This window comes from Hyaena hyaena, unplaced genomic scaffold (genome assembly GCF_003009895.1).
Source record: "Hyaena hyaena isolate Hyena2069 unplaced genomic scaffold, ASM300989v1 scaffold_306, whole genome shotgun sequence".
In the NCBI taxonomy this organism is placed as follows: Eukaryota; Metazoa; Chordata; class Mammalia; order Carnivora; family Hyaenidae; genus Hyaena; species Hyaena hyaena.
Window position 1 is genome coordinate 274007 of NW_024080935.1, and position 123095 is coordinate 397101.

General features: G+C 47.6%; 1 protein-coding gene across 2 annotated transcripts; it reads right to left on the minus strand.

Annotated features, from left to right (window-relative positions):
* Positions 1 to 3657: 3657 nt before the first annotated feature.
* Positions 3658 to 101535, minus strand: XPO6 (exportin 6). Of its 2 annotated transcripts, none has more exons than XM_039247873.1 (24): positions 100965 to 101535; positions 74097 to 74187; positions 70092 to 70204; positions 69068 to 69265; positions 64090 to 64249; positions 62118 to 62195; positions 52554 to 53007; positions 49120 to 49246; positions 44634 to 44743; positions 35592 to 35700; positions 33748 to 33837; positions 32494 to 32563; positions 26040 to 26199; positions 23036 to 23128; positions 20316 to 20460; positions 18146 to 18292; positions 17066 to 17255; positions 12598 to 12753; positions 11426 to 11540; positions 11065 to 11236; positions 9370 to 9531; positions 7087 to 7185; positions 6752 to 6982; positions 3658 to 4379 (listed from the first exon to the last, which is right to left on the minus strand). In XM_039247873.1, the coding sequence occupies exons 1-24, from the start codon at positions 100965 to 100967 to the stop codon at positions 4278 to 4280; spliced, it is 3375 nt and encodes a 1124-aa protein (XP_039103804.1). In that variant the 5' UTR covers positions 100968 to 101535; the 3' UTR covers positions 3658 to 4277. The 2 variants fall into 2 exon arrangements, with proteins under 2 accessions (XP_039103804.1, XP_039103803.1); XM_039247872.1 differs by having other exon boundaries at positions 33748 to 33840; positions 100965 to 101534.
* Positions 101536 to 123095: the final 21560 nt, after the last annotated feature.

Here is a 123095-nt window from a genome sequence, read left to right on the forward strand (position 1 = left end):
GAGCGAGCGAGCATGAGAGGGGCAAGGGCAGAGAGAGGGAGACACAGAATCCAAAGCAGGCTCCAGGCTCCGAGCTGTCAGCACAGAGCCCGATGCGGGGCTCAAACTCGTGAACCGTGAGATCATGACCTGACCTTAAGTTGGACGCTCACCCGACTGAGCCACCCAGGCGCCCCTAGAACTAAGCTTATTTTTAAAAAGAAAATATACCTGTTACCCAAATGCTCACCTATGGCTGCCCTGTTTTATTTAAATAAATTTTCAACCACACCCCCACCTCACCCCAGGGAGGGACCCAACCTGGCCTCCACAAGAGCGTCCGGTGGCCTTCAGAGTCATGGGGCTCAGAGCCAGCTTCTGGCCCGCCCCGCACAAGGTCCTCGGCCCAACCTGGGAAGCCGCACGCCCTGTGCTATCGACCACGGCACCCCACCAACCCCAAGTCTGGAGCCAATTAATTAACATGGAATTTTAAAGATGTTTCCAGTGATGCAAGCCGGGAAGAGCAGAAAAGTGAGTCCTTGAACGAGAGCAATCCTTCATTGAAGAGCTTGTTCACTCGAGTGCTTTTCCCTGAGGAGCCCTGAAAGGCGAGGCCGGGCGTGCAGAGCAGGCACTAAGGACCTGGCTTCACGGTGTTAAAAATTAGTGAGAAGACACCTCCGTATGCCTCCAGGCCTCCTCCTGGGAGGAGAAACCCATCTGGATGAATCTGGAAAATCCCTGCACACTCGACATTTGGGGGCACCTGCTGTGGGCTGAACCCCTCACCAGGTGCTGCGGAAACAGACCGCGCATCCCCTGCCTTCGTTTTGGTGGGGACACCGCGGGGGCTGTGGGGCAGTGAGGAATGGCCCTCGCCATCAGGACAGGTTCGGGGGAGCTTCTGAGGCGGTGGCGGCCCTCTGTCTTGGCTGATAGGCCAGGCCCCGCAGAGCCAGGTGCTTCCTCTTCCAGGAGTAGGGAGACCAGAGGCCCCGGGTTAGCTCCAGCCTCACCCCTTCCTCACCCACCTGCCTGGCGGTGAGCTCGTCCACACCCTGCAGGAAGTGGCTCAGTGGCGGCCGCCCTCGGTGACGCCCTCCGATCCTCGGCCCTCCGTCCGTCCGTGCGTCCGTCCGTGCGTTTCCTGGCCTCCCACCCCCATCACCGCGCTCAGTATGCCACTCTGCTACAACCTGTCTGTCTGTCTCCCTCCCCGCGGGTCTGTGAACTCCTTGCAGGCACAGGCTGCCTCATTAGGCTCCAAGTCCTTCACCTGCACCCCAGCACCCAGTGTAGACAGGTATTCGGGGAAATGACGTTTGTGAAATCCACTGCCGTCAATCAGGACTCCTGTCAGGGCCCGGGAGTCACCGGAGCCGTCGGCACCCTCCCTCCCCCTGGTCCCAGCCACCCTGCAGCGAGCGATGCCCCTCTGGGATCGCGGCGGCACTCAGGAGTGGGCAGGAGGCCTGCTTAGGCCCCACCGCTAAGTAACCCCCGGATCCACAAAACCGGGGGCTGCTGTGGTCAAATGATCTCAACGGAGGCTGAAGTCAGTAACGTAGGTTTCTGCCGAAGAGAAATCAGGCCCAGCAAAATCCATCCCAGGCCGAGAACATTTGTGCCGCCAGCTTCGCGTGCGGGAACAGAACCTATGGAAACCGTCAGACAAGCTCCGAAATTTCCGTGCAAGGCTGTCCACGGCGGCATCACGGAATAAGGAACACCGTCCACGAAGCGTGTCCGTGGAATGCCGTCTGCCATTAAAAATCTTGTTTTACTAGAATAATAACACGTGGACACGATCACAACATGTCAAGTGAGTAAGAGACACTGCATTGCAACACGAGCTCACTTGGATGAAATCAAAAACAAAAGCAAAAACTTGCAGGCTTGTACATATTTGGGAAAGAATATTCACCAAAATATTAACAGTGTTTTTCCCTGATTAGATGCCTTTGTTTAGTCTTCTACATTTTTCACTATGATATTTTACTCTGGAGGAAAAAAAAAGCTGTTGAAAACAAAGTCGACCCTCCATTGTGTGAGGCCAATGGCAGGCCACTAGTGGAAGTCGGGAAGAAAAGTGTTGCTCATCAGAACAAAGGCCCCGTCCCAAAACCAGCGGCTGTGCCCCGGGCGGAGGTCGCTGACGCCCACGCTCCGGTGGAAACCTCTGCCCTGGTCAGTCCCCAGCCACGGCAACCTGAAGGCTCCCTGCTGCCCACCTCTGTCCTTTCGCCATCCCCTCCCTCAGAACACAGCCGGTCTCTGGGCTTGTCAAGGGCCTGAGAACGTGCCCAATTCCAGCCACACTTCTAAAGCCCTGCTCTTGTACTAGGCCCTCTGCAGGGGGGCGGGGGCCGGCTGCAGACAACAGGGATCAGATGCAAGTCAGAGGAGGGCGAGGGGAGCAGACGCTTTCTGCGGGTCACCCAGATTCTGCTTGCACACCTCCAAGGATGGGGAGCTCACTACAATGCACACAGCTGGGGGCGTGTCCAGCAGAATTGGAACAAAAAGCCCCCATCTGGGCCTACCTTGCTCCCCTCAGCCTTTCCTCTACCACCCCAAATCGTGCGAGTCCGGTCCGAGGGTGTAGCTCTCAGGCGGCGGCAGACCCCATCCCTTCACCCCTTCCGTCTGCAAGGCATTCACAAAGCCCATTCATGGGCTTAGGCACAGACTCCCCTCGGGCTTCCCTCCCAGGCAGGTGAGCTGGTATTTATAGCCCCAGAATAACTGGATGCTAATTCCTTTCTGCAAAAGAGCGACTGGGGTTTCAATTTCCTCCTCTCCGAACCCTGAAGTGGGGCAAGCTGCAGCCGGGAGGCTGTGACTGACACAGAGCACGGGGCCGCATCACACGCGCGCACCGCCCAGGTGCCCGGGCCCCTCACCCCTGCTAGTGGTTCTTGCCTCAGAAGTAGAAGCCCTTCCTCCCCAGTCCCCCCAACAAGCCGGGGGCCACCCTCACTCTGGGTGGGCAAGTCGCCTCCTGCTGGGGGTGGGATATTCCGTCAGAATCTAGCCGAGGCCGGGGACACCTGGCTGCCTCCGTCAGCGGAGCCTGTGACTCTTCGTCTGGAGGTTGTGGGTTCGAGCCCCATGCTGGGCGTAGAGATTACTTAAAAATAAAGTCTTTAAAAAAAAAAAGTAGCCTCGTCCTGTCAGTCTGCTAACCGTGACCCTCAAGGCAGGAGGAGCTGCTGACGCGCTCTCCCAGGAGCTTCGGGACAAGCACCATTTCCACACGAACATGTGGACGGGGCCCAGCTCTCAGACACACCAGCAACCCTGAGTGCCAGCCTGCTACAGCCTCCCTCCCCTCCCCTGCAATCACCCCTTCCCAGATAAGCCGCAATGGAGACCCCACCGCTCCTGCCGAGCTCAGGAGAGACTTTGGGCCACCGAGGGGTGAGCCGGGTCTCTAGGAAGGACCCATTCTCGAGGAGGAGTGGGGGCCCGCGCCTGAGGGGCAGGGGTGGCAGGCTCCACGTGGACCCCCTCCAGAGAACCGGGGACCCCGCGACCCCCCTGCACTTCACAGAGCGGCGGCCCTCCTCCACTGTGGCCCTCCCCCTCCGCAGGTCCCTCACCACCCTGCCCCACCTGCCCCACCGCTTGCTGGCCCGGGGAGGCCCCGAGGGGAAAGACGTGCCCTGAACAGCATTTATATAACAACAACATAAGCATTTTATTTCTCATTAAGCTTCTTAAGTTTCCTTAATATCACAATGGAATGATGAGAAAACGAGAACAAAAACCCCCGAGTCTGCAAATCTCTGACGAAACGCAGAGACTTCAAGGCAATTGGCGGGGAGGGCGGGAGAGGCTCGACAGAAGTGCGCACACAGTCCCGCGTCGGTCGCGTCGGGCCTCATCGCCGCCTCCGGGCCGGGTGGGGGCGGAATGCTGAGACGGCGGCTCGGTCACCAGCGGTCCCTGGCTCTCCTGCCTCACAGCGGTGTCCACAGGAGGTGCCGGACAGCCTGCAGGAACCCCTGGAGCCTCCGGTGGGGGGGGGGGGGGGGGGGGGGAAGGGGGGCCCAGGCGCACGGGCTTCCGCCTGCCCCTGACATCCGGGGCGCTGCAGTGAGCGCTACGGGGCACCCCGAAGCTGGGGCGGCCGGGTGGGTTAGGGTGGGCGGTGGGGGGCGTGGGTCAGGCGGCCGGTGGGGTGCAGGGAATCCGAGGAGCGGCGAGGCCCGCGAGGGGACGCCTGTGGCGGAGGGCGGAGGCGGTGTGGGCGCGGCGGCAGCAGGTCTGTCCTTGGCGGCAGGCAGCCGCACCTAAAGCTTCACAGTGCCGGGCGGCAGGCTGTCGTTGCACAGTCTGTAGTAGCGCAGGTCGTTGACCAGCCTGTGCACATTCTGGGTGAACGAGGGCAGGTCCTGGAAGGCAGGGGCACAGCTGCAGCCCAGCCCCACCCTCCCCCACCAGGTCACTCCCGCCACCCCCCCCCCAGCTACTTCCATCCCAGGTGGGCCTTACAGGCCTGCAAACTTGAGCCTGCGACTCCTCCTGGCACTGGGTGGCAGCAGAAGCGCTGAGGGGGCACCAGCGCAGGAGTGAACGGCCCCCCCTACCCCTGGCACTCACCCCATGCAGGCCTGCACCTCAGCTCAGGGACCGAGTGGCTTGAACTGCACCCGAGCCTGCGACGCCAGGTACACTCACACCACCACCGTCAGGGTGAAGAAAGGGAAGCGCACAGATCAGGAAACTTGCCCCAGGTCACCCAGCAAGAAGGGAAGGGGGTCCGGACTGGACTCGCTCGTGTGCACCGGTACGCCTGCCTACGCGTGCATGTCCTTCATCCTGGCCAAGCCACGTCCAGAGCCCACCGCAGCCTGGACACCAGGCGGGCCCAACCCATCAGCAGGGATGCACCAACAGCACCCCCAGGCTGCAGACCCGCATGGAGATGGCCCCTGGCCAGGGGGACCCCAGCCCCCTACCGGAAGCCACAAGACCACTCGAGGTCTGCCTCCTCATCTTTAGACTGAGCTGCAGGTCCAGATGTGGAGTGGCACCAGGGGTGCCTGCCACAGGGCAGGCATGGCACTGCCTTCTCAGAGTCCAGGGGCCAGGCGGGTTCCAGAAACCGCTGAAGCCGCCTCCAGCTGCCCGCGCCCACCCCGCTAACCTCCTGTCCTCTTCAGCCTCTGCTCAAAGCCCGTCTCTTCTTAGAAGGGCCCCGCTGCTTAGGCCAGCAGCCCTGCCCATTGCTGTCGAGGTGCCTGCGGCTCACCCTGTGTGCAGGCCGTGCACACCAGCCCCCGAGACCGCCCGGCCGAGGGATCCTGTTCCCCGGCTCTAGCATTCCTGAGTTCTGAACTGCCGACTCATGGCTGACCTTGCCGAGCCTCAGCCCCCGCTCATCTGTGAAATGGGATTAACACCAGGACCTGCACTTGGGAAGGTTGCTGGAAGGCTCACGCGAGCCCAGTGTCATCCACAGAGAGCGCTGGGCCTGTCTTCCCGGGGCGGGGGGGGGGGGGGGGTTCTCTGGAGGCAGGGATGGGCTGAGCCCCAACAACCCCTTCAGGGCCCAAGAGGCAGCTGACTTCAGGCTGAGTGAAGGGATGAAGAAGGCACCTATTACTCATCCTCCAAAAAACAAACCAAAGAGTTTCTCTTAGATCGGTGGCTCCGACATGCCAAATTCACATTTCCTGGGGGGGGGGACACAAGCATAGGTCCCTGCGTGTTGAATAAGTACCCCAGGTGCACTGATGTGTAACTAGACGAGGGCGCCCAGTCTCAATCAGGAAGGTGGCTGATGATGACATCACTAGAAACTGACAGTAACACATTAGGATTTGGTCTCCAGGAAAAGGAAGGAAAAACACCTAAGTGGCTGAAGTGAACTTCAAGAAGGTTAGGAGGAAACCAGAGCTCCCAGAGAGAGAAAGATTCCAAGACGCAGCAAACCAGGCAGAGTCTAGAAAGCACTACCCTGACACATCACAGCCAAGACCAGCCTGCGGTGAGCGTAGTCTGCTCCAGCAAGAGCGCTGCGTAAATCCGAGCGCTAAAGGGGAACCGTGGGCGGGCTGCGCCGGGGCGGGAGGCGAGGCGGGGACACCACGAGGACGTGGGGGGAAGATGTCATTTTGCCACTTCGGGCAGTGAAGAATGAAAAGGACTCATCACTCGGGAAGAGTTCCAGGAAAGCCTATCTGAGGCAAGCACAGAAACCTAGCGGCTGGAAGGGGAAGCAGGGCAGGTGAGTGCCCGGGAAGGAAGCCTGGGGATGGGAGAGGCTGGGCGCCGTGGGACGCGGACACACCGACAACGCTGGCTCCGTGTGCACCCACAGCCGCCAAAGGGAACACAGAGCACCCCCACCTTCCCCGAGCAGGCAGCAAGGGGGACAAGGGGGGTCCTGCAGGGGCTCCTCCCAGTCCCCAGCAGCAGGGCAGCCCACCCAGAACTGGGGGGCCCATCTCTAACTCTGGGGACTCCGAGACTCCTGAGCAGTCCCGTCTGCAAGGTCACAAGCCGGGAGCCAACAGCATCCGGATCCCGGGGGCAGAAGCACACAGCAGCTGAGGTGGCCGGACGGGCTGTCGGGGCTGGGGGCCCGGGGCTGACGCGAAGATCACGCGCCGGGGGAGGCACGCGCCCCTGCGTCCAGCCGCCGCAGCCAGTCATTCAGGGGCCACCGGCGGGCACAGACCACTGCCCCTTCCCCCCGGGCAGGCACCGAGCGTGAGAGCCCTTGCCTGCCCTCCCTGCAGCCTGGCCTCCCTCTCCTCACCCGATCCATCTTGAAATTCCGCCCCAGCACATTTTTCTGGTTGGCATCCACGCCATCACAGCTGGTCAGAAACTCTGGGAGGAAGGCCGCAAAGAAGCCGTCAAAGTCCACGGAGGCCATGTTGTAAATGGCGATGCCGATCTCCTCCTGCAGGAGGTCGTGGGACTTGTGCACCAGGACCTGCAGCAGCACGTTCACGAACTGAAACAGCATGGCGGTCCGGAAGATCTTCTGCAGACACAGAGGCCGGGGTGAGCGGCCCTGAGCAGGCTGGGACTCCGCCCGCCCCCTTCACCCGTTCTGCTCCAGGACCCTTTCTGAGAGGGGGCACCGACCTTGTGGTACAGCTTCTGCTTGGTGTTGAGAGTCTCCAAGTAGAAGAGATTTTGTTTAAACAGGTGGATATCAGGCTGCAGAAAGGACTGTCCAAAAGCCTAGAAATAAGACCATGATGTTACAAGCACCATTTAAACCACCTCAGACCAGGCTCCAAGGGCCCATGTCCTGCACTCCACAGGCGGTTCTTCATGCCCCCGGCGGGGCGAGGGTATCCACTGCCTTGACCTTCTGCTCACATCCTGGAATGTTCCTTTGCAGTCTTAGTTGTTTTTTTTTTAATGTTTATTTTTGGGAAAGAGAAAAAGAGAAAGACAGAATGCGAATGGGGGAGGGGCAGAGAGAGACAGAGACAAAGAACCCAATCCAGGCTTTGAGACCTGATGCGGGGCTCGAACTCACCATGACCTGAGCCAAAGTCGGTTGCTTAACTGACTGAGCCACCCAGGGGCCCCTAGTCTTAGCTCTTAAGTCCTCCCCACTGGGCCTCACTTCACATCTTGGTTTCACCTTGGCCTTTTGGAATAAACCTCCAGCTCCCTTCACGGATTCTGCCTTTGAAGCGAGAAGCTGCCCACCCTCTCCTCGGCATCCCAGCTCTTTTATAAACCACAAGCCCCAGGAGGCTCCTTCAGCAGCTGCCTCTGCCTTGGGGTGAGGCAACAGCAAAGTTTTAACCACCACCAAAAGAACCCCAAACGGATGACATACAAGCCCCCAGCCCCTAACGGGCTGCTGACCACTCTGTCATTCTGTCCCCAGGCCCCTGAGCTATGAGAAGGCGAGTCCTATAATGCCTGCTGCAGCAGGGAGAGCTCCAGGAGGCTCAATGTTTTATTTTTTTAGGTTGGGTTTATTGAAGTGTGTGACACACACAGGGTCATCTAACCACCAGGACAATCGAAACACACATTTCCATCTCCCCCCACACCCCAAAAGTGCCCCCGGTGTCTCCATCAGTAGTCAGCCTTCTCCCCTGGCCCTGGGCAACCCCTGCTCATCCTTGGTCCCTCCAGTTTTGCCTTTTCCAGAATGTCGTATGATGTACAGGAACCACAAGGCGTGCAGCCTTCAGGGTCTAGCTTCTCACCAAACACGACTTGACCTATGTTGGTCTCAGTGAAATGTGTTCCTTCTTACTGTCAGGTAGCAGCCCATTATGTGCATGTGCCTCAGTTTACCCACTCGCCAGATGATGGATACCTGGATTGTCTCCAGACTTGGGCAATTATGAGAAAAGCCGCTGTAACACCTGTGGACGTGTGGCATGAATAGGCTTTCATTTACCTTAAGTAAAATGTTTAGACGAGGGTTGTTGGTCAGGTAGTGACTATATATAAATGTTCAACTTTCTAAGAAACTGCTAGACTGTGAAGCTGTCTTCCAAAGTGGCTTTTACCAGTCCTGAGTAGGGGGCCAGGCATTGATCTGCCCAAGAAGGCTTAAAGGCAAGGTCGAAGAGGGGGACAGGAAGGGAGCAAACACTCGACTATTCCGCACCCAAGGCCCGGGTGGAGACAGAGCAGCAGCGGGAGGCCAGGCATAGGACTCGTGCTCATCCAGGCCCTACACACGGGGAAGCGCGTGCGCACTCCAACTGGGGGCGGAGGGGGGAAGGGGAGAACCCCTCTGCCCATGCTGGGAACTGAGCCCTGCATTGAAACAAATAAAAGGAGAACCCCCTACTTCAACCTGGGCTTAGAATACAAAGTTCTACAGTAAAGAGCAGAACGAGGATGGTGCCAGAAAGCAGCCCCTGGGCAGCCCGGCCACCCCAGTTTCCCCCATGGGGTGCGGTCTGCCCGAGACAGCCTGCTCACAGGGCATGGCCCCACCGGTCCAGTATGGTACGGGCCAGAATGAGCTTTTAAAAATGCAGATCATGGGGTCCCTTCCCAAGGGGGAGTCTACCCCCGAGACTGCACTCAGCTTCCAGTTAAGGGGGCCTCAAGGGCTGTGCTGCAGGCAGGAAGTCCCCTCGCCCCTGGAAAACACAAGGGCCAGCTGCTGGGCACCTGCTAACATATCTGACCTCACAACAAACCCATAAAACAGACAGCATGCTCCCCACTTACAGATGGAAAGGCTGAGGCTCCAGGGAGTTAATTAACTTCCTAGGTACTAAAAGGTAGCACCAAACCCCCACCAAGACGGTGTGCCTTCCCCATGAGTCAGGGAAGCAAACCGAGGGCCGGGCAGCCAGTGGAGCCGGCGGGGCCCAGGACGAGGCCTGTCCAACCCGGAGCCACACAGCAGCCTCATCGGCTCTTCCCGCGCGATACCTGCATGATGGCACTGAACTGCGGCTCGTTCTCCATCTGCTCCTCGGCGATGCCCCTCTGCACACTGGCCAGGACAGTGGACTTGAAGAAGTACCTCCAGTTGTGATGGAGCGTCCGGAAGAGGAGCTCAAACAGCTCAGCCTTCACATCTGGGGAGGGGCGCTGCGGAGACACACAGACCCTCAAATCTTCCCTCCCTGCGGCTCAGGGCGGCCACTCACAGCCTCAGCTCCGAGCAGCGGGGAGGCCCAGGCGATGCCTGGTAACGGCAAGCAGAGTGTCAGTGTCCCCCCACCCTGCTGTCCGGTCGAGTCCCCCTCGGGCCAGCAGTTCAAACCAGGTGCACTTCCGCAGAGACACGATGCCCGGGTCAGTGCCGGGTGCCCTTGGGCCGAGGGAAACGCTCAGCCCTCTAAGCCAGGGGGGAAAAGGCTGCCAAATGGCAGAGCAATGAGGCACATGGGTTTCCTGTTGAGAAAGCAGCCGACCTGCTTTGGCACATCTTCCTGGATGTGCTGTTCCTTCTGCCAGGATACAAACCGCCATCCTGCTAACCTGCTGACCTCATGCAAGACAAGTGAAAAGCTTTAAAAGCAGTTCTGCCGTCTATGGAAAAAGACCTAAAGAGCACCTAGAAGGCACAGAGAGCAGCGTCAGGGGGCCCTGGGGAGGCGACACGCAGGGCTGAGGGCTCTCTGGGCCCATGTCCTTGGCCACAGGCAGCAGGGATCTGGGAGGAGGGGAGGCTCAGCAGTATTTTCTAACTGAACCAAACATCTCCAAGTCACTGGAGGGCCTGCCAGGTCACAGTATTCCAGATGTCTCTGTAGAATTCCAATCTGTAAGCCCCAGAAATATTTAATTCAGCCTTGATTAAAATTAAATTGGGACCAGGGGGCATGAGCTCCCGTGGCAGGACTGCTTACAGGACCCAAGTGTGTTTCACAACGCAAAGCAATGGCCTTATTTAAGCCTTCGTTGGGGCACTGAGAAAGGTTAGCTCTTATTTAACTGTCACATAAAACTTAGTTAAATTCACATGTGTCCTGGATCTTGTCATGCCGAACGTCAGCTTTCTAAGCATGTAGAGCATTCCTTTAACAAAAAAACCTTTGCGTGGTTCCAAGGACTGGCCTCGGGGCCTCAAATTGGTGCACAGGCTCACTAGGAAAGTGCGTCTGTTACGGGGTTTGCCGGAGAAAACCACACACTCACCTTAAGTTATAAGCTGTTTGCCACGGGGGACTGACCTCACTCACCAACCGGCCTCACAATTCACCTGCTGTGCTTTCGCCAGACTAATCTAAGTTAACTCAACCAATATAAAAAGACCAGACCAAGCTAAAGGCATTCTTGCCTGGGAAAAATTATTTTGCAAGAAAAACTAACAAATTAGCTTTAAAATGCAATGCATTTTCTGGGGCGCCGGGGTGGCTCAGTTGGTTAAGCATCCAACTTTGGCTCAGGTCATAATCTCCCGGTTTGTGAGTTTGAGCCCCGCATTGCTCAGAGCCTGGAACCTGCTTCAGATTCTGTGTCTCCCTCTCTCTCTGCCCCTCTCCCGCTCATACTCTGTCTCTCGCAAAAATAAACAAACATTAAAAAAAAAAAAAAAAAGAAACAAAACCAATGCATTTTCCTCACTCCTCAGCTGCAGGGTGAGGCCGCACAGGGGAGTACCCTGGCCCCTCGTACCTCGGCAATGATGGGGTACACCTGCTCCATGCACAGGGAGATGATGCTGGGAAGGAAGGGCTTGAACACCTGGCCCGGCTCCTGGACCACCACCTGCAGGATCTTGAGGAACTTCTCCACCACTCGGCAGCCCGTGCTGCCTTCGTGCAGGACACTCTCGGCCAGCTGCTCTCTGCACACAAGGGGAAGCACGCGGTAGCCAAGGACATATTCTCGGGGCGGGGGGTGCATGAAAACCGGGGCTTGCGGCAAGGGAAGAGAAAGGAGCAGGAAGTCCAAGGTTTTGTATCTGCCCCTCCCCCCCACCACGTTCCCTGTCCCCCAGGAGTCTGGACGCCATGGACTGCAGGTGTGCAGTTACCTGGTAAACATATTGAGGAAAGTCTGGATGACCTGCTCCGTGAAAGGCACACCCATCTGTACTCTAAGGCCTCGGAACAGAGTGAGGAAGAAGCTCAGCATCTCATCAGTCACATCTAAGCAGAGGCACAAAGCAAACAGTCAGAGACCGCACACACAAGGGGAGGCGGGAGCCCCGGGCCTGGCGGACGGCTTCCCGCGATCTGCGCTACACTCTCCCAAAGGTTTCCTGCCAGAAGACAGCTCCCCAGCGCCATCAGGGCCACTGACACAACGCGGGAGATGACCAAGGACCTGCCGGGAAACCGGCTCTGGCGTCATGACCTCTGGCTGACGACGACGGCTTGTTAGAGGAAGCAAGGGTGGCCTCGAAGCCTCCCTAGCCACCTGGCACCCGGCGACACTGAGTGTTCACTGCAGATGGACCATTTTGTGCTCATGCTGACGGAGCGATTCAACTGGGTCAACATCTGAGTGCTTCTGCCATTTCTCTCTCTGATCACTAATCCCTGCACTTGGGTCAGGGGTTAAGTGGCTGAAAGTGGATAATGACGATGGATTCAGGCTGCGTGGCCCTTTATTACGAATGATCCATTATCATTAATGGACCATTAATGGGATTAATTGCCGAAAATATTGGTTATGTTTACTCTGGTTCCACTTGCAGATCTAAACAGTCATCTCGTACAGTGTGTTTTGGCTCTAACCTCGCACACTCTGCTTACAAGAGGCACTCAGTGAAACGTTTGCTGACTTACAAGCTCTGATATTTCTCTTGTAAGACTGACAGACCAGTGTTAAATGCTCTCAGGAGAGCCAGAAAGAGCCTCTACCAGGCGAGGGAGGGACCGACGTCAGCAAAACCCATGCTGCCGTCTCAAGAAATAAGCAGCACTCGTGGGGCCAAGTTCTTCCCCACTGGATAATGCCCCCAGCACCTCCTCCGCTCCTGACCCAGGCTGAGAGAAAGCAAACACTTAGATGTGAATGCCAGCCAGAGGCCCCAAGTGACTCCAGGCCACACAGCACAGGTGCAAGTCCCAGGTGAGGGCGCCACAGGGTGTCCATCCCTGCCCTCTGCCTTGGGGTCCTGGCCCGCACTGCCCACTCCGTGTGCTCCACAGGGCCAAGTAGTCACTGTGGGCCCCACAGGCGCCTGCCAGCGGCTCCTACCTGACTGGTGGATAAAAGCTGGAAAGAGGGCCAGGGAAACTTGCACGGATTCCTGCAGCGACTGGTAGCAGATCTGCCGGGACTTGGTGGACTCGCCAGAGATACTATCCACAATGTCTTCTAAGACACTAAGCGTCTGGTGGATAATCACTTTGGCTGCAAATGGAGTTTCAGTGCATGTTAGAACTTGCTGGGGGATACAGCAGGGGGGCGGGGAACACCCGGGAGGGGGGCCATTTGCTCAGGTATTCAGACGACAATTATAGAAACCTTGCTAAAAGAACACAGTCCCTCTGACGGAGTTCTCCATGTCTCCCATCTCTCTCTCTCCCTACACCCTTTCCTCTCTTCTTTGTTCCGCCAGGACTCTGGCTGCCCACTTGCTCTGATTTTTGCCTCTCTTCTGCTTCTGTCCACCAGAAAGAAGGTCATACAGAGGAGAAGATAAAATGTGGCCCCCAGTTTAGTGTCTAGACTCTAAGATGGTGAACAGATGGGTGAAAAAATGGGTGTCATGAGGTAATCACCCCAGGCAAGAACGGACACATGCAGATCAGACACCCCTTCTACCTGACACGTACCGCCTGCCGGCGATCTGCACCAGCACCACTGGCACGCCTGCACCAGCACCCACTGAGCGCTGCTGTGTTCACGCATAAATGGCCTGTTCAACCCTTATCCTACTGGGCCTGGGCCTGACAATATACATAATTATTACAGTATTATACGATGTTAGCAACCATATTTACTTCTAATGAGACCCTGATGTAAACGCAATGCCTTCAGAGAACCCACAAAGAAAGCAGAGGCGGTGGCCAGCAAACAGGCAGGAGCGCAGGGGACACAAAAAGGGCCCAGATCAGAGGTGCTGGGTCGGAACCACAGATGGGCGCCAGATGGCCCCACACCCAGGCCGGCTCCTCGTCAGGGCACTGGGAACAGCCAGCAGCTCCGCCTTCACGTGGCTGCTGCAAGGAGGAGAGACAAGGCTAAGAGCACGGCTGGCGGAGCGCCCGGCCCATGAGAAGGCCCAGCACGGGGAAGCGCTCATCGCCCCCAGCCCTGGTGGGGTGGGTTCCTCCCCTCGGGCCCAGAGCTTAAGAAGTCCCCCCCAGGGCTCAGCCTGAGCTCAGCAGACTCCACACTGGCAGAGCTCCAGAGGCGGAACCAGAGCTGGGCTGAGAGCTGGCCTTCCCCTGGCAGGGCTCCCTGGGTTGCCGGGGCCCCCAACTCACCGGCCTCTGTGGGCTGAAGCAGCCCAGAGAAGGGTACAGCAGGAAGAATCGAGGTTCTAGAGGAGCAGGTTTGACTCCTGACTCCACTAGATTCGAATCTGTTTCCTCCTCTGAAAATATGGAGAGAGGGACCACCACCTCACTCAAAGGACTGAGCATGAAAAGAATGATGGCTCATGACAGGCCGGCCACGCAGACCTCGGCAAGCGGACACACAGCGCACACATCCTACTCAAGGAGCCACAAGGCCAGGGGCCAGGAAACTGCACTCGGGCCGGACGTTTCTCCAACACAACACAAGGCACAGGAAGAGCAGTTCAGGGGGAAAGCCAGTAGAGTTAAGAGGCCAAAATCTGACCTCTCATGTGTAAGGAAATTGAAATAAGAACCAAAATGTCTTCACAAAAATGTCCAAGAGCAAATGGAGAACACCGTCCAATATGTAATAACAGAGGAGAGAGAGAGAGAATGTGTGGCACCTTCCATAGGACAAGGTGCCACCAAACCGTTAAAAACAATGCTTTTCCGAACAAAGGGGAGATGCTGTGAAGGACAAGGATCTGGAAGCATTCAGAACCAGGTCTGACTCCTGACCCCACCACCTTCCCTCTGATCCTGAGCAACCTACACCTGCTGAGCCCGGGGCGGGGGGAGGGGAGAGCACTTCACAGTGGAGAGACTGGCAGGCACTGCAAGTGATCCCAGCGAGCGTGCCAAAAACGGGACACACAGAAGCGACACGATGGGAGATATGCATCCCTGCCCAGGTGGTATTCATGCCCCAACTGCTGGAAACAATCAGACAGAAATGATTATGGGACATTTTACATGAAAATGGGTATGGCCTCTTCAAAACCGTCAATGTCAGAAGACACGAAAACCAGGAATGCTTTTCTGTATTAAAGACTGAAGAGGGGTGCCTGGGTGGCTCAGTAAGTTGAGTGTCCAACTCCTGATTTCGGCTCAGGTCATGATCTCAAGGTTCACGAGATAGAGCCCTGTGTCAGACTCTGCACTGACAGTGTGGAGGCTGCTTGGGATTCTCTCTCCCCACCTGTCTCTGCCCCTGCCCCACTTCTACACCCGCTCTCCCAAATAAATTAACAAACAAATCAAGAGATGTGACAACCAAACAGAACACAAGCTCTTTAACTGTTATCTTGGACTTTTTAAGAAATAAAAAAGGCCAGTTTGGTAACACCTGGGGAAAACCTGAACACGATCTACTAAATGTGACATTACTGTAATGTCACAACTTGTGTCCCTGGTGTTTGGGTTACAGAAGAGAACACCTTGTTCTCAGAGACAAAGGTTAAGGATTCAAGGATGAAGTGTCAGTAACTTCCTTTAATTAAAGGGCTCTGCTAAAAACGAGGAAGTTTGTGGGGAGGTGAGAGGAAACACAAGTGTAGCAAAATACTAACAAGCGGTAAATCCTAGCAAAGACTCACAGTTGTTCCTTTACTTAATCGTTCAACTATCCTGCAGGTTTGAAAACATTTCAAAGTACTCAGCTGGCACGGGAAAAACCGTCCCAGGCCTTCATCTGACCCCTTGCAGCAGGAGGAGCAGACAGGCCTCACGGGGCTGCAGGGAGGGCCACGCGCCCTGCCGTACATCAAGTTCTGGGCCGGCGGCTGGCATGCAGCACACGCCCCACAGGCGTTAACGCCCCGAGGGACCCTGGGTTCCGTTCAGCCAATGGTTCCAGCACGTGGCGGTGCCCGCTCCGCAGTGAGGCCGTGGCCGTAGAAGCAGATGCTCTGGCCAATGAAATATGAGCAGAGATACAAATGACGGGTGCCACCTGCAGGCCAGCACTTTAAGAACCACTGAACACCCCCCCCAGGCCCGTCCTGTGTAAGCACAGACCGCAGGGTGGCTTTCAGCGGCCTGGGTCCCCGAGAGACCAGAATAATAAGCAGGATATTCCCCAAGCCCCTTGACCCCAGCTGAACAGGCAGTGGGAGCAAGAAATACGTCTTTCTCCTGGATTAAGCCTCGAAGCTTTTGGGACTGTTTGTTACCACAGGGCACACTGACCCAGCCCCTGCTGACTGACATAAGCACCTGTACAATAAAGAGAGAAAAGACCACTAGGCTTTCTGAAACATGACTCCACACTAGCCGCACATAACCCCTGCGCAAATGACTTCATCTTACCCTGGTTTCTCCCAGGGATACAATTAGGATAATCAACAGTGCCTAACTCACAGACTGATGTGGAAATTCAGTGAGTTAGTGAATGTAAAACACTGAGAACCAGCACCAGGTAAACACCAGACCGTGAAGGCTGGTGCCGACACAGCCAGAGTTGTGACAGTGGAGAGAGGGCCACCCAGGTGAGGGGCCTCATGGACTCTGCCACTCTCATACAGCTCCAGAACTAGAAAATATACTTAGAAAATAAGCATGACAACCAGAGAATTAAAAGGGTGACTTTCTAAAATACTAAAACCAATGAGATTTAAGAGTTTTCCCCCTTCTTTATACTATCCTAACATTTTTGTACAATGAGCTTTATGGTAATGTCCCTGATTATAAAAGGAATGGGTTTTTTTTAATGTTGGTATTTTTTGCTATTTTTAACATTTGTTGACATTCTATAAATGATGTCATCCAATCATGTTCCAGTATTTTCTTACTATGAAAATACTGTATTTTTTAAACATGTCTAGCCTGCTTCAGATTCTGTATCTCCCTCCCTGTCTCTGAACCTCCTCTGCTCACGCGGTCTCTCTCTCAGAAGTAAATAAAACATTTTAAAAAATCTTTAATAAATAAATAAATAGACTTGAAATGCCATTGGTGAAGATACCAAGTTCTTTCAAAGCCTCTGAAATACATGCACATGGAGAAAGGTTACAAATAGTTTCAAAAGACAGTTCTTAAATCTGCTCTTCCCAGTGAATTGCTGTGATTGCTTACAAAAGTATCTGAAATGGATCAATTAGTCACTGTATGTTTTTTTATCCATGGAAGACACCATTGATGGTTTACTTATTTCTGACATTTTAACTAAGAGAAAGGGTGTCCCACATTCAAGAACTAGGTCCGGCTGACGCATTCACAGAATTCCGCAGAGAAGGAGACTTCTACTGCTTCTACCAAGGCTGGCTCTCCCACTGTGCAGCCGAGGGACTACGGACAGATGAATGCCTCATCGGCCACAAAGCAAGACAGCGCCCGGCTGACGTGTCTCCCCGGGCCGTCCCTGTCTCTGGGACACTTACTGTCATCCAGTGGCATCTTCCTCTGCGGAGCCACAGCATTGGGTTTCAGACTGCGATAGTCCCGTGAGAGGGCGGAGATGAGGCTGGCGTGGTTGATGGAACGTACGGGCCACTGCTGCTCGTTCTCAGGCAGGCTTGGCCACGGAAGCAGCAGGATGTTAGAGAGAGCTCGGCACACCAACACCTGAGCCTGGAAGAGACCAACCCCCGCCACAGGCATCCATCAGTGGGTTAAGAGCAACAGATGGCTGCACTGGACATGGCCTTGGCCCCCAGCACACACGCAGACCTCAGGCTCCAGGCCCCTCTCTCACAGGCTGGGCCTGAGGCTTTGGTCCAGCTCTGAGGTAAAGCAGAGAGGAAAGAGAAAGTGAAGCGATAACACCAAGTCTGGGTCCAGCACATTCCAGGCCTCGTCCTAGAATGTCACTTTCCCTCTAACTCTGGTACCTGCAGCATACCAGAGGGGGAGTCTCAGACACTCAGTCTAACTAGTCCCTTGGCTGCTGGCTCTCAACCGCCTCTGAATAGCTGCTGAGAACAGGGCTGGGAGAGGGAGGCTGTGGGAGAAGCTCTTACAATCAATGTGCCTTTGGCACCAGGTCAAAAGCAGTACACTGACACCCCAGTGCTCCCAAGTAACTGCTCTGGCCCCCCGTCAGACACCACCTCTGTTCTGTTGGTTTTTAAACTTCCAGCCTGAGCCTCCTGAAGGATTTTATGAAAGCCCTTGTCTGTAGCTTCTCAACCCTAAGAAAACAAACATAACGACAAAAACAGACTGTTTTAAACCAGAAAGAATACAAAGGGGACGCTGACACCACCAGCCTGATCGCCGGCTCTCAAAGCAGCACCACCTCCGTATTACCGGGAAGGTCTCCTCTGTCCTCATTTGCACCACGCCCAGCTGGGTGGGGCAGGGCCCGATGGGAGAGTACCGAGGCTGCCCCAAGTGCCACCTGCGGAGGAAACCACCTCTGGAGGCATGGCACGTAAGCTCCGAGCGTGAAAGGCAGGCCAGGCTCCTCTTCCTCAGCCTCACGGCTCCAGGGACCGCGCAGTGTGGCCCTGGGGTCTCACCTTATCAATGAGGCGCTGAGCGGAGGCGTCGGTAATTCTGTTGAAGACTTTCTGCACTGCGGGGATGCTGATCAGAAAGACAGGCCGCACGGTGGTGGCCAGGGAGACCAGTAAGTGGCACGCAGACAGCAGCAACTTGTCTTGGACCTGGAGACAGAAGGAGACGTGTCAGTTCGCTAGCTGCCCCATGAGGCTGGGGTTAGAAGAACTTTGACGAGGCGGCCACAAGCCAGATACAGTGTCGTTCCACGTAACGCTTAGGCCTGGCATCCGAGAAGTTTCCGGGGACAGCGCCCAGCAAAGAGGCACCCTCCTCTACGCCACATCGCAGCTCCTGACCTCAAGCCAGGAGTGCCACCCCCGGTTCCTCTAGTCCCTAGTCACTGGCACCTCTGGGCACAGTCACTTCTCAGCTCAAAAACGCCACGATAAACTGCCTGGCATATCATTCAAACTACTTGGGACTGTTCGTCTAACTCCTCTCGCTCCCACCAGGCCGGCGTTTCTCTGCGCCCGCCTTCCTGCACTCCACCAGCCCCACCAGGCCCTCCTGCTTCCTCCCCTCGGCGCGCCAACCAAAACCGTGGTTCAAGGACCATCTGCCCTTTTCAAATGAGCAGAAGAGAAAACTCTTTATAGACAGGACCTAGTGCTGGTATGACTGGTGAAAAAAAGCACACCAAACAGTCACAGGCATGCAGAGTTGTTTTTGAAAGAAGTATTTATAGAATTTCCTGGAACCACATATATCCTTAACCTTTAACCTTTAATCCCACTTTAAGAAAATCACCTACCAGGATAAACCTAAGTGCGTACATGCATTTTAGGATTATCTACGGTGACTTTTTTTCAAATGTAGACAACATTAAAGTCCAGCAATGGCTAGATACTTATAAATAATATACATCGCCCCCAGGGGATATTATAACTCATTTACAAATTACAATTACAAACTGAACAAAACCTGGGACGTCTGACTTCGGTTCAGGTCATGATTTCACGGTTTGTGAGTTCGAGCTCCGAGTCAGGCTCTACGCTGACAGCTCAGAGCCTGGAGCCTGCTTCGGATTCTGTGTCTCCCTCTCTCTCTGCCCCTCCCCGACTCACGCCGTCTCTCTCTCTCTCTCCCCCAGAAATAAACACTAAAAAAAATTTTTTTTAACAAGCTGAATGAAACCTTACGGAAAACAACACACCGTTCTGTTAATAGCGAGACAGAATGCTATATAGATTAAGACTACAAAAAGATGGGGATCGGTTAGTTGTGTGTCCAACTCTTGATCTCGGCTCACATCATGATCTCATGGTTCATGGGATCGAATCCCACATCAGGTTCTGCAGTGACACTGCGGAGCCTGCTTGGGATTCTCCTCCTTCTGACCCTCCCCCACTTGCACTCTCTCTCAAAATAAATAAACTTTAAAAAAAAAAAAGACAAACATCTGTATGCTCCGTAAGATAAATTGATGGTCTTCTCAAAGGACAGCTGAGCAGAATCTATCAAATTTACTTGGATACACCTTTGACCCAGCAAATCCACTTCCTGGACTCCTTCCTACAAGGATGTACATACCAAGAACTAATTTCCAGCAACAAGAGAATTTTAAAACGTCCTCACTACAGAATAGCAATGTTTTAAGTGGGGGACTTAAAGAGCACCGTAACTTTTTTGGCCTATAATTAAAACAGTGTTTCACTTTTTCACAACGAGCATGCATTCATGTGAGACTTAGCTTAAAAACTTGCGTTACATTAATAAAATTAAAAAAAAAAAATTAAAAAAAACTTGCGTTACATTTGCATTGATACAGACCACAGCTCAAAAGTACATACACATGATTCTATTGCAGCCGTGAGAATTATGGGTCTAACACCATGTGACATTTTGACTTCTTATTAAGTGGGTATGTGGACAAAAGGACAAGGAGTCAGCTATGAAGTGTAGCCCTTGGGGCGCCTGGGTGGCTCAGCTGGTTAAGTGTCCAACTGGATTTCAGCTCAGGCCATGATCTCGAGGTTCGTGGGTTCAAGACCCGTGTCAGGCTCCATGACAGCAGTATAGAGCCTGCCTGATGTTCTCCCTCTGCCCCTTACTCACCCACTCTCTCTCTCTCAAAATAAATAAACTTAAAAAAAAAAAAAAAAAGTGTAGCCCTTGCTGTCTCAGGACCTTGGTGCTGATCAGAGGTGTGACTGCATCCATGGTGGTGGAGATGAGCGTAACAAACTGCTGGGTGTTCTGCTGATGCGCTTCACTGCAGTACTGTGCTAACCAGTGAGAGTAAGCCTGGAGGGCCGCCAGGGACTGAGCGTGCCTGCAAAGGGGAGAGAAGATGCGATTTTAAAGGTTAAAGTCAAGATAAACCAGCATTAAACTTGTTTCCACAGGAAGTAAGGATTCCACTCATGGCATTTACTGTTCTAAGACACGTGTGATGGCACAGGAATCATGTGCTTGCTCAGGTAGAGCCTAAAAATCAAAACTCATCATCTAAATGTTGTGACCATCGCCTGCAACACAGAAGGCAGTCAGGTCTCTATGAAGCTATGGTGCCTTTAGTGGATAATAGATTTTAGAAAACAAGCGCTTGGGGACTTAAGGGGTCTCACTGCTCCTAGGACCTTTCAGGGGACAGAGCTAAGATTCAGGCAGACACCACATGGAAATCAAACCGATCGCCAACTGGGAGGGCAAACTGGCTTCGAGTGCCTCAGACAGGAAAGAAGGGCCCACCACCACCTAGCTACTGTTCTCACTAAAAAAGCTGACCATCAACCCCATATAGTAGGTGAACAACTAGACAAATCCAGATTTTTAAGATTTTCCTTAGGAAAAAAAAAACTAAGAGGGCACCGGGGGGCTCAGTCAGTTCAGTGTCTTGACTCTTGATTTCAGCTTAGGTCATGACCTCACGGTTTGTGAGTTTGAGGCCCACATTGGGCTCCGTGCTGACAGCGCAAAGAGACTGCTTGGGATTCTCTCTCTCTCCCTCTCTGCCCCTGTCCCACTTGCACTCTCTCTCTCTCTCTCTCAAAACTAAATAAATATTTAAAAACAAAAAGCGTAAGACCTAAATCTCCAAAAATTCATTTCTCTTTCCCTCATCTGTCTCTCCTCCTCTCCCTCCCTCCCTGTCCCCCCACCAACAGGCACAACTGGGGAGCTGATCTAGATTACAGGAGAGAAATGTAGTATGGGATTCAGGATTAGTTAGGATTAGACACTGGAGCCACAGAAAGAAGATATAAAGGACATTTCCGAGGCAGCTGGAGAATCTAGGGTACGAAAAATAGATACACATACACTCTTAAAAACCCCAGATATTACTGCATCCGTGAACGTCTCTGAGTATTGATCATGGTATTATGATTATGTAGGACGATGACCTTGTTCCCAGAGAAACGTGCTTAAGGGTTTATAGGTGAAGTGACATGTCTGCAGTTTACTTACTTTACTTACAAAAAAATAACGTGTGTGTGCGTTCACCTACATATACAAAAAGGAAATGTGAGAAACAAAAGCAAATGTGGCAAAATATTGATGGATCTAGCTTGAGGGTATAAGGGTGTTCATTCTGTTTTCCCCCTTTTCTCCAGGTGTAAACTTTTTCAAGCCGTTATTTTGTATTTTGCATTTAGAATACATGGATCATTTTACCTTTTAAGCTCTGACTGAGCACCAAAATTAAGAAAAAAGGACATCAAAGTCGGCCTCTGGAGTCTAGGAACTTTAGTCAATCTATCAAATTCACAGAGCTCCGAAAGGCCGAAGGGAGGCGCTCTAAAACTTCCTGAAATTGGGCGCAAGATGTTGTGTGTCTGAGCAAATTAGCATTTTTCTTGGCAGAAGCTTCACAGCTTTCTCTAATCTTGAAAAGGAAAAGTATACACACACACACATACACACACACACACACACACACTCACTCTCCAAAAAAAACTAACACACTAAAGTAATAGATAAGACTCTCTTTCTATCGTTTACCTAATTTGCAGCTTAAAAACTGCTCCAGAACAGGGGTCAGCAGACTTTTCCTGCAATTACCAGAGTGAAAATGTGTTGGGCTTTGCAGGCCACCCACACATTCTCTGTCACAGCCACTCAGCTCTGCTGCTGCGGCACAAAAGCAGCCGTAGATGGCATGTAAATGGACAGGCCCGGCCGCGCTCCAATCTTAATTTACCAAAGCTGGCAGTGGGCTGGATTGGGTACAGGCCACAGTCTGCTGATCCCCACTCTGGGGCAGAGCAAGCCTTCCAGGCAGTGTGACCCTGGGATGTGGCCCCACCTCCAGTGCCCATTCTGCGATCCCTTCCATAGTCACTTTCCTAATAGCTCCCCACCGTCCTGAAAGCTTCTCAAAGTGCGATCCCTGAATGTCCTTCAGAACCACGCGAGGTCTTGCGTAATCCGCAAGTACCTGAGCCTTACGGCACCCTGCTGCAGTCAGATTCTCTGACGGAACGTGTTCCCCAAGTAATTCTCTGGACCCCACAGCTGCAGTCACTAGCCTACAGGAGAAGATTCACAGCGCTCGAGCTGTGTCCACAGCAGTCCTACCATGCCCGGCCGGCCTCACATCCCACCACACAAAGCACGTGCCACCCCCGAGCCGTGGGGCTCTGCAATGCATCTGTGTCTCAGCTCACGCTGGTCTTTCTTCCCAAAAGACCTACTCCATATATCCTCTGCTCCCACCGCTCATCTGCGCGATGAATTCCTCTTACTCCAACCACCCCAATCAATCTTTCTCTCCTCCTAGGCTTGGAGGAGGAAGGCTTTCTGCTCTTCATGGCAGCCACAACTATTCCTTTTTATTTGTAAAATGACTGGGGGCTGGAGGACAAGGTCCCTTCCGAGAACGCACAAACCGCTGACTCTGTACTCACACATCAATGAGGTCAGGTTTCAGCACTGACGGCACGGCAGTTTCAATGTTGTACAGTTTTATCTGAGATCCATACAGAGTGACTTTGACCAGCCTGTTGGCAAAGAAGCAGGTAAGAGAAAACATTCAGCTTACAAATGGTAACACAGACAAAACAGACAAGGTCCCATCAAAGGTCCTGAAGACAGACTTTTTTCCATCCAAAAAGGAATCAAGACCAGGCCTTTAGTTTTATTGCAAAGATATCTGAGATGTGCCTGAAGACTTATACAAAGGCACTAACTAAAACATGATTTACAGAGTCGGAAAATTTTGTACACAAAATAAATATCTAACAGGGAGATACAGGATGAAACAATATATACAATAAAAGTGACTAACAAGAAAATATTTCATGTTGTGTATTTTACCACAACGAAAAAACACTGGACAAGAAGTAAATGTTTCAGATGGACAGATGCACGGTAAAGAAAATATAGCAAAATATTGACTGCAGAATTGAGGTGACAGCTATACGGGTGCTCCTTATTTAATTTTTCAACTTTCCCTGAAGATTCAAAAATATTCATGATAAAATATTTGGGGGAGGGGGCAGGGCATGAAGCAAAAGTTTTTAGAACAAATTGAGGGGCTTTTGACATCAAGCACAATCCTTTCAGAAGCCAGTTGCTGAGCCCACTGGTGCCAACGAGCCTTCAATCCAATAACTGAGCCACCAGCCACCAAACAGAAACAGAAACTGCCTCTTTGGTTAGAGGTGGACGCGCCTTTCTGAGTAAAGGGAAGAAGCCGGAGACCCGGCGAAGTTCTCCCCGGGCCTGCTCCAGAAGGAAGCCTGGGAGCAGGTCTGAGGTGGACGCCAGGGAAGACAGTGGGCATTTCTCTCCCTCGGTGCCACGGCGCAGAGCTTCCCAAACTTCACCGAGCGAGCGCAAGAGTCAGCTGGGAACTTGTCACACACCGTGCAAGCTCCCTGGTCCAACCCCACAGACCAACCCTGCAGCTGCGAGGAGGAGCCTGGGAATCTGCATCTCTGGAAATCTGGGGGCTCCATGCATGTGGACTGCACTCTGGAAAATGCTGATCTCTGAAGGGGCCAGAAAGCAGGACTTCACTAGGAAACCACAAGCTGTGAGTCCCAAAGCACTGAGGGTCAGGGAGCAGTCAGAAAGTGAAGGTGAAAGTGCCAACGGTTCTTGACTCAAAGTTCTGGAAAGGGGCCAGGGTGATAATGTAAGCGACATACCAACATGTACCCGGTGTTTAAATCTTTAAACTGTTCTCCATTCCTCACATTCACACAGTAGGTATGTGAACACATTTACTTAGTGGCACTGAACACATGCAGAGTGTGCGGCCACCTGCTCCCATCTCCTTTACCTTTTCACCCTATAAAACTCAAAAGTCTGGACCCACTAAAGAACAGCTCCATCCCTCTGCCACAGCCCTGGCCACTGCCATTCCCCTTTCTCTCTGGTCCAGACTATTCCATGTGCCTCATGTAAGTGGAATCACCCCATGTTTGACTTTATGTTCCGCTTTCACGTTCCCCAAGCATTCTTTAGTGCTACTGTGCTGAAAATGGACTCTTACGATTTCTACATGTAGCGGTTTACTAGGAGGTCTGTTGTGTGTAGCCTGTAAGTGAAAAGGCAGCTAATCACACTGGCTACAAAGATCACGTAGTCATAACAAGCCTTCTCTCTTTACTCTAAATGAAGACACGAAAGCAAAGTACCTAAGTACTGAGCCTCACACCTAAGCAGTGCAGAAAGATGTGTATATAAGGATCTATGAAATAATGTGGCAGGAACTCTGAACTCTAAAGAAACAGATTTCAGGGAGGAAGAAAGGCATGTCCCATTCTGCTAACCATCAGTGGAGTGGGAACGGGCCTCCCCAGGACGGCGAGGACGGACGATGCTAGAGGTAACAGCTCTGTAGTTTGGCAAGAACACAGCATCTGGACTCAAGAAAATGGTTAAAAAGCCGTGTGCTCCCTCTTGTGACCAGTGTGGCCTGAAGCGAGGCCCTCACCATCTCTGGGCCACAGTCTGCTCAGATAACATGACACTCCTAGCCCTCAAAGAATGACATGATATGTGCAAAACCGCTTTTGAAAGTAGTTTCTTATCACATGCTATTTTTACTATTAATATTAATCTGGCTTTTAAAGATTTATTTAAAACTCTTATTAGTTTTCTCTGCTTTTAAGGTAAGAGTAACAGTTAAAGAAAACTCTGATGTCCAAGTCCCTAGGCCTGGGGCTTGGTTTTGTCAGTGTGTTACCAATGATACAGCTAGTGGGCCAATGAGAGTCTGGTGTCTCAACTTTGGGCTGGACCCACATCTAATCAATCCAACAGTTACCCTGAAACAATCTGAACCTATGCTCACATCTGGGGCATCTGACTCTCTAAGTGCCTGAGTTCCGGAGAGGGGAGCAGGGAGGATGAGGCCATCAGGCACGGGCCTCAACACATGCGACTACATGCGGTCCCTAGGAGGGACCCGAGGGGAGGGCAATGAAAGAAGGCTGGTGGCAGAGAGGTTGGGGGTCACCTCTCGGGTCAAGCTTTAACTCCTCAGGACCCTCACAGGGCTGGAAAAAGTCCCACCCCGGGCATCTGGCTGGCAGACGCCGACGGACCACCTGTTTGTCCTTCCACTACCAGGGCTTTCCTGGTGCCGCATTATCTGTGGGCAAAGACAGAGACTAACCCCATGTGGTTTCTTCCAGGACTAACCCTGTCTTCTTATCCGCAGACCTGATCTGCGAGGACGCGGACAGCCTATGTGTCCAGGCTGCTAAGTCCCAGCCGCTGTGCTAAGTGCCTCATCTCGTGAATTCTCACAAGAAGCAACAAGGCACCGGGTCCCCTCCGTGTTACAGGCAAGGGACCTGAAGTCCAGAGTCTGGTGGCAGCACCGCGTCCGTCCATCGCGCCCAGCAACATGCCGCCCTCACACAGGACAAGCGGCGCCACGACGTCGCTCTAACCTACCTCTCCACAACAGTGAGGGCATCGCTGAACCGCGCCGCGAACACGTCTCCGATGAAGTACTCAGCCAGCCGGCCCACGGCCTGCAGGAGGGAGCTCAGGTCTCGCAGGGAACAGTGCAGCCGCCGGCAGTCATTCTCGGCCGTGATGTTCAATCTGTGGCCTGGAACAGAACAGCACAGGCGGTTTTCCACAGGAAGGGCGTGCTGAGTCACCACAACTCCTCCGGGCAAGCTGCATTTAGCAAAACCAGCGGCCGGAACACAGCAGCCCGCAGGCCGCATCCCAGGCACAGGCCAGGAGAATGGGCCCGGTTGTCCGCCTCAACCTGCACCCACACATGCCCCGAGGCCAGAGTGGGGGGACAGCGAGGGCAGACAAGACAGACATCCAGCCTGGGGCGTGCCGACATGGATGGAGCACCTGAAGTCATTTCTCTGGACTCTGAGGTAGCAACACCACCAATTTTACACCCAAGGAAACACACACAGGGAGGCCCAGTCACCTGCCCGATGCCAGGTCCATTTCTAGGGCAAAACCAGGCTAAGCCTCTACAACTGCAGACCTGCTCGTGTCCTGCACAGAGCCTGTCACAGAATGCCATCCCCCTGAGCTGGCAGGATCCCACCCTGTTCAGAGAAGCCAGTGTAGTCAGCGCTCCACCCTAGAAGGTCTGGAGGGAGCACAGTCTAGAATAAAGGCACGGGGCCTGGATTCACGAGATGGGTGCCGGGCTACCCACTGGCTCTGGGCCTTGGCAAACCCTTCAGAGTCTGGTTCCTTTACAAAGGAAAATAATGCTCCCATCAAATTCATTAGTGTAAGGGCAAGGTCAGAACATGTACAAAACCCTGTAAACTATAAGGCATCCTTCGATGTTTTAAGAATTATGTGTAACAATGGGCTTGTGATTTTCTAAGGCCTGAAACTTTCTTACATTTCCATACAATTTCTTCAAGCTGAGTGATTTAGATGCAACAAGGAAGGACAAAAACATCTTCAATTCAGCCACTTCCTTGCCTTGCAAACCCCTCTCCCACAAAGGGCCACAAAAGACAGGGAGAAAAGCCATACCAGGCAAGCGCACTCTGAGTTGGATAAAGTTCTCCTCCTTCACCCAGTCAGAAGCAGGGAGGGAGAGAGGGGCGGTAACAGTGAGACCCCTGCCCCCGCCCACAGGGCACCTGCAAACCCTACCACTCCCTAGATACCAGCCCCCTCCCCCTGAAATTTCAGGAGGTTACACCATTAGATGAGAACTGGCTAAGGGCAACCCTCCCCTCACGGGGTTCCACAAGCCTCTTCCTAGAACCCTTAAGTGAGGTGTCAAACCCTTGGGGCTCTTCCAGCTAAAGCAGGAGAACCCAGAACCCCTCTACCTCTCAACGTCAGGGCTCTCATGACCTCACTGCCTCTAGCCATTCCAAGTTCTCACCAGGACCCACTGATAACCCTGGGTGCCTCAGGTCCCTGCCCGGACTGTCCACTGCATCCCTGGCCACTCATGCCCTGGATGCTCTTACAGGGGCTCCAGGGTCACACGTCTTCTGGGAGACATTTCTCTCCCCACTGCCTGACAGAAGGAACATGCTTCCCCCTTCCTGCATCCCCTCCGGGGCGCCTCAAGCACACATGCAGACACACGAATGATCTACAAGTCTCCTCACTGACTGTGAACTTCTTCACAGTGAGGGGCGCTGGCCAGCACCCAGCACAGTGCCTGGTGCAGAAGACATGTGCAGAAGACGTGACCACGATGAACGAATGAATGAGATACGACAGAACAAAGAGCGAACTAGTACGGGGAGGCTTGGGAAGCCTGAGGTCCTCATACAGCCCCTGGGAATGTTCCCCCGATTCTTTAAATGTGACTATGGAAAGGCAACTCCTGTGGAGAGACCAACGACAAGGCTGAACACCTAAGAAAGTGCTGGAGGAAGCAGCAAGTTCGATGCCTCAGATCCTACGCTGACTTCCACATGATGAGGCTGGAAACAGAGCCTGTGACAGCCTCCAAGGGCAGGCAGGACTTTGGGAAAAGGTGTGGGTCACATCCTGAGGAGCAGGAGGACAAAAGGGAGGGGCAACTCAAGGAAGGTCTTTACAGGGACAGAGCCAGTGACAAAGGGCAGCTCTGGCCCCACCCTGCCTTCCTCACCTGGTCCTCGACCCGGCGCCCCGCACAGGGAGCAGTGCCTCACTGCAGAAAAGGCCAAGTGGGATTCTCAGCCTGCAGGCACCCTGCCAAGACCACGGAGGTCAGGGCAATTGGACGAACCCACCCCGCCAGCCAGATGAGCCCACAGAACAGGGAGAGCCAAGAGGTATTTTGGTCATTCGAGAGAGAACACTCCCTCCCCTCCTCTCCCCCTCTCCCGGCTAACCAAAGCACCACAATTACACCCCTTCTGAATGTTGAGGGTTTTCAGGGTTACAGCTATATGACTGACTCCCGGGGTAAACTCAAGCCTGTTTTCCTTTGCACACCAAGCTTTAGGGCTGTGGGAAACAAAGTCTTAAGAAAAATCTACCCTGGAACTGGGTGTGGTGAAAGCCCGGGCCGAAAAGGTCAGCCCTTCCTTCCCAGGGCAGCGTGGAGGGGATAGATTCTGACTCCACACTCGCCCCGCGCACCTTCATCGCCCTCGCCCACGAGGCTCTCTACCCTGCCCACTGCTTCTCAACTTCTTCACTCAACTTAACTCTCCAACGAGGTACGCTTAGGTTTACCTAAGCAACTAGGTTCATGAATAGTTTAACCATGAAGGGAAACAAAAAGCAAACCAAGGTAACACGCAAATTGGGTTTCCATTGGAGCCTGGTCCTTAACAGTCACTAAGCCATCGTGAGCAGGGCTCCCCGCTTGCCCCGGGATCCACAGGGGTACAGCCAAGGCAGGGCCTCCTCCCAGCTCTCCCCCAAAGCCTCTTCAGGGAGTCTTCTGTGTTTAAACAGCTTGGTCAGAACAACAGGGAAAAAGTGTCCCTCCCCCGACCCTCAATCCTTTATTAGCATCCGTGGTCCCAGCCGCTGAGGGGAGAACACAACCGGGCCTAGGCCTGCCTACACACACAGCAGCCCTGGGGAGAGGCAAAGGCACAGAGATTCTCCTCCAGCTGAAATATGCCCCTGGGCCCCTTCATTTCCCACGTCACCCTCCGGCTGAGAATCCAAACCTGCAAGAATTTGTCACACCAAGAGCAGTACTTAGAAGGAAAAACAGCTGGGGACTGCTGTGATTTTAAAGTATTAGTGTGAACCATAAGAAAGTGCTGATATTTAACCATTTCAGACAGAACAAAACTGCAATTCCATGTAATTCAACGGAATACACACGTACCACGTGCTGCTCATGTCAGTGCAAACTGCAGCTGCTGCTTTCCTCCTGTCTGCCCAGACAGATAGACACACGGGCAGGAAGCACCCCAAACCAAAGTCCCTGCGCCCGCCCCCGAGCCCAGAACCTTCACACCACCAGCAGCACAAAATGCTGCAAGCAGAGTTCCCACTGAAAAGGCTGTTCAGAACCACCCCCTTCTCCTTCTATTTGGCTAAGACTTAGACATCCGCCTAATAATAGCAACATACGCAAAGAGGAACCCTCAGAAGGAAATTACCACTACATGGAGGTTTTTGGGAGAGAAAATATCATGGCCACACCAAAGCGGGACCTTCCATTAAGCAAGTCACCCCGAAGCCGTCTAGATACCATGTCCAAAGGACAGCTCCCTGGCAAATCACTGCCCTGAGAAAAACATCTTGATGTTAAATATAATGGTCTTCTCTGTGCTGGGCAGCCGGGGAGGCAGAGGGGTGAAAATCAGCATCTGAGGAATTCTACTCTGAGAGAACAAGTAGGTCCCTCAGAACAAAGAGTAGAAGCAGAACAGGGAGAGAAAAGACACCACAACCAAAGACAGGATTTTTCAAACCACAAATGGTGAGGAAGATAGGCAATGAATGCGAAGGAGTATTTCCAAGGGGTGAGACAGGCACACAGTCACTGAGGTGCCACAGCGAACACAGGCCTTGCCTTGGTCTTAATGAGGAATACCACGAGGAAGACCATTAGGCCCAGAGGCAGGAAGATCGGCAGCAGGTGTAAACAGTAAGTCTCCCATCCACACAGCACCCCCCACATCCCACCGTGAGACTCAAGAACTAAAGGCTGGTGAGAAGTAATGCGCATGAGTGAAGGGGCCACCCTGTCAGAGGCAGACACCACAGCTTCTGTTCAGAGGCAGTAAGGCTGCTAATACAGCGTAGAGGTTATTTGAGAGGGTAGATGGCCATGGGAACCAGGGAACAAAATGTATTCAGAGTTTCCGTTTTTTAACAGGCTTTGCATTGGAAACTTGGCTTTGGAGCCACCAAGGGATGGGGGAATGCTTCGTCATGGATAAGGAAGCTCGTTTTTTTTTTCTGTTTTGTTTTGTTTTGAAATTTTTTAATGTTTTTTTATTTATTTCTAGGAGAGAGAGAGAGAGAGACAGCGTGAGCACGGGAGGGTGAGAGAGAGAGGGAGTCACAGACTCTGAAACAGGCTCCAGGCTCTGAGCTGGCAGTCAGCACAGAGCCCAACGCGGGGCTCGAACCCACAAACCGCGAGATCATGACCTAAGCGAAAGTTGGACGCTTAACCGACTAAGCCACCCAGGCGCCCCAAGAAAGCTCGTTTTAAAGCAGTAAGTATGTCTGTGGCCTGAGAGGAGTACGCACTGACTGAGGGATGGGATTTATAAACGATCTGGAAAAGCCGAGCACACTGTGAAACTGCCAGTAAATGGGCTTCAGTAAGAACAGGTATATGATATTTCATTCAGGAAAAATAAATCAGATTATCCTTCTCAGATGAGAAACTCTAAGTTACCAGTATGTCTCAGAAAAAGGATTTAAGAGTCACTCGGATTTTCACCTCAAGATAGACTCAACGTAAGATAAAGGCGGCAGCTACAACAGTGAAAAGGAAATGTAGGGTCAGTTGGAGGGGGTGGGGGAGTACATGCTCCATTTCTTAAAGATCAAGAATAAGATCAAGATCAAGTCTTTAGGATGCCAAGTACATTTTAATTTGATGAGTGGTCCTGAGGGAGAGACCACCAGGGTGCAATTTTCCCCAAGGGTGGGTGCTGGAAACATCTGTAGCATTTATACGCAGTCAAATGATTTCTGTTAACGTTGACAGCATATTTTACCGGCATGTTTGCTTTGAAAAGTGATCGTTTTAAAGTTCTTTGTAAGTTGTTCTGAACCTATCTACAAACTTAGGGGCATGCCAAGTCCCATGAACCTCCTGGGGCCCAGTGGATTATTTAGAAGCTAATAATACAGTCATGGAAACAAACCGTCACAGGCCACCAAGAAGGGCAGCCCCAGAAAGAGCCTCTCGTGGAGGCTTCGCCATGAATAACAAGCCCGTCTGGGAGATGGTGTGGATGCCGAGCGGCTTTGGGCCAGGCTTAGCAGCTATGGAGGGGCAGGGGGCCTGGGCCAGGCAGAAGCCCTGGAGGGCAAACACTGGGAAGAGGAGCAGCGAGAAGTGACCACCGGAGCCAGGGGAGGCTAGGGGGACATGGGGAAGCACAGGTGCGTCTGCAAGCACAGGAGTAAGCTTCCGGTGTTTGCAGCTGGCAAAACGGACGGCAGCTTTTCATTAACTCAACTTTTCAAGCATTCCCTATTGTGCCATCTTGGGACAAAGTAACCTCTCTGGACACCGATGTCCTCGTCCTAAAGCAGGAGTAACTGGTATTAGGACTCACACCTCCAGGCAGGTGAGAGAGGTAAAGCCAGCGTAGGCAAATAACGCAGCACCTGGCGTGGGATGCACGTCCTCTAAACGGAAGCGGTTTACTGTAATCAACAGAACAGCCAGAAAAGGCGGGCCCCAAGCCCCGAGCAGGAGCAGCCCACCAAGGGCAACACAGGACATTCCCAGCCACGGCCAGGCCCCCTGGGCGTCCACAAGAGGACAGCTAAGCATCGCGAGCCGCCAGCATGTCCCAGCACGAGGTGGCCTGCTCCAGAGCCGCTCCGCGTCGTCTTGCTTCTCGACACCAGGGAGGGGAGAGCACACGGCACAGAAGCCCAAGGCCACTTTCCCTGGTGCGCATTTGCTGGTGTAGATGACATAAGGAAACATTCTCCTTGCTGGGTTTTTGTTTGTCTGGTTTCTCCCCCTCGGAGTCCTACTTCTTTGCTCCCAATCAGCTGCTTCTCTTTCTCACTGAAACGCCTGTTGGGACCCCACCGTCACAGTCTCATCCTTGACCTCCCCCACGGCTCCTTTTGGTCATGATTCTTTAAGGAAGTTTTCCCTGTTTAGAGGTGGGGAGAGAGAGCAAGCAGCGGGGAGGTGGCAGTGGAGAATGTTCTGATAGCAAGGAAGGCAATAATTACATATGAGCCCGATAGTTTTCTTAGTGTTGGTTAAATTAGAAAATAAAAACCAGTTTACCTGACCCTGAAGTAACTACAAACTGCTGTAAACCCAGATAAACTTCTAAATTGTCCTGAAGAACTGGGAACTGAAAACAAAGAAACAAAGATTAAAAAAAAAAACAACAAAAAACAAACATAAGTGCAACTTTTAACAGCATTTTAAGGTTAAAACATCACAAGATCTATGGGGGTGGGGAGGGCCATCGGATTAAAAAAAAAAAAAAACCCTTTTCTCTGGGAACCTTAACTGGCAGCTAAGAAGGAGTGGCTCCCTTCAGTGCTCTGCCCTAAACAATTTCTACAATTCACAACACCTATTAATGTTTGGAATCAGAGAAGAGGAAAAAAACTATCAGGAGGATACTCTTTTTCTAAAAGAAGCAATGGATGCTGGGTTTGACTATTACGGTTCCTCAAAGGGACACCAAACCCAAATGATCGGCACCTTCTAGCACTTGGAGACAGAACCTATCTCCCTTCAAATCCAAGGGAAACCCAACTCTGGAAAGAACTATCAGATATGCCTTACTTAGGTGCATGGCAGAGTGAAAAGATAGGCCCAATTTTTTAGTAGTCTGATTCCCCGACTCATTCAGCAGCCAGGACCTTCATAACCAGAGCTGTATCTTTTCTTTCTAAAGCTGCTAACTCACCATTAGGATAAAGATGAGACTTTAATGTGACAGGTCCCTAACGAAAGGCAGATGGCAAAACACAGCAGCACTTTCTACAAGAGAACACAAAACCCTCCTCCCTAACCACCACCCCCCTCACAATCATCTTGCACTTGAAGAAGAGACAGGCTTAATGAAACCTCCTCAGATAACAAGCACCACTGAGTGAATGAAAGCAGACTTAGGACTACGATTCTGTCACGTAAACACCTGCAGAGTGCGAGCGATGGGCTTTACAGAGGCCCACTTTCCAGCAATGTCATCTTTATAAGGAAGTCCTCTACGTGGCCTGGTCATTTCTGAGCTACTGATGCGGGCAGGAAGGCATTAGTAAAATTCATATTATATATAAGAGTTTAGGAAGAAAAACAGGGCGTCCAGGAGCTAATTAATATCTGGGGCAATGTTAACATCTGTTAAACTCTGAGGGTCAGTTATGGTAATTATTATCCTTTGTTTTAAATATACATATATATATATTTATACATATTTATATGTATGTATTTTAAAATACCAGTGAGCACCAAGCCTCACTACTCATGCTACATGTGCAGGGGAAAGTCCGGCTCCTCACTCCCCTCCCAGCAGTGAGTTACCAGTGTTGAGAAGGCGTGTGTGGGCAGGAGCTCCATCACTCTGGCCACTACCTCCAAGCTCTGGCGTAAGTACCGCTGCCACTCTGTCTGCTGCTGTGGGGGAAACACAGAAGGATCAGCTCTCCCGGGAAGACAGAGTCCTGGCACCTTCCCTGCCCATCTACCCTCAACCTCAAGTCCACACTCAGACAGGAAATCTTGAGGAAATGGCAAATGACGGAACCAGGTTATTTGGGACTTTAAAAAGGCCAACCTGGAGTATTTTCTTAAATCCAATGAATTCGTTTCACAAAAAGCAATTTCCTCGGCACATGATCTACAGAGAATGACCTAGTTCTTCCCCTCTGGTCACGGGAATACAAAGATTTTAAAAAGCCACTGGTGAGATGCTCAAGGCCCCTTTATGACAACACAGCTCTGGGAACTGGTTGCTCGTTCATCACCTTCTGAGACGGGGCACTACTAGGTCCCTGGCCGTACAACGGACTACATCAGTGCCGCTCAAAGTGCAGTCCACAGACACAGCACCGTAGCACCAGCATCTCCCGCGGCCTGGCAGGAAGTGCAAATTCTGGGGCTCCCACCCCTAAAGCAAAGTGTGTTTAACGAGCTGTCCCAACGATTTGTGCCCATGTTCCGATGTGAGAGGCACTAAACTAAATCGCACAGCTAACAAGAAGTGAAGCTGCAGTCTACCGAGCGCCCACGATGTAGCAGGCGTGAGCCAGCCCTTCCACACGCTACCATCATGTGACTGTCAGCACAGGCCAGTCAGCCACATTGCTCCCCTTTTGGGAGAGGAGAAAATTTAGGCTCAGAGAAATTAAAGGCCCAGACTTCTATCACCTTGGGGCCCAGTTTCAGAGATTCAAATCCAGGCCTTTGGGTTCCAAGTACAAGGCTCTTTCTAACCCAAACACGGCCACCCTCAAGGTCTCAACCATGCCACAGTCACTGTTATTCTGAGAGCCCTATCAGTGACTTGGAAATTCTAAAGGGCATGGCGGCACGAAAAAGGAACATGGGAACTGTGTCCTTCAACACGTTGCCTTATCCATGTTGGGCACACGAGCATCAATAAATCCAAGACTGATTTTAAGATACTGATTTACAAAATATACTCAAAAGAGACTTCCTTTCATCACTTTAAGATCACTTAAGGAACTTCTGACTCCCTGTCCCTCACCCCACATCTAGCTAGCTTTTACTCACTGCCCGGAGTGGGGAGCAGAGGTGTGGGGGCGAGGCAGCACAGAACCCTCACTAAGCCGTTTCTCACTGTGCATTTGGTTTCTCTACTTCTCTCTCTAGTCCATACAGGCAAAAGTGTCTGTCAACTTCTTTTTACAAACCCAAAAAAGACAAACCCAAAAAGACAAGTCAGGTATACAAAGGACCCTTGAATGACACAGGTCTGAACTGTGCAGGTCCACTTAAACGGGATTTTTTTTTTCAATAAATACAGTATAGTGCTAGAAATGTATTTTCTCTTACCGTTTTCTTAACAACCTTTTCTTTTCTTCAGCTTGGTTTAAGAATATGGTATAGAACTCATGTAACACATAAAATACGTATTCATCGACTGTCAATAAGGCTTCTGGTGAACAGTCAGGCTGTTAGTTCAGTTTGGGGGAGTCAAAAGTTACACTCGGGATTTTCGACTGGGCAGGGGGGCAGTGCCCCTACGCCCCACACTGTTCAAGGTCAACTGTAAAGTTCAAACACACAATTCAAACTGTAAGACTACACTGGCCCCAGAGCAGAGAGCTTACAAGTTCCAAGTCTCCGTTTGGACTCACACCAAAAATGACAATGACTATGGCCGATTAGGCCACGCCGCTTACATCATCATCCAGGGTCTCGTCATCCAGCTCCTCCAACTGGGCCTGGTTGTATCTGAACTGGATTCGATTCAACACCTCCGTGAGCAAGAGGACTAGAGCGTCTTCGTACCTATGCGGCAGGGAGAAATTCAACATCAGGTGACAGCAGGCTTTTAGCCAGGGTCTTGAAAAGGCTTCATACACTGTGAAGAAGAACAGCGTCCCTGCTGGGTCACCACATACAAGCGGTACCTGAACTAGATCTGGCATGTGGGGTGGCAAGTGCGTGTGAGAGTCGAACCATGGCAAGGCTATTCCTTTATTTTGCTATGTTCCAGACACCTTGACGGAGTGACTCTATATCATTAGATGATGTCCTTTGTCCCCAACAGCCACTCCTGTCATAAAGTCTATTCTATCTGATACTAGCATAGCTACCCTGAAATTTCTTTTGGTTACTGTCTGCATGGAATAGCTTTTTCTACCCTTTTACTTTCAATCTATCTGTGTCTTTGAAACTGAAGTGAGTCTCTTATAGATAACGTAGTGGGTTCATGTTTTTGCAATCCATTCTTACAATCACTGCTTTTTACACTAGAGAAGTTAAATTCTTTACGTTTAATGTAATTACTGATAAGGGAAGACTTCTGCCAGTGTCCTGTGTTCAGTTCCTCCCTTACTGCCTTCTGTGTTGAACAGACACTTCCTGTACCATTTTCAGTCCCTGGGCATTCCTTTCACTGTGTATTCTTGAGTTATTTTCTCAATGGTTGCCTGAGGGATTACAGATAATTATATATAAATATCAATTCATACGGATTCAATGTATGATTCAATTCAATGATTCAATCCTTCTAACATCTGTGAGAGATAGGTGGTATTATTGGTGTTTTTCTGACAAGGAAACCAGAGTTGACAAAAGCTAAATAAACTGCCCACTGTCACCAAGCTAGGTGATTTGGACCTGGGGCTCCCTAACTCAACATCCCATGCCCTCCTATGTGTAAACCACCAATGGTCTTTGAGCCTGCTCTGCCCACTCTCCAAAATCTTCAATCAATTTTTAAGAACACTTAAAACCTAAAGGAAGAAACGGAAAAGGTCAGGGGAAACCCTGCCCCTTCTCGAAGAAACACTTAAAGCCCCAGGCCTGGCAAGAGCCTACCTCCGAAGACGCCAAGTTACACGCAGCAGTCTCACCCCAAGGGCCACCAAACCACTCGTTTTCAAGCCACACAGCCTAAATGTCTGTCCTGAAACGCTTCAAAGACAGGCCCACAGACTGCCTCCACTCAAAGCCAAGCACCCAAGGCCCCCAGCGCCAATCTAGCTGCACACTTTGTGACACTGGGGCCCAGACTGCACAAAGCACACTTCTCCTCTGCCCGGAGGCCCTGTAGCAGGGGCTCTGGAGGAAGCCCAAGAGGCAGAAGGGGCACAGGGACGCCATTCTCCTGGTGGGCTCACCCCAGTGACGGTCACCTGGAGGGAGTAACTGGTCCTACTTTGAGCTCCCACGCTCCTGCAGCCAGCCTCGTGCACTCCCAGTGGTGCCAGCAGCAGCCGGGTAGCACCCCATCCTCTCAGGAGCTGGGCTACTGGGGCAGCTGGGCGGTGCCTCTGGGCAGAGACCGGAGCTGCAGGGGGGCCCATCCCTGCGGACCCAGATCTGAGTAACTCCACCCCTTTCCTTGTCCCCTCAGCCCTGGGGGCGGGGTGCCTCCTGTAGTTCTCATCCTCCCTTCTCCTTCTTGCTCTTCCAGTCCTCCAACACTGGTTTTGTCAATCTCCTACACTGAATTCTGAAAATAATTAAGTGTGGTTTCCATTTTCCTGACAGGACTCTACCTAATAAACCATCTAATCCAATGCAGGTGAGTACCAGAGCAAGCTGACTAAAGCCAAAAGGTATCCGATGCCAAGATCAAATACAGTCAGTCCCTCGAGTCTGCCGCAACCCTGGTAACGACTCTGCACACAGTCTAAGGACTACCTGGAAACCCTCCCGTACTGTCGCACTGCAGTCTGGCGGGCACGAGAGTTCATTTTTTCACTAAGACAGAAACACTGACCACCCCTCCCCACAGTGCTGGCAAAGGCTTCACAACCCTGGCCAGACGGGCAGCCAAGCATGGCCCAGAAACAAACCCTGGCAGGGAAAACCACTAACAAAATAGGCAACATCTGTGGGAAAAATTGCCAACAGACTCAAAATCCTACTTCAGTAGACTTCAGAGAAAAGTAAGATCAAACACTTAAGCCGGAGGCTTATATTTGCCATTTGCTCAGACATAAATTCCTAAAGTTAGTTACACAAGTTTTATGCTATAAATCGCTGCGATGGACCGGTGCATTTTCCCAATTTTGCTAGGAAAGAAAACCCACTTCAGACCAGAGGACAGATGAAAGCTGTCCTACTGAGCTAAAAAGGGAATTTAAAGACTTTGTAAAATGCATAGGATAACCTGAAATCAGACCAAAAACCCTACTGGCAGTTAGCAACTCTGGCCGCAAAAAAAGCTTATCCCATAGAAAACTAAACCCAACTAGGGACCAGGCTAAACACCCTCAGGTAAAAACTGCTCTCCCCAAGTGTTTGGTGAAGGTGGGAAGAGTGGTGACTCTGGGTGCCCACCCAATATCCACTCCTCCTTTCCTCCTCAACAAGACAACAGTGGGCACTGAGGCCAAGTGGAAGACTACATTTCCCAGCCTCCCTTGCAGATGGCAGTGGTCAAGGACATATTAAGAGAAGTCTCAGGACAGGGCCTCTAGACAAGTGTCTTTTGTCCGGCCTCTCCCCTTCTCATTCCTGCTACCTGAACTGTGGGTGTGAAATGCAGCATCTCTGAGCACAGGTGACTGTGGAGATGGAAGCCATGTCTAAGTCTGGTTCAAACAAAGAGGTAAAAGCATTCGAAATACGAGTCCACATACAAAGAATGAGGAGACACTGACCATTTATCAAGGGAAAGATGATCACGTGGCCAACCTCAAGAGGCCAGCACCCTGGAATTATCACAGACTCTTAAGGCAGCTACTAGAACCATCCTCTATAGTGTTCTTCAGATAGAAGGTGCTAGGCACTGAACTGAATTGAGTCCACTCCAAATTCTTATGCTGAAGCCCTATCCCCCATGTGACTGTATTTAGAGATAAGGCCTATAAAATGGGAATAAAGGTTAAGGGAGGTCATAAGGGTAGGACCCTATCCAATGGGACAGTGGCCTTATGTGAGGAAAAAAATGACAGGGGAGAGAGTGCATGTGTGCTGTGCCCTTCCCCGGGCAAGCACAGGACGGCCACGTGAGGACACGGGGACGGCAAGCGTCTGCAACCCAGGCAGAGTCCTCACGAGAAAGTGAACCTGCCAGCACCCTGAGCCGGGACTTCCAGCCGCCAGAACAGTGACAAAATAAATTCCTGCTGTTTAAGCCACCTGGCCGGAGGCATTCTGTCATGACAGCCCAAGCTCATTAATACAGTAGGTAGATGATCGGAGGAAAGAAACCTGGAACTTTAAGAATGAAGGACAAAAAGCAAGAAACTGGCCAATGTCTGGGTAAACACCACTTCTCCAGCATTCTCCAGATGGTTTCTTCCCTCTTAAGATCTTTAAAATATGATGACGGACGAACGCAAAAAGAAAACATTGTCTGCTGGGGTTGTCCATGTATATAGATATAAAACGCGTGGCAGCTTCAGTATAAAGAAGGGAGGGCAAAAGGGTCTGTGCGGTGGTAAGGCTTCTACATACACTCTCAGTGCTCTTGAAAGGGTAACAGGAAAAGGAGACATACTAACACCAGAGCAACCTCCTGAAACCCTCAAATAAAGAGATAGAGTCAAATAAACATACTGAAAAGGGAAACTACATTTGTGTGAAACCAACAGAGGCTCAAAATAAATGAAGCAAAAACTGATAGGGCTGAAAGGAGACATTGCTAAACCCACAATCACACATGCAGAGCTTACCTCTCTCCTGGTCACTGCCTGAACGTGACACAGGACATACAGAATGCCACCTGCCAACCCGACCTAACCACCATCTACACAACACCCCACCCGACAACAGCAGAATACACTCTCTTTCCAAGTGCGCGATCAACAATCACCAAGAAAACTAAGTCAGAAAACAAACCTTAGCAAATTAAAAAGAACTGGAATCACACAAACGATGTTTGCAGATCATGGTAACTAGAATATAGTAACAAGACCGGTGGAGAATCTCCAAATATTTGGAAGTTAAATGGCAAAGAAGAAACCTCAAGAGAAGTTAGAAAAGATCTTCAGCGAGGGGCACCTGGGTGGCTCACTTCGTTACGCGTCCGACTTCAGCTCAGATTATGATCTCAACAGCTCATGGGTTAGGGCCCCGCATCAGGCTCTGTGCTGACTGTGCAGCCTGTTTCAGTCTGTGACTCCCTCTCTCTCTGACCCTCCCCTGCTCACGCTGTCTCTCTCTCTCTCTCCTACAAATAAATAAAACATTTAAAAAAAAAATTTTTTTTTTGATGAAGCTATAGCAGTACTCAGAGAGAAATTTATAGCGTTAAATGTTTACATATGCAATGGACACAAACCTACAGACCTGTATGACTTGAGCCACAAATGTGATTCCAAAGCTCCCCAACTTCTGAGTTAAATAAAACTGTACATATTGGGACAGCTACAGAGTAGGTGTTCAGTAAACAAAGGACAAGTGAAAGAACTAATGAACAAAAATTAAAAAAAAAAAAATGAATGAATGCAGAGGCAATAAACAGACAAAAGTCCAAGTGAGAACTACAAAGGACTGCGGGCGGGACCCCGGACTACTTTCTCAATGGAATGAGATTACTGGAACCCCATTCACTTGCTCTCTGGGTCCGTCAACAGCATGAGTTTCTCTTCCCAGGAGCTAGGAAACGACTGGAGCCCTAATACAAACCTAGCTGACACCTTTTACTAACTGTATCAAAATGCCACAGGTCACAGCGGCACTTCCTTTTCGTTAAGCAGAAAACCACCCGGAAAGAAAGGGCAGCAATTTTCTCACGCTGGCCCACATGTGTTTACGGTCCAAGTCAATGTCACTCGGGATCCCTGAATGCTCTACAGCTGGTCCTTGCCAGCACTCTCACGACACAGGGGTGACAAGACGTGACTCAAGAACTTTAGAGGTTGCTTAACTCACTTCAGGTTTCCTCCTCTTCCTGTAAAGAGAGGTTCCTCCACAGGTGGCTCCCCTCACAGTGACAAGCAGAGGGACACGGGAGGGAGAGCGGGTGGACGGGACAGAGCCAGTACTTCTGCACTGAACACCTACGGTCGGCCGGGCTACGCGACACACACTGGTTCACTTCATTTACTCCACAGCCTGTAAGTCAGCACAACCTTCCCCAAGTACAACAGAGGAAAAGGAAACTGAAATTCAGGTCTTCCCAAGCCACCCCCCCGAAGGTGGCCAATCCGGACCACGAGCCCCAGCAGCGGCTTTGTTCAGCTAAGTTACAGAACGCAGTCCTCTGACAGAGGGACTCAAGTCCCCAGCAGCTCTGATCAAGTCTGGAGCATTCTCACTGAGTAAGGAACATGAGGAGCTCCAATTTCCAAGCTCCTGGGTCCAAAAATAAACCCATGTACATTTGTGCTTCTAAATTTGTAGCCCACAATGCCTACACCACTTTGTTGTGATGGATGATGCAAAACCTGTAAACCACAAGGGACAGGAACTAAGTGACTTAACCACACCTACGTTTCCCATTTAAGACACCAAGAAAACATTCTTGACTAGTTCCTGCAAGATCAATTGCTTCTGAAATTTTGGCTTAAGCTACAAATGTGATTCCAAAAGCACCTCAACTCCTTTCAGATGTACTTTATCAGCCGGAAAACACTTGATCACATTTACATGCCTTAGTTAAGATGAGTGGGTCATGACCAGTGGCCAGTGCTCTTTACCAATTACTTTTGCAAAACGGCACATCTCTGACATATCAGGGTCCCTTAGACCTGAGAACAGTGGCTGCCACATTTCAAAACCTTCATTTAAGGACTGGAGCGCACACCTGCATGAATATACAGCGTAAGAGATGACAGGAAAGATACAGACGTTAAAATTCAACTATTTTCTTTGTGCCCCTCAGCGGACTACCTTATACACCCTTCTTTGTAACCTGTGACCCTAGGCCACTAAGCAGTATCTGATCAGTAATAGTTCCCTAGGTGATGGTTAACTATTTAATGGCAAAAACCACAGACCCACTTTGAAGATTTCAAGGATTTTGTTTTGTTTTTCAAGGGCATAAGAGTGTTATAAGTATATGTCTGGGGGGGGGGGGAAAGTTATAGGGGCACCTGGGTGGCTCAATCCAACTTCAGCTCAGGTCATGATCTCGCGGTGCATGGGTTTGAGTCCCTTGTCAGGCTCTGTGCTGACAGCTCAGAGCCTGGAGCCTGCTTCAGATTCATTCTCTCTCTCTCTCTCTTTCTCTCTCTCTCAAAAATAAACATTAAAAAATGTCATAAAAAATTAGAAAGCCTCATATGATAATCCAAGGATCAATAAGAAAAATTCCTAGGGATGCCTGGTGGCTCAGTCGGTTAAGCGTCCTGCATTTGATTTCAGCTCAAGTTTCATCTCATGGTTGGTGAAATTGAGCCCCACATCGTTGGGCTCTGCGCTGACAGCATAAAGCCTGCTTGGGATTCATTCTCTCTCTCTCTCTCGCTCTCTCTAGCTGTCTCTATCCCTCTCTCACACTCTCCAAAAAAAAAAAAAAATTCCTAGTGTTAAAAATGATCAGATGAGGGGCGCCTGGGTGGCTTAGTCGGTTAAGCGTCCGACTTTCGCTTAGGTGATGATCTCGCGATTCGTGGGTTCGAGCCCCGCGTCGGGCTGTGTGCTGACTACCAGCTCAGAGCCTGGAGCCTGTTTCAGATTCTGTGTCTCCCTCTCTCTCTCTGACCCTCCCCTTCTCACGCTGTCTCTCTCTCTCTCTCCTAGAAATAAATAAAAAATAAAAAAATAAAAAAAAAAAAAATGATCAGATGACAGATGCCTAGGCAGGCAGGTCAACATCTGAAGGTGGGCTAAAGGTCTTTAGGCCACCTGGCAGCCCTATCACTTAACTCCATGGTTACCCATGGTTACCACCACAGTCAAATGGCAACAACATCTTCTATTACTTATTATCACAATCACGATCATCACTGTGACATTTTACTGAGTGCCTAATACAGGCTAAATACCGGGCCGGGCACTTTATATACGTAATTTCCTTGAATCCTCACTATCATGAAAGAGATGTCAACATGCGTATTTTGCAAGAGGAAATGTGATCAGCATAGAACATGACCAAAAGTAACACTGCTCCCATGAAGCAGAAAAGGAATTTCAATTCTATAGCTCTGTTCCTTCTCCTGGTAGGATGGTGTGCACAAGTGTGTCTTTAATACTAATGCAGATTCCAGTAAAGATTTTCTCAATGGACCTCTGTTCTCCACACCTAACACACATTTGTACTGTGCTGTAAGAAGCATTTTCACATTAATCATTTCCTCAGTTTATTCTTCCAACAAGCGTGAGATATCAAAGAACATGTCCCACTAAATATAGCAAAATCAGGCACAGTCCCAGAACCACAGGACCCAAATGTTCAGCATACAAAATAGGGAATAAGGCGGAAATTCCTTTTCTTTGAAGAATCTCATTCAAAAACACAATTACTTTTCGTTGGCAAATTCACCAAAAACGGGATCTACTGTTGCGTAACAGAGTTTCAGATACATAAATATCCACCCGTAAAGCACATCGGACCTGACGACAAAGCAACTTGCAAGCTATTTTGCAATCACGCAAATAATGTTTGGGAACAAAAGTGCAGCTGTTTGAACTTGAAATGCAAATATTCAGTTTAAGATTATAAAAACTCATTAGACCTTCAGCAATACAAAGGGTTTCCAGAGGGTCCGGCCTCTTCCCAGGCCAGGATTCTCCTCACTGCCCCCTATGGGGCACCCTGCTAGGAAGGGGTGTTCACTAAGTCCACCAACAACCACCGAGGCCGTGTCCTGAGCAAGCACTCATAATGCGCCGCACGCTCTGAATGCATGAGCTATTTCACTTCCAAAATAAATAACTATGGTGGACAGGAACTATACTTTCTGCCTGCAAGTAAGAAAAATGACCTTGAGAAACATAAGGGGAAAAACATTTCCCCATTTTCTGTTTTTGAAAAAACACAATAGAGGGTGCCTGGGTGGCTCAGTCGGTTAAGCACCCGACTTCAGCTCAGGTCATGGTCTCACAGTTCGTGCGTTCGAGCCCCACGTTAGGCTCTGTGCTGACAGCTCAGAGCCTGGAGCCTGCTTCTGATTCCGTGTCTCCCTTTCTCTCTCTGCCCCTCCCCTACTCGTGCTCTAGTCTCTCTCTAAAATAAACAAATAATAAAAAAAATATTTAAAGGAAATAAAAATACAATAGAAACCACAAAAAAATACAATAGTAATTATCGCTGGACTGTGGAATTATGGATGACTTTTCTTTATATTTTTCTATCTTTTCCTAGTTTTTAAAATACTTATTTTTCACAACAGGTGTTACTTTATTTAGGAAATTTTCAAACACACACAAAAGGAGCTAGAATATAATGAACCCCAAGTTACCATCAATAAAGGGCAACATCCATTATCAACACATGGCCAACCCACTTTCCCCCTCTATCCCTAGTGGATCATTTTGAAGCAAATCCCAGACATCCTATTATTTCATCCAATAAATACTTCAGTTTTTAATCTCTAAAATAAGGGCCACTTAAAAACAAACCCATGAGACAGTTACACACCTAAAGAATTAACAATATAAATTACATTTTTAACCAGAAAAAAAAAAATGTTTTAAGAAACTGAGATACTTAAAGGGGAAAAAAGGAATAGGAAAATGCTCTATGACATTACTACCTACCCGGCTTGTGTGAGCCAGCCGCACTGAAGAGGTCTGGCCACCTGGCTAACCCTTTAAGCCATAAGAAAAACTGGCAAAAACATCTATTTCTAGTTATCAGTGTTTCTGGGGTTTACCTGTTGAGAACTGCTTCCTTGTCTCCCAGACGGCTTTTAATTTTACTTGTCAGATAGTCCAGAAAGAGCGTCCAGATATCCAAACAAGAGAAGTAACCTTCATGAGTGGGCTATGATGCAAAAGAAATCCAGACAATGAAATTACTTAACGCTGCTCCTCCTGAGAAACATCCCCACCAGCGCTTACTTCCATCAGACCAGTACAACCCTAAGCCTCGATCCCCTCCACATCCTGGTGACCACAGCTGGTGTCCTCTCAATGATTTTCATGACTGGGCCCTGGGGAACCTAACAACACAAAGGTGTCTTGGGATGCATCATTAGGGACACACTACATGGGACAAAGTCAGTTACAAAACAAGCCAGGCAGATGCCAATCTTCAAATCTGAGACTGATGCAGAAGGCTCATCCAATTCTGATCTGTTTTAGAGAAAAAGATTGAGATCCAGGGATATGATTTATTCAAAGCAGGTCCCTTTACCCCCAGCCAATGCTCCCTCAAGTATATATCATTAGAAAACCAGAAAATAGTTTCCATGGCTCCAAAGGTGCAAGGTTACATATGTGAGAGGTGGAAAAGTAACATCTCCAGTCTCCTACATAACAGACTGAAAATGAGCTCAAGTCTGACTCTCAGGCATGATCTCATCTGCAGAAGGAGCATGTCCAAGGGGCTAAGAGCAACCTCTCCCCAGGTCCTGACAAAGACGAAGTGAGGAGAGAAGAACAAGTCTCTGAAGGGCCCAGTGCCTGACTCGTGCTCTGATGTCCCAAGAGCCTTGAGATTCTATTTCATGTAAACTCCAGGCACTATGTTCTCCAACATCTAGTCTTCCTCATGCATATTCAATTTCAGCTTGTGGCCCCTCCAATCCCTTCAACATCCGCTCAACTTCTTGCTACCTATAAGAGCTCTTTGGTTGTGTGACTGCTTCACTGAAGCAATGCTGGGTGGCAGGATCAGATAGGGAAAGACAGAAGACCATCCTCTTCTTGGATCAGTTTCCTTCCATCTCTGACCCATGAGGAAATCCAGAGGCTTATAAAGGCCTGTGTGGGATCCGCCCACTGGGTGATAGCAGGACATGAGAGTTCTGAGACAGAAAAGCTAACTTTTTCTGGGGAAGCCTGGGGCAGAGTCCAATCTCACAACTCCCAAGGTTGCCCTGGACCTAGACTGCACAGCTCTATCAGGACCACTGACCATGACCACGACTATGACCACTGACAGGACCATCCTCTGAAAACAAGATGACCATTTCCTGTCTCCGCTTCATCCTTTGCAAACCCCAGGAGGTCCATGACATGAAAGTGAACCAGAACAACAAGGACAGAAAACAAGAAGCCGCGTGGAAACAACACGGGTCGCTTGCAGGCAGGCCCTCGGTGTGCACAGCCAGGAGATGGAGGCTGGCCCGGCTTCAGCCTGCTGGGCTATCTTCCTAGGTTTAAAAACACCCACCTTCCCCTTCACAGAACATAACTGATCAGATGCATGTGAAAGTGCCTTTGGGAAAGGTCACCACACAAATCTACCGTTTATGGTCACATCAAAGTACTTTATGGTTAGACACATCTTCCCGTGCCTTTGAATTGAGGGTTTACCAGGTGGCTCGAGACTGGCTAAAAAGGTGGGCAGATACCCTCTCTGTAGGACCTGAAACACACCCAAGCCTGTGGGCCCCACTGAGCAAGGGCTTGCACACTGCCCACGACCTCACCTTTGACAATTGCTGTGGGTACGGGTCACTGAGGTTATAGAGATTAACAGGTTATAGAGATGACCTGTACTCAGATTTATTTTTCACACTTCGGGGCTGATTAATCAGTAAAGATCCTGACAAGTTTCTTGAAGAAATCAGTGATACCACGCCAGTCAGAGTGGCTAAAATGAGCAAATCAGAGGACTCTAGATGCTGGCAAGGATGTGGAGAAACAGGCACCCTCCTACACTGTTGGTGGGAATGTAAACTGGTACAGGCCCTCTGGAAAACAGTGTGGAGGTTCCTCAAAAAATTAACAGCAAAACTCCCCTATGACCCAGCAATAGCACTGCTAGGAATTTACCCAAGGGATACAGAAATGCTGATGCATAGGAGCACATGTACCCCAATGTTCATAGCAGCACTCTCAACAATAGCTAAAACATGGAAAGAGCCTAAATGTCCATCAACGGACGAATGGATCAAGAAGATGTGGTTTATCTATACCACGGAATACTACATGGCAATGAGAAACAATGAAATCTGGCCATGTGTAGCAACATGGATGGACCTTGAGGATTTTATGCTGAGCGAAATAAGTCACGCAGAGAAGGACATATATCATATGTTTGCACGTATAGGAGGATTAGGAGGAATTTAACGGAGGACCATGGGGGAGAAGAAGGGGGAAAATAGTGGGGGAGAGGGAGGGAGGGAGGCAAACCATGAGAGACTCTTGAATGCTGAGAACAAACTAAGGACTGATGGGTGTGGGGGGGGGGGGTTGATGGGCATGGAGGAGGGCACTTGTGGGGATGAGCACTGGGTGTTATACGGAAACCAACTTGACAATAAACTATTTGTGTAAAAAAAAAAAAAGAGCCTTCTAGAATGTCATAGACAACAGTATGTAGACTTTAAGGAGGAAAAGAGAGAGCGTAAGCTGATCCACTTAACTGATTAAAAGTCGATGGGATAATAGAAATTTTGTTCTTCTAAAGCTTGGAGCTTTTTGTAAAGGCCTACTTATTTAGGAAAGGGAAAGGGAAAGGAAAAGAAAAAGGAAAAAGGAAAGAAAAGGACCTGCCCTAAAAGTTCCCCTCCACAGTCAGAAAATTCCCTTAATAAAAAGACACAAATATAAACAAAAATCATGGAGGACACACTGAAAGCTCTCTGGAGGTTAAGAGTAAGAAAAATTAAGTTTCAAAAAATCAAGATAGCGAAGGAGCAGCAGCAGAGGAAGACTTCCATCTCACTGCTTCTCTTGAAGAAAAAGCTTGTGTGAAACCAACCCCACTAAAATGAATACAAAGAGAAACCATGAGCCTCAGTGTTCTTACACCCAAGTTCATAGAATAATGTGGTGCCCCAACTTCTCAATGTCCTCAACAAGTTGCAATAAAAAATGACCTTGGAGGAAAAAAAAAAAGAAATCAGTGATACCACCTTCATCCACTGAGGAAAGTTCTAAAACAGGTAAAACGGATCTGGGATGTTAAGGCCAGGATTGGGGTGACGTGCAGGAAGTGAAGGGGAAGGCACACCAGGCGGTGCTGACAGTAATGTTCTACTTCTTGGCGAAGGAGGTGGTTACGTGGTTGTGTTCATTTTGGGAAAACTCATCAAGCTGTCCACGCAGGATCTACGTGCTTCTCTGAATGGGTATGATACTTCAATAAAGCTTATTTTAAAGACACTCACAACAGGATGAGCACTGAGTAATGTACAGAACTGTTGAATCACTATACTGTACACTTGAAACTAATTTAACACTGTATTAATTATACTGGAATTAAAAAATAAGTTACTCGCACACACATACACACTCACACACAAGGGATAAGATAGGACAGAAATGTCTAAAACCAGGCTAAAACGATGTCATCATCAGAAGTCTAGGAACTGACTGAACATCATTGAGCTGTACAATTACGATGGGTGAATTTCATAAGATATAATTCTACCTCAATAAACCTTTTAAAATATATATAAATAAAAGATACTGGGCCACAAAATGTAAACAAGGCAAGGACTTTGCTTGGGAGGGTTTACAGGCCTAGCTCCTGATATACAAGGAGCTCGAAAAGTGTTGAATGGGAGCAAAAATCAGATTCACCAAAACTTAACTCCTCAGAGCTTCAGTATTTACTTTTTTTTATAATATTGCTTTTTTAATGTTTATTTATTTATTTTTAAGACAGAGTGAGAGAGACAGAGAGTGAGTGGAGGAGGGGCAGAGAGAGACAGGCAGACAAAGAGAATCCCAAACAGGCTGTGCGCTGAGTGTGGAGCCCGATGTGGGGCTCAAACTCACAAACCACGAGATCATGGCCCGACCTGAAACCAAGAGTTGGACGCTTAACCCACTGAGCCCCCCAGGCACCCCGAGCTTCGTTATTTATTATTATGTATTCTCCTTGTAGAAAGTTTTAGTGACAGTTCCAGAAGTAAAGGCCTTAATTTCAGACTATTTCTATCTTTTGCTTCTCCAACAAAACAGTGGTTAAGAACAGACTCTAGGAGTTGAACATCTGGCCCCACCACTTACTGACTTGACTGTATGACCCTGAGCAAGTTACTCTCTGTGCCGCAGTTTCTTTGTCTGGAAAGTGCAGGTGACGATAACACCCACCTCAAAGGGCTGTTAAGAAGGACAAATGTGTTATTCTTCACAAAGTCAACACTACAGAAATGTCTGGGAAACAAAGAAACTTTTTCCCCTGAAAACAACAGAGCACACTTTTTCAGGAGGAAAGGATGAGCGGTTCTGGCGCTTTACCTGATGAAATGTGTACTTGAACAAAAGCGTCAGAAACTCCACCACAGGGAACTGGGAGTAGGACTCGATTCTTCTTAGGTGGACACTCACGAAGAGCCGCAGGAAGTCAGTAAATTTCTCGACGTAGCTGAGTAAGACAAGAAGACCAGAAGCCCCGTCAGAAACCCCGCCGCCTCCTTGGAAGGGAACTCAAATTCAATCCAAATTTCTTTCAGTACAGAACTACACAGTTAAAACAGATGTTCAGTTAAAAATATAAAGGCCTGCAACAATTACCTACAGGTCAGGCAACCCTTCATTCCATTACCACCTGAAACATAGCAGAAAAGCAACTTTAATCCTCAGGCACTCTCTACCAAGGCATCTTATAGACTAGGGCTCTCACAGGTTCTACCTCTTTCACATTACAACCCGATTCAAGGGGAAAAAAAAAAAGGTACTACAAAGTCAAGGGGTGGAGCATGTGTGTCATGTCAATGTGGCCAGTCTGGAAGGCCAGTTGTCTTTGCTGGGAGGGCAAAATACTACAATGAGTGTGCTAAGAACAAAACAAAACAAGGCTGTACCAAAGGCATGGCATCGGGATAAAGTATATGCAGGCCTGAGGCCTAACACTCAGTTTCTCCCCCGCCCTCCGGCTCCCGGTGCTCAGTAAACGTAAGCACATCCCGATCTACTCAGAAAGTGACTGCAAATGTAAGGGAAGCTGCCAGGGCCGGACAGGCCTCCTCGGGGACAATTCAGTCTGGCGCTTCATTGTACAGACGAGACCCAGGGAGATCCAGTGACTCGCCCGAGGTCACGGGGCCAGCTCGTGGCAGAATGGGACTACCGACTACCATCCACTCCCACGCCAGTGCTCTTTCCTTTCACAGCACAGTGGCTCCCCAACTCATGTGTATGCACAATATCATTTCCCAGGGGAGCGCGGGTCCCGGCTGCAAGGATAAGAGACTGTTGTTATCAGAGACACAGCACATCATCACTCTCACATGTCACAAACTGTCATTTTAAGCCCCTAAATACCAAAAGGTGATTCGAAAATGAGATGGACGTGCCTCCATAAATCACATTGTGGACACTGATAGGGGCTTACTTAGGGGCGTTAGTCAAAAATTAAATAATGGATAAAAGCAATTCTGAAAGTCCTAACTGGAAAAAGCTTTTTTGTTTTTTTTGAAGCAAGGATCTATGCACTAATAACCGGGGAGAAAAAGACGACTACTCAGAAGAGCAAAATTGCCCCATAAATCAAAGGCCCCATATTGTGCCTGGGAGCCAGTACCCTGAGGGCGGCCAAGCTGCCTTTCTGGCCTACGTACAGCTAGCTCACACACGTGTACACTTTTTTGCAGTTTAAAACAAAACCATTACACTGCCCCATCAGGAGAATGGTCGTCTCTGCGGATCATGGGACCAAGTACTTGAAACATAGTGAAGGCGTTCGAATCAACTGTTTTTTAGAGTCAGGCATGAGGAGACTTCTCTCGGTGCCTTTAACCACAGATACTCAAGAGCAGAGGCTGTTCGTTCCTTGCTCTGCTTCTAACGTGACAGTACGACATGGCTACTGAGAGCCATCACCCAGGTGACTGCTTTCTAGGAAGATGCCCTCAAGTCCCTGCCACCCATCAAATGAAGAGAAGCTTGGGTAAATGTCACACAATCTCGATTTTATTTTACTCTCCAACCCAAGTTTTTGGGCATACACGTAAGGGCCATTCAGTAGCCCAAACTATAGATTTTCTTTCACCTCATTTTCTTTCCCTTGCCCACCTTCTGGTACAGGTGCTAATGAACAGTTGAAAGTTAGAAACAGGCAGTAAAGGAGAAGAGAAGCAAAGGCCCTGGGGTAAGTAGCTCCTAAACAACCGAGAATAGACTTAGCTGTTTAGAATTAGTGGTCAGGGGCCCAAGAGCCAGGAAGCAAGCACACAGTATTGTTCATGTCACCTTTCTGCTTCCAGGCACCTCTCAGCTTTCACAGGGCAATAGGAAGCATAGGATTAAAATATAAAACCAAAAGCACAGAAGTTACACGTAACAAAATCAGTACATAGATAACCCACAACGACATTTCCAGGCCATCAGAACGTCAGCCATCATGAACATTATGCTACATGTAAAACTCAACACCACGGATACCTGATGCTAGTGGCTAGACTTTTCTTTAACATATAAAGTACAGTCTCTCTTAACCAAAGCTAGAAAGGATATAAAGTTGTGTGTTTGCAAACTGATGCCTCTGAATTCATACAGAAAGCTATAGTAAAATAATGAAAAACAAAAACAACCTATCACCACATGAGATTATGAGCTCTTGTGATTATACAGCGAAAAGGTCTCACAAAGCTTGTTTACAATGGACCAACCCAAAAGAATCTTATGTATCTATGTTTTTAACTTCCAAAAAACCTTAATAAAATTGCTGACTTTAAAAATGACTAAAATGGTCTGTAAGCACTTGACTTTACATTCTGCTACTTTAAGGAAAAGGAAAATGCCTTAATGCTAGGCAGCTTAATAACAAAAAGCAAGCCAAGGAAAATGGATTAAACTATTAACAACATTTGCAGCCCGGCTCTCTAGAAGTATTCCCTAACTCGATAACTCGATACAACGCATCTGCCTGGAAGCTTCTGAACAGTCCACAGGATGCTTTATATGTTAAGTCTCCAGTATTCTCTCTTGCTTTTACACAGCAGTAGCATCACATCGACGAAAGCGCTAAGACAGACACAGGACATCATCTGGAGGGAGATGCGTGTGACCACGCCTCAGGCTACTGTGACGGAGTCATCTCTGTGAGCACTTCAGGAAGAAAAGCGGGGTAATTTTCAGCTCCGTTCAAGGGGACGTAACAGAGAAACTCGGGTGTGCCACGTTAAGACGTGCCCATGACACCATGTCCTGCTTTGGTCCTGCTTTGGATGGCAATGTGCCGCGTGTGTAAAACTCACAGTAACAGCAACATGCCTCTACGCGGCACGGTGTGCACTTGGGGAAAGCCACAGAGTAAAAACCGACAAGCAGCGTCAAGTGAAAAGGGGGATTAGAACTCCTGTACCTCCACGGCCTCCTCTCACGTTCCTGGCTACGCACGAGCAGCAGACTCAGCTCCTGCGCCGCCTCAGACCTGCAGGCGAATTGTGAGGACGAGGGGAGAGGGGTGGAAGGGAGGACAGGAGACAGATGGGGGGCAAGACAACAAACCTACACAATTCAGTCACTTTGCAAACGTGACTCGCTCCCCTCGACCACCCTAGCCCTTCCAGCTAAGCTCAGACTTACTGGTACACACCTACCTGTCTGTTCCTCACCAGGAGCCCCCAATTCTGAAACCAAAGAGGATTACAGACACCATGCAGCACAACGTGACCAACGGTCAAGGCCCCTTCTTAGGGCGCGGCCGCTTCCACACCCGTGTTCATTACCTCTCATCGAGTTCTTCTAGCCTGCTCTTCACCGTGTGGGCATTGTTATCCTTGGTGATTTTCTGCAGGAGGTAGAAAGTCTGCTGGAACATACGCAGTAAATACTCCTCGAATTCCATAGGCACACAGTTCTTGGACATGAGTTCATTGATGCAGGACATGGCCAGGACCCCAAGCCGGCCGCGCTCCTGACCCAACACACAGTTCTGGCTGCTGCCGTTAACTGACGCCATCTTTCTGGCCCGGATGTCACAGCCAAAGCGCGCAAAGTGGAAGATGGTGGTTAGGAGGGACGGGGTGATGCTGGCAGACAGAGGAATCCAACTGAAGAGATGGGCCAGGCACTCCAAGGCCAGGGAACAGATATACTCACTCTCCGCATCAAGGATGGGGATTGGCTGGTTCAACAGTTTGGCTGAACTAGGACTCTGCAGCAGCTTACTCAGTAAGTCACCTGTGAACACAAAAAGGTCTTAACGTCTACACTATCAAGTCTCTTACTACCCAATTTAAGTACAACAAAGAGAAAACGAAAGCCATGTTTCACTAAGCTATGCATTAAAGATATCGGCAGAAATGTAAAATAATGCCGCTCATCTCAGGGAAATTTTGTTCGCTTTGGAGAATGCATGTTTCATTATAACATATTACTTGTTCATATGTTCATCATAGTTCTTTTTAAATGAATTAATATAAATTTCCTCCGTGTTATATCAACAGATATAACCCACAAAGCTCTTCAAGGACCATGACGGTTTTTAGGAGTAAAGGCATCCTGGGTGGCAGGGTGGGTAAAATCAGCGAAGGGGGTCAAGAAATACAGACTTCCAGTTTGAAGATACTGGAGTCCCAGGGAGACCACGTACGGTGGTGACCACAGCTAGTTAACAATACTGTACTGTATACTTGAAAGTCGCTAGGGGAATAAATTTCCAAAGTTCGCATCACAAGAAAGAACATTTTTAACTGCGTGTGGTAATGGATGTTAACTCCACTTTCTGTTGCCATCAGTTTGCAATATATGCCGTTATGTTGTACACCTGAAGCTAACAATGTTCTGGGTCAATTGTATCTCCATTAAATAAGGGGTCCAGAGGCTGTAACACAGAGAACTACTGGGCTGCTCAAGGTTAAGTCTGTGGGCCTGCACCATCAGCATATCTGGGAGCTCGTCAGAAATATAAACTCTCAGGCCCCGCACCCGCATGTACCGCTCTCGATCCGGGAGGGGCGTGGTCGAGGCGCCTGTTTCTACACACTTTCCAAGAGGTGATGCTTATGCTTGCTGAAGTTTTTTTAGGTGTTTGTTTGGTTTGGTTTTCAGTTTTTATTTTAATCACCTGGCACTCACCATAAATGCACTCCTTAATCCCCACCACCTACTTCATCGCCCCCCTTCCACCTCCCCTCTGGTTACCATCAGTTTGTTCTCTATAGTTAAGAGTCTGTTTCTTGGTTTGTCTCTTTTTCTCCTTTTCTCATTTGCTTTACTTCTTAAATTTTATATATGACTGAAATTATGTGGTATTTGTCCTTCTCTGACTGACTTATTTCACTTAGCATAAGACCCTCCAGCTCCATCCACCCAGGTCATTGCAAATGGCAAGATTTCATTCTTTTTTTTTCTTTTTAATGGCTGAACAATATTCCATTGAATAGATATACCACATTTTCTTTACCCATTCATCAACTGATGGGACACCTGGGCTCCTTCCATATCTTGGTTATTACAAATAGTGCTGCTCTAAAGATAGGAGTGCACGTATCCCTTTGAATTAGTATTTCTGTAATTCACTGGGTAAATACCCAGTAGTATTGGGTCTTGGGGTAGTTTTGTTTTTTTTGTTTTTTTGTTTTTTTAACTTTCTGAGGAACTTCCAACATGCTCAATGTTTGAGAAGCATGAGACTAATGGAAAGCACACAAGACAAAATGGGGATTGTAAAAAAAAGCTATAGTGATTTCAGAGAAGACAAACATTCAAAGCTATAACAAGAAGAAAACTCTCCTGAAAAAAAAGATGCGCATATACAAAATAAGGGGGCTTATCCTGCCTCAAGCAGAAATGATACAGACTACGAACCTTGGGACTAAGGAAGGAATGTAGGCAGAAAAAGCATAAACACAAAAGAGAAACTACCACATTCAGACTTCTCCAGTCACACAAGAAACCAGACAACAATGGTACGGTGTCCACAAGTTCTGAGGCAGAAAATGACCTCACCCAAAGCTCTCCTTTGAATAGAAAGGAAGGGGACATTTTCCCCAATGCAAAAACTCAGATAACATATTGCCCACAACCTCTTAAGGAGGATACAATTCGTGAAACCATGCAAATGAAGCAATAAACAAAACAGAAGAGCTAAGGAAGAGAGCAGCTGTGGCCAGGGGACTGCAGCAAGCCTGAATTAAATACAGAATCAAGCCTAACATGTGTAGGAATCAGAGAGGGTGTGCTGTCCAATGCTCTCTTCTTCCACAGGCATGTCGTCTCAAAACATATGGGCTAGAATTAAAACATGTAGTAAGAAATTGGTTTTCATAATCTTTTTCTTAATCCTAGGGGTGTCTTTTACAAACTAATATCCCTGTGGCAAAACCATCTCAAGGTAGGAATTCCCTTTGTGTTAATACCTCCCATTAAATTCAGGGAAAACTACAATTTGTTGGTATGAAAAATAAAAACGAGGGCACCTGCCTGGCTTGGTCAGGAGAGCATGTGACTCTTGACCTCGGGGTCATGCGTTTAAGCCCCATGTTGGGTAGGGATATTACTTAAAAATAAAAACATAAAAAAAAAATAGAAACGTTTGATATGATGCCACGTTGTCTGTTTATTTAGCTTAACCTCTCTGCATCTACACATAGAGAGGGATCTGGAATGGTGTTATTTCTGGAAGGTAATAGTGGCTAAATCTTTACACTGTATTTTGTGCTTTACAGAAACAATTCTCAAACAGAACTTCTTTACACTCTTAAGAATTATTGACGATGCCAGGGTGCCTGAATGGCTCAGTCAGTTGAGCATCCAACTTCGGCTCAGGTCATGATCTCGCAGTTCGTGAGTTCAAGGCCCGCATCAGGGTCTCTGTTTTCCACACAGAGCCTCCTTAGGATCCTCTGTCCCCCCTCTACTCCTCCCCCGCTCACGCTCACTCTCTCTCAAAAATAAATAGGGGCACCAGCGTGGCTCAGTTGGTTGAGTGTCAGACTTTGGCTCAGGTCATGATCTTGCATGTGAGTTCAGGTCCCTCATCAGGCTCTCCACTGACAGCTCAAAGCATGGAGTCTGCTTCTGATTCTGTCTCCCTCTCTCTCTGCCCCTCCCCTGCTCACACGGTCTCTCTCTCTCTCAAAACAAACATGAAAAATTTTTTTAATAAATATTAAAAGAAAAAATTATTGAGGATGCCAAAGAATTTTATGCAGGTTATTTCTATTGATATTCATCACACAGAATTTAAAACTGAGGTGTTCAAATACTGTTATTTTAAATATCTATTTAATAATATTAAACCTATTACACGTTAGCATAAAATATTTTTAAATGAAAAATGTATCTTGCCGTCAAAAAATAAGTGAGAAGAGTAGCACTGTTTGTACATTTTTGGAAATCTCTCTCGTGTCTGTCTGGCTTTAAAAAAGATTGCTAGACTCTCTCATCTGCTTCAATCTGTTGCAATATGCTATTTTCCTGAAGTATATGAACAAAACAGCTTTCCACAGATATGCAATTGAAAAAGCAAGCAGCTCTTCTGTGGCCTTTCTAGGGAACTGCAGCTTTTCTCTAGTATTAAAATTTTAGAAAGAGTAATTTCTTAAATGTGAATTACAATGTGGGAGCTGACTGAGCTCTATCCAGGATACTCATGAAAGCATGCGTAAAAATGACACAATGTGGGGCGCCTGGGGCGCCCAGCTGGTTGAGTGTCCAACTCCAGCCCCGTCCCGGGCTCTCTGATGTTCAAGGAGAGCCCATTTCTGATCCTCTATTTCCCTCTCTTTGTGCACCTCCTCTGCTTGCACTCTTTCTCTCAAAAATAAATACTTAAAAAAAAAATGTCATAATGTTTTTATGAACATATATTTGATCTTTGGGACCCCTGAAAGGGCTTGAGGGACCTCCAGACCTATTGAAAACTGCTGCTTTATACTAATGTTGAATGAATATAGAGATTACTCTCAGCCTCATCTCCTTGGCCAGTAAAATGAGGATTTTGTGATTTATTAATAAGGCGTTTAATTTCTATTGTTAAAAGTAGATTAAAAGGGGGGCACCTGACTGGCTTGGTTGGTGGAGCATGCAACTCTTGATCTCAGGGCCATGAGTTCAAGCCCCACCTTGGGCATGGAGCCTACTTTTAAAAAAGTAGACTAAAAATTTGTCCCCTGGCGTTTTATCTGGTAGAGTGTTTGATGGATTCTGCTCTGGAAGAGCAGCATTTAATGGTAGAGGAGACTCCTCATGATCTCAGCTACCCACACTGATCATCAGAGGACCTGGTTTCAAAGAATAATGCAAGAAGGATGTTCAAGTACGATCTGCACACATTTCAGTATGTTGCTGGATTAAGGAGGTTGATTTCTGGAACTGCTGTGGTGCTGTCCACCTGAGTCAGATGTTCAACTTTCTCTCTTTCAAAGACAGTGATGGTTTCTGGTATTGCTCTTCTCATCATTCATGGACTGGGGCCATTTATGAAAGACGCTGCCATCAGAGGAAATCACCACTAATCAATTAGAAGAATGATCGGGGCGAATAATTAACCAGGATCAAATGGATACTTAACCCACAGACACCATCTCTGTATGTTCTATTAAACCTGGACATCTTTGGGCCCTTGGACCTTTTTTAAATCTTTTGAGCATTTTCAATTAGAAATACATTCTGGCTTTAAAAACAAAACAAAAACGTTGTCCCTACTCCTTAGCTCAGAAGAATTTTTCCAGAAGAGGATGCCAAAAGGGAAAAAAGCAAACCAACAATAATGTTACGAACAGCTACCATCTAACGTGTTGTCATTATTTGCTTAGTGCTCCATTAAGCATTTTACATACATATTCTCATTTCATGCCCACAGCTCTAAGGTAGGTATTTTCATCTGCATTTACAGAACTGTTAGATTAAGACCCAGACAGATTAAGTGTTTGCCCCGTGTTCCTCAGCTAGTAAGAAGGAGATGAAATGGAAACCCAGGTCCAGCCCCCAAGCCTATGCTCCTTCCCAGAAAGCAGATCCACTGGAAAGATTAGGCAGCCAGGGAAAGTGAGAGGAAAGTTAATATTCAAATACAGGACAGCATGTGTGCTCTAAAGTCCTAAGTGACACAGCATTCACAGTAGCACAACTGTAGAAAGACGTAAGCCCGGGGACAAATGCTGAAGGGGACTATGCAAAACTCTCTAAGTGTCTAAGATGACCTATGATTTCTGTCCCTCCAAACAAGAATCTTCTAAGGTTGTTCTCAGTGAAAATGATTTTATTCAACTTTCAATATTTCAAAGTTATTTTAGCAGATTACAAAGAACTTTTCAAAAGATGCATTTTTTTGTTTATATTTTTGATAAAAAAAAAAAGCACACAGGGGAAAGGCAGAGAGGGAGACAAAGGTCATGTGCTGTCGGCACAGAGCCCAATGAGGGGCTCGAACCCACAAACCACAAGATGATGACCTGAGCCAAAGTTGGATACTCAACCAACTGACTCCCCAGGAGCCCCTCAAAAATTGTATTTTAATCAAAGAGGAAGGAAGTGCCACAGAAGAGACTCTGTTTCACGCCACAGCATTTCCAGTGCAAACCTGAGGAAAAGGCTGACAGGCTGTCTGTGCGAGGGCGCATCTTGGCTGCAGAGCCTGTGAACGACTGGCTTCTCTGCATCGGACCGGGCTCTGGCAGCAACACACACCCCTGCCGAGAGGGGCCGGCACGGCTCCGGTGCATTTGCTCACTTGGAAGTAACCCAGACACGTCAGGCATTCGTGCAAACATTCCCTGGGCCTTTTTATTTATTAAAATGTCATGTTTTCTATTCAGTTCCACATTTACTAATCCAGGGTTTCAGGACCTCAGCACTATTGACATTTGGGGCTGGATAATCTGTTACTGCTCTGCGCGTAGTCGGAGATTTGGCAACACCCCTGGCTTCCCCTCATCAGATGCCGGCAGCCCCCTCCCCTCCCCTCCCGTCAGGTTAGACAAAATCCTTCCCCACGGGGCCAGATCTCCTCCCCACTGAGAACCAGGACCTCGCCGCAGCCTCAGTCCAGCACAGTGGAAAGCAGTTCCGGCCGAGGAGCCCTTAGGGGAAGAACGTGAGGTCACAGGAGTGGAGTGACCCTCCCAAGAGACACCTTCCTCCAAGCCACTTAGAAGGAACACGTGCAAAGATCTGCAAGTGCACAAAGACCTGCAGTGTGCCGAGTGTGGGAGAAAGCGGGAAGGCGTGACCTGGTCTCCATCACCTGTGCTCTCTGACGTCCCCACCCTCGCCAGTATCCGCACACATCCATACGGGACACACCACGCAGGTGACAAAGGTGCGGCCTCAAGTTCTATTGCAGAACAGTGAAAGCTAACTCAGAATCGCCGTATTTACATCATTTCATTTTGTTCACTGCTTCCCCCCACCCCATCTGTCCAAGCAAAGAGGGGAGGGCGAGCGGAGGCTGAGGGAGGAGGAGGGCTGAGGCTGCCCAGGCGCAGCAGGAAGCCTTGGCCCCAGCATGCAGGGGGGCACAGTCACATTCCGTCCTCAGAGGACCGCTCCTCTCCCTTCCCAGCCCAGGACAGCAGCAGTCAGATGTGGGGGGAGTGGCCGGGAAGGCAAACTTGAGACGAAGACTGTGCGACCACACACCTAGGCTGTCCCTGCTCTGCCACTTACTGGTGACGTGATTCCCTCATGAGGCCCCGTTTCCTCATCTGTAAATGAGAGATGAAACCATAGTCTACTTCACAGGGTTCTGGTCTAGTGAGACAAGTTTAAAAGATAAGCGACAATTTGAGGAACTATTCTGAGCAGCAGACCACAAGCACCCTTCAAAGCTGCCTCTACCCCCAGACTGTTCGAGTAGCTGCTGCGGGGACCTGTCCCCGGGCTTTGTTCTTTCAAAGTGATCAGACAGAAAACGATGTTACCAGAAAGCATATGGGAAAAAAAACACCAAAACGCACAGGGCGGACAGAGCCCAGCGTGGGGATTCGGGCAGGGATTGCTAATTAAAGGGCGAGTGGGGTGGGGTGTAGGAATTATCAGGGTTACTCACCAGGCTCTAAGGTTTCTCAGAAGGAATTTTCTCCGTGACAGTGAGTTTATTAGGTCAATAAAGCTAAACAACTTTTTAGAAATGTTACTGCTTAACTTGGTGTCTTAAGTGCACGAAGGCGTTTGAGCAAAACCATCAAAATAAACATTAACGAAACCCTCAGCATCGTCCAAATGATGGAACAAGGTCTGACAGCTTCACTTACAACTGAAAAGGCATGTCAAATGAACATGCAATCCTGTGTTTCTTTAATGTTTTATTTTTGAGAGAGAGTGAGAGCAAGCACGCATGCAAGCGGGCAGCGGGTTTTGGGGGGGTGGGGGGGGTGGAGAGACAATCCAAAGCATGTTGTATGCTGAGACCAGGGAGCCCAATGCAGGGCTCAAACTCAGTTCCTGTCCTAAGCTGAAGTCAGACCCTCAACAGACTGAGCCACCCAGGTGCCCCCTATTTTCTTGAGGAGGAGGATACCAGCTTAAAAGCTTGCTTACCTTCCCAGGCCTCCAACAGTCTCCATTTGTTTTGATCTTTCTCAAATACTAAAGTTCAAGACTTCAGAAATGTCTTAAGAGTGTCTAAGAGGCGACTCTCAAGAAATACACACCACACTCTCAGGTTTTGTTTATATGGAAACATCAAGTTCGTTCGTGCTATATTTTACCAAGCCTCATAAACAAAACCGAGGCAGCATAGAAAAGAGGCGAGAATATATTTTTGATTTGTATTATCTGATATTCCCCAATCTGGCCTCCAGGAAAATAAGTGTATCAAAGCATAAACTGAGTTCGCTCAGAACATGTAGCTGAACAAAGCCAACTAAAACATACCGCGTTTGGCCCTGGAAAAATGATCTCAGAAAAACAAGTTTTACTAGAGTAAACTGCTAACTGAAACCGAACGCTAAGCCAGTGTTCAACCACCTAAAACCAAATCCAGTTCAACAAAACTAATCTTTGCAAACTATCATTTAAATGAAATGACATATTCTGCAATCAGCTGGCCTGAAGGAGATTCCAGAGTGTATCGTCATGAGAGCAAAGCTCTGCCTCATTTGCAATTTTTTCTTTAATCAGCACATATTGCAAAATTTAAATCTGCTAAGTCATCTCAAATATCCACGGTGAAAATGAAAGTCTGCCACCAAGTACAAACAAAGTTCAAATCCTTGTTGGCTTTTAGAACACTCTAAAGCTCTGTAATAGTGTTTAAGAAGTATGACAAATGGCTAACAGTTTTTAATCCAAGTCTGACAAGTGGAATTCGGAATAAATCAGTAGACTATGAGCAGTCCTCAAAACGTCCTGCTACATTTTCAGCTCTGCAAGAATTTCAACTTCCACAAACTAACAACAATAGGCTACGTGAATCAGCTCGGACTTAGAGGTGTCTGATTTCAACAGCCCGTTTCCTGGGGTAAATAAGAAAGATGAAGAAATAATTCTCATCAGCTATATACTAACCAACCTTTACAATAGAGGAAGAAATAATGTGCAATTCACAGGATGTACTCTACTTGAAAAGCATCTGTGATCATTTAGTGTAAACACAAGCATTCAGAAACTAAAAGTTTCTGCTCTGACACAATTTCCTCTTTCTATCCTTGAAGTAGCCATTTTTAGGCAAGCTGCACTCTGACTTTTGAAAAAGGCATTAATGTAACTGTGGAGAATTAGCCTCTAGTAAACCACTTAGTGACACTGTAAATACAGCCATGCCTTATCAAATTATTCTGAACTGATGTAAAGCCAATGGTGATAACTGCACCCTGGCTCCATCTTCCCCAAGCCCCGTTGGGAAGAAAGCATTCCACATCCTCTTCTCCCGTGTGCACACCCTCCCCCTCCCCCCCACACCGACTTCAGTAAACCAACCAGCTCCTCAGATCTTGACCCCTTCATAACTGCAAAGCAGACCTTTCAGGCCCACGGGCTCATGCCAACGTGAGCATGAGCAATACAGCCATGAAATCTGAGAAAAAGCAAAAAACAAACCAGGAGGGACAACACAGTTATAAGCTAAAGGGGACGGAAGTGGATGACAGAAGATCAAAGGTGCCATTTTTCTGATGGGTAAAGAAGAAATAATCTATGTTGTTCAAAACATTATATTAAGAAAGCGTGAGTACTTACAAAGAATGAAGTAGAGCTAGCTCCTCTGAAAACATGGGCAGAAAGGCCAAAAACTGATTCAGGAAAATCAGCATCAGCATCTGGCACAGATAAGCAATCGCTACCCCATCAAGACCCCCCAAATGTTTTTAAAAAGAGGAACAGCACACGCGGTGGGGAGACCATACCACTTTCTCCTGAGGTCGGGGATGGCGGTGGGGTGGCAGCAGTGACACTGTGCTTGTCCCAGACAGTCTCCAAGATACCTACCAAGAAAGGAGAAGCGGAGTTTGAGAGAGAAATGAAGTCTAACCTACGAAAATCAGATTTAAAAACCAATCTGATCTCTCTGATCAAACGTCAGTAACATTTAAACCCCCCTTTCTCCACCATTCCCGGACACCACCACCTGGATGTCCCAAACTCAATTCACCTTCCCCCACAGACCTTCCACTGCCCCTCATTCCCTCCTCACCCAGCCCACAGCAGCACCCGCCACAGGCTCCCTCAGGCCTCTGCTCTCCCCACCCGGCCTCACCCCAACTCCCATACACAAGGCTGCGCACACTGAACAGGGTGCTACTCCTTCCACGCCACCTCCTGACCTGCTCTCCTCCTGCCACTCCAAACATGCCCTTTCCACCAGGCTGCTGCTTTCCGGTCCCTCAGAGCTCCACCTGGCTGTCACCCTCCCCAGAAAGTCCTGTCTGCTCAGTCCTGCCTGTGCATGAAACACACCTCTACTAACCTCTTAACACACTGGCTTTAGCTGTCTTTCTCCCCCACTTGAGCACCCCTCACTAGAGATGGGGACTCTTTTATTCCCCTCTGGACCTCTTTACAGAACCTACTGCATAAGATGATCAATGGTAAAAGCTTTTGAAAGTACTGTGTTTTCAAAATCTTTAATATTATAACACGGATGAAGTTTGAAGTATCCCAATAAGTAAAAGAAGCCAGACACAAAAGGCCACATATTGTATGATTTTTTTTTTTTAATGGAAAGGCCAAATTGGAAAATCCACAGAGACAGACAGATGAGTGATTGCCAGGGGCTGGAGTGGGGAAGGGCAGTAACGAAAGTGTTCTGGAATTAGATCGTGTGATCGTTGCGCAACCTTGTGAATATATTAAAAACCAAGTTGTGACACCGTAAAATGGTGGATTTTACACTACATGAATTAACCCCAATTTAAAAACTGTTCATGTCTGCACCCTGGTAGGATAGAGGGGTATCAGACGTAGCCCTTAACTGCAGAAAATAACATCTAGTTGGGGGCATCAATGGAAGTGCTCCGAATGAATAAACGCTCTGAGGTGCGGGTCTCCCCTAGGGACGTGGGGAAGGACACGGCCCAAATGACAAGTTTACTTCCGATCAAGCACTCTCGACCGATTGGAAACGCCCACTGCATGCCCAGTGCTTTTGTAACATGTACAAAAGACACGTTCCTAGAAATCTGAGAGGAACCCTGGGCAGAGGAGCTGGAGATAAAGACTGTTTTTGCGCGGCGACATTCCTTCAAGCAGCAAACAGGCCCCCGGCGCCCCCAGACGAGGCCTGCCCCTGCCCCTCCTCCCCAGTGGCAGGGCCCTGGCGAGCCGGCGCGCTCCACCCTCGTCCCACCTTCCTGTCTCATTCTGCGGTTTGCTTTTGCTTTCTGTTTATTCTTACTCCCCACACACGGTTGTGAGGCTCTGATAAAACAGACAAGGTGACAAAGAAAACGCTGCTTACAGCCACAGCAGGTGCACAGGGTGCTGATGCCACACCCGGTCTCACCTCCCTGCGCAGCACTGGAAGTGTTCCCACCCTCCGCTTCTCCAGCTCCTCCTGATCTTATACTCAATTTATTTTTAATGAAGAGCTTGCCACCCACCTTGCTGAGAATGTAGCACCTGGCATTTCAATCACATTCCTATGACCTGGGCTCTACCCCACTAATGACGGTGACCGTGAGGACCATTTCATAAAGACCGTGAGGAAAGCAGGTTGCACACATTTCAGGAGGTCCTACCACGTGCTGGACGCTGGGCTCAGTGCTGACAGTGCACACCACAGTCTTTGTTTCTCTACCCGGTCACAGTCACAACTAAAACAACCGCTTGAAAGTTCAGAGCGCCACCACCAGCGTCCCTTGCGTCCACCAAACCGCTCACCTGTCAGCAGCCCAAGCACAGTCTGCACCTGGTCCAGCAGCAGCTTCCGCAGCTCCTCCTTCCGAGCCACGCTGAGGTCCTCACGGGGACAAGCCAGCTCTTCCGAAGTCGTCTTCAACATGATCAGCCCGAGGGGGGTTGTAACGGGGGACTGGATCAACTGCAGAGAAGAAGTTCGGAGCAGACTGTCGGCTGACGAAAGTACGAGGAGGACCGAGCAACACAAAACCTGTAGGTTCCTCCGTGAGTTTAATTTCACAGGAATGGGCCGCGTACATCAAGGCTTCAGAATCCTTTTATTATGTTTTTTACTGATTCAAAGAACATTCTCATTTTATTCTAAAGGCAAAATTCTAACCATGAACACAATGTTCTTTTATACCTAACGGGACAATTTCTCTACCTGTCCAGATTCCCAACAAAGCCTTGGTCCCTTTGCCCAGATTCATGTATCAGCGACAAGGAAATGTGTGAACCAATGTGTGTTATCTTTTCAACATTCAGGGGTTATGTTATCCTTTCAATATTCAGGGGTTAGATCAATTTTATGTTTCTAAGCTTTGCCTGCTACATGCAAGTCCAAGATTAAACACATGGCAGAGCAGAAACATCCATAACTAGGGCTACGGTTATAATTTTGCAAATGCCTACATAGGCGATTTGAGTTACTTTTTCTACCACCTACACTATCCACTCCACTGCACTAGCTGCCTTAGGCAAGGGACAGAAAGGTACACCTTCACCAGCATTACTATGTCTTCCTAGTCAATTTCACAAAATTCACAGTGTTACTTACTATTCAATTTACTTTTCAGTTTCCAGAAATGGTAAAAGTAAGCAAGGTGCCACTAAAATTCTGTTGAGTTCTAGGCTACAATCTATAAAAGAGTACATGCACAATTTAAGGAACACTTGACCATCTTCTTTAATCGCAATTAACTTTAAACGTCACTCATTCTCGGATACAACTAAGTTGTTTATTTATTCGGTCTACAAAACGAGAGAAGAGGAAGGCATCGGGAACTGCAGTGGACAGCACAGAACACACCTTCTCCGCTCCAAGCAGTACGCAGCACTTGCCTTTCCCTTGAAAACGGCTCTCCCCTCTGCAGACTAAGGGAAAGCTCAGCCCAAAGGGCAGGAAACGCACTCAACGGTGGGAACAGAGGATAAATTCAACCATCCTCCGGTGCAGAGGGATATACAAGTGGCAACTGATGGTATGCTGAAAATGCACTCTAGTAAATCAATTATCTTGGACACTGAAACTTCAAATGTATCTTCCACAAGTTTTCTTTTTGTCCAAATTTGGGCTACTTCTAACAACGGCAGGTAAGACAATGCAGCAGGGGAAGAACGGGAAATCCCTGAAGCAAGGTTTCTTTACTGACCCTTCGTAAGCATCTCTTCCCATCCGGAGGCCTGGGGGTTATCGATCTGTGCTTTAAGAGTCCCATTACTTCCCCTCTCTCACTTCTTTCTCCTCTACCTCTTTTTGTGTCTGTTTTCCCCCAAAGCCCTCATTCTTACTCTCTCAGCTGGGAACGCTCCGTATTACCAACTATTCCAATTTGGCAACACATTTTCCTCTAGGTATGAAATGCTCTGTGTTCCCACAGTTAAAAAAAAAAAAAAATCCTTCACTGTGGAAAACGTATCCAAAAGCCCTCCTTTCTCTCAGCATTTGGAAAAAGGGGAGGAAGGCAAAAAGCCAACTGAACGTGAAAGTTATTCTTTCCTGAAAGAACAGCCTGATCAAATATTTTCCTTCTCATCAGCTTTGTGTCCAAAAGGCTTGTTTGTAAAACAGTGTTTCTCTTTACCATCTTCACATATATAATTTAATTTTCTAACAGAAGTAATTCTCTGCAATTTACTTTAACAGAGAATAAGCACTTTTAGGATGAATATCAAATTCAGGTCCTTTTCTTCTTCCCCAAGTTCAGGCACTTAATGTGAGCTTCTGAAAAGGCTCAATGGTTTTTATTACACCGCCCAACCAGAAAGGAATGGCAATTCTTTCCTCTGCTGCTTACCCCGTAATTATCTGGTCCTGGGCACAACACAACCACAGGTTGAGCTCAGGAGATTTCAGGAATCTGAAGAACAGACTCTACAAAGGTATGATGTTTGGGCTAGTGTACGGGTGGGAGGTAGAGGGCAGAGCAGGGGCGACAGAGGTCAGTTTCAACTTCAACTACTTCCTTTTCCATCAGCCTAGAAAGAGGCTAACACACAGATCTACAAGTATCCCTCTGGGGTCCCAAACCGACTCCTCTCTGCCTGGTATGGTGGCCACCACGATGATGGTGTAAAATGTACCGATGCCCAGCGAACTGTCAGTCAAAAAACAAAACAACTAGGCACCCCAGACAGCAAGCAGAACGTGGTGGAACTGAGCCCGAAAAAAACCTCTCAGATGGTTTATTCAAAGGATCGCAGGATGGTGAGGATGATTCCAGAACTGGTCAGCTCCTGTTTACCACTACCCAAAGAAAAGCCTACTTTACTACCATTACCAGAAGCATCAGCAACTGAGCACCATTATTCTTGAAGTGGGTTTCACGCCACTGACCACTTCCTAGGCACAGATGAGAAGCAGCAGAGAGCACAACAAGCGGAAGGATTGGAGAGATCACTTACTCCAATCCTCTGGTTTTACAAAGAAGGAAATGGAGGTGCCCATAAGTGGAAGGAGCTGCTAAAATCAAAGATGATTTGTGACAAGAACAAACGCAGGCCCCAAACCCGCTTGCTCCCTTCGCTGCTCTTTCCACTATGAGATGTTGCAAAGGCACAAAGGCTGCACGAGGTGAAGAGTCATTCCTGAAGGAGTGCAAAGAGGGAAGTGGGGGAGAACAGAGGGCAGCAACTAGCCTTTCTAAACCTCCGTGAGCACTTCACCCAAAAACGCTCTTCCGAACTGTCATTTGTAACCATTAATCACATTTCAAGGCCTGACAGGAAATACCTGCTCTCCATCAAAAGCAGTGATCCCAGCTGGGTGGGAACACGGCTCCTCTGACTGCTACTGGCAGGGCCGGGGTTTCCGGCCCACACCCCACCGCTGCCTCTCATAGGACCTGCCACTAACCAACCCAGGAACGCATTCTCCCTCGGGGGGGGGGGGGGGGGGGGGGGGGGGGGGGGGGAGAGGCCACGGAGAGTCACCACAACTGTCCTCGTCTCGGAGGGAAGGCAAATATACCAGGGAGAGCCAGCAAAACTTCTCCCCTCACGTCCTACCACCTCAGGCCCACTGGCCTCCTTGCCGTTCCTCAGGGTCCTCACGCCTGCTACTCCCTCTCTTTCCAACACCGTTCCCCTAGATATCCACAGGGCTCACTCCATCACTTCCACTCAGATGTCTGCTCAAATGGCTGCTCCTCTAAAAAAGCCTTATCATCTTCCCGTCTAGATAACACCCCCGACGCTCTTTCTCCGTACCCTGGATTTAATGCTCTTTGTAACCTCCTATAAGTCTATTTGCTTATTGCCAATAGACATCTCCTCCTCGAGACTGTAAAGCCCCACGAAGGCAGGGACATTGTTTTGTTTCATTACCATCCCCCCACATTTAGTTAGTGCAAGGCTGGTATTCAATAACCTACTGAGTAAATGCATGAATCTCCTTTGCAGTACCGACCTAATAAACCTCAAGATAAATGAATCACTACATAAAACAAAGTTGAATGAAAAATTTTTGTATCACTTTGAGGCAATCTGACAGAAGCAATAAGGATGCTCTATTTTTTTCTTTGTTGCCCCATCACTCAAATTCTTTGTAGCAAGAGCAGACAGAATGTTAGAAAATCCTGGACCTCCAGTCACTGAGACACTAATTTTCAGAGAATTTTATTGCTATAAACTATATCCACTACCCAGTTCCTGTACACCCAAGACGATCTCAATAATATGAAAGTGTTTCCAACTTCAGCACAGGATTCAATAGAACAACAGCATCTCCCCTAGGCTTTTAGGTCCCACCTCCTACCCTCGTAACTTCCAAATCCTGACCTGCGGCCAGACCTCTTTCCCGAGCCCCAGATCCACAGCTCCCAACGTCTCAGGTATAAGAAGGAGCACACAAATATTAAATGCATTTTCTGCCAGATAGAATTCCCCATCTTCTACCTAAATTCATATCCTCTTCCTTCGGCCCTGGCCTGGAGAATCTGCTCTCTGAGCCGGAAACCGGGAGGGCATTCTAGATCCCTCACCTCCACCACCCACCAGCCACGAACCAACGCCTCCTGACGGGGTGTCCTGAGTGCCGCAGCTCCCCCTACCAGAATGGCCTGTGGGCCGGGACCTCTCCGACAGTGGCCTCAGGGCTCCAGCCTCGCCCCTCTTCAATCCACACCCCTCCACACCCCGTACTGTTCCAGAGTTGGCATCGTACACAAAACCGTGGCCCAGTTTCCCCTTCTATACACCTTTCAAATGCTCCCACGGAAGGACTATGAATTACAAACTGAAGCCCCCCTGCAAGAGCAGGCCCTTCCTGGCCTGGCCCCGGCCCACCATCCGGCCTCCTACTCCGCCCCACCACCGCACCTCTCCCCCAACAGCACTGAAACTAGCTCAGCTCCCGGAGTCTAAATCCTGTATGCCACCGCGGCATGCCACACACACTTCCACGGTGCCGGTAACCGTCTGCGCAGCTGTCCCCTTCTAAAGTATCACTACAGAAGGCCACATCCTTGTACCCCAATGTCCAGCAAAGGGCCTAAGAGGCTTTCAGATCTTTGCTGAACAAAGTTTCCCAAGAGGTAAACAAACGGTTATCCGCCGTTCAGCAGGCACAAAGGTGTGACTTGTCTCAAGAACACAAAGTTAGGTGAAGAGTTTGTCCTACAGTGACCTCGTTACTGCAGTTCCAAAATGCTAATCTTCAAACTCCTCCTCAAGACAAGGAAATAATCACTTCTACAAACACACAATTTGTGAGATGACATTTCCTCAGGTATCTCCTTACCTGTAAAATGTTCGTAAAAAAGTCATGGTAGAACATGGGCCAATCTTGACGGCCGATATCAACAATAACTTTGCAAAGCTTGTTGCGGATAAAGTAAGGTAAGGTTTTGTGGTGAGCCAGAAGGAGTTTGGGCAGGCAGCTGCGGATTTCCATCTTGTCTTGAGATGGGACCCCAAGCCACATTTTATTGATCAGATTCTGAAAAACAAATACACGTTTCTAAGTGAACCATCTATCCACAAAAATAACTGGCTTTCATCCGACAGTTAGCTAGATCATCTCAAACAAAAAACCCTGCTTTTAAACAAAGGCTTAGGGCAATTTGGCAGTAAGAGTACTGGGAATACTCAAACCCTCTACTACAACAATCCCATCCTCGAAAGATCCATTAAGTAACTTTACAGAAACAAAAGGCCGCATGTGCAAAACCTTTCTGTTACACCACTGTCACTAATGGCCACCAAAAAATGACAAAGCCAACTTTAATGTTCAACAAGTGAACGGCTTGGTGAATAATGGTATAACCACTTACAGAGGAACAGAATATAAAGGCTAAATGGAGGGGGGGAGGCAGAATGCATAGTGGCATGAGCAACATGATTATAACCAGGTTAAAAAGAAAAGATATACACAGGAAGACAAAACTTGGAGGAGTTAAAATAAATGACAATGTTTGTGGCTGGGATAACAGTATTATGGGTATCATCTCTCCTCCCAAACTGGTTTTTTTTTTTTTTCCCATTATCTTTCTCTTTTAAATGATGACGTGGAGGGCAAAGTTACATGTTACGACAAACAATCTACCTACCAAACCAGCCCTGCCTCACCTTTCTGGAGTCGAAGATGGAAAGGTGCCCCAGACTCCCAGACCTCCTGACAGCGTCAGCGTGTGGGACAAAGTCCTGAGCTGAGCTACCTGTTTCCCAGCCAGCTGCACCTCAAAACTGAAGTCCAGTGCCAATGACCTGGCATCGCGACTACAGAACACTTTTCAGAACAGTTATAAAGGCATCTGACAACTTACCTCAAACACAGTTAAACTGTACATCATGACGTAGTCATTCCTGGTGCTGGAGAGGAAGTACAGGCAGAGTCTCCAGGCTCCCATTTGCTGGGCAAAGTTATCAAGAAGCTCCTCTGAAAAAGTTAAATAGCAACAAAGGCAGCCATGAAAAAGACATGAAATTAACACAAGGCTGGGCTGTCTCATTAGGTTTTTAAACACACATCTCTCCATATAACTAAATGGCCCCCCAAAACAACAGCAAAATCCAGCTGTGTCTTCGAGACAGGAAGGACTATACAACATTTTTCTGACTCTGAGGTGACAAGGAGCATGGACAATGTGTTCTGCCATCTACAATCCAACAGCCTATGGGCACTAGTTGAGGCAGAGAAACTTTCAGTGATAAAGTCCTTACTAAGCCTAACATGCGGGCAGACAGTGACAGAAGTATCACTGTACCTTATAAATGAAGGCTAACTGATAACCTGTTTCCTCTGGGGCGCCCGCTATATATTTCCTCAGGACTCAGTGTTCACACAAACACACACAAAATGATGGCTAGAGAAGGACAAGAAAACATGAAGGCTAACCTTATAAACACAGGACAGGAAAAAATGAAGAGTATTAAAGATGGCTAATTCTCTTTATTTGGTATTCATGCAGTGCCATTCTAAAATACCACATGAAAAACAGTCTGTAAATCAGAGTAGCAATCATGGGAGTTCCCACGAGCAGCCCTGTCCACGTCAAAGCAGTTAGAAATGGTTTTCTGGGGCTCCTGGATAGCTGAGTCAGTTAAGCATTCAACTCGGCTCAGGTCATGATCTTGCGGTTCGTGGCTTCGAACCCCGCATCGGGCTCTGTGCTGACAGCTCAGAGCCTGGAGCCTGCTTCAGATTCTGTGTCTCCTTCCTCTCTGCCTCTCCCCCACTCATAACTGTCTCTCTCTCAAAAATGGAAGGAAGGGAAAGGGAAAGGGAAAGGGAAAGGGAAAGGGAAAGGGAAAGGGAAAGGGAAAGGGAAAGGGAAAGGGAAAGCGAAAGGGAAAGCGAAAGGGAAAGCGAAAGGGAAAGCGAAAGGGAAAGCGAAAGGGAAAGCGAAAGGGAAGGAAAGGAAGAAATGGTTTCCATCCTCCTAAGGCTGCTGGTAGCATCAGCCAGAAGCCCAAGACAGCTAGCACTAAAACCTGTCACGATATTTCTGGACATACTGCCCCTTAGTTACCTTGACCTGCTACACAGGTCATGAAATGCAAAATAAAGGGGGTAAAAATTTTAAAAATCAAAATAAGCATAAACTTAAAAGGTTAAGAAAATAATTTTTTTTAGAATTTTTTTTTAATGTTTTATTTCTGAGAGAGAGAGCGTGAGCAGGGGAGGGTCAGAGAGACAGGGAGACACAGAATCTGAAGGAGTCTCCAGGCTCTGAACTAGCTGTCAGCACAGAGCCCGATGCGGGGCTTGAACCCACGAACCGTGAGATCATGACCTGAGCCGAAGTCAGACACTTAACCGACTGAGCCACCCAGCCACCCCAAGAAAATAAATTTAAAAATAAAAAAACTTTAGAGTAAAAAGATGAATAAAAGGCAATAACCCCCAGAGAGTCGAGGAAGCCGCTAGAAAATTCCAGCAGGAAGTACGGCAGCCCGTTCTAATGCTATGATCACGGCTCTCCCGGTAGCAGTCATAACCGTAGTGGCCTCACAGTTAAGTAACGGTTTGTAGGACTCCCAGATCGGGAGTCACACTGGAAAGAATGACCTCGAGCTAGAAATGGGGAACGCTGGACTAGAGACTTTGCCGCTCACTCGCGGAGTCTGATTCCAAGTGATTGCTGCTCCTCTTGGATGCTTCGGCCTCCTCCACTGTGGAAAAGGCCAGATTGTCCCTTGAGGTGCCCTGCTAACAGCTGTATCTCTATAGAGCACTAATAACACGCCTTTGGTGGAGGGTGGGTGGAAGCTCGGTAATAAAACACCCCCCTCCTTCCTGTCACCTCACTAGGAAAGCCTCTAGTTTATCCTGAGATATCAAAAAAGCAGCACATGGTTCCAGCCCACACACTCCAACAAAGCTCCAGGGCCAGGTACAGAGAGAAGCGAACTAAGGCACACCCAGCACACAGAACCAAACCCCCGGAGATTCCCCTCGGCCTGCATTTCCATTCGACATTTGTAGTATCTGGTTATTTAAAGCTATTTTAAAATCAGATTAGAATACATTTTTAGTTCAGAGGTTCCACTTTAAATTCATGAACACTGAAGGTGAACAGTATTTGCCTGGCAAACCAAAAATTGGGAGAAAAACCAGTGTGCCTGGGTGGCTCAGTTAAGAGTCCTACTCTTGACTTCGGCTCAGGGTCATGATGTGGCAGATTGTGAATTCGAGCCCTACGCTGGGCTCCGTGCTGACAGTGTGGAGCCTGTTTGGGATTCTCTTTCTCCCTTTCTCTCTGCCCCTGCCCTCCTCAAAATAAATAAATATTTTTAAAGAAAAATTGTTTTGAGAGAAAAACCAAAACCATTTCAATTATAAGCTAAAAACAGGACTTCAAAGATATTAGTGTTGGGATACAGCAGATTGATATAATGGAAAGATCCTTCACCTGCTTGGTAAAAATCACCAGTGATATTTTTACTCTAAGTATAAGGTACTTTGGCAGCATAAAACTAACAACAAATCCCTTGTTTATAAGAGCTCTAGTCCTCTATAATACACTCCCTTAGAGAAGGCCCAAAAGAGAGCACCAAATTTAAAAGTAAAAGAGTAAAGGGGCACCCAGGTGGCTCATTCAGTTAACCGTCTGACTTCAGCTCAGATGATGACCTCACGGTTTGTGAGTTCGAGCCCCGCAGCTGACAGCTCAGAGCCCGGAGCCTGCTTCGGATTCTGTGTCTCCCTCTCTCTCTCTCTGACTCTCTCCTGCTCACTCTGTCTCTCAAGGATAAATAAACATTAAAAAAAAAAAAGTAAAAGAGTAAGAAGTTCATCTACCAAGAGCTGATATGACCCTGAAAGAAAACAAGAGAAAATGGGCTGCAGCCAAAGGTCACCTGGCCACCTGGAAATCCAGACCTTAGTCAAGCTTTGGACCAAAGGCAGAAATCAGCCACAACACTCACTTGGCCAACATGACTTAGAGAAGCCAAGTGGGGCAGAGAAAAGGGCCTGCAAAGTCCTAGGGACACATAAAAAAAAAAAAAAGTCCTCCCCAGCAATGAAAGTAAAGTTATTACAGAGCAGTCAAACATCCGAGAGAAAAGCCTTTAGGCTGGGACAGAGAAGAAAACATTTATTTTCAAGTTCAGAGGTTAAGTGAGGACTCAGAGGGGAAAAAAGATTACTCTAGGACCACAGTGCAGCACATCTCTGAGGCAAAGATGGGACAGTTTATAGTGCTTTAATGGATAATGCTCACATAATGAGTATGAAATTCAAAAGGAAGTTCTAGAAGGCACTGAGATTCCCAGGAGACCTAAGGTAATTATATCTCCATCTCTGTTGCAGACCTAAGGTAATTATATCTCCATCTCTGTTGTTTGAAGCATCTTTATTCATTGAAACTTGCAGAATGGGGGAGACCATCATGCAGATAAAGAAGAAGCCCCCAAAGGGAATACCCGTTAAATAAAGGACCTCTAGTCACTAGATAAGGTTTGGATTAGATTTCTACACACCAAAACCATGTTGTTCTGACACTTTTAGGAGTTGTGTTTTTAAGGTAACAGCCACAGGTTTCTGTGATAGAAGGTCAACATTGCTGAAACTAAGAACAGAGCAGCGGGAGGGGTTTTCCACCCTTGGCCAGAGAGAACCCAGCACCGTGGATTATAGCGGGCTCCATGACCCACAGCCCTTGATTTACAGACACCACCAACCAGCAAAACGGAGTCCCAAAAAAGCCAAGAATTTAAGGGGAAACAAGCAGGCCTGACCAGCCAGGGCAACCCACTCCTTCCTCTTCACACATAGACTTTTTGTTTGAAAGGACTCTTGGCGATTCTCAGCATACTGCACTTACCTATCTCACGTTTTCTTTCGTTGGTTGTACAATCGTGGAAGAATTCTGTCATCAGACTTTCCAAGGCCCTGAGGGAGGCTTCTTCAGATGCCTAACAAAGGAATTTGGGGGTGGGGGGGAATCAGTAACTGTGTCTTCAGTTCTACTTTCCTCAGTTCCCTCCAGGTCACTTTCAACAGCAATAGTAATTTACTTCCTCAAACATCTTATTTCAACATTCTTCAAATACATGAGATTCAGAAAAACTGAAGGGAATTTCCCAGCTGGCTCAAAACCCAAATTTTGAGTATACTCTATATATTCGTGCTACTGTGCAATCGATTTTCAATTATTTACGCTAAGGCAAAGGGAACAAATAACTCAAAATTTAATTCTGGAAATAGATCGAAAGCAAACTGCCAGCCCCTGGCCCTGACTGCATAGGCAGTGAAGAGACTCAGGGAGAAGGTCAGGGCTCCCTACAGACTTCCTGTCAACTACACATTTGGCCCACGTCTAAATAATTAGCCATATTTTGACTCAGAACAATTGCAGTCAAACTGCTGCATGAACTCCTGGGGGCTGTTGAAGGCTTTTCAGGAGTCACACGCTCTGACACTTCTTCATCTCGAATGAGCAGCCACCAGAGGCCAAGGTGAAGGCAGCCAGGAGCCACACTGAGCAGGATCTCCAAATCAGCACATCCCAGCCAGGACCCACAGACCGGCAGCTGATGGGCAGAGCCGCCCAGCTGGAGAATGAGAAGGGCTCTCAGCCCCGGAGCCCACTGTCTCCCTCTTCCACCTAGGGCTCCAAGCCCATTCCCTCTTCTCCCACTCACGTAGGGGCATCGTTTGCGGTGATGAGTTTGAGTCCACCCTCCTTCACTTGCCCGTCTGCAGGAAGGCAAGCATTCCTAGACCATTTCTGAATCTGCACCTTAATCTGAATCTTACCCATCCAGAGACCATCAAGTGCCCTTGTTCTGATTTAATTATCTCTTCATTCTAGTCTCCCCACCCCATATCCTCTCCATTGTCCCCATAGCACGAGCAGACTATAAAAATTGCATTTTAAAGTGAGCCCACACTCATAGGTGTTACGTATCAATCTGTAATATTACCAGAGACCTCCACCTGGCAACCGACTTTTGAAGACCCCGAGGAACTGGGGCTATCTCTGTGGCAACGTCAGCACTTCTTGGGACTGGTACTAATTACGGAGGCTGAGTCAGGCTTACACCAGTCCATCTACATCAGCTGGCATGTGCAAGCACACCGCAGAGCACACGGGGGTCACGTTCAAGCAGGGCCAGGCACGGCTGTCCCTCCCATGCCACAGTCATACATGAGCAGCTGCCCGATGTGTCATAATGACACACTGAGTGAGGAATTACTGTACAACAGTGACAGCACTTCGGAGTTTTCTGAAGTTTACAGCTATGATCAGGATTAGCCCCTCTAACCTTTTTTCAAACCGATGTTATCAGTTCAACTGGAAAATATTCTTGGATTACAAATCAAGCTTTTTTTTTTTTAACCATTCATTTATTTTTGAGAGTGAGCGAGCATGAGTGGGGGAGGGGTAGAGAGAGGGAGACAGAGGATCCGAAGCAGGCCTGATGCGGGGCTCGAACTCATGAACTGGAATATCACGAGCTGAGTTGAAATCAAGAGTCAGCCGCTTAACCAACTGAACCACTCAGGCGCCCCTGCAAATTAAGGTGTTTTATTAAAAGCTACATATTTTAGGGGACCTGGCTGGCTCAATCAGTAGAACACATGACTCAATCTTGGGGTCATGAGTTTGAGCCCCACACTGGGCACGGAGCCTACTGAAATATACACATACATATGTATATAAAGAATGCTTTGGTCTGTTTCATAAATCGACTTGGTATTCCCCATCTGATTTGAAGGAAAAAAAAAAGATTTGTTGGGGCACCTGGGTGGCTCAGTCAGCTGAGGGTCCGGCTCTTGGTTTTCAGCTCAGGTCAGGATCTCACAGTTCCTGAATTCAAGCCCTACATCGGGCTCTGTGCTCACAGTGCAGAGCCTGCTTGGGATTCTCTCTCTCTCTCCCTCTCTCTCTGCCTCTCCCCTGATTCCCCTCTCTCCCCCCAAATAAGTAAATAAATAAATTAGCTTAAAAAATTTTTATAAAAGAAAAAAATTGTTTCAAAAACAATCTGTGGGAAAGATCTGAAAGAATAAAAGGAAAATCTCACAAGTTATCTTACTGGCAAAAAATAAATAAATGAAACAACATAAATTAAGAGATATCTGTTGAACTTAAGTCATCTCTTCAGTTAAAATAAATCAGTAGTTCTTCTGGAATCAAAATGGGTCCCTGAAAACTAAGGACACATCCTCAAGTCACACCTGCTCCACAACTTTCTCTTGTAGGGAATCATTTCAGAGTAGATCCTAGAAAACACCTGAGCTCAGCACACTGGGGCAAACTACCACCACCACCAAGGTCTATTTCCTACTGGTTCTTTATGCAGAAGTTTGTGAACCTGACAATTAACCAGCCCTGTCTTAAATGCTGCTGGGCCATGTTCAAGACAATCTCTCCAAAGAATGCACCTCTAACTCCACTCCTGGTCCCATCCACCCGCACTGTCCAAACCCATGAAGCGAACATTCCAGGGGAAAAGTGGACAGATGAAAGTATCCATAAGGATCACGAGATGGACGCTCCCCACCGAATGACAGTTACATGAAAAACGAAATCCCAAAACCTAATCCAGTAGTGTCACCAGGCGCTTGCCAGTAAGAACAAATAGCATGCTGTTTGCACTTTCAATCACTTCAACAACGGCAATACTAATTCCTACCTCGCAATGACCCATGTAAAGCTACTATGGAAACGCTAAAGAATTATCTAATTCATAGTATGGCTGCTATCATTTTACTTGGTCTTAAATACCAAATGAAAACAGACCAAAACAAAAAAAATAGAAGTGGTCAGGCCGACTTTGAAACTGGAGATTCATGTCCTCAGGCTTTGCAGGTTTTGTCCAAACATATCTAATGAGGTTTTTCCAACTGGATCTCAAAATGAGACTATGCAAAAAGTTTACAGGAGACAAAAAGGAGACCAAAGTCATATAATCAGAAGAAAGATATAAAGACAGAAAAGATAGGTTCAAAACCTGCAAATAGCTCGAAGGATACTGGAGAATTCCTCCCAACTGGCGAGAAGGCTATTGGAAGCTTTGCCAGATGTTTCAAGGAGGGGATGAAGCCAAAATCCTGATTGCTGTGGGTTTAGGACTTAAAGGCAAGTAAGGAAGTGGTAAGATTCTGTGCAGACTACACTTTCCAGTAATAAAGCAGGAACGAACATAAAACAAAACCCAAGAGCCGTGATGTGGTAGGAAGGGAAGGCTCCAACTCCCAAAGTACTCCAGCACTGCAGTGACTCACTTAGGAACCACACTCAGGACTCAGATACACCCAACTGCTTCCCAGCTCGTGCTGGGGATTTAAGATCCAGATCTAGAAGAATTAAGGAAAGATAAGATTAAATTAAAGCCAAATAAGACACACTGATACAAAAAAAATTACAGTTGGAAAACAGATACAAAATGTGACAGAGAAAATATAGCTTCTAAAAGATAATATAGAACCATCTTCACGACTCTGGGGTAGGGAAAAATTCCTTGAAAAAGACACAGAAAAGCACTGAACATAAAGGAAAAGACTGATAAATCAGAATGGTCATCAAATGGCATAATGAAGAGCATGTGAAAGAAAGCCACAAACCGGGAAAAGATATTTCCAAAAGAGGGCTCAGAGTACAAATCAATAAGGAAAAACAAAGGACTTACTTGACAAGTGAATAGTTACTTGTAAGGTGTTCAAAAAGCCTATTCAGGGACACATGGGTGGCTCAGTCCGATGAGCATCCAACTCTTGATTTCACTCGGGTCATAACCTCAAGGTCATAGGATCGAGCCACACACCAGGCTCTGCACTGAGCATGGAACCTGTTTAAGATTCTCTCTCTCATGGGGCGCCTGGGTGGCTTAGTCGGTTAAGCATCCAACTTCAGCTCAGATCATAATCTCATAGTCCACGGTCTGTGGGTTTGAGCCCCACATCGGGCTCTGGGCTGACAGCTCAGAGCCTGGAGCCTGCTTCGAATTGTGTCTCCCTCTCTCTCTGTGCCCCTCCCCTGCTCACATTGTCTCTCCCTCTCAAAAAAAATGAACATTAGGGGCGTCTCAGTCAGTTAAGCGTCTGACTTCGGCTCAGGTCATGATCTCACGGTTTGTGGGTTTGAGCCCCGCGTCGGGCTCTGTGCTGACAGCCAGCTCAGAGCCTGGAGCCTGTTTCAGATTCTGTATCTCCCTCTCTCTCTGACCCTCCCCTGCTCACGTGCGCGCTCTCTCTCTCTCTCAGAAATAAATAAAACGTTAAAAAGAATTTTTAATAAATAAACATTAAAAATTTTTTTAAAAACAAGCAAAATAAGCCTGTGATGTGTTATAATCAGAACGGTGGTTACCTCTGGGAAAGAGGGGTTCTGAGATGCTGGTAACACCCCGTTTTCTGCATGTGAGTGTTAGCACACAACACAGGATGATCTTTACATTAGGATTTGTGCACTTTCCTGTAAGTATCAACACGCCACTTAAAAAACTTAATGGCATACTTGTTTTTAGCATGCAGATTGCTATTTTCAGCCAGTGAATTTAGAAGTTGTGTTCCTTCTCTACCAGCACAACTACTGAGAGCCACTGGGGGCCTGAACCCTGAGCGGGAGACTCCTGGGTCGCTGGGAACCATCACCTATGTTTTTGGAGCTGTTAGGGTGACAGCACAAAGGATTACAATCCCAAAAGCCTGCGTATACTTCCCCGAGACTTCCTCGGCTTACCTCAGTAGCAAATTAAAACCCTGAGGCAGGACGAGGAAATAACCCTGGCTCAGAAGATTCTCTCGAAGAGCTACGTTATGCATCTAAAATAAAGTTTTCTGTTCCGGAAAGAGTTAAAATCTGCAGCGTGGAGGAGCTTTCAGCTATGTCTGCTCCGACTTTATCTGTTCCTTTTATTGCACCTCTCCTGGTTCAGCAGTTCAGAGACCTACCTACTACTGACTCATTTATGAAGGAACAGCGCCCATAATCACCTAACTACAAGAAAAACTTGAAAGAAGGAAGGATCATGTAATCTAAAATCTTCTTGGACTCTTCCTTATATCTTCTATGCCCAAAACTAAGATCAGCAGGCCACCTGGTTGTCACCGTCTACTAGATTTACACCTTTTCCCTCACCACTACCTCTAGCAGGCCCTAACCCCCTCCTGCCTAGATTACTACAATTTCTCTTACCTGGTCGCCTCAACGTCAGCGCGCCTCGACGTCAGCTCTCCCAATTCCAATCCAACCTGTGCTTCGCCACCATATGAATTCTTGTAAAAATGGATTCTCTGCCCCAATTATTCTAAGTCTGGCTTAAAGGGGCCTTTGAATCTGGACTGAGAAACTCAGCCACTCATTCAACAAACAAAGCTCAATGCTCCCCCTCTGCATTAAGCCCCTGAGATGAATATGAATAAGACGAAGAGGAATAAGACTGTCCCTGACTTCAAGGGACTGGAGGAAGCCAGAGGAGAGAGGGGGAGCCTATTGTACAAAGGCAGAACAGGATGGTGCACAATGTCTAGCAGTGACAGACGTACAAATGGCTTCAGGAGCCCAAAGGGAACAAACTCTGAGGGAGAGAAGGAAAGCTTCAGAGGGGATCACGTACTTTGGGTTTTGAAGAACGCAGAGAAGTTCACAAGGATGAAAGGAGGAGGAAAGCACGCCTGATTCACCCTCACTCACCACGGAAGCCGTCCCTCCAGTCTGAACGCTCACGGCCTGCTCCTGTCCAACATCTGCTCCTCGGTCTGCAGCTCCTAGCCCTACCTTCATGGCACTTCTCACAGAATGAAGTTCAAAGCAGGGGCCCCTTCACTGTTTGCACCTCGAGTTCTTATCTCTTGGAATCAGTACGAACAGGGTCGCCCGTGGCCCTGTCCTCTGGTCATTCAGCACGGCACAACTCAAGAACACAGGCGCCGAGGCTGGGTTCCTCAGGTTTGGGTCCAAATGCACCTCAACCTCAGCCTAGTTATTTCATCTGTCACTTTTTTTTCCTCTTGTGCACAACTGAGAGCCCAACACATGGGATCGTTCTAAGGATTAAATAATCTGTGTATAGCACACAGTGAACAGAATGTCAGGAATAAAGGGCTGAAAGCCCCATCTGTCACTGTTAATACTTCATAGGTATTGGGCCTCTCTGCATAAACAGAACATAAAATGCCTGAGAAGAGACTCTGCCTAACACAGTTGTATTTTCTACTCCATCCAGCACGGACTGGCGCTCAAACACTTTACAGTCCAAAGTCAGGAGAGAAAAAGGAACAAGGAGACAGTATCACTTTTAGTTTCTCAGGAATACTGGTCATCGTTCCGAATTTGAGATACACGCAACTATTTAAAATTCCCCCTTAAAGCCCTCGGACTACTCACAAGCGCTCAAAAACATTTCCAGAAAGACAGGAGAACGCTAACATTTTCTCTTAAAAAGGCACTGAGACCGAAGGCAGATAATATGGGGCACGTACATGACAGATTTCTCAAACCACAACTACAATTTGTAACGTTTTCTCTAACTGCCTCTAAAACGGCCCCCCCAAAGCAAAATCTTTTTACAAAATCAATATGGGGCAGGGGGGGGGGAATGACTCTCTTTTAAAGAAGCTTTTATCGAGCTTTTGGGCACCTTTCCCAGGAGCCACATTTTGTATATCCCACAAGGAAATAAATCACATGAGCCTCTTGTACTTAGGCTCCTGGCCCCCTTGACAGCAAACCCAGAAAACTGAGGACTAGCAACCCAGAGTCCCATTCAAATATCCTGTGGCATATCCAGAACGATGTTATGGCTCTGTTTGCCTGCATAGGAAGGTTCCTGAGAAAACGGGTTCTGTACTGGCCTGTGACCAAGGCTGAAAAGTATGCAAAGCATACCTGATGTGTTACAACAGACGCCATTAGCGAAGACATTTCAATCTAATATAAACTTTCTCAGAAGCTAACAGGATTATCATGGGTGTTCAGACTCTCAAAAGAACACGTTTTCTCCCTTACGCTCTTCACGGAAAAGGAAACAGATGAGGAAAGAAGGCCCTCTGGCCTTCGGGCCTGCAGAAGAGCATGAGATGAAATGAGCAGCTTAAAAGAATGCACGACGGGAATCAATGTGACATCTATCTGGCCCCTCTGAAGTCACTTGGCTCAAAAAGTCAGAAAGCAGGAAAGCCTGCAGAGGAAGCCCCAGTCAGGAGGGATTCACAGGGCTTCTCCCTCCTTTCCTGTCTCTGCTCTGTGTGTCTCGAATGGCAGATACTATCCTTTAAAGAAAAAAAAAGAAAGAAAAGAAACAAAACCCTAAACACATCCTAATGAAGTAGAAATCTCACTTTACTTCTCTAAAAACACACTGTTGGAACCAGCTGGACCTTTGAAGTCTGGCGCTCAGAAGTGCAGGCGCTGAGGCCCAGGGCGCTGGGTGCCTGGCTCACATGAACGCAGCTGGCGGGCAGCAAGCCACAAAACCCAACTCAGTCCCATCCACGCCCGAGTCCAGGCATCCCTCGGCCCATCTGTGCTAGCAAAGTAGAGGCAACGCTAAGAAGAGGAGCTGTCTAGGACTACAGATGGGCAATGAAGTGATTAACTCCAAAAATTGTATACAGAAGTTGCAGGAAACACAGTTTTCCACTGCAGGAAAGAAAGGGAGACACACCATGTTCCGGGAGAGCAAGGCCAGGGCCAATGCACTTAACCATGACTCCCTGGGCGCATATCTGGAACTAACTACTGGTGGTCTGCGTGGGGAGCCTGGGTGGCTCAGTCGGTTATGTGTCCGACTTCAGCTCAGGTCACGATCTCGTGGTCCATGAGCTCCAGCCCGGCGTCGAGCTCTGTGCTGACAGCTCAGAGCCTGGAGCCTGTCTTCGGATTCTGTCTCCCTCTCTCTCTGCCCTCCCCTGCTCATGCTCTGTCTCTCAAAAATGAATAAATGTTAAAAAATATTTTTTAATGAAGTTCTGCATTTGCCTCAGAAGGGCTCCTCACTGTGCTGCCTACAGCTTAACTCGGAAAATATTCGCCCTATAGGGGCAACTACAGATATAACTTGGTATGACAGCATATAGATACTTAATATTTGATTAAAACATATACTTTAGCTGCCATCTAAAGGTAATTCTAATCATTAAAAGGTACTTTTCTACTTTAGTCTAAAACTACCATCAAAATGACCAATGGCAAAAAATATCTCACAGTATTTCTTGGGTTTGGGTCAGGTTCTGTCTCTCCCATGAACAAAAGCAGTCTGTTTGCTGCTGAGGACTGGGAGGTAGAAGCAGGAAAACGACCAGGCATCTAGGCCAGAAAGCCCAACTGGGCCCACTGTGGTGGTGAGAAGATCGAGGCAGCATTGTCTGTCCCCCTGGGGACCAGTTAGAGGAGACATTTTGTACACAGAGGACAGTCTGTTTTAATGCCGGGAAAACCGACCCATGTACTATACTGGACAATACAGAAAAACAAGAACCACCAATTGGCCACTACTAGACAGGGGCACTGGTTTCCAAAATTTAAAGCAAATCTAAAGGAGATTAAAGAGTCATTACAAGTAAATGCTATACTTGATTCTAAGGCTAGATCTTGCACCAAAGGCGGGGAGGGGGAGTGCTGTAAAAGACATAATTGGGCCAAAGGACAAAGCTGAAATACCAATGGCAGATCTGACGAAAGTACTGAATCAATGTTACATTAACTGAAGTTGATAACTGCACTGGGGCTTGGTTAGAAAATACACCATATAGGGTCAATGGGCCATGACGTACACAACTACTCTCAAAAGTTCAGCAAAGGAACTATGTACGCATATATTTGCGTGTGTGTGTGTGCATATATATGCAGACTAACTGTAAATAATAAAGCAAACGGGGCAAAATGTTAACATTGGCAGCGTTTGGGTAAAGGGTAGAAGAATGTTCTTTGTACTACTTTCTCTGCAATCTTTGTGTCAATTGGAAATTGTTTCCAAATAGAAAGTCTTTGGAAACTTCATCTGTTGGGGGCACCTGGGTGGCTCAGTCGGTTAAGTATCCAACTCCTGATTTGGCTCAGGTCACGATCTTATGGTTCGTGGGATTGAGCCCCACGTCACAGCTCTGTGCAAACAGTGTGGGGCCTGCTTGGGATTCTCTCTCTGCCCTCTCTCAGCCCTCCTCCTCCAAAATAAACAAACATTTAAAAAAAAAAAAAAAAAACTTCATCTGTTGGATCGGTACTCTCCAACTCTGCTCCTCAATGCTCCCAGGGGGCTGGGCAAATAGAAAGGAAGGAAAGGATAAGACAGGCAAAAGGAGACTGACTTGTCAGCCTCTCGCATGCCAGGTTTACTAACACACACTGTGAAAAGGGATAGTATGTAGCATAGGCATTAAAACCCTTGCATCTGCTGGCTGGGCAACAAACATATCCCACTAGGAGCTAAAATACATGTAAGTTATATGCTTATTTATTTATATTACAGTAGAAGGCTTTAATTATACAGCCAAAAAAGCAACTGATAAGAATAGTTATTCTGCAAGAAACTGTCTAAAATAAATGAGTAATACAGCCCAAAATAGGCTCTCTCGTCACAATTCCATCTGCTTCTTTTTCCCAGGTACATACCCCAGGAGGACGGATATTTATATCTGCATGCCTAGTCAATTAAATGCAAAAGATGTCGAGCCCATAACACAAGGCATACTATCAAGAAATCCTAAAGCAGGAGTGCAGAATCTTAAGAGAGAAATGCAAATTCCAGAGAAGAGCAAGTCCAACCTCAAAATGAAGTCCAGGGAGAGTATCTTGCCCCAAATCAACCTGCTATTGGTCAAGTGAAGGCCCCGGAGCAGGGCCACCAGAGCCCTCTCCCAGCGACAGCTCCTCTATCCTTTAAAGGAGGACACTGAGTTCTAGGGCTATAAGGATGATGTGTGAGCTGGCATTACCTTGCACGGAATGAAATTGGGTAACAAACGAGTGTGAGGTTGATGGGTCACTAGAAACACACGCTGCAAATCTAAAATCCCAATCAACACAAGTCATATGTACGCTACATGGCTCATGCTACCTGCAACTGTTTAAGAGCAAATTTGTAAAACCTATATACCACCTTCATCCCGAATATTTCCCAGACAGAACTGGCATTTTATTTTTAATGTTTATTTTTGAGAGAGAGAGAGAGACACCATGTGAGTGGGGGAGGGGCAGAGAGAGCAGGGAAACACAGAATCCGAAGCAGGCTCCAGGCTCTGAGCTGTCAGCACAGAGCCTGATGTGGGATTCGAACCCACGAATCATACGATCATGACCTAAGTGGAAGTCGAACGCTTGACCAACTGAGCCACCCAGGTGCCCCAGAACTGGCATTTTAAATAACAGTTAAGATAACATTCATTTCATTTTGCCAAAATCTCCAGACTGGATTCCAGACTGTTGGGATCTGAGGGGGCATAATCACTTCCTTTCTCCCACCAGGGGCGGCCCGGGCTCTATCTCTATCCGCCTGCTACAGTCTCAAGCAACCGAGTGCGATCGAAGTCCAACACCCTCGTCCTGACCTGCAAAGCTGCAAAGCCTCCTCCTGCCCACCCTGAACGGGCCTGACCCAGACAGGCGGGAGCAACAACAGGAAGTCAGGACACAGCGGGAGACAAGCTTCTCTTGAGGATAAGCAGGTGAGAAGTCCAAGGACAAAGCCAGGAGTGTTCTGACGCAGTGACCTCACACCTGGGAAATGTGGGCCAATGGTGTTGGGCTCTCCCCAGTGCACCCACCATAAATAAATCCGGAACTACATCCCTCTTGGGGGAAGGAAAAAACGAGAGGGGGAAGCCCAGAGCTCAGAGGAATGTGCTCCAATGCTGCTCCCACCTAGGGTACAGAGGACAACCACTAGGACGCGCGCCAAACTAGGAATATGGACGCAGGCGCAACACAGTGGATGTACATACTTTAATGTCACGGAGTTGTGCGTTTTTAAATGGTAAATTTTATGTTTATCTTGCCACACACAAAAAAAATAAACTCTTAAGACTGGGGGGAAAGTATGTGAAGGTGCCATTTCCAATACATTAAAATAGCTATAAAGGATGCTTAAGTAAACAGTACATAAACATTAAATAATTCTACAAATGTGACTTATAAATCCTATAAAGAGACAAAAATAATGAAGGATGTAGGTAGCAAAAAATAAATAAATAAATAAGACAAAAATAAAATCTAAGTTGGTGATAACTTTTTTCCTACCCTTCCACCCCAAAAAAGATATTACAACAATAAAGTGATTTTTTAACTTTTTAAATTTGCAACAATTTTCTTAAGACTACCCAATGCTGAGGAGTGTATCTATCTACAGCTGGTAGGAAGAATAAACTGGCATAAACTTTGTAGAAAATATCTGATGACATATCTTAAACATGTACATACTAAATCTAAAACTACGTTAAAAATAAAAGGTTTACTAAAAAAAATCTTCATACCCTTGGGTCCTTCTGGGAGACTAGCGTAAGGCAATTTTCTGAAATACAGAAAAAGTTCTTTGCAAAATCATTAATCACATATTATTTACAATGGCAAAAAAAATGGAACAATCTAACTGCCCAAAAATCCATGCAATGCAACATTACACAGCCTCTGTAAATATTTATGAAGTATTTGACGATTTGGAAAACCACTTCTACTAGAACGTTACATGGAAAAAGTAGAAGAAAAAAAAGTGCATTTACAGTGTGATCTCAGCCATGTTTAAAAAGTACATAGGAGGGGCGCCCGGGTGGCTCAGTCGGTTAAGCATCCAACTTCGGCTCAGGTCATGATCTCGCAGTTCGTGAGTTCAAGCCCCACGTCGGGCTCTGTGCTGACAGCTCAGAGACTGGAGTCAGCTTCAGATTCTGTGTCTCCCCCTCTCTCTCTGCTCCTCCCCCGCTCTCTCTCTCAAAAATAAATTTTAAAAAAACATTTTTAATAGTACATAGGAAAAAAGACTCTAGCAGGAAACAAAATCCAAGAGGTTAAATCCAAGGATGGTGAACTCTTCTCTAATTTGTACTTATCACAATAGTCTACAGAGTTCAAAGTGCTTTTTACCGTCAGGGGAAAAAAAAAATAACTGAGCAAAACCAAGAGGTGGCAGAGAAGCCTCTGTGACGGCACCAGCACCTACTCCAATTACCAAATGGTAGGGGAATGAAGCAGCTACAAAAACTAAGCAAACTCACTGGCCACCAATCCCGGACGGCTGGATGACTACAGCTCCTTGTAAAACTAAATCCCCACAGGAGAAATCCCCATACTATTTGTACAACCCTTCTGGACTAAAATGACTTCAAGATATGATGTTTAAATTAAATAAATAAATCCTTGAAAGATCCCTTACTTTGTCTTTCTTGAAAGTCAGGATGCAGAACGTACGTGAATAATTTCCTGGGCTGTACAGAAGCGGCTCCTTTCATCGTGAATTAAATAAAAGCCTTCTGGAGTCTCTGTCGTCACAGAAATCACCTGTGCTGCCGAGCAAGCTCCTGTTCTTCAACATCTAAAAGCTTCCATTGCCGTGAATGGACCCCTCTTCCATACGTAGCTGGGGCTCCATCTGCCCGAAATGGCCCTTCTGCTTCTCCACTTCAAGCCCCAAATCCTTCTGCCATGAAACTCAGCCCCGGTGTCAACTCCTTCAGGAAGCCTTCCGTTACAACTCTCCAATTTGGCCAGGCCTTTTTTTTTTTTTTTTTTTTTTTTAAGTACAGGTGTACCTCCTACAAGGCTCTATTTCTGCACTTATCCCCCAGCACAGTAATCATTTGTTGACACGCACATCTCCTCATCCAGGGTTAGAAACTTCCAGACGTTATAAACTTCTAAAACTTTCCTTTCCCATCCTCACATTCAACAAATGTAGACCAGATGCGTTCCCAATTATTTTGCAACGCTATCACAAGCCAGCCTCCAAATTCACCAACAATGCTTCCTCACCCCGACTTTCCATTTGGGTAAAGAATTACAAAGCACGCACATGTCCGCGCATAGACTTCACACCCAAAATTAAATGTCTTTTCGATTTCCCTTACATCGTCAGCAGTATCTGCAGCAGCCTAGCACACACCCACCATTACGAACTGCTTTCCTTTCTTTCTACACCTGGGGCACGGGGAGTCCAAGACCCCCAAACATTCAACTCTTTAATTTATCCATAACTTCTATTTCCTCACTAAGAACTTTAACTTCTTATCTTTTCGTTTGCATTACCAATTCCACTGGTTGAATTTCTCTGGGGGATTATGTTCCATCAAGTAATGAAGACTTGGACACTGCCCTAGTCACAACCCAGAACAGTAAAGAACCAGCATCAGGCTGCATGGAGCTAGGAGTTCAGCTGGGCCCTCTAGCTAGCCAGCGAGGTGACTTGTTCTAGACACTGCAAGACACACCTTTTAAAAAGAAAAAAAACTTATCAAAACCTTTGAAGGTCACTGACAATCATCAAAGCCACAAGTGTTAAATGTCAAGGGTCCTACGAAGTGTGCCGATAAAAGTGGGCCACTCAAAGCCCTTTCACTTTCAATCTGTTCACTGTCAAGATATAAGAAGGGATTCTTTTTTCTCAAAATGTTTTCTGATAGTTCTTCGAGGTCTTTAAAAGCCTTAAGTTTCTTCTCTTCATAAGAAGTCTCCTTTACAGTTACACGGGGAGGGGATTTATCAGCCCTTCCCAGCAAAGCATGTCGGTCCACAAGGGTCTGGACACACACCAGTCGCCCCCACAGTAAAATGAGCTGAAGGGCACCTGGCGTTCCCCAAAGATAACATATGTGCCTGGGTCTTTAATTTGCTTGTGAAGACTGGGGAGGGCAGGTAGCTGGGAGAGACGAGAGAAAGGAAGAAAGAATATATATTGATTTTTAAACAGTAAATGTTTAAAGTGAACCCAAGAGATTCAAGGAATTTCGGATTCACAGGGAGCTGCCATGACCTATAGCCCCAGGACAGGTGCCTTCCTTTAACCAGGCACAGGCGCTCTCTGCCATGAATCTCAGTGGAACATCAGAGAAACCCTAAGCATAACTGGTAAACTCCCTTATGAAATTACTTCACATATCCTTTGGCATTCTAAATTCACACTCTGGTTCATAAACCCAGTTAACAAATGACCAGAAAAACCGCTTCACCGAGGTGAGCTCCACAGCTTTCTGGCAATGGAACTGCTTTCCTACAATTAAACCTGTTCTTACGTTACATTATGACAAACATGAAGCCAAGCAGGGAAGAATATGGTCTTAACCAGGTGGATCATTAGACCAAAGTTCAGAAAACGATGAAGTCTTATCCCTAAGACAGTCATGTTAGGTCCACAACATTAGCATATGTGAAGTGTCAGTGTTCTTATTCTGACTCAAATCAGCAGCATGAGATTCTTCAACGAAATGTGCAGGCCCTTCCAAACGTTAATTTTATCAATTCTAAAATTCAGCCAAATTACATTTTTTTAATTGCTGGCTGACCCCACAGAAAAATGTACAAAGATCAGGAGACCAGAAATGGTCAGCAGACATGGGGGAAAATGCATATGGCAATAAAATATCAAAAGATGTTCCACTTCACTCACAACCACAGAAAGGATCCCAAAAGTAATGACTGACATGCCATTTTCACCTCTCAAATTAGAAAGTTTTCATGGTTGGCCAGAAGGTAGGAAAACAGGAAGTATCCCATTAATGAGAGTAGAAACCCATAAAATCATTTTGTAGGAATAGCACCAGCTGCCAGAATTTTTCAATACACTGTTCACCCCACAATTCTTCTAGAAATCTATCCTATAGTCTCACAAAGTGGACAAAGATATATTCAATGTGTTTATTGCAGTATTAGCACCAAGCACTAGGAATCTAAAATAGTCAACATTACGGAACTAGGTAAATACCTTAAGGCAGGCATACCACATTCTAGGGCAAAACAATAAAAAAATAATAATAATCCACAATAAAAGATATCCTAATTGAGTTACTGAACTTCAGCAACACAGATTTCTTCTAACAACCATGCAAAAAGGCAAGCTCTAACTGGGGTAAAGGCACATTATAGGAATTAGGGCTGAACCCACTTTTCCACACAACATCATTCAATGGCAGAAAACAATTAAGTATCAACAAAATTCTTCAGAAAAGAATGTATGACCCATGAGTATTTATGAATAAGAATGACAGGCATTTCCAAACATAAAATAACTTAGGGAATATAGCAACTAAAACTATTTTAAAAAATTATCAGCTATTCAATGCGGCATCAATTAAAAGAATCAACAAAATACTCAATCCCAGATAGTGGAACAATGTCTAAGGATCTGAAGGAAAGAGTGCACAAACCAAGAATTTTACACCCAGCCAAGATGTCCTTCAAGCATAAAAGTAGGCATTCTTATTTCACCAAATAAGTCACCCTTTTTAAAAACTGACAATCAAATCTAGCCAACAGGAAGATGAATTAAAGACTTCAGATATGGGGGTGCCTGGGTGGCTCAGTCAGTTGAGCATCCGACTTCGGCTCAGGTCATGATCTCATGGTTCGTGGGTTCGAGCCCTGCGCTGGGCTCTGTGCTGACGGCTCAGAGCCTGGAGCCTGCCCCTGATTCTGTTTTTCCCCACTCTCTCTTCCCCTCCCCTGCCCACACTGTCTATGCCTCTCTCAAAAATGAATAAACATTAAAAATTAAAAAAAAAAAAAAAGACTTCAGATATGGAGGGGCGCCTGGGTGACTCAGTTGGTTAAGTGTCTGGCCTTGGCTCAGGTCATGATCTTAAGGTTCATGAGTTCGAGCCCTCCCATTAGGCTCACTGCTTTCAGCACAGAGCCTGTTTCAGATCCTCTGTCCCCTCTCATTCTGCCCCTCTCCCACTGGTTCTCTCTCTATTACTATTAACTAAATAAACTGGGGAAAAAAAGACTTCAGATATGGAAAGACCACAGTTAAAAGAACCAGTGGAGAACAATGAATCCTTAAATCTAAAACGAAAACTACATACTAAGGAAATTATGGTTATGGAACAAATTATAAATGCTCTAAAGACCCTGGCAAAGTAAAATAATAATCAACAGTGAGAAAGGGAAAATAGAAGAAGTGCAAATGTTCTTATTTTTCCTTTAAGGTCACTGATACTGCCTAGAATTGAAACATGGAACATATTTATTAAAAAATGATGCCATCTTGGGGTGCCTAGGAGGCACAGTCAGTTAAGCATCCACCTCTTGATCTCAGCTCTGGTCATGACCTTGCAGTCATGGGATCAAGCTCGGTGTCTGGCTCTGTGCTAAGCACGGAGCCTACTTGGGATGGATTCTCTCTCACGCTCTCTCTCTGTCCCTCCCCTGCTCGTATGTGCGCATGTGCACTCTTTCTCTCGCTCAAAATAAACATTTTTTTTAAATAGGGGCATCTGGGTGGTTCAATTAAGCATCCAACTCTTGATTTCAGTTCAGTTCATGATCTCATGATTTGTGAGATCAAACCCCTCATTATGTTCTGCACTGACAGCAGAGCCTACTTGAGGTTCTCCCTCTCTCTGCCCCTTCCCCTGCACACACTCTCTCTTGCACTCATTCACTCTAAATAAATAACAAAGTAAAATAGACAAAATAAAAGTGATTCCATCTTCTTGAAGTCTTTCATAATCTTTTTCCTTAACCTCCATGGATTTATCAAGAGCTAATAATTACTAAAGCAAAGATTTACTTGAAATTTGACAAGTCCTTGTTCAGTTTCACTAGCTTCCTTTATTCGCTATGAAATGCAAGTGACCTCTCAGGGGCGCTACGCTTGTGAAAACAGTCAATCTCATAAGGTCACACACGGATTACACTCCTACACCATCCTCAAACTGACAAAGCTAGAGAGCAAGAGGTGAGTGGACGCTGGAGGCGTGGGGGCTGGGCACAGAGAGTACTAGGCTGGCGGGGGTCCTTCTGTGGTGCTGGGCAGCTCCGGATCTTGACTGCGGCAGTTACATCCGTCAGTACGTCGACCAAACCACACGGAACCATACACACACGTGAGTGCAGGTTAAAAACAGGTGAAAACTAAGCAAGGTCTCCAGTCCAGTCGGTAACTGCCGGGCACCAGTGTCAACTTCCTGGTTTTGCTATTGCACACAGCTATGGAAGGTGTCACCACTGGGAACCTGTGGTCCTCCTTTTGCAACCTTCTGTGAGTATTTAATTACTCCAAAAGGTATGGCTTTTTTAAAAAATGCAATAGTAAACTGATTTTTCTTTTATTTTAAAACTAACATGATCCCCCAAATCAGCATGATCACTTTTTAAATGAAAGCACTCTAGAACTCCATCTTGCTTATCCAGGTAGAGACATACATACGAAGACATACAGATGTTTATATAATGTTAATTAGTTTAGGGCAGTGGGATTAGGGCTGACTTTTTTCCCATCTTCTTTGTACCTTTTAATCCTTAACTTTTAAAAAGCACATGTCATTCTTAAAGAAATTATCCAGTTGTTACTTAAAAGTTTTTTTTAACATTTATTTATTTTTGATTGACATGGAGAGACCGAGCATGAGCGGGGGAAGGGCTGAGAGAGAAAGAGACACAGAATCTGAAACAAGCTCCAGGCTCTGAGCTGCAAACACAGAGTCTGATGCAGGGCTAGAACTCAAAACTGTGACATCATGACCTAAGCCAAAGCTGGACACTTAACCAACCGAGCCACCCAGGTGCCCCAGTTGTTACTCTTTTTTAAACAGATAGATCGAGCGATCTTCCCAGGTCTAATTTCTAATCAATTTAGAAACCAATGATTTTTTGTTTCCCCAGCTGCAGTTAGCTAATAAAATACCTTTACCTTTTCAGGGAGTTGGAGACCAGAGATCTTTTTCATGATAACCTTCATGTTAAAAGGCAGCAGGCTGGGGCACCTGGGTGACTCAGTCAGTTAAGCATCTGACTCTTGATCTTTACTCAGGTCACGATCTCACTGCTTGTGAGTTCGAGCCCCGCATCAGGCTCTGTGCTAACACTGCGGAGCCTGCTTGGATTCTCTCTCTCCCATTCTCTCTGCTCCTACCCCGCTCACACTCTCTCTCTCTCTCTCTCTCTCTCTCTCAAAAATAAAAATAAATAAATATTTTTTAAAAAGGCAGCAGGCTGCTCTCATGTAACGAGCATCTACACATGCTAAACCTAATGGACTTGAGCGAACTGACCGGCACAAAGAAATGAACCCACTGTCCTTTCTGCCCAGGTGCTGTGATGTGGTCCAGCCACCACTATATGCCCAAGAGTCATGCTGTGTCTAGTCTATCACAGTAGAGGACATGCAGACACCTAGTTTCTCCTCAGTTATGAGCAAAACTTTTACCATCCTGCCTTTTGTTACTTTACAATTTTAAGGTTAGATGACGAGATGCACTATTTTTCCTGGGAAAACACACCCAATTGGGCTACATTTCAAGTAAATACATCTGTCAATGCCCACTGGCTTAAGAAACCTAGTGATGCAGAAAAAACATGGGCTGTGGAGTTAGAACATTGGATCTGAATCTCATTTCTATCAACTTGCTGTGTATCTGGACGAGGTCCATACATTATCCTCCCTGACCCCCAGTGGCCTCCTCTTCCCAACTGTGCAGTGGGAACAGAGAAGACCCACCTTGTGGGGCTGCCATCAAGTTAAATGAGGTACCACGTGCAGTGGACATGAGGGCCCGTCAACAATGGCTGCTGCTTAGTGTAATTATCTCACACACACACACACACACACACACACACACACACACACCCCTTCTGCTCCCTCTGACCCCCAGCTTCCTTCCTTTCCCATCAGCCTCCTGCCACCTCCCTCACTTCCCTCTGCTCAGTGAGTTTCCTCAGTATCCACACCCCCCTCCCTCCCCACACCCCATCCCTCCTGCGCCCCAGCACTGCTTCCAGCAGCAGTCAGGGTTAGGAGCCTCCCCATAAGCATACCATCTATGCAGCATTTCTAACAACTTCCCCTCCTTGCCTGTCCCCCACATCTACCTGCCTAGGGGGAAAAGCGGTTCTGTGAGTGTGCTGGCTCTGGAAAAACAGGGTGCCCACAATCTTCTTACTCTACTGCAATCCTACCACACTCTCTAAAAACCGCCATTGTCATTTACTACAGTCAAGGGCCGCCTTGACCTTCTTGGATTTTTCTTTTACCACCTGACTCTCTTGACTGCCTCAGTTATCTGCAGAATGCTTACCAGACACTGGAAATGCAGAGGCATACAACTCATCCTGACACGGACTCTTAAAGACAAGAACTAATCCTCTCCACCGGCCGACTTGGAAGTGGGACTAAAGAAAGAAGAGTTGCAGGTGCCTGGGTGGCTCAGTCAGTTAAGCGTCTGACTTCGGCTCAGGTCATAATCTCGCGGTTCATGGGTTCGAGCCTCGCATCCGTGCTCTGTGCTGACAGTTAGCTCAGAGCCTGGAGCCTGCCTCGGATTCTGTGTCTCCCTCTCTCTCTGACCCTCCCCTGCTCACGCTCTTTCTTTCTCTCTGTCTCTCTCAGAAATAAATAAAACATTTAAAAAAATAAAATAAAGGAAGAAGAGTTGAAGACTGCACATCGCATTTTTCAAACTTCTGAACTGACACTAGAAGAATGTAGTCTTATTAATTCCTGTATAATAAAATAAATAAGAATAAAAGCCAAAAAGAAAAAACATAACTGTAATCAAAGAGGACAAATGCTAGAGGCACCTGGGTGGCTCAGTCGGTTAAGCATCCAACTTCGGCTCGGGTCATGATCTCACAGTTTGTGGGTTCGGGCCCCACGTCGGGCTCTGTGCTGACACCTAACTCAGAGACTGGAAACTGCTTCACATTCTGTGTCTTCCATTCTCTCTGACTCTCCCCTGCTCACGCTGCCTCTCTCTCTCAGAAATAAAACATTAAAAAAAAAAAAAAGATGACAAATGCTACACTACTATCTGAAAAGCCTCCGAAAGGTGATGTTTATGGTGACCTTGAAATGGTGGGGAAGGTGTCACCTGCAAAAATGAAGAAAAGGACATCAGAGCAGAGGGAACAGCACTGAGCAAAGACAGAAGTATGAAGAGTACTCAGTGTTCTGGGAATGACAGGTGGTTTGCTCCGGGTAGAGAACGTGTATAATTGGCAAGTCTTTTAAAGATATTCCAGGGGTTGGGGCACCTGGGTGGCTTAGCCGGTTGGGTGTCCGACTTTCGCTTGGGTCATGATCTCGCGGTTCATGGGTTCGAGCCCCACGTCAGGCTCTGTGCTGACTGCCAGCTCAGAGCCTGGAGCCTGTTTCGGAGTCTATCACTCCCTCTCTCTCTGACCCTCCTCTGCTCACGCTGTCTCTCTCTCCTAGAGATAAATAAAACATTAAAAAAAAAAATCGACTGTCGCTGAAGCGTTAGTGCAGCTAAAGTTTAAAAAAAAAAAAAAAAAAGATATTCCAGGGGCACCTGGGTGGCTCAGTTGGCTAAGTATCCAACTTTGGCTCAGGTCATGATCTCACGGTCTGTGAGTTCGAGCCCCACGTCGGGCCCTGTGCTGACAGCTGGGAGCCTGGAGATTCTATGTCTCCCCCTCTCTCTCTGCCCCTCCCCCGCTCACACTCAAAATAAATAAAATTAATAAATCTCAAAAATAAACATTAAAAAATAAATACAAGATATTCCAAATACATCACTGTAAGCATTTAATAAATTATCTTCATCCGTGCTGGGCGGGCTAAAAGTGAAATTGTGAAAATCCGGGGCCCAAGCGCTTCCCACCACTCTGTGGAAAGATTGCCTCTCTGCTCTGAATGATTTGGGGTCAAATGGCATGCTCCCATCTGAGCTCCGGGAGGTGCTCTGGCAGGAACTGCGGAAGGTGGACTGGCAGAGAGAGAACCTGGAAGGTGTCAAGACACCAAGAGCAAAAGCAAGAGACAATGGCCTGACCAAAGTGGAGGGAATGGAGGGAACGGCGGGGGTCAGAACACCAGCCAGCGGAGCACCCCCAGGTCTACAAGCATAAGGTAAAGAGGAAGTTAAAGATGACTCAGGCTTACCACCTAAGTGTCCAGCAAATAAGGTCACAAACAGAACCAGGGCGGGGGGGAGGAGGCACTAACCTGAGGTGAAGATGGTGGACTTGGCTTAGACATGTTTAATCTGATGGCTACCGGACACTGGTGGATACGAACGGCTAGAGAGTAAGGCTGAGTCCTCCCTGGCCAAAGGTCCTGGCTGAAGCCATGAGAATACCAAGGCAGACTGATCTGAGACAGTAATATTGGGCGGGGGAGGGGGAAGGAAAAAAAGGTATTTCAGAAAAGAAAAAGAAGTTGAGTGGTGGCCAAAGGCCAAAAGGCACAAGGACTGGAAAGAGGTCATTTATACCAGCGTCCACACCCACAAGTTATGGGTGATCTTGAAAAGTGGGGCAGACTGACAGGCAGTCTGCGGTGGGTCGTGAAAGGTGCAGGAGGAGAACACCATCTATGAGCTCAGGAGCCCCTCCCTTGCACCCTGAGCCTGTGCTGTCACATCTCCCTTGACTTGAACACACATGTCAAGATCCGACTTCATGAACTGTCAAGACCCTTGTCCTGCCCAAGGCCAACCACCTGCATCTCAGTGCAGCACCCACTGCTCGCCTCCTCCCAGAGCAAAGCCCTTACTGTAGCTGCACGTGGCCCCTCTCCTGTCATCTTCCTGTCAGTTTCTTTACCTGTCATCTCCAATTCCACCAAATCCCAATCACCAATTAATTAAAACCTCCACTATTCCCAATCACCAGGTGAGAGACTTCCAAAATCCCTTCCCTCACTTTCCTTTGACACCCGTTTTCTGTTATCTTTGGGGATACGTATCTGATCTCTGTGACTATCTGCAAACAACTTTTCCAAACCCTTCAAGATTCCAATATGCCTCCTGGGAAACCTTCCCCGGCCCCTCTCCTCAGCCAGTCTCCTCAGATGTGCTGCCTTCTGCACACCTATGCATTCTTCTCCTATCACCCTTATCACGGTCTCTTGTAATCACCAGGGGACAGTTCCATCTGCCTCACTAAGCCCGCTCCTAGGGGACAGCCAAGATCAACCTGCTTGGGGTCAAAGTGTAACAGTTATGAGCTCTGACTCCACTCTGACTCTGGAGCCAGACTGCCTGGGTTTGAATCCCAGTTCCACCACTCAATTACAATGTGACCCTGAGAAGGTGCCTAACCTCTCAGGGCCCTTAATGTTCTCATCCATAAAATGAGAAATAAAAAGAGCCTCTACCTCCTGGCACTGCTTGGAAAAGTTAAGTGAGTGAACATATGAGAAATATATGGCATATGCTAGGCCCTAGAAATATTAACTATTATATTCTTAGATCCACAGTACCAAGGATTATAAGCTTGACCTAGGAAATCAATACATTATTCCATGAATGAACTGAGGCACTAAAAAGCTCTCGCTTACGTAGAAAACTACTTCTCTATGTATTACAGAGTTTTTGCTTTTACCAGTAAAGTAATTCCATCATTTGAACAACATCATGTCTGATTTTCTCAAAAGCTGTTAAAGCCATTTCTTGAGTGGTTCACCTGCCTCCCAGCCTCGCTGACAACGCGCTGCCTATAGAGCCTGTGAGTGTTGCTGAACCTTTCCCTGGCCTCTCTCCGCACCACCATGGCACAGTGCGCCACGTGACACCGTGAATGCACCAAGGGACGACACACCACTTGAGTGGCCAAACCTAAGGTGTGATTTTCGCCTCCTATTTCGGGATCACTCACAGAAGGCGACATTCAAACATGGCAAGTCTTTGTAACCAAAGCAATTTTCTAAGCAACTGGAGAAACACGAACTTAAGCAAGAACCTGATTTTGCACAAAACTTCCACAATAGCCAACAGCTCATTCAATAGGAAGTAACAACTTTTCAGAGAAGTAGTGGGAGCCTCTAAGGTATTACATCACTTAAGAACTCACGAATTCAACAACCACCAAAACAAACAATGAATTAATCAAACATAGTCACAGTATAGCTGTTCTGGAGACTCTGCACTTCAACTACAGACCTTGTTTTATAACTGGTTCTAAGTTTGCAGGTCAAGATCCGTCCTAGAGGGAGGGCTTAAAAGAAATATCCATACTCCCCAGCCCCCATCACCATCTACCTCAGAACCCAACATAACACAGTCAGACGACATCCCCAATCACGTTCCGTAACCTTTCACGTGAGGCAGCAGAGGTGCAGAGAGTCAGTCCCCAGCTTACGATGGTTTGGCTTTAGGAGGCTGCAAAAGCAATGCGCATTCAGTAGAAACCATACTCAGGTTCTGACTTTGGATGTTTTCCCGGTTAGTGAACAAGCAGTATGAAATCTCTCCTCATGCCGGGCGGTGGCAGTCAGCCGCAGCTCCCGGTCGACCATGGGATCAGCAGGGTCAACAACTGATATTCTTTATTTTCAGTACAATATTCAATAAATGACATGAGATGCTCAACACTAAAATAGGCTCTGTGCTAGATGACTCTGCCCAGCTGTAGGCTAACTTACATGTTCAGAATATGTTTAAGGCAGGCTATGCTATGATGTTCAGGTGTCTTCGGGGCATTTTTGACTTACATACAATATTTTCAACTTGCGGTGAGTTTCCCAGGACATAGCCCCCAGGAAATCGAGGAAGAGCTGCACTACCAAGAGTGAAGCTTTGGAGTAGAGCGCCTTGGTCCAAATGCCAGCTCCACCCAGTATCTACCGCAGGTCTGTCATCCCCCCCACCCCCCCTTGAGAGAATAACGTAAACTAGCAGGGCTGGTAAACCAGATCAGATACAGATACTGAATGACTGACTACAAGAAAAACAAACAAATGAGAAATCGCTAGCTTACAGCAGATACACAATAAATGGTGGTTTTCTCATATGACGCCATTTTCATGTCATTAGGATTGAAGTTTTACAAAGACATTAAAAAGGCGCCTGGGTGGCTCAGTCAGTTACAAGTGAGGGAAAAAAGTTCCTGGAGTAAAGAAAGCTGTGATCCCAGGGAAAAGAGCCTCCTCCTCTAAGATACACAACTGGCAACAACTTCCTTTCATTGTGGGGTCAAGGCCTGCCCTGTCCACACCTGACCCCGGGACACCTACAGGATATGAACCCCCCAGTATCAGAGCTGAAGAAAAGTCGTGATTAGAAGGTCCTATTCTCAGAGCGCCTGGGTGGCTCAGTTGGTTAAGCGTCTGACTCTTGATTTCGGCTCAGGTCATGATCTCATGGTTCATGAGTTCAAGCCCCAAGTTAGGCTCTGTGAAGGTGCAGAGTCTGCTTGGGATTCTCTCTCTCTCTGCCTGTACCCACTTGCACACTCTCAAAATAAAGTCATTTAAAAAAAAAAAAAAAGGCCCTATTCTCATCACATCCACTGTGGCCGCTCTCTGTGTGCTTAAGTATGTGAGGTCTAGGTTACAAAAACCTTGACTCGAAACTTACTCCCAGAAAAAGACGTACAAGGTAATCATAGAGTCAACTACTTTACAATAATTGCTCCAAGGTGGCCATTTTCATGATGCTCTGACTGCCCATTAATGAAATTGAAGGCAATGGTGCTTGCTTAGTTGATAACCAATGAAATTCTGCCCAGGAAACTACAGCAACATTCTTTGCAAACTCCCTGAGGGAAGAAGCTTATCTGCTCTTACATCTGACATTCCCTAGTAGGGGTGACTTAAAACCCACTGGAAGATCTGGACACCCCTAGGCACCACAGCATTACTCACAATAGCCAAAAGGTGCACGTTAACCCAGGTGTCCGTCAACAGATGACTGAACACACAGAAAGTGAGTTTATAGGAGTTTTCTGTGAACATCCACTCAGAATACCATTCAGTGTTCAAATGAAGGAATTTCTGACACATGCTACCCCACGGATGACCCTCCGGGACATTATGTCAAGTGACATAAAGCAGTCCTGAAAAGACCCAATGCTGCAGGGCTCCACTGATAGGGGATACTGAGTCAAATTCACAGAGAGAGAAAAAAAAGAGTGGTCGCCAGGGGATGGGGGAGAAAGGAATGAAGTTATTGTTTAATGGGTGCACTTTAAGTTTTGCGAGATGAAAAAGTTCTGGGGATGAAAATACAACCACCTGAACGTACAGCGACCCTTGAACAACATGGGTTTGAACCACACGGGTCCGCTTACACAGGTTTTTCTTCAGTAAACACAGCATAATACTGTAAATGTATTTCCTCTTCCTTATGATTTTCTTAATGACATTTTTTCTCTAGCTTACCTTCTTGGTAAGCATACGGAATATAATACACATAACACACAAAACCAACGTTCAGACTGTTGTCAGTAAGGCGTAGGGGGAGACTAAGAGTTACGTTTCGGGGGAGTCCCAAGTTATAAGGAATTCTCCACTGCATGGAGGTCAGCGCCCGTAACCCCCACATTGTTCAAGGGTCAAGTACGCTTAAACCGGTACACTTAAAAATCATTCAAATGGTGCATTTTATGTTTTGTGTATTTCACGATTTAAAAAGAAAAATAAGAAAATTAATTGGACGAACAGACGAAGGAAGAAATACGGAGTACTATTTCACCACTCACTCTCCTACCTCTGGATTCTTCGGTGGGGCGTTCCTAGCTCCACCTATTACAGATGAGAAAAGTGGGACTCCCGAGGGTGTAAGTGATCTGCCACTGCATCACACAGAGTACCTAGTACACAGCACTGCTCAGCACTAGGTACTGACAAGGCCTAGGCCTGAGGTCTCCCTTCTACGCCCAGAACCTAACACAACACCCACAGCCTCCTTGAATGTTTTAAAAATCCCGCTGGCCTGAATGCCTACATCACGGATGTCACTGTGTCCCTGTCTCTACTAAATCCCTAAGAGGGGTAAACTGGGCCCTGGAAGTGCACAGACACTGGCCAGGCAATCAGCCGCTCCGCGGGGGGCTCACTGCATCCCAGGAGTTGGGGCAGATAAAGGTTAGGACAATTTCATCTTGGAGAGAACCGAACCTACCGGGGTAGAGAGATAAGGCTCAGAAATAATTACAACAAAAAAGACAAAAGGCTTAATAAACTGACGAGTGCATAAATCTACGGGAATACGGAGAGTATCTATGAGGCTGAAAAACGTGGCAAGTGTCTTCGGAAGAGGTGGCTTCTGAGCAGAGCTGGAAGGATGATGTTATCCAGACAAGTGACCTCTGCACACCGCACGCCCTCTGTTTCCGCATTTAGAAACCTGCAGCAGACCCCAGCCAGCTGTGTGTCACACCTAATAGAAGCTCTGAAGTCCAAGTGCCTGGGTGCAAATCGCGCCCCGGCCACTTAACAGTGACCTTGGGCTGGGTTACTAGCTGCTCTGTGCCTCAGTCTCCCCACTTCTGGAAGAGAGTTGGTGTGCTCATTAAATAACACACGTCCATCTTTCAGCACATAGTCAGCCCTCAATGAACACAGGCTAGCCCCCGGGCAAACGAGCCACATGGTAAGAGAGGCAGACGCCAGATGCAAGGGTAGTGCCGGCTGCGTTTCCAGGTCCCTCCCAGTCCTGAGACATCCCGGGGGGGGGGGGGGTGCGGGGGGGGGGGGGGGGCGCCGAGCCGGGGCTGCAAAGCCTGCACGCATGTGTCACTGCTGGGCTCGGCACGCGCCTCTCCCCGCCCCGAGGAGAAGCGATGGCTCAGCAGTCCCGGGGCCCGCTCCCACCCCTCAGGCCGGGCACCGGAGCGGACAGGGGCGCGGACCCCACTTACCATGCTGGCCGGGGGAGGGGCGGCTCAGGTGAGCTGGCTCTCAGGCTTCGGACACGTCCCGCTCGCACAGTTCAGGTCATGGTCCCAGCAGGTTTGGGAAGTCCCCCGCCCATGCAAAGAAACCGCTGCCCCACCCGGGCCCCGCGGGGACCCTCTAAAAAGAGCTCGGCCCCCCGGCCCGCCTCATCGGGGACCCCTGGAACAATTCATCTAGACCCTCCCGCCCCTCCCCAAGGAAACTGAAAAAAAAGCAGGAAATGGGGCTCGGAGGCCGGCGAGGAGGGCAGCGGCTCGGGGGGCCCCCCGCCCGGGCCCGACCCCCGAAGGGAGGCTCCGGGCCCAGGCAGGGGCTCCCGGCCTCCGCGTTCAGAGGCGGCTGCGGGCCCGGCCCCGAGGCTGAAGGGGCGGAGGCTGAAGGGGCCTCGGCGGCGCAGCCCGGGCGGCCGGCTCAGGGTAGAGGCCCGGGGGCCCGCGCTGTCCTCACCGCCTCAGCCCACACGGCCGCCGCCGCCCCCCGGAGCATCCCTGCGCGCGCCCGCCCCGGAGCCGCCCGCTCGCGCCGCGCGGCCGCCCCCGACCAACAGCCCCAACGCGCCGGAAGTGGCGAGCGCCCGGCGCGGCCCCACGGCGCGGCCGCCGGGCTGCGGCGCTGGAACCGGACCAATCCGGAATCGAGCGCGGAGGGGGTTGGGGGGGCGCGGGGCGGGGCCGCACCTGACGGCTCCCGTCTGGCCCCGCCCGCCGCCCGCCGCCCATCCACGCGGGCCGCCGGCCATGTTGGTAAAGGGCCCGCGCCTGCCATCTTAGTAAAGGGGCGGTTTCCCTTTCGCTTCGTAGGTTCATTCATTCCGCAGATCTTCCGGGAGCGTCCTGGCGCCGGGAGCCCGGGCCGGGAGTCTGCAGCCTCTGCCCTCCGCGCAGCTTGCAGTCCTTTAGTCCACGCGCGGTTTAGCCCTGCTATGGCTCAGGCGCTAGGACGATGCTGCAGTCGGCAAGACTGCTGTAGTCCCGGCGCGGGAGGAGGCAGAGAAACAAGGAAAGGGCAAATGAATACAGTAGCTGCAAGAAACGAGGAATGCTGTGAACGTTAGGAGCCCAACGAACTCGCAGCTGGCTGCGATAGAAAATGGAAGGGAGGGGATGAAAATGTAGACCGACACCTGAAGAATAAAGTCGATCGTGGAAAGCGTGTTCGCAGCCGAAGGAGCAGTAAGGGGCCTGGCTGGCTCAGTCGGTGGGAGCACCCTGGAGGATTCTTGATCTTGGGGTTATAAATTTGAGCCTCACTGAGTGAAGAGATTACTTCTAAAAAGTAATAAAGTGTTTAGGCCTGCTAAATTGGTGGAGCATGCTACTCTTGATCCTGGGGTTGTGAGTTCAAGCCCCATGTGGGGCGTAGAGATTACTTAATGAAATCTTTATATATGTAGGGTTTGTTTTTTTTTTTTTAATTTTAAGCTAAAGTTAACAGCGACTGCAGAGGATCTGAGAGGGCATAAATGAAATGAGTTCCTGTTCTATCCTCCAACGCGTTTTACTTGTGAAAGTGCTGTTTTTAGGTAAGAGGAGGAGGAGAGGCGCCTAGGTGTCTCTGTCAGTTAAGCCTCTGACTTCAGCTCAGGTCATGATCTTGCAATTTTGGGGTTGGAGCCCCACATCAGGCTCTTTGCTGTTGGTACAGAGCCTGCTTCAGATCCTCTGCCCCCCTTTTTCTCTACCCTGTTTGCTCTCTCTCCCTCAAAAAAAAAAAAAAGAAAAGAAATAAAAGCAGGAAAAAACCCCAAACAGCAGAGGTTGAGCCCTAGGGTGTGCCCACTGCATAGACTAGAGCATATCTGTATAACCCAGTATCTTTAAAAGTCCTGCAATAACCCTAATGGCCTAGAGGGCGTGGTAAACACAGATTGCCATCCCAGCCCCCATCTCTGAGATTCTAACTCAGTAGGTCTGGAAGTGGCCTAATAATTGACATTTGTTACAAGTTCCCAGGTGATGCTAATGCTTGCAGGTCCTGGGACCACACTTGGAGAATTACCAATAGAACTCCTGACCGCAGAAAATGAGAGCTTTGATTTATTCTTTCATCAAATATTTATTGCCACCCACTAAGTGACATCCACTGTTCTGAGGATTCAGTACGTGAAAACAGATACATATGTGCCCTTATGAAATAGGTTATTTTGAAAGCATTATACAATAATAAATTAGTTATATTTGTGAAAGAATGGGGGGCCTGGGTGGCTCAGCCAGTTAAGTATCTGACTCTTGATTTTAGCTCAGGTCATGATGCATTGTTTCATTAGATTGAGCATAGAGCCTGCTTGGGATTCTCTCTCTCTCTCTCTCTCTCTCTCTCTCTCTCTCTCTCTCTCCCTCTCTCCCCCTATCCTGCTGGCTTATGTTCTCTCTCTCTCTCTCTCTCTCAAAATAAATAAACATTAAAAAAAAAGTGTGAAAGAAAAATACAAAGCACCAAGAGAATTAATGGCCAAGAGAATCTAAATTAATCTCCAGGGTTGGAATGGGGAGGAGGCCAGGAAGTGACATTAACTTAAGCTGAGGCCTGAGAGATATGTTGTAATTTTCTAAGTAAAGAGAGGATGCATAGAATATTCTAAGCAGTACAAACTGCCTGTATTAGAGAAGCCATATCAGAAGGTAAATGGATGAATCAGAACTGGGACCAAGTAATTTGACCTTTCTTGTCTCAGTTTAGTGGGATGAGCAGCCCTTACCATTAGCTGAGGTATGTTAAACACATGACTATCCAAGTCTTGGCTTCCTCACTCTGTAATTGGCTGAAAGAGCAGAAAGTCAACCCAGACTCAGAGATATGCCTTTGATTCACTTAACTCTCATAACTGGACATCCAGAAATAGGTCAAGTTCAGGTAGCCTGTCTGGCTCAATCGGTAGGGCATGCAACTCTTGATCTCAGAGTCCTGGGTCCTGGGTTTGAGCCCAATGTTGGGCATGGAGCGGAAGGAAGGAAGGAAGGAAAGATGGAAAAGAAGGAAAAGAAAAGAAAAGGAAAAGGAAGACAGAAAAGGAAAAGAAAAGAAAAAGGGCACGTTCATGCTGGGAGTGATGGAAGCTCTGGTTCCCTTCCTCCAGAATGTTCTTGGCTCTGCTCTCCTCAGTGGATCAGCCTTGTCCTCAAGATGGCTGCCAGGAACAGACAGGGGTTGCAGCCCTTACCGTTCACATCCAGCAAGAGAGAGTGCCTTATCTCACACCCTTTCTCATGGCAATAAACTTTACTGGTCCTAATTGGCCCAGACCTACCCATCCCTGAGCAAGCCACGTGGGAGCAGGATGGAATTGCAATGACTGCTTAGAGAATCCTCCCCTGGCGTTGATTCCAACCCCCCATAATGAAGTGGGTGTTGTGGAGTCCCTACACGGTCAGCGAACCTCCATTGCCAAGCTGGAGTTAATAGTAAACTGAATGTACACAGAACACCTGGCACATGAGGCGTATAATAAATCACAGCTATTATTAATTTTACTCCAGGGATTTTGTCCAAGTCAACTAAATAACACTTTGTTATTAATATTAATCTCAATCCTGTCTATTCCAAAAAAAAAAAAGATTTAAGGCTGCTATTACTTTTTGTTGGCACTGCAGAGATGCCATCCATCTCCTCCTGCCCGTTCCTACTGCTACTGCCTTGATCCCATTCATTCAGTTATTCATTCAACAAACAGTCAGCATCAGCTTTATGCCAGGCCTTTCGCTAAAGACCAAAAATTCCAAAATGAGTAACATTCAGGCAAATTGCTCGCACCCTCATAACAGAAACTATAGCACAATAAGGGGCTATCATAGAGGTGTGTGAAAACCTTCTGGGTGCACAAGAAAGAGGGAGGGAGCAACTAGCTGTGGAGAGAGGAGTGGGTGGAGTATTGAAGAAAGATAGTAACGTTTTAATTGGGTCTTGCCGGATGAATAGAAGTTCGCCTGACTGCTGCAGGGCCCTCCCTCCTCTTCCCACTCCAAGCTCTCTTTCCATTGCAAGTGAAAAGGTTGTGACCCTGGAGTTGGCACACTGTCATAGAGGGGAAAGAGACTTTATCGTCTCACATAAGAGAATCATCTAAATGTTTACGTGGATTTCAGACATGGCCAGATGCAGAGTCTGAAGAGGCATCAGAGAACTCTGTTTCTCTCCATTTCTTGGTTCTGATTCCTCGGTTGGCTGGGGAGTGGGGGGTCTCCTATTCACACCGTCGCCCCTGGCATATCCATGCTTTTTCTTCTCCCAGATGGAAGCCTGGTAGAGAAGAAAGCATGCCTCTCATACAAGTGTTTTAGGGAAATAGTCCCGTTGGCTTTGATTGGATCACTTCTGAGCCAATCACTGCCGCCAGGGAGGGACTGTGATGCTCTGATTGGCTGGCCCTCGACCACACCCTCCACCCCAATTTCCAGAAGAGCTCTTAGGGCGAGAATCTCTGAGCTCCACCACAACTCTAGGAACTCATCAGAACCTGAGGAATTCTCTCATTTTTTGCCCTGCAAGGAAGCACCTTGGCTTCTCAGGAAGCATAGGAGTATCACCCAATACGGATTTAATGAAAAAAGGAAGAAAAGATGAGCATCTGGTACCCTCTATAGATGATCAGAACAGTCTCTGTTTAACATGGCATGTAAGGCCTTTGAAGGTCTTTGGAGCTCTCTAGCCATACTCAGCCTGAGTTTTGACTCTTATGTCACTGCATGGCCTTGAGCAGGTCACTGAAACTCTTTGTGCCTCAGTTTATCCTAATCCATACAATGAGAGCAATACTGGTACCCACCTGGTCAGTTACCTACCTGTATCAGTCAGGTTCTATCAGGAAATCCTAGTTCACATTTGAGGAATTGACAAAGGAACTATTTTTAAAGGGGTGTAAGGAAACCCTACAAAAGATAATACAGTACCCCCAGTCTAGTAACACCACGACTAGGAGCACCCCTAGGTGTGATGGGGGCAAGTCGAGGAACATTTGCCAGACTCTGCCTAGGGAGAATCATGTGAGAGCAGCTGAAGGAAGCAGCCAGCTAAGGTGTTCCTGCAGGGAGGAAGCCAGTGGGATAAATACCTTGATCTCACTCTCTTCTCTCCATCTCCTATTGGGACTCCCCATTGGACAAATCCAAGCAGAAGCCAGAGAGCAAGGGAGCCTGGTGATGTAGTGGTTGAGGCCAACCTCCTGGACGCAGGGCTGGGTAGAGAAAAAGAAATGGGACCCCACAGGTGCAAATGGAAGAGACCCAGCAGAACATTGCCATTACTGTGGCAAAGCACATGAAGTGTTTTGTGATTGGCACATTAAAAAGATTTTCAATAAACATTACTTGCTTATTATTGTTTCCATCCTAGTTACAGACCACCTAACCATAGCCTCTCCCTCTGCAAGCCCACCATGAGGACTCCTCATGGTCCTGGGAAGCAGCAGGTCTTCCGTGTCTCTGAGCCTGTGTGCTTATGTCATTCCATCATTTGGGATGTCCTTTTCCTAATCTCTTTCCCTCCCCTTCAAGTTCCTACTCATCCTGAAGACCCAACTCAAATGCCTCTTACTGAGTGACCTCCTCATGTAGAATAAAGAGCTGTTTACAAACATCCATTAATATGATTAAGGGAGAAATCTTGTCTGAAGTCTTACCTCGCTGTGACATCCGCCAGAAATATCCAACAGAAATTATCCATGGGCAGGGCATGATGGGAGAGAGACTTCCAATGTTCAGCGATATCTGCCTTGGCTCTCTTCCAAGTACAAGGGAGGTTTATACTTCCCCACTTCTTGCAGTTGGATAGGACAAGGTCACCTGGGTGGAAGTGACCCACGTCATTTCTGGACCAGAGCATTTTCTTGCCTAGCATTTCCTTTCAAGTCCCTCTGATTCTGTTCTCCCCCTGCAATAGTGCCCTGGGAGGCATCATGTTGAGATGGGAGCACCATGAGGTGGAGCGGATACAAGGGGCAGAACCCTGCCCTCCACCACACCAGGCCAACAGAATAAGCAAGAAGCAGACTTTGTGCTTTGAAGCACTGGTTTGTAGGGTGGTTTGTTACTGCAACACAGCCTGGCATCTCCTTACTAGCACACCAGACCATGTGTGGTAGCTGGTCCACAAAGAAGGGCCCCCGCTGAACCACATCTGTCAGAATTCACTTCCTTGTATAATCCCCTGACCCGGACTCTGGGTTGGCCCTGGGAATTCCCTTCTGACCACCAAAATGGAATGGAATGGAGCATAACTTCCAAAGTTAGTTCCTAAAAAGCTGTATAGTATTTGCTTGGGTTTCTCGGGGTATTTTCTTTGGGACAATCCAGCTACCACATAAGAAGTCTGATTTCCTGTGAACACCAAGCTGTGAGGAAGTTCTAACCAGACAAATGGAAAGACCATATGAAAAGAGAGTACTGCCTGACCAGCTCCATCCATTGCAGGTAGCCCAGCTGAGGCACCAGCCGTGTGAGCGAAGAGGCCATCTATGGACTGTTGAGCCCAGTCAAGACTTGGGAAGAATCCAGCCCCCAGCACCTGTCCAACCACAACTGTATGAGAGACCCCCAAATGAGAGCCACCCAGCTAGGCCCCATCAACTGTGCAGAACTATGAGGAATAATAATGAGCAGTTATGTGAAGTCATTATGTTTGGGGATATAACAATAAATAACCATAACACAATAGTAAGGATCTGACTCTTTTTTTATGTTTTATTTATTTCTGAGAGAGAGAGAGCGTGAGCAGGGGAGAGTCAGAGAAAGAGGGAGACACAGAATCCGAAACAGGCTCTAGCCTCTGAGCTGGCTGTCAGCACAGAGCCTGATGCGGGGCACAAACCCACGAACCATGAGATCATGGCCTGAGCCGAAGTCAGACGCTTAACTGACTGAGCCACCCAGACGCCCCTGACCGTTTTTTGTTTTTTTAAGTTTATTTACTTATTTTGAGAGAGAGAGAGATAGAGCATGAGTGGGAAGGGGCAGAGAGAGATGGAGAGATAGCCTCCCAAGCAGACTCCATGCTGTCAGCACAGAGCCCTATATGGGGCTTGAAATCATGAACCATGAGATCATGACCTGAGCTGAAGCCAAGAGTTGGACACTTAACCGACTGAGCCACCCAGGAGCCCCTGGATCGGAGTTTAAGGAAACTAATAAGGAGCCATCACAGCTACTTTCTTTCTTTCTTTCTTTCTTTTTTTAATGTTTCTTTATTATTGAGAGACTGAGACAGAGCGCGAAAGCGTGGGAGGGGCAGAGAGAGGAGGGAGACACAGAATCCACAGCAGGCTCCAGGCTCTGAGCTGTCAGCACAGAGCATGCTTGAAGGACTACAAAAAATCAGTTGTCCATACCCCTAGTCAGCTGTTGGACAATCCCCTCACATAAGTCCTGCCCCATCTCCGTGGCCTGGGTCCTTAGAGGACAGAAAGTGTCTCATACAAGGTCATCCCCTCCCCACCCAACCCCAAAGCACACCCAGGTCTCCCAGCTTCAGTGAGCCCCAGGCAACCTTCTGGTTAGAGACCCTCCAGCTTGAGCCCAATGCCCCACTTTCACCGCGAGCTAGCTGCTGAAATGGATTTCTGTTGGCCTGGCAAACTTCGGAAGTAATGAAGAAGAGCTAAAGCAGGCCATATGTATAACTAATAGAAGAAAGTCTGAAACTGCAATACCTCGGTTCTGAACAGTGTGTGTAATAGTTATTTTATCAAAATTATTTCCTGAACAAAACCTAACTTTAGGAAACCCAGTGTGTTATTGAACAATAATGGCACGCAAAAATGGGGAAGGTAATAAAAGATCACAAATGGATCCAAAAATAGGATCATTGACAGAAGAGAAGATGAGCCCTGGTCTGCGGGCCAATGAATACGAATTGAGTACAAAATATCTGTTTTATATGCAGATTAGAACTAATAAAAATAAATGTAAAATGCAGAAAATTAAAAGGGAAGCTTATTATGAAGCCAATGACAAATGAGGAAATGAACAAGGCTGTAATGAAGGAAGATATAAAAAGATTCATTAAGTGGTGATGATACACATAATCAAAGTCTTAAATACAGGTGTGACCCAGCTGTCAGTTATTCCTTGGTCCTCTGGCTCCCATGTGCTGTGATTTTGCCCAGCTTCAACCTGGATACCAAACTCTGAACATCTTTAAGTTTCCCAAAACGAACCACTCGCACCAAAGCAGTGTTTCCAGTGGGGGTGCAGATGGCCCTGTGCGAGAGACATCTCACTAGGTGGCGTGATCCCAGTCACCAAGTCAGTCATGACCGTGCCTCCATCCCCCAGAGGTCATCATGACAAGTAAAACCAAGCCCACATGTTTCCACAGTATCAGCCTCAACAGAGAAACCCTACAGCAAAGCAGTAGGGACCCATCTTTACTGAAAATGTTGTACAGCAGAGAGGACTTAACATCACACATCTCGTAGCAAAGAATCTAAAGCCTTCTTTCCCAACTTCTGCGATTTTCTGCCATCCTTCATCAGCTGGACCTCTACTAGATCACTTTTTTCCCTTAGCCCCTCACCCCTCATGATGCCTGGCTGTCTAGTTTATCTTTTTCCCCTCCAGAATTTCATTCCAAATCTCAGGTTTCTCTCCTCACTCTTATACAGCCCCCTCAACATTGCCCGAGATGCTACCAAATATTAGTATATTCACACTCATCGTGGGTGTTCAGCAGAGCTAAGGGCCCTTGCGTTAATAGAACCCACCATCCTTAGAAGGTAGCTGAGACATCACCACTGGTTACCCAAACACATTCAAGCACTGTATCACTGTGTTTGTTCTGGAACCTTCCAATAAACGAAGTTGTCTCCATCATGTGACACAAGAAAGGTATAGATGATGCAGGGGACATCTGGCTTTTTTGCTCATGTCCCTTCTGATAGCTCCAGTTTGTCTATGAAGAACCACCTTTCCTTTATACTCAGTTTTTGAAGTTTGGATGGGGCCAACCCCACTCCTCGGTATCAGAGGTAAGCATGGGACCCAAGATAATGTGGTTCCCGTTCATCTACTAACAAAACCAATGCTGTAAAGAATAATCCCATGCAAACCAACTTGACAGTAAACTATTTGTAAAAAATAATAATAATAATAATCCCATGCATTCACATAAATGTGCAGGTGTATCTATGGGATAAATTCACAAAAGTAGAATTACTAGGTCAAAGGGGAAATGCCTTTGTGATCTGATGGATTGTCCTGCAAAGCCCTACACAGGAGTTGTACACTCTTACCTGCCACACAGAGAGTATCTATTTCTACACAGACTAGTCAATAGGATATACTGCCAACCTTCTGGATTTTTGCCCATCTGAGAGATGACATTGCAATTCTTTTGTGAACTGTCCATTTTTGTACTTTGCCCCTCTTTGCCATTGAGTTGCTGGGCTCTTTCGGTATATTTCTAGGAATTCTATATGCAACAGGGAGATTAACCCTTTGTGATATTGACTCGAAAATATTTTTCCCAGATTGTTGTCTTTTGACTTTGCTTATAGTTTCACTCTTCCACAAAGAAGTCTTAATTTATTTTTCATCGTTGAATTAATCGATCTTTTACGGCTTCTGATTTTGAGTCCTACTTAATAAGGATGCTCCTATGCCAATATTTATTTATTTATTTTAATATTTATGTTTTATTTATTTCTGAGAGAGAGAGAGCAAGAGCGTGCATGAACAGGGGAGGGTCAGAGAGAGAGGGAGTCACAGACTCTGAAACAGGCTCCAGGCTCTGAGCCGGCAGTCAGCACAGAGCCCGACGCGGGGCTCAAACCCACGAACCGTGAGATCATGACCTGAGCCAAAGTCAGACGCTTAACCGACTGAGCCACCCAGGCGCCCCTATGCCAATATTTAAAGGAATTTACCCATGCTTTCTTCAAGTACCTTTATATCTTTAATTCAAAAATATAGGTAAGGGGCACCTGGGTGGCTCAGTTGGTTAAGCGTCCAACTTCAGCTCAGGTTATGATCTCACAGTTGGTGGATTCAAGCCCCATGTCGGGCTCTGTGCTGACAGCTCAGAGCCTGGAGCCTGCTTTGGATTCTGTGTCTCCCTCTCTCCCTGACCCTCTGCCTCTTGCACTCTGTCTCTCTCACTCTCAAATATAAATAAACATTTTTTTAAAACCCGAAAGATAAAAATATAGGTAAATTGTTGATCTACATATAATTTATATTGGTGTACAGTGTGAGGTACAAACCCAAGCTGTTGTTTGAGGTAGTAGGACACAACCCCAAACCAGGCACTGAGTGAGGTGACTTAATTCCCAGAAAGAGGCCAGACCTGTTGCCAGAACCTGATGCATGAAACAAAAGATGTGCCCAGAACTGGCCAGGACACCAAGAGCAGCACTGTGTTCCAGTAGGGTGACAGCAAGAAGACAGCAAGCCCAAGGGTCCCTGTCAGCATGAAGACATAAGGAGAGGGGCGCCTGGGTGGCTCAGTCGGTTGGGCAGCTGATTTTGGCTCAGGTCATGATCTCACAGTTCATGGGTTCAAGCCCCGCGTCGGGCTCCGTGCTGACAGCCAGCTCAGAGCCTGGAGCCTGTTTCAGATTCTGTGTCTCCCTCTCTCTCTGCTCATGCTGTCTCTCTCTCTCAGGGAAAAAAAAAAAAGTTAAAAAAAAAGACACAAGAAGATCAGGAAAAGGACCTGGGTAGCTGTTCTGCATTCCAGATAAAACGTAGGGGAAAAAGAAAAGAAAAGAAAAGAAATTCAGTCTTCTTCTGCATCATTCAATATCACTTAACAGTTTCCTTCATATAGATTTTTTAAAATAATCTCTATGCCCAACATGGGGCTTGAACTTACAACCCAGAGATCAAGAGTTGCACGCTCTACTGACGGAGCCGACTGGCTGCCCCTCCTTCAAATAGATTTTATGCATTTCTTATTAAGTTTATTTTTAGGTCCTTTATCTTTTGTGTTGCCATTATAGATGGGGTCACCACTTCCATTATCTCTTCTAAGTGGTTGTTGTTAGTATAAATAGGGAAGCTATTGATTTCTTTAGTTAAATTTTGGACCCAGCCAACTAAGTGAATATTTTTATTGTTTTGTTTTGTTTTGTTTCTTCCAACAGATTCATTTAGGTTTTCCAGGTATAATACTGTAGCATCTGAGAGGAGCCTGGGTTGGTTGGTCTGTAGAGTCTTCAACTCTTGATCTTGGGGTTGTGAGTTCAAGTCCTGCATTGAACATAAAGCTTACTAAAAACAAACAAACAAACAAAAAACTGCATCATCTGTAAATCATGTTGATTTTACCTCCCTTTTTCCATATCTTAGAGATGACTGAATACCAAGGAGGACATTTTTCCTGATTCCAAGTTCCTCATGTTTGGGGAAGAGGAAGAAAAGAGAAATTCACCTCTCCATCGTACCTCCTAGCCATTACATATGTTCCCTCCTTTGCCACCCCCTCTCCTTTTACATAGTAGATTTCTATCACACTTCAAACCCCAGATCAAATGTCACTTCCTCTGGGAAGCTCTCCTTGACCTCTTGGCCCAGGTCTGGGTGGCCTGTACTTGTCCATCATGGAGGTCACCCCAATCATTGTACTGTGCTGTGGGAAGACCTTATCGGCCCAGACCTCCCCTTGGCTGGAGAGCAAAGAGGGAAGGAAGTGTGTTCATTTCAGAGAGTGCTTGTTTTCATCTTGCCCAACATCCATCGCCCCCTCAATTCCCTTCAGAGCTTTCCATCCTCTCATTAAATACAGTGAGTAGGGATTGAAATCAAAGATTTTCTCTGCTCTCGCCAAGGGAAGGAGCATATGGCCCAAACGAGGCTAAATGGACCGCTCTCCCAGGAATGTGAATACTGGGACACAAAGATAGAAATGTTTGGACTGTTGTTCCGGATGTGTGGAACTCTGTGTGACACGTCTTCATTCCTAGCCTCTGGCGCTGCCCACTGCCAGGGCTCCTGAAGACCCCATGAACAGCCCATTTCCTTCCAAGAAATTCACTTTTACTTAAGTTGGCCACAGGTGATGTCAAGGTACTCTATGCGGCAGTAACAACCTAAAATCTCAGTAGCTTCACACAGTAGAGTTTCTTTCTTATTCATGTCACACTTACAGAATGTTGGCAAGTCTTTTAGGGCCCCAGGCCTTTTGATCTTGGATCTCAACCCTCCTTCAGGTCCCTGTAGTCATCGGATCTTCTGCATCTGCTGGCAAACAGAGAATGTAGAGGATTCCCCTGGAAGTGCTTTAGGAGAAAGATTTGGGGAAAGGTCATCTATCACATCACTTTCTCCCCAAATTCCAGTGGCCAGAACTTAGTCATGTGGCCCCACCCAACTGCAAGGGAAGCTAAAAAATGAGGTCTGAGTGTCAGAATGAAAAAAGAAACAGGGTTTGCTACTTCTGCTCACCACCAACCAGGGTGTACTTTTTTTTTTAACCTTTTTTTTTCTTTTTAAGTAAGCTTCATGTCCAGAATAGAGCCCGACATGGGGCTTGAAACTACAACCCCAAGATCAAGACTGAGTTGAGATCAAGAGTCAGACGCTCAACTGAATGAACCACCCAGCCACTTCTCCAGCCAAACTACATCTTGACTGTTACACTTGACATCACATGAACAAACAAACGAATGACATGTGATAGTGTGCAGTCTCCACAATAACCTTCCTAAGGCTCAGAATAATTAAGTGACTTGCTGAAGGTCACCCAGCCGGTAAGTGGCAGTGCCCGGATTCAAAGCCAATGTCCCTTCCATTGTCCCCCAAAAGTGCCATCTGTGTGTGGAGCCCTGAGCTGTGTGGGAAAGGAAATCCATGAGAGCCAGCCCTTGGCCTGGAGGAGTTCACATCAAAAGAGAAAAGCCAAAGAGGAGCCCAAGTTTGCCAAGATTTCAAGACCAGATCAGGACAATCACGGAATGAAACAGCACAAACTCCCATGCCAAATGCACCACACAGACAAACGTGGAGAGTGGAGAGATGCACTTTGGGTTGAACCCAATGGTCTGGGAAATCCTCAGAGGCAAAGCAGAGCTCAAACATCAAGAGAAGGTATGTGCACACATATTCTCCAGGCGACATTTTGGAGTCAGGCTCTGGTCCATCAGTGCGTTGCACTGGATCTGACAGCAGGCAATTTGGGATTTAGGTCTCAGCCTAGCTGCTCACCTGCCATGAGATCCGTCATGGGCTGAAATTCTCAAGACTATTTTAGTTTGTGTAAGAGAAGAGCAATTCAAATTGGCTTTAACAAAGCAGATATATATTCTGATTCATATATATTATAAAGCCTGGGTGTTAGTGGCCTTCAGGCATAGCTTGATCCGAAGACTCCTGGCAGATCCTTGGAACTTGAACTCACTTTCTCCTAGTTTATCCTTTTTCTTGGCTAAGCTCTCCCCTAAAGTGAACCCCAGCTGTACCAGACTCTTATCCTCTCAAGAATAAGTCTAAAGGAAAGAATCCTTCTCTTCCTGAATTAGTCTTGAAAGGGTCCTACAACTTACTCCAGGTTAGCTTCAGTGGAGCCATCACTTTGGAGCTGGATGGAATCAAATTTGAAGTCCTGGATGGTACATAGCTGCACTGCCATTCCTCTATTTCCAGGCCTTGGTAACCTCTGGTGAGGGAGCATGCAGAAGGGAGAGACTGGCAAAGGGACTTCTCCTCACATAAAGGGAGACCTCAGCCTGGCACCTCCTCTTGGAGCAGTCAGGAACCTGCCCACCATATCATGACTCACACTGTAGAAGACCTTTAGTAGACAGGCCTGGATGCCCTTCAAATATTCAGTGAATGGAGGCCTCTGCTGGCCCAACGGGGGCCAAAGAGATGTGGAAGGTCCCAAGGTGGGCAATAGCTAGTGGACTATCTCCATCCTCCAGCCTGCTTGAAGGAGCAAGATGTTCTGTTTAGGACCCCTGGGCAGCATTGTCTTATCCACATGACTCCCTTTGACAGACAGAGCCTGGCATGGGAAGCACTGGGACAGAACCGGTGGTTCGGAACTGTCTTGCATCCGTGGGGGCCAGAATTCAAGAGGCTGTCACTGATTAGGCACAGTGTGTGACGATAAAAGGAATCCCCTTGTGCCAATTGAATTAAAGTGATAGTGTGTGCATTAGAAATGCTTTCAGTCACAAGTAACAAAGTCTTAAAAAGGAGGACTTTTTCTTTTTTTTCTTTCTTTCGTGTTGGTGTTTGTTTGTTTGTTTTTATGGCTTTTTTATTTTTTGTGGGGTTTTTTGTTGTTGTTTTTTTGTTTTGCTTAATAGTAAATAAATGACACCGTGTAGACTCAGCTACTCAATGGTGCAATGGCATCTCTATGATTCTCTTAGCTTTGCCCTCATTGTGTTCACATTCAAAGTAAGAAGCATAGGGAAAGAGAATGTGCCAGCCATACCCACCCCGCCCCACACTTTTGGGGGGATAAAGGAAAAGCCTTCCTATAAACCTTGAGCAGCCATTTGCTCCCATCTTATCAATCAGAACTGAGAAATACAGCTTCCCTAAGCTGCGAGAGAGGCTAGGAAAGAAAACATTTAGCTTTTCTAGACTACAGTGGCAGTAGAAGGAGAGGAATGAGGAATGCCGAATAGTGCCAACCACAGGAAAGTTTATTGTAAATATGGTAGGATAATATTTTTAGGACATCAACCTAATGTTTTCTTTTTTAGTTATTTTTAGGTAACCTCTATCTCTGATGTGAGGCTTGAACTCACGACCCTGAGATCAAGAGTCGCATGCTTTACGGACTTAGCCAGCCAAGCCCCCCACAATTTCCTGATAGTTTCTTTTCTTCTTCCCTGCTGTCAAGCCAAAAGCTATGCCTGTCACCTCAAGAGAGGAATGTGAGACGGCAAAAAGCAGAAAAAGCCCTAAGTCTGGCTTTTGTTCCCCAATACCTGACGTCCTTCCTGGAGAAACGTAGAAGCCAAAAGTAGGGCTTGCCACCTTCAGATAAGGAATATTCCCCCGAGGGTCCAAGGAGAAGGAAGAGAGGTTGTGAAAAAAAGAGTTTGGGAAATCTCTGGAAGGCAGGCCCTGAGCCCTACCTCCTGCGGGGAAGGCAGCAAGGCTCCAAAGTGAGGTTCACGAAGTCCAAGTGCAGATGGAAAGAATGCTTCCCAGAACGCCTTGGTTCCCAGCAAGCACGAGAGCAGCGAGGATGATCTCTGTGCCTTGACGATGGTCGAGAAGAGGCCAAACGATGTCTATTTCTGCACAGACAGAAACAAGGTGGCCTGTGTAAGCCGATGTCGGGGGTAGGTGGCTAAGAACTGATGTCTTGACCACACCTGCATGAACAGAGGAGTTCAGGACAGGCACTGCCCACCATAGCTAGGCACCTCAGAAGCCACCCAGGAATTAGACACACTCACACAGGAAGGTATGCATGCCACAAAGTCACCGTGAACTATGAAGAATGTAAAGATGGCTACTCGTGCACCCTTGAGTACGTGGACTGAGGCGATAGTCTGTGACAGAGATGGCTGGTGGCCTCCCCCGTCCCCCATTCTCCCCTTGCCCCTTAGGAATCATCCCTTACTTCTTGCTGAACACATTTCCCAGACTCCTCTGCAGCCAGGTGAGACACAGGACCACGTGGCGGCCAGAAAGGTGTTGACAAACTGCTCTGGGGGACTTACGGGAAGTCGCCTTCCAAGGAAGGGACCCGGGTTTGGTCCCTTCTTCCTTGTGCTGCCCGGGAGTGGGCAGCACCCGCAGTCATCTTGGTACAAGAGGTGACCTTGAAAACAGAAGGCGGGAGAGGAGGTGGAGCCGGGGTCTCTGTGGCCCGGCCTGAACGGGAGACGCACTTTAAGTGGCTTAAAGAACAAAACTATATTTTCTCACAAATCTGGAGACTGGAAATCCTCCCTCCTCAGCACTTAGATGGCCATCTTCCCTCTGTCTCCACGCGCTTTTCCCCCTGTGTGTCTCTCAGTCCCAATCTCCTCTTCTTCTAAGGACACCAGTCATACTGGATTGGGGTCCACCCAATGACCTCAGTTTACCTCCATCCCCACTTTACAGACTCCACCTCCAGATACCGTCACTCTCAGAGATGCGGGGGTCAGGATTCGAACACGTGCACTGTGGGAGGGGGACACCACTCAGCTCATACTCACATTTGCTCCCAGGAGCCAGACCCACCTGGTGATGCAGCTCTGCGTAAATCCCGCTTCCGCCCTTTCTGTGACTCAGTTTCCTCTTCTGTGAAGCAAGGGGTTTTACAGGCTGATGGCCACTGTTGTTCATGCTGCTTCTCGAATGCTCCCTCTGGGGCTGCTTCCCGGCTAAATTTAGGGCCAATCTGTCCCCATCGTGGGCTTGGTGTAGCTGGAGAAGGGTGTGGGCAGACTGACAAAGTGTTGGCTGCAGGCCCACAGCCTCCCTCCGGGCTTCCCTCTCTCCCTCCAGGAGGCCAGGATTGGCTCAGGTCCTCTGCTGACCATGACTGTCCGCCCACAGTGCACTTGAAGAAGTTGAGGACAAGGCTTATTCCTCAGCCCACATCTGCATCCAGCCTGCCCTGGGCCTCAGAGAAGAGACGTCTGACAAAGGTCAGGACTAGGTGCCTTTCATGGTTAGCTTGAGAACCCTCATTTTACAGAGGGAGAAATTGAGGCAAATTCCTATCCTTATACCTGGACCTTGAATCCCATCCTCTCCCACCTTCTTCTTCTTCTTCTTCTTGTTCTTCTTCTTCTTCTTCTTCTTCTTGTTCTTCTTCTTCTTCTTCTTCTTCTTCTTCTTCTTCTTCTTCTTCTCCTCTTTCTCCTTCTCCTTCTTCTTCTTTTTAATGTTTATTTATTTATTTTGAGAGAGGGAGAGAGAGAATTCCAAGCAGTGGGATGGGGGCCTTGATCCTACAACAGTGAGATGGTGACCTGAGCTGAAATCAAGGGTCAACACCCCACCGACCGAGCCACCCAGAAGCCCCCTTCTCCCACTTTCTTGAAAACTCCTCTCTTCTATATTTTTAACTCCTTTCAACTGGACCCATCCCATTAGCTTTTTAAAGGGTAGATAAGGGGCACCTGGGTGGCTCAGTCAGTGGAATGTCTGACATCGGTTCAGGTCACCATCTCGAGGCTTCTGAGTTCGCTGCTGTTAACGCAGAGCCCACTTCAGATCCTCTGACCCTCCCCCCTTCCCCATTCATGCTCTCTTTCCATCAAAAATAAACATTTAAAGAAATAATATAAAAGTAAAAAAAATAAAGAGTAGATAATTCACCAGTTTTTTTTTCATTTCTTTTTTTTTTAAATGTTTTATTTATTTCTAGGAGAGAGACAGCGTGAGCAGGGGAGGGTCAGAGAGAGAGGGAGTCACAGACTGAAACAGGCTCCAGGCTCCGAGCTGGCAGTCAGCACAGAGCCCCACGCGGGGCTCGAACCCACGAACCGCGAGATCATGACCCAAGCGAAAGTCGGACGCTTAACCGACTAAGCCACCCAGGCGCCCCTTTTTTCATTTCTTTTTAATGTTTATTTATTTTTGAGAGAGACAGAGTGCGAGCGGGGGAGGGGTAGAGAGAGAGGGAGACACAGAATCTGAAGCAGGCTCCAGGCTCTGAGCTGTCAGCACAGAACCAGATACAGGGCTCAAACTCAACAACCGTGAGATCATGATCTGAGCCGATGTCAATTGCTTAACTGATTGAGACACCCAGGCGCCCCTTCACCAGTTTTTCAAAAAAAAAAAACCCTCTAAAAACAAAACTGAAGCTTCATTTGTCATCCCTGTTCCCCATCGTCCTGATGCCCCAAACCCCTTGTGGAACCACAGTTTTCTGTTTTCCCCAGCATTTTTTGTGCAAATATAAGCAAATATAGAAACATCTTCATATTTCCCATTTTCCCTAAGTCTTACACAAAAGAGGCCACACTAAATATGCACTTCCTTCCGCTGCCTTCCCCCCCCCCACATTTAACAATATATCCTAGTGATCTTTTCATTACAGCACATAAAAACTTTATTCTATTTTTTAAAACATGTTTTTAATGTTTATTTATTTTTTGAAAGAGAGAGAGAGAGCAAGCTGGGGAGAAGCAGAGAGAGAGAGGGAGGGGGAAATCCCAAGCAGAGCCTGCTTTGCACTGTCAGTGCAGAGCCCAATGCAGGGCTCGAACTCACGAACCACGAGATCATGACCTGAGCCAAAACCAAGAATCAGACGCTGGACTGACTGGGCCACCCCCGTGCCATTTTCTTTTAGCAGCAAAATATTCCATTTATGCATGTACCATAGTTTATTTAATCTGTGCCCTATTAGGCTGTTTACAGTCGCATGCGAAAAAAAAGCAGCAATGATCAACCAACCCTCCCCCTACACACGCACACATTTTTATCCATGCCAAGTAGCTCTATAGGATAAATTCCCAGAAGTGAGACTGCCGAGTCAAGGAGAAATGTGCCAGTAATTTTGATAAATAATGGCAAATTGTCAATCACAAGAATTGTACAAATTTGTAACCCCCCCCCAAAAAAAGTACATAAGCGCCCATGTCTCTTTTGCCTCTGTAGAGTCAAAAGAAAAATGACAAGCTAGAGAAAAATATTTGTAACTCAAATCGCAAATGAAGGGCTCTTCTGGGGCGCCTGGGCAGCTCAGTTGGTTAAGTGTCCGACCTTTGATTTCTGCTCAGGTCACGATCTCACAGCCATGAGATCGAGACCTGCTTGGGATTCTCTGTCACTCCCTGTCTCTCTCTCTGTCTCTCTGCCCCTCCCCTGCTCATGCGCACTCTCTCTCAAAATAAATAAATAAATTTAAAAAAACAAAAAACAAATGAAGGACCCTTCTGCCTAATACATGCAATCTTAAAATCAATAATAAAAAGACCAATGAACCAATAGAAAAGGGATTACAAACATCAAAAAGATAGTCTCTAAAGAAAAATTTCCCCAAGTCTATGAAGAGATGCCAAGTTCACTCATAATAAGGAAGATCCCATACCAAAGACCATCAAAACCGTACCAAGAGGCTATTTCTTACCTATTAAAGAATGGCCAAAAAAAATCCAAAAGTTTGACACTTTATCATCATTTATACATTTTCCAAGCATTCTCCTTTGTTCTCTCCAGGCACTATCCTATTTCTCTTCTCCGCAAGCAAACTTCTAGAAACAACTATCTAATGTCACTGCCTCCATTTACACGCCTACCCAAAACACTACCAAGGCAGGAGTTCCCAATGGGGTGTGATTTTGCGCCCCAGGGGACGCAGGCTACCGTTGGAAGCAGTTTGGGTTGTCACAGCCTGGGGGTTGGGCGCTAACAGCATCTAGTGCGTAAAGGCCAGAAATGCAGCTGAATGTCCTCCAAGGCACGGACAACCCCCACGTTGCAGAATTATCCAGCCCAAATGTCAGGAGTGGTGCCAACGCTGAGATAACCAGCATTAAGATTATCCCTGGCATTCAATCCAGTGGACTTTTTCTAGTCCTCATGTATCCTGACCCCTCATAGCATTCAGTGTGTTGACTGAGCCTCTCTCCCTCGTTTTTGAAAAGCTGACTTCCGTGATGCTGGCTTCCCCTTTCCTCCATTCCCTGTGGCTCATGCCCCATACGTGGCGCTCCAATTTGGGGATCAGGACATTTTCCCATTGGGATCATTTTTTTTTAATGTTTTATTTATTTCGAGAGAGAGAGAGAGACAGCGTGAGCAGAGGAGGGTCAGAGAGAGAGGGAGTCACGGACTGAAACAGGCTCCAGGCTCTGAGCTGGCAGTCAGCACAGAGCCCGACGTGGGGCTCGAACCCACGAACCACGAGATCATGACCTAAGCGAAAGTCGGACGCTTAACCGACTAAGCCACCCAGGCACCCCTGGGATCATTTTTTTAATTCACTTATATTTTCTCCTGATTCATTTAGAGTTTTACTTTTAGGTTTGAAACTTTTCATCTATCTTGTGTTTCCTACGCTTTAAAGAGTTAGATATCCAGTGAGTGAGGATCTGGATTTATATCTTGTTCAAATAAAAGAGTCACCCATCTTTTCCTCACTAATTTGCAATGTCCTCATGCCAGATATTAAGCTCAAACCTACCTCTTTACACTGGCTCTGCACTGTGGAGGTCAGGGCTCTGCAAACCATCTTTCTTCTGGGTCAGCACTCTGCATAGACTCTACCCATAGGGATAGATTTTGAGGTTGGAGCATGAGAAGGACCTTCCTGCCCCTACTGCTAGGACCCTGGGGCCATGGTGATGCTAAGGGGTGGCTTGAGGGGTCCCACCACTTCATCAGATCCCCACCAAGACATCCCAAATAAGCATATTCTAAGTTAAACAGCACCTCTGCCCTCCACGCTGCCTCAAAACAAACTCCTCTTCCTCTCCCAGTCAGATTCCCTTCCCAAAACTGTCCACAGAGAAATTCTAGAACTAATCTTACTTGGGTTCAGGAGGATAAAACAACAAGCCCTAAAGGGGCTGCTATCCTAGACCGAAGACCTGCCCCACTGAGATCTGCACACAGCTCACCCAGCCCATGAAACTTGCCTTTGCAAGGCCCAGCCCACCTAGGTGTACTGACTGAGAGACAGCATTCCCAGCCCCTCACTCCCCGGTTCCTCCTCCCAGGCACATGCCACTCCAGAAGAAGGACTGAGGTCTCAAGGCAAAGGCCCCTGGTGCCAGGGATTGACTCCACGGGGTTGGGAACCCCAGGCCTCTCTGAGACCATTGGGCTTCTTCCATTGTGCCCCTATAGTTCTTTGGGCAGCTCCATCACAACACAGAGTCCTCTGGGAACAGCTCTCTGGTTGGCACCTGTTGGCAAGGCTGCCGTATGCAGGGGAGGGTCTCTATTGTGTATGATTCCCCAAGGAGGGACTTGAGGCTCATAGGTAGGAGACACGGGGCCCTTCCCATTGCCAGCAGCCATCTTGGTAAGGAGTGAGTTGCCCGTCTCTGATCCTTTGCCTGGAGTGTGTTTCCTCCAGTAATAACATGACTCACCACTCATCTCCTTCAGGTCTCTGTCACTCAAGTGTCACTTTATCATGAGGCCATCTATGACTGTCTTATCTAAAATTGCAAACCACCCACTCCATCCCTCTTCCTTGTTTCACTTCCTTAGCACTCACCATCATATGTTCTATTAATTTATCTTGCTTATTATCTGTCTCCCACCACTAGGATATAATCTCCACACAGGCAGGGAATTTTATGTTTTGCTCATTACTGTATCCCTCGGGTCTAAAGCAGTGCCTGGCACACAGTAGATGCTCCACAAATATCCGTTGAATAAATTCCTCCCAACCACCTTCAGATAAAGTATTGTTCTTATCCCCATTTCACAGAAACTGAGGCACATGAAGATAAAATAACTGGCCTCAACAGTAGCTATGAGCTTCCAGTCCCAGGCATGTTATGCCCAGGGCCTGTGCCCTTAGCTCTACACCATAATGTGGTTACAAAAAGCTCATTACAGCATTGCTTGGAACAGAGGAAACCTAGAAACAACCTAATTTCCCATCAGTAGGGGAACAGTTGAGTAAATTACAATAGTAGGCATCCCGTAATAACCTATAAAACCAACCTATAAATGACACAAGCAAATCTATCTGCACTTCTTTGGAAACATCTCCAAGATATTGTTGAGTAAAAAATAGCAAGACACTTGGGGCGGCTGGGTGGCTCGGACGGTTAAGTGTCTGACTTCGGCTCAGGTCATGATCTCATGGTTCGTGGGTTCGAGCCCCGCGTCAGGCTCTGTGCTGACAGCTAGCTCAGAGCCTGGAGCCTGCTTCTAATTCTGTGTCTCTCTCTCTCTTCCCCTCCCCTGCTCACACTGTCTCTCTCTCTCAAAAGTAAATAAAACATTTTAAAAAAATTTTTTTAAATAGCAAGACACAAAACCGTGCATTGCATGTGCTCTTATCCATAAAAAATAAACAGGATAATCACATCGGGTGGATATGCAGAGAAAAATTCTGAATGTATACTGTAGAAATGATTGACAAGGTGAATGGGGAGCTTGGGGGTCCCATAGTAGGAGGAAGACTTTGCATTCCATTTTGTACTGTTGGTATTTTATTTTTTTTTTTAAGTTTATTAATTTATTTATTTTGAGAGAACAAGTGGGAGACAGGAAGAGGGAGAGAGAGAGAAT

Excerpts from the sequence above, each read along its gene's own strand:
- XPO6 (XM_039247872.1), bottom strand. Across the intron at positions 49,247-52,553 it reads CTAGAAGAACTCGATGAGAG|CTACGTCGAGAAATTTACTG; the intron begins GTAATGAACACG and ends TGTCTTACTCAG. Across the intron at positions 35,701-44,633 it reads AAGGAAGCAGTTCTCAACAG|GTACGAAGACGCTCTAGTCC; the intron begins GTAAACCCCAGA and ends CCTGCCGCATAG.